This window comes from Melitaea cinxia, chromosome 1, assembly GCF_905220565.1.
Source record: "Melitaea cinxia chromosome 1, ilMelCinx1.1, whole genome shotgun sequence".
NCBI lineage: Eukaryota > Metazoa > Arthropoda > Insecta > Lepidoptera > Nymphalidae > Melitaea > Melitaea cinxia.
Window position 1 is genome coordinate 2,189,416 of NC_059394.1, and position 144,179 is coordinate 2,333,594.

Sequence of the window (144,179 nt, forward strand, 5' to 3'; positions counted from 1 at the left end):
TTTTGATAATTCTTTTTTTGTTGGAAAGAAGATATCCCTAGTTTGGTACCATGATAAGGAAACCAGGATCTGATGATGAGATCCTGGAGAAATCGAGGGAAACTCTCGAAAATCTGCAATAACTTTTTACTGGGTGTACTGATTTTGGTAATTTTTAATTTAATCGAAAGCTGATGTTTATCATGTGGTCACATATAAATTTTATCGAGATCTGATAACTACTTTTCGAGTAATCTTTGATAACGCGTAGTTACTTGACTATTTTTTCGTCGATCTACGTTGTATTACTCGTCGATGTGATTGAAGTCGGTTTTTTTTCGTTTGCGAGCAAACACAATTATTTATTTGCGAGCAAATACAATTATTGTAGATAATGATGTGTTCTACAAAGTCTTACTACATTATATATTTCTATTATCATTAGTTTTTGCAGCGCACGCAATGTAAGGATTTTTTTAGGTTATCTTTTTATCCCTTGGATTACATTATTGGAGTTTTAGTAAGGATCCCTAATATTTTTGAAAATATAATACCTATGTGGTGGTGTAAATATAACCTATGTCACTCAAGGATAGTCTAGCTTCTCAATTGTGAAATAATTTTTTAAATCGGTCCAGTAGTTTCGGAGCCTATTCAATGCTAACAAACAAACAATCAAATCTTTACTCTTTATAATCGTTTATTTTACATGAAGATGTTTGATTTTTAGTATATATCCCGCTCCAGCGGGATTCGAACCCGCGGTCAATTTTTGATATGATATTCAAAAAAATGTTTAGAATCCCTAATGTGTGGGTAAACACAAAAATAAAATCGTACATATTAAGAATAGCATGGTGTCGTCTCCTGTCAAAAAGATTTTCATTGTAATATGAAACTTTGAATAGTTACGGGTCTCTGTAAAAGAACTCACTATAGACGGCGCCACGGTTCGCTTAAGCCGAAAATAAAAAAAAATCATCATATCAAGAATTTCGCTCTGGCGGGTACATCGTTCCATAGCTTAATTGGCTAGAGCGCTGACACGGTCAGTCGGAGACGCGGGTTCGAATCCCGCTGGAGCGGTCAATTTTTGATATGATATTCAAAAAAAAATGCTTAGAATCCCTAATGTGTGGGTAAACACAAAAATAAAATCGTACATATTAGTATGTGTGAGTTTCGTAGTGACAGACGATTATTTTTGTGTGGGAATTAGATAAAGTGTGCATGTGTGTAATTTCCCCTCGCAAAAAATGACTGACAGTTTTGTATCGGTAACAAACGCAATGGCTACTCCCCTCCGTGTTGCTCTATGTACGGCGCACAGTAGGCTGAAATTCACGTTTCATAGACATTAAAATTTATTTTTTCAAGTGACGCTTTTTTTGCTTGAATACGATTGAGAATAACTGCTATATGTCTTATATAATGAACTTTCAGGTTTATAATCGTAAACAGTGCACTTAGATTTTTTTTTAAATTTCTATGGAGTCGACATAATAAATTATGATATCTCCATAATCGCACAATTGCGCCTAATATCCTCTTAGGTCTCTCTTAGGTTATTAAAATATAAATTATTTTTGATTTTTTGACATACTTCATGCTGCGGTCAAACGTGCGTTTTTTTTTAAATCTTTAAAAAATTTACCACTTTTGTTTTCTTTATTTTTTGGTTTTTAACTAATATCAAGATTTACATGGGTGTATATATTCTTTACATTTACTCAAATTAATTGTGTGCTAAGAAAGTGAAATTCATTTTAAAACCTAAAGGTTTAATTATTCCAATAAAAATATAATACGATAAAATTAAATAAGGGTATGAATATATTATTTTTATTATTGCCTTTTCTGTATCACTATCTTCAGAGTCGAACTCAAAGTCAGAGTTTATTTCAGCAATATCCCTAAACTCGAATTCAGGTGTTTGAAGATTAAGCAGATCCAATGTTTCAGCAAATACATTTTTCTTTTTCTTTGCATTCATTCGTTGGGTCTTACTGCTGAAATAAGTGCATCGGACGAAAGAAGAAGGCAATTAAAAATATCTTTATTGGCATACCTTCAACAAAGAACATAGACAATGACTGTTAATAGTATCACACGATATTTATTACCTATGCTGCTTTGCTGCAGTGCTACCAACATAGCGCTTTTCACGTCATGTCTAGCGCTTTTTTTGCTTCGAAACGCGTTTTAGCACTTAGCCAAGAAGCTTATACAAAAATTCTTAGTCCGATTACAAAACACTATAAGCTTCTTGCACCTAGCTACCAATAAATCTAGCGCTTTTTATAATTATATCAAACCATAGAGTACACTCTATTTATTAACCTAGAATATTCTATATTATTCTAGAATATTCTATGTTTAATACATCTTAAAATATAATATAGAATATTCTATATTATTCTAGAATATTCTATATTTAATACATCGTAAAATATAATAAATTACGGAATAATATAAACAACGAAGAAATTCAAGAATCCAACGATGATGAAGATTTAACCCTGATTGGTTTGTCAAAAATGTTAATAATAAAATATTATCATTGTTATTTTATTATAAAAAAAATATTTATTATATGTATCTGTTTCATTTCATGCTATCCTAAAACTATTTTATCTAAATAGGTAGTTATTCATTGTAACTAGCAAATAGTAAAACAGTAGTGCAAGCAATAGTAAACATAGTGGTTGGCGCGAAATCTAGCGCTTTAAAAAAAAGCTATTTTAGCGCTTTCTAGCACATATTTATAGAGCTGACAGCGCGTTTTCGCTACCTAAGTGTTGTTGGCACTTGCTTGACTGTTGAGAGCATGGAGCATAGAGAAACCATGGTTGAGAGCTTATTGGTTGAGAGCACTGCTTTGTGCACTGCTTTGACCAGTGTTGCCAACTTAGTGGATTTTCCACTAGATCTGGTGGTTTAGACACCCCTTTTGGCGGGAAAAAATTGGTTTTAGTGGCTAGTGGATTTTTTAGTGGTTTAGGTATGTTCCAGTTAGTGGTAAGCTTCAAAGCTTACCACTAAAGAATGATCTAGTATATTTCTTGGATTTTTTCACAGGCACACAAAACGCAAAAATGGTATATTTTTGTTGTGTAGGCAACGCCGAACGACTTCAAGCCTGTCGGCTGTTGGAAATTCCCCGAAAATTGTTTATGAATTTCTTGAATGAACCTTTATATGTTCAACTATTGGGTTAAGTTTGATTTGATTCGAAAGACCAAGTTGTTATTTATTTACTCAGTTGTCAATCAGTTCAGTGAACAGTACAGTTCGCTATTAGTTCGCTATCGTTCTCTAATCTCTAAACGATACTTACTTCTCAATCTTGCTTTAATTTGTTTTTAAACTGTTTAGCGCTGTAAAATTATTTTTGAAATAGTTTTAAATAGTATTTGATAATGCCCAAGCCACAGTACAACCAAAAGTTTCGAGATTGTTGGTTACGTGACCCAGGATTAAAGTATTAGTTGCAAGTTGTGGAAAGCACTGGTGGTCCAGTAGCTAAGTGCAAGATGTGTGGTACGTTATTAAGGAATCAGGTAATATATACATCGCCGGCAAGAAATTGATGGGGTTGGGGGGAAAGTAGGGGTGGGGGTGGGAGGGAGTGTGGGTTTTTCACCCCCCTGGACAACTATTTTTGTGTAAACCCCGTTGTTACAGAGATATCGTGGTTGAAGTTTTGAGGTTCAATTTTTAAATCGGAAAAAATTAACCTACCACCCTTGAGGTTAGAATAACGCTTGACTTCAGCGCTGCGGGAAGCGCAGCCCTTCCGAGGGCTGCCCTCCCTCCGTGCCTCCGGCTTAAAAAAAATACTCTAGGAGTAAGGCAGACCAAGACCACATGGACAGTGGGGTGCTCCGATTCGGTTTTGGGTATTTTTCGAATTTCTATACCTATATTCTAGCACACAACGTTACTAATTTTATTAGAATATTATGTCTGACGCGTTATTTTGTTTAAAAGAGTCTATTTGTCAGTCGTTAAAGATCAGTTCGTATCGTATTTTGATTTTGTAGTAAAGATCGTCTTTACGTAAATTTGTTCGAAAATAACTTGGTTAAATTTGGTGATGAAAAATATATTAAAGAAAAAACTTAAATATAAAATATATATTTTTTAAAAATTCTTTATAGAATAATTAATGATATTTTTAATAGAGATTTTAAAAAAAATCATTGTGTATACTTGTTTTTTAATTGTTAATTTCGCGCTCCCACAAGTATTCGCTGCACCAGCCTCTCTGTGTCCTGAATCATTATTTATCATTTATCTTAAAAACTATTTATTTACTTACATTATACTTTTTACTTTATCAAGATTGTTAAAGAGAGCAATGTTATTAATAATTAAATTCTCTATAATTTGTTTCCAACATTTTTTTTTCTGGAATCAATTTAACAAAAGTTATTTAAGCATGAATCGGAAAATGTAATTAAAATAACTTGTTTATCTGTTTATATTACTTTTTTGTTACTAAAGCAGAAAGTAATTACATTACAAATTGCAGATGAAACTGATTCATCAGAAGACGATCTTCTTTAGTAGTTATGTACTTACCTAATTCTTTCCTTTTTTTCTGTAGTTACATTAATTATTGTTTCCTGTAGTACGTAACTTAAATAATTATTATTTTATTTCATGATAATAATTACGTTGTTGTTGTTGTATTTTCAAATTATATTTAGGTAGGTAGCCGTTGTCTTTGATTTTTTTTAGTGGAATTCTGGTGGTTTGAGAGGCCAATAAGTTTTAGTGGTTTCTGGTGGTTTACACGGCTTCATTTAGTGGGTTGGTAAAAATAAAGTTGGCAACACTGGCTTTGACGTTTGAAATACAGTGCTGAGTAGATGGTTATGGATGAGGATGTCTAAAAGTAGTTAGCCGAAATCGAAAACAATTTTAAATATCATTGCATCCAAAACAAATAGAGCTCATCATAGCTTTGTAGCAACTTATCTTATTTTTAAATTTAGTTACAATGTCTGATAACGATGACGATTACATGTGCGAAGAAGAAGAGGATTATGGCCTGGTAGGTTTCTATTGTTATTGTCCTTTAAAATAACATTATTTGTATATATTTATCATACAGTTATCAAGTAAAGTATAATTTAACATTTATAAACGATTTTGCAAACGCCGGTAAGTTTAAAAAACTCAAGTTTTTTTTACATCGCTTGTCAAAGAGAGTTTGATAATGCTTTAACCCAGCCATACTCAACCTTTTTTTTATAGGGGCCACAAACACGTTTCAGACATGGTGTTGCGGGCCGCAAGCAAAAATTACTTAGAATTATTTAGGTTTTAATTAAAACGTAATTCCAAGTTAATAATGTAGTTACTTTATTGATGAAAAAATAAGTTTTGACAAAGATGTATATGTTGAGTATAGTGTCTCTAATCCTACGAAAAAATTACTTATTTGTTAAGTAATATAACAATATAGTTATTTTATACTTATTTATTACACACAGGAATACTCGGAGGACAGTAACACTGAACCAGATGTCGATCTTGAAAACCAATACTACAACAGCAAAGCTCTCAAAGAGGATGAACCCCAAGCAGCCCTCCTCAGTTTTCAGAAGGTCCTTGAGTTGGAAGGTGGAGATAAAGGAGAATGGGGTTTCAAAGCTTTGAAACAAATGATCAAAATTAATTTTAAATTGGTATAGCTTCTTATTTTGGATAGTTTTAATTTCATTTCCATCAACACCTTATTGTGTACTCTGGTTGTTTAAAAAATCCTAAATAAGCCAAACTACACGACAGAACTAATTCGAAGAAGGTAGCAAGGCTTCATATAATGCAATGCAAATAGATGCTTGCAAACAGAACAACACACACATAGAAAGCATTTATTTTTCGTTTATTGTGTGAATAGCTGTGTGTACCTTTGATTTAATAATTTAATATTGTATTTTGTAGGGTAACTTCACAGAAATGATGGCACGATACAAGCAGTTGCTGACATATATAAAGAGTGCAGTCACAAGGAACCACTCTGAAAAATCTATTAACTCCATTCTTGACTACATATCAACATCCAGAAATGTTAGTACATTAATATATATTTTTTTTTATTTACCATCTAATTTTTACACTAAGAACTATTAACTTACAACTTTAATTAACTGGTTACTGTTGTATAAAAATAAATTTTAGAACATCTGAAATAAAAATATATTTATTTAAGATGGATAATTTTACAGATGGAGCTTTTGCAAGATTTTTATGAAACAACATTAGAAGCATTGAAGGATGCGAAAAATGATCGGCTCTGGTTCAAGACAAACACAAAACTTGGAAAGTTGTACTATGATCGAGGTGACTTCAACAAACTGGCTAAAATACTGAAACAGCTGCATCAAAGTTGCCAAGTACTGATTTCAATGTTTACTTATTTACACCAATATTGTTGTTAATAATGATTATTAAAAGATTGGTATTAAAGATATAAAGATTTATGATAGATTTTTTTTATAAATAAGTTATTTTAACAAATGAAAAATTTGAAATTACCTTCTATTTAATATTATAAAATCACTGTTATTTTTCTGTATTATTATGTATGTTTTAATATGTTTTGTTAGTTACCATTTAGTAAATGTTCGTATGTAATATTTTCTGGTGTAGTAATGCTTCGTGAGGTTGTCTTAATGACAGCAGTGTAAATATTTGTTTTGCGTCTGGGTGTGTGTTTTTGTGGTACTCCACATCATGCCTCCAAAAATCCTTAAAATTGCTAGTTCTGGTTAATATTATTAACATGTGCTTGTGATAACAAAACTACAGGAATAGCAATATTTAGATAACTCATGATTGTTAAATTATCCACCTACCTGCCACGGGCCATGTCAAACATGATGAATTAGCTATAATCTACAGTTAGTCATGATAATGTTTAAAGACTGAGTCAGCGAGTTAAATTTAATTAATGGTTCTTTATTTTGTCAAATAATTTCTTACAGACAGATGAAGGTGAAGACGACTTGAAGAAGGGCACTCAACTTTTAGAAATATACGCACTCGAGATACAAATGTACACCGCTCAAAAGAACAACAAGAAGCTCAAAGCTCTCTACGAACAATCTCTGCACATTAAATCAGCTATCCCCCATCCATTGATCATGGGTGTTATAAGAGGTGACTTATAACTTTGTTATTTTACGAGTGTGGCTTTTTATAAAGTTTAGACCTACAATTTACTTGAGTTTTTATTTTAATTTTATTTTATTTTAATTTGGATAGAAATTTTATTTTGGAAACAAACGGTATTAAATCAATATACAGAAATACAAAACACAATAGTATCACTTAACCAAAAATAGTTTCAGATATTTAAAAAGAACATATAACAAAGTTCAGAAGAGATGCTTCACATTAATAGTTATATATCAAAAACTTAATAATAGTACTAAAAACATTACTACAAATTGATTATAAACCACAGAGAGGAAAAAAAGTAATCAATAAAGAAATTCAAAAATAAATACGGGTATCATGAAACAAAATAAAAAAAACTAATTTTAATAAATCATTTGAATGCACTTGTGATGTTTTGTTTTGTTATGAAGGTTATAAATAATTTAACTTTATGAAGATGATAATTATCAACCACCCATTTAAAAAAAAAAAGAAATTCTGTATATATTATGATTAAATTTGAAGATTGAATTGTACTTAATTCTTTTTTTATTTAAAATGTAAAAGTTGAGCTCAGTAATCACATTGTTGTAGTACATCCCTATTGGTCTCAGGATTGAGCCCAGTTCATGCTATATTGTATTTGTTTATTAATAATATTATTTCACTAGCTGTGCCCACAACTTCGTTTGCGTGGAATGGTGACTTTAGACAGCATTTTTTGGATATATCTTTTGGTTTATTTTGGATCATAAACACCTTTGTCTGGGTATTTACATGTTCAACGTGATCATTTAAATGGGCATAACTTTTTCATTTATGAACCAATTGACATGAAACAAACACTAAATGTTAAGTAAAGTTGACCATAATATATTAGTGCAAAACCGCATCTAAATTGGATAAGCTGCTTCTGAGATTAGCACGCACAAACATATCACAATAACATTTTTATTATATGTATTGATTATCTATATATTGATACACTAAGGTTAAAATGTTTGCCTCCATTTTAGAAAAAAACCTTACAATTACTCAACATAAATTATATATCATTTTATAGATAATTGCTTGTTCTACCGTCATCCATAACTAAAAAATTTATACTATTTAAAATGTTTAAAAAGGAACGTTAGGCATGTCTTACAAAAGAAGGAAGGCTATTTTTTTTTCTCAAAATTGCGGGTGAAAACTGCAGGGTCCAGGTAGTATAAAAAAATCTTGTAGTATGTAATGTAGTAGATAATACGTAACTTTGTCCAGCTTAAAACATAGGCTATATTTTATTCCGATTAATCACCGCAAGTGAAACCGCCTGGCACAGCTAGTATATTGTTAAACAGTGCAATATTTTGGGTTTACTCATACAGTATATACATTTATTATACATTTTTGTTTTTTGTTACATGTTTATGTTTCGTGTTCACTGTAATACATTTATTTTATTTATAAGAAATTTAATATGAATTTCAGAATGTGGCGGAAAAATGCACTTGCGTGAGGGAGAATTCGAGAAAGCTCACACGGACTTTTTTGAGGCGTTCAAAAATTATGACGAATCGGGTAGCCCCAGGCGCACAACCTGTCTTAAATACTTAGTTTTAGCTAATATGTAAGATTCCTTCACCTTTGTAATAATTGTATAGTATAGTGTAAAAAAACTAAATGTAAGAAATAGTCATTAATTTTTTTTCCTTCAATTTAAATTAGAAAAAATTAGTATATAATGTATACTTATAATATAAAAAAAAAAAAACGAGTGTGACAAGTAAAACTTCTTTAGCAAAAGGCTTACACAATATGCCTGCACTGTGTCTCTTAGATATATGAAACGTAACTGGTTATGAGAGGAAGAGAGAAAGAAAATGTGTGCTTGCACCTCTCTTCCTCAGTTCGCCTCGCCCGATCACGCTTTTCACGCATTCACCAGCTTACTCCGCAAGTCAAGCTGTTTTTTCTCTTTATCGCAAATATTACAGACAAACTACGAAGCATAAATTACGAAATAATTATTTATTATTATTCAAAGCAAGGTGTGTCAAAATTTTAGTATTGCATGCTTTTATATATTTTAAATTTCAGGCTCATGAAATCGGGAATCAACCCTTTCGACTCACAAGAAGCGAAACCTTACAAAAATGATCCTGAGATTTTAGCGATGACCAATCTTGTGATGGCTTATCAGAATAACGACATCAATGAATTTGAATCAATTCTCAAACACAATAGGAACAATATAATGGATGATCCATTCATTCGGGAGCACATTGAGGATCTCTTGAGGAACATTAGGACACAAGTGTTGATTAAGCTAATCGGACCTTACACGAGGATACATATACCTTTCATATCTAAAGAGTTAAATATAGATGAGAAAGAGGTTGAGAACTTGTTGGTTACGTGCATTTTGGACAAGTGAGTTATTTTCGTTGTTTGTATATTTTTAATTTAATCAAATTTTTCAATTAATGACAAGGTTTATTTATAACTCTGAAGTATTTTTTTTAAATAACCCTTTTTTGTACAAAATAATGTTTCTGTTTTTATTTAATTATAAATTTTTTTGAATACAAGGTTTTCTTATTAAAATTACTTAAATTATTTTTTGTTGAAGTTAAAAAGTCAATATTTGCAATGGACCTTAAACAGAGGAGAATGTTTAAGAACCTCCTAAATTCGAATCAATTTAAGATTTGACTGTGTTACCTCAAAACTTAATTAGCTGTATAGATTTTGATGACTTTTTTTATTCAAAAGCTGGTACTTGTCACGTGATCTCATTAAAATTTAAGTTACACGCCGGGTAGCTATTGAGTTATCCGTAATAATGCGTACCTAATTGACTAAGCATTCAGCGTGGTGACTATGGGCAACACACATGAGTTCACGCCATTTTTGGCGCGAACTTGTGGAGGCCTATGTCCAGCAGTGGACTGCAGTAGGCTGAAATGATAAATTGACTATTATCTCGACGTAAATTGGAGTAGTTGTATGTAGTTAGCGAGCTATAACGTCCGCGCTCCCCAGCACGATCAGCGGCCGCATCGACCAGGTGAACGCCGTGCTGGAGCTGGCGGCCGGCGCGCGCGACGCGGCGCGCTTCCAGGCGCTCGACAAGTGGACCGTGCAGCTCGCCGCGCTGCACCACGCGCTCGCCAACAAGATGGCCTAGCGCCTCGTGTCGCCTCGTGTCCCGTCGTGTCGTCTCGTGTCACCTCGTGTCCCGTCGTGTCGTCTCGTGTCACCTCGTGTCCCGTCGTGTCGTCTCGTGTCGTCACGCCTCACGACGTGGTGCGATTCGGCGCAAATGCAATGCATTTCCATTTTGTGACGAACAGCCATTTTACGCAGGCTTCCATTGCACTCAGTATATTCCGTTTTTTTGGAAGAGTCTTATTTGGTAAACAAACCATACATGGCATAAAAGTTTACTGTAGTTCACAGGAAATTTTTTCGAGACTAGGATGAGACTTAGGATTACCCAATGAGAGCTTTGTGGAGAACAATGTTATTAGTCCTTTTTTAGATGTTGCCGGCGCAAGGTTTTTTATTCATAGTAAATACAAATAATGTGACAATAATAGGGTCGACTTTTTTTCTAGACACAGGTGGCCCGGCCCTATTTTGTTGTAAATTTTATTTTTGACGTCTTTTTTACCACTATTTCACGTAAACGAAATATAAATTTGTTGCCTTTTATGCTCGATGCTCGATTAATATTTTTTTATTTTTTTGTAATTCTGTACCTCTACTAATTCTTAGCAAAAATATTCAATATATTATTAGGTTTTGAAATAATTTTAGCAACATGTTAGCGTTAAATATTTGAACATAAAATGAATTTTATATTCGTCTATGGCTTATTAATATTGTTAATTCATTTGCTCTTTGTGTCACTTTACTTACAATATTACTCTATTGTTTGTGGTCGGAAGTACGCCATATTTGTTTACTATTTAAGACTATTCCAAAAAAATAGAATATAGGTATGTTAGCATGTTATTGCAATTTGATAATAGACTAAGATCAAGTGATCTGATCTTAAAATGTTAGTCAAAACTAAAATCAATTATAATGAGTCAAGTGTGCCTCCTTTTGCGTAAATAATTGTATTTATTGAATCAAAATGCATTGTGTCGCATCGCATCAAATTGTGACGACGGAATGACGGACATAATAATTATAATTTTTTTTTAATTTCTGGACAATTGTCAACAATCAAATTATGCAATTGCTAAATCAGTTTCAAACTTACCTAGTTCCTCAAAATCCCAACAAATTATGTAATTATAATACATATAACTTCATGGACTTTACACACTGCCGCACATCAAAATAGTTAAACGTATGTCTACACGTAGCCTCACATTATTAAATCCAACTCCAGGCGCATTGAAACGTCGATTAGGCTTTATTAACTGTGTATTTACTTGGAAACAACTGTTACTCGTTTACCTGAAACTCCCCATACTTGTTCACAAATGAAACAGAAGCTTTGGAAATGTTTCCCGTAGTAAGTTATTTACAATATGTCAACGATGTGTATTGCACATCAGTGGTTAATTAGTAAATACATGGCTTAATGTTTCAGCCGGAAAAAAAATCATTAAAAATTGTAATATTCATTTTTCTTTAAATTAACAATCAACTTATTAAATGTTTAGTCATTTAAAATGTTCAGCCAATGTGAAGTAAGACTTAAAAATACATGTTAGTTACTGAGGTAAAAATACCCATGTAAAAAGTTACTTCCGTGACATTGGTCAATAAATTAAAATACCTTTGAAGGCAATAAAATTCTTAAATTGAATTTTTTGGTGTATTATTTATCCATTTGCTAAGTTGTTTTCGTGTCATATCTCATCTACATAATATCATATAAGTTAAAATCATAGTATCTGTAATTTGCATAAGCAGTGATAAAAAGAAATTTAAAAGAAACTAAAATGCTTAGTCTGATAAGATAAAAAAAGTACAAAGTTGATATTAAGCACTTCATTTTTTTCCGCTAGTAAAATTAAATTATTCATTTCGCTACACCTAAAAAAATCCTTTGATATTTTGATATTTTAAGCGTTGCGATTTCAAATTTTTGAATATAAATACCAATGCTGGCAAACGAAAAAAAAAACCGACTTCAATTACATCGACAAGTAATACAACGTAACTAGAAGAAAAGATAGTCAAGTAAATACGCATTATCAAAGATTACTCCAAAAGTTGTAATCGGATCTCGATGAAATTTATTTTTTATTTAATTTATTAATTAATTCTTCTCGATTAAATGTGACCACATGATTAACATCGGCTTTCGATTAAATTAAAAATCATCAAAATCGGTACAACCAGTAAATAGTTATGCGGATTTTCGAGGGTTTCCCTCGATTTTTCTGGGATCCCATCATCAGATCCCGGTTTCCTTATCATGGTGCCGCACTTATTATATCTCCTTTCCATCATAAGAGGAACTTTTCCCTCTTATTATGTTTACGTATTATTACAGGCGTAATAAATAAAAGCAAAAATGTTATGAGTAATAGGTTTATTTTAATAATACATCGATTATGATCTCCTTACACTACTTTTATTACATAGTAATAATTATACAACAAATGGACGGACTGGTATATCACAGGTTAGTTAATATACATTGCCATGTTAAGTACCTTGCAATATGCAATATTAATAATTTTCTTATATGAAAAAGAACCGTCAAGACATGGCGGGTAGATGCAAAACATCTAAGCATATTTAAAATCTCAAAACAGTATACAAAATATATGTATTGATTTAATAGCAACAAATTTATGTAAGTAATAGGAATTTAGTCATAGGGCTATTCAAATATCTTATATCTTTTTAAGCTTGCATGGTTACTAAAATCATGATTTATATGTAAAGATAAAGTCATTAATTCATTCGTTCATCATAAATATAGGGCTGTCAAAATGATCTAAAAGTAACTGTTTTTTTATCCTGTCTTACATAAGCATAAAAAACATGTTAGATGTTTTACATCACGAGTAAATATGTAATTTTAAAGGTCGAGTTAATTAAAACGTAAAATATAATGGCACTAGTAAGTTAAAATGGTAGTTTTGAGTAAAATAATTTTTTTCGTTGATATGTCGGTTTGAACACAAAATATTTATTTCTATATAATATTTTTTAAGTTTACTTTCGATGTTCATTCGAACTGGCAACTCTGGACGTGCCAATATTTTTAACCTATAGGATATTTCTTTTAAATCATACGTACTTAATTAGATTGAGATTACAATTCGATATAAACATTATATTAATTTAAATAACATTTTTTGTATAATATAAAATATTCGAAAAAAATAAAGCTGTAAAAATATACATTTTTTTTTCTAAAAGAGCACCATCTTTTTAACCATACGAATTTATATAAATTTAAAGAATTGTATTCGAATAAAAAATGGAATATGTTATGGGGAATGTCAAGGTCAACTTAATGCCCAATTCAACTTAAGCAGGATATTGTAAATGCCTTAAAAATAAATGCAATTCCAGCTTTTTTGCTAATTTCAAAGTAATAATCAATTATGTAAATTCATGCTTTCCTAATGTACATATAAAATAACTTACGTTTAGTGACGCAATATTATTAAACAACTGTTCCATCTTTAAAATCTACCTTTTAAAATGTTTGAACTTAAAAGGCAGCCTTAAACAACCAAGCGAAGCGAATGGCTTCGATAGGGGAAATTATTATATAGTAGTATGTGTAGTGTAGTAATGGATAGTTGTATATAGCACAAGCAAAAATTTTTTTTTTATCGTCATTAAATGTTTATATAACGCACTGGTTGTAAATTCATCAGCCTGGTAGTTTGCCAGTAGCGTATTTTAAGATTAAGTGCTCTGGGATTATGACGATTGCCACCTTAGATTTAAATTAGCCAAAACCTAAAAAAAGTTCGTACACTACGTATACTCGATTTGCGGCTCCCTTCGCCGCTCCCGGGTCCTGACTCTTTAGACCCTGGAGGTCGTCCATTAATCACGATGTTTTAGCAACTTTTTAACCCCCTATCCCCGCTTGGTAATTGAGGTGGCCATACTCAAAATTGAAAAGGGATTTTTTTTGTGTAAACTATATTTCAAAATATTATTTTAAAATACAGGTATAATCTGATTAAATTTTTGAAAATTAATCATCGTAACAAACTTCCAGACAAACATCAAGCTTGCAGGTGTTTTTTGTTTTTTTTTTTTTTTTTTTTATAAATCGCACGTTCAACGAAAAATAAATATACGTGATATATCATTATAGTGTCTATTATTGATTTTTGTTGGTTTCCCCTTCGAGCCTCATGTGATTAATGGTCGGCCCCTAGTCGGCCTGCTTGTCGGCCAGCCAGGGCCGGAAGACGGGTAGCGTGGTGGGGTAGTGCGTGGGTGGGCGTGGCTCGTCCGCCGCGTCGCGGAAGGGGTACGTGCCCAGCAGGATGGGCAGCTGCAGCTTCACCTCCTTCTCCAAGCTCTTCGGCTCGATTATGAACTGGAACCAAGATTTTAAGCATAATTTGTGTTTTGGATCGGATACAAATAATAATAAAAAAAATAAAAAATAAATAAATCTAATATATAAAATTCTCGTGTCGCGGTGTTTGTAGTTAAACTCCTCCGAAACGGCTTGACCGATTCTCATGAAGTTTTGTGTGCATATTGAGTAGGTCTGAGAATCGAACATCTATTTTTCATCCTTAAGGGTAGTCCATCCCAATTTTTTATTATTTTTAGATAAATTATTAATTTTTTATTTTATTATGATTTGGCGTTGAAAAATACATAAAACCCTAAATTTTCAACCTTCTACCACCAACCCCTATTTTTAAATAGCGTTTAGCGGCAAGACAATGTTTGCCGAGTCAGGTAGTATCTTATAAAATTCACACACTGTCATCTGTTCCTATGGTAAGCAACTTAATGCGTGTTATACGTGGCGGCACGTACGGCAGGTACAGTGTGGTGTGGTGTGGTGCGGGTCAACACTCACGAAGACGTCGTACTGCACGGAGATGAGGTGGCAGCCGCGCAGGTTGGTGGGCGGCAGCGGCGGCACGTACGGCAGGTACAGTGTGGTGTGGTGTGGTGCGGGTCAACACTCACGAAGACGTCGTACTGCACGGAGATGAGGTGGCAGCCGCGCAGGTTGGTGGGCGGCAGCGGCGGCACGTACGGCAGGTACAGTGTGGTGTGGTGTGGTGCGGGTCAACACTCACGAAGACGTCGTACTGCACGGAGATGAGGTGGCAGCCGCGCAGGTTGGTGGGCGGCAGCGGCGGCACGTACGGCAGGTACAGTGTGGTGTGGTGTGGTGCGGGTCAACACTCACGAAGACGTCGTACTGCACGGAGATGAGGTGGCAGCCGCGCAGGTTGGTGGGCGGCAGCGGCGGCACGTACGGCAGGTACAGTGTGGTGTGGTGTGGTGCGGGTCAACACTCACGAAGACGTCGTACTGCACGGAGATGAGGTGGCAGCCGCGCAGGTTGGTGGGCGGCTGCGGCGGCACGTACGGCAGGTACAGTGTGGTGTGGTGTGGTGCGGGTCAACACTCACGAAGACGTCGTACTGCACGGAGATGAGGTGGCAGCCGCGCAGGTTGGTGGGCGGCAGCGGCGGCACGTACGGCAGGTACAGTGTGGTGTGGTGTGGTGCGGGTCAACACTCACGAAGACGTCGTACTGCACGGAGATGAGGTGGCAGCCGCGCAGGTTGGTGGGCGGCAGCGGCGGCACGTACGGCAGGTACAGTGTGGTGTGGGTCAACACTCACGAAGACGTCGTACTGCACGGAGATGAGGTGGCAGCCGCGCAGGTTGGTGGGCGGCAGCGGCGGCACGTACGGCAGGTACAGTGTGGTGTGGTGTGGTGCGGGTCAACACTCACGAAGACGTCGTACTGCACGGAGATGAGGTGGCAGCCGCGCAGGTTGGTGGGCGGCAGCGGCGGCACGTACGGCAGGTACAGTGTGGTGTGGTGTGGTGCGGGTCAACACTCACGAAGACGTCGTACTGCACGGAGATGAGGTGGCAGCCGCGCAGGTTGGTGGGCGGCAGCGGCGGCACGTACGGCAGGTACAGTGTGGTGTGGTGTGGTGCGGGTCAACACTCACGAAGACGTCGTACTGCACGGAGATGAGGTGGCAGCCGCGCAGGTTGGTGGGCGGCTGCGGCGGCACGTACGGCAGGTACAGTGTGGTGTGGTGTGGTGCGGGTCAACACTCACGAAGACGTCGTACTGCACGGAGATGAGGTGGCAGCCGCGCAGGTTGGTGGGCGGCAGCGGCGGCACGTACGGCAGGTACAGTGTGGTGTGGTGTGGTGCGGGTCAACACTCACGAAGACGTCGTACTGCACGGAGATGAGGTGGCAGCCGCGCAGGTTGGTGGGCGGCAGCGGCGGCACGTACGGCAGGTACAGTGTGGTGTGGGTCAACACTCACGAAGACGTCGTACTGCACGGAGATGAGGTGGCAGCCGCGCAGGTTGGTGGGCGGCAGCGGCGGCACGTACGGCAGGTACAGTGTGGTGTGGTGTGGTGCGGGTCAACACTCACGAAGACGTCGTACTGCACGGAGATGAGGTGGCAGCCGCGCAGGTTGGTGGGCGGCAGCGGCGGCACGTACGGCAGGTACAGTGTGGTGTGGTGTGGTGCGGGTCAACACTCACGAAGACGTCGTACTGCACGGAGATGAGGTGGCAGCCGCGCAGGTTGGTGGGCGGCAGCGGCGGCACGTACGGCAGGTACAGTGTGGTGTGGTGTGGTGCGGGTCAACACTCACGAAGACGTCGTACTGCACGGAGATGAGGTGGCAGCCGCGCAGGTTGGTGGGCGGCAGCGGCGGCACGTACGGCAGGTACAGTGTGGTGTGGTGTGGTGCGGGTCAACACTCACGAAGACGTCGTACTGCACGGAGATGAGGTGGCAGCCGCGCAGGTTGGTGGGCGGCAGCGGCGGCACGTACGGCAGGTACAGTGTGGTGTGGTGTGGTGCGGGTCAACACTCACGAAGACGTCGTACTGCACGGAGATGAGGTGGCAGCCGCGCAGGTTGGTGGGCGGCAGCGGCGGCACGTACGGCAGGTACAGTGTGGTGTGGGTCAACACTCACGAAGACGTCGTACTGCACGGAGATGAGGTGGCAGCCGCGCAGGTTGGTGGGCGGCAGCGGCGGCACGTACGGCAGGTACAGTGTGGTGTGGTGTGGTGCGGGTCAACACTCACGAAGACGTCGTACTGCACGGAGATGAGGTGGCAGCCGCGCAGGTTGGTGGGCGGCAGCGGCGGCACGTACGGCAGGTACAGTGTGGTGTGGTGTGGTGCGGGTCAACACTCACGAAGACGTCGTACTGCACGGAGATGAGGTGGCAGCCGCGCAGGTTGGTGGGCGGCAGCGGCGGCACGTACGGCAGGTACAGTGTGGTGTGGTGTGGTGCGGGTCAACACTCACGAAGACGTCGTACTGCACGGAGATGAGGTGGCAGCCGCGCAGGTTGGTGGGCGGCAGCGGCGGCACGTACGGCAGGTACAGTGTGGTGTGGTGTGGTGCGGGTCAACACTCACGAAGACGTCGTACTGCACGGAGATGAGGTGGCAGCCGCGCAGGTTGGTGGGCGGCAGCGGCGGCACGTACGGCAGGTACAGTGTGGTGTGGGTCAACACTCACGAAGACGTCGTACTGCACGGAGATGAGGTGGCAGCCGCGCAGGTTGGTGGGCGGCAGCGGCGGCACGTACGGCAGGTACAGTGTGGTGTGGTGTGGTGCGGGTCAACACTCACGAAGACGTCGTACTGCACGGAGATGAGGTGGCAGCCGCGCAGGTTGGTGGGCGGCAGCGGCGGCACGTACGGCAGGTACAGTGTGGTGTGGTGTGGTGCGGGTCAACACTCACGAAGACGTCGTACTGCACGGAGATGAGGTGGCAGCCGCGCAGGTTGGTGGGCGGCAGCGGCGGCACGTACGGCAGGTACAGTGTGGTGTGGTGTGGTGCGGGTCAACACTCACGAAGACGTCGTACTGCACGGAGATGAGGTGGCAGCCGCGCAGGTTGGTGGGCGGCTGCGGCGGCACGTACGGCAGGTACAGTGTGGTGTGGTGTGGTGCGGGTCAACACTCACGAAGACGTCGTACTGCACGGAGATGAGGTGGCAGCCGCGCAGGTTGGTGGGCGGCAGCGGCGGCACGTACGGCAGGTACAGTGTGGTGTGGGTCAACACTCACGAAGACGTCGTACTGCACGGAGATGAGGTGGCAGCCGCGCAGGTTGGTGGGCGGCAGCGGCGGCACGTACGGCAGGTACAGTGTGGTGTGGTGTGGTGCGGGTCAACACTCACGAAGACGTCGTACTGCACGGAGATGAGGTGGCAGCCGCGCAGGTTGGTGGGCGGCAGCGGCGGCACGTACGGCAGGTACAGTGTGGTGTGGTGTGGTGCGGGTCAACACTCACGAAGACGTCGTACTGCACGGAGATGAGGTGGCAGCCGCGCAGGTTGGTGGGCGGCAGCGGCGGCACGTACGGCAGGTACAGTGTGGTGTGGTGTGGTGCGGGTCAACACTCACGAAGACGTCGTACTGCACGGAGATGAGGTGGCAGCCGCGCAGGTTGGTGGGCGGCAGCGGCGGCACGTACGGCAGGTACAGTGTGGTGTGGTGTGGTGCGGGTCAACACTCACGAAGACGTCGTACTGCACGGAGATGAGGTGGCAGCCGCGCAGGTTGGTGGGCGGCAGCGGCGGCACGTACGGCAGGTACAGTGTGGTGTGGTGTGGTGCGGGTCAACACTCACGAAGACGTCGTACTGCACGGAGATGAGGTGGCAGCCGCGCAGGTTGGTGGGCGGCAGCGGCGGCACGTACGGCAGGTACAGTGTGGTGTGGTGTGGTGCGGGTCAACACTCACGAAGACGTCGTACTGCACGGAGATGAGGTGGCAGCCGCGCAGGTTGGTGGGCGGCAGCGGCGGCACGTACGGCAGGTACAGTGTGGTGTGGTGTGGTGCGGGTCAACACTCACGAAGACGTCGTACTGCACGGAGATGAGGTGGCAGCCGCGCAGGTTGGTGGGCGGCAGCGGCGGCACGTACAGCAGCTCGCCGCGCCAGCGCTGCGCCTCGCCCGCGCGCAGCTTACCGCGCGCCAGCCGCGCCAGCTCGCGGGACTCGCGCGCCGCCACCTTGCCGTGCGCCACGTACTGGATCGTCTGCGCACAACACAACGCTACACTCCGAGCCACACAGGCGCGTACACGTTCACGCACAAACACGCACGTACTGTCTAAAATACAGACGCACGCAGACCGACGACCAAGCACACAGTCGCTAGCAAATACACGTATGCATGTCTACATTTACGCAAACACAAGTACATCAACACACGCTCACGCACATAACACACTCACGCAGCAACTCAGGTTCATGGAAACGAACACACAAGCACGCCCACACTTGCACACGCAAGAAAACACACGCATTCACAAAAACGTAGACATACGCACATTCACAAAAACCTACACACTCGCACCTACACAAACTCGCTAGCACACACGCACGTGTACATTCACACACCGCCACTGACCTCGGTGAGCGCCGCGCGCGTGGAGCGGATGGCGGTGCGCGAGCGGTTGTCGACGAGCGCGGAGAGCGCGATGCTCTGGCCGGGCACGTAGGCGCCGCGGTCCAGCGCCACGCGGCAGCTCACCGTGCCGCTGCCCACGCAGCCCACGCCCAGCTTGTGCTCCACGCTCAGCTCGAACTCTTGCTGCGTGCACACATCGTACGATATACATGATTCTCATGAAATTTTGTGTGCATATTGGGTAGGTCTGAGAATCGAACATCTATTTTTCATACCTCTAAATGTTAAGGGTAGTCCAACCTTAATTTTTTTTTTAATTTTTAGATAAATTATTTATTATTTATTTTATTATGATTTTGCGTTGAAAAATACATACAACCCTAAATTTTCACCCTTCTACCACCATCCCCTATTTTTAAATAGCGTTTAGCGGCAAGACAACGTTTGCCGAGTCAGCTAGTCTTATATAAATTCTCGTGTCAAAAGTTAGTTAAAATACTCCTCCGAAACGGCTGGACCGATTTTTTTGAAATTTTGTGTGCATATCGGGTAGGTCTGAGAATCGGCTGACATCTATTTTTCATAACCCTACGTTATAAGGGGGGCGGAGTATTAAGAGGGCAAAACAACGTTTGCGAGGTCAGATAGTAATATATATAATTGAATATATTATAATTGACAGTTGAATTTCGTATAATTGACAAGTGAGCTCAAATATAATTTAAAAAAATATTATATAAAATTGAAAAATATGTAATAAAAATAACGCGTTATTTTGCAATCATCCGCACATATTAAAAGTTGACGTGCAACATAATATAAATATTACATATCGATTCTTTTTACTATAATAGTTATAAAAAAAAAGTACTAGTTGGGCGTGCATTCTGTATAAAAGTGTATTTTCTAGCATAATATTCATTGGTAATGGTAAGAGAGATATAAGAGTAAGCGCGTCCCGTACTTTTCATTTTGTGAGAATAAAACAGCTTTGGCAGGCAGGCGTGCAATATCATATTGTGTAAGTTTCCCATAACATTGAGTAGGTATATTTCAAAATGTCTCTTCGAGTGATCTCTTGTCTTCAACATTTTTTTTTTATTACAGTAAAACCCAAAGTAAGTGTAATATACTTCCCGTAGACCAGTTCTTCACTATTTTTTTTTAAATATTATTTTAATTAGAATAATAAAAATATAAAGACTAAATATAACTACGATCACTGCTAATTATATTTTGGTTCGTATTTCGATAAATTTTCGGCATTCGATTAAACGACAAAAAAAAAAAAACAAAAGTGATCAGTCTGTATAATAAAAAGAAAAAAAAAATCGTACAACGATTAGATTACGTTTAAGCAAAAAGACACATAAGAACATTCAATATCGCCAGTAACTGGTTTGAAATGGCGGAGGTAATCACGAAGCAAGTGAAGCCCAACCCAAAGACACGCATCATTACATCGCCACTCAAACGACGCATCTTCGAAGACGGTTTCACTTAGACTAACAATGAGTAATAATATGATAGACACGATTCCCTCCCGGTTTAACTCGTGATAAATTTTCATGCTTGTATCATTTATTGACATTTAACACTGTTTTGTGTCCTTAATATACAAGAATAGATTTTATTTTTTAATTTTTAATTTGATCAGAAGATTTTGACATTCTTGTGATGTTTGCGACATTCAGTTAGTGCCATCAAATGTAAAAAAACAAAAGAATACAAACATAAAATTAACTTTTTATTTTTTGTTGTTACTTAGTCTGGACTTTAAAAATGGAAAAGGTTGCTAAGGCAACTAAAACAAATATATGAAAAGATAAAAATTGAAGGTGAGATGGAAAAGTATTCTTTTGAATGCACAATTATTTAACCACAAACCCGGAACTTCAGCCGATAAGAGGTCAACGACCTTACACTGCAAAAATATGTATTTTAAACAAATACAATAAAAAAATGTTAGTACAAAAGAACATACCAAAAATAATTGTGTTTGCTCACAAAAGAAAAAAAACCGACTTCAATTACATCGACGAGTAATACAACGTGGATCGACGAAAAAATAGTCAAGTAACTACGCGTTATCAAAGATTACTCAAAAAGTAGTTATCAGATCCCAATAAAATTTATATGTGACCACATGACAAACATCAGCTTTCGATTAAATTAAAAATTATTAAAATCGGTACACCCAGTAAAAAGTTATTGCGGATTTTCAAGAGTTTCCCTCGATTTCTCTGGGACCTCATCATCAGATCCTGGTTTCCTTATCATAGTACTAAACTAGGGATATCTCCTTTCCAACAAAAAAGAATTATTGAAATCGGTACATCCAGTAGAAAGTTATGCGGTGCGGTGCAACGTAGGTCGACGAAAAAAGCGTCAAGTAAAAACGCATTATTAGATATAACTCGAAAAGTAGTTGTTAGATCTCAAATAAATTTAAATGGGACCAATTGGCACACACCACCTTTCGATTAAAAAAAAAAATTGTCGAAATCGGTCAACACGGTCAAAAGTTCTGATGTAACATACGTAAAAAAAAAAAAAAAAAAATACAGTCGAATTGAGAACCTCCTCCTTTTTTGGAAGTCGGTTAAAAAAAGGATGAACATGATATTATTAAGACTGAACGGTCTTATAGAAAGACATGAATTTATTTATAGCAATATGATATTTAAAAAAAGTTAATTCATCACTTCAGCCTATTGCAGTCGACTGCTGGACATAGGCCTCCACAAGTTTGCGCCAAAAATGGCGTGAACTTATAAGAAACATTTATTCATTTCTTTCATTCTTTCATAAAGTTTATCCTCCACACAATTTACGTATAGATTATTAACAGCAGGTACCACTTGCCTAGGAGCTAAGTCTATTAGGACCTGGAACGAGGAGTAGGCTCTATTACCTGTTTCTCTCATTTGTGTATTATAATTATATATTTAACGAGAAAATAATGTACAAGTGCCTTTATCGACTTCAAAATAAAGAAGGAGGTTCTCAATTCGACTGCATTTAATTTTTATGTGTTACCTCATAACTTTTTACTAGGTGTATCGATTTCGATGATTTTTTTAAATTGAAATCTGGTGCATGTCACGTGGTCCCGTTTCAATTTGTTCGAGATCTGGTGAGTACTTTTTGAGTTATCTTTAATAACACGTATTTACTTTTTTTTTTTTCGTCTATTACTTGTTTTTTGCTTTTCGTTTATTACTTGTCGTTGTAACTGAAGTCGGTTTTTTTTTTCATTTGCGAGCAAACACAATTAATTAGGAAAAATTCAATAAATATTAAGGGTCAAAAATATAAAATGTCACTTTTTAAACTCTATATATTACATCACAGTTATGCACAAGTGCGAGTGCCGAGAGTTTACCAATTGTTACATAACCAAGTATGGGGGTCAGGTTCTCTGTTGAAATACAAATAAAGACGTCATATCTACTACGTATACTTGAGGCATTATTTTACTTTTATGTATTGCATTTGTTTGTTGCGAACACCTCTACCGTTTTGATAATTTTCTCTACTTAAGGTCGTCTGAAAGAGAACAAAAAACCCCTCTTATATGTTTCTTTTGTAATTATTTTTACTGTGTACTTGTAATTTTTTTTAACAAAAATTTTGTTACATCGACAAGTAATACAACGTAAGTAGACGAAAAATAGTCAACTATTTCAATCAAAGATTACGCAAAAAGTAGTTGTAGTTAGCATCTTGATCAAATTGAAATGGGACTACAAGACAAGTATCAGCTTCCTATTAAAACAAGAGTAATCAAAATCGGTATACCCAGTGAATAGTTATGCGGTAAAATACAACATAGGTCGACGAAGAAATAGTCAAGTAAATATGCTGTTAAGATATACGAAGTTCCGTGAGCTAGGTTTTATATGTTGTTTATTGATAGAGTAATTGTTATGTGTTTTTTAAAATAATATTATAGTTGTCAGTTGATGTCACTAGCCGCGACAAGATCGTCCATATGTAATAAAGATTAAAAGCAAATATTATAGTAATTAAAACCTGCGGTTTTATTTGCGCCCTAACAGGTTATGGGCCCAGTGAACTATATACAATTGATTTCATAACAGTAAATACAGTGAAAAACTGTTATAAAGTATACAAGCGAAATACGACAACGGATGAATCTACGTCTGAGTTATTTGACATTTTTACGTCGTATTTAATTTTAAAGATATTTAATTTTAAAGGTATTGTTAAAAAAACATTATCATGGCTGCTTCTATTAAAATAGACCCGTTAACTGCAGATAACTATGATACGTGGAAGATTCACATGAGAGCCATTTTGAAGAAAAATGATTTGTGGGAATACGTATCGGGTACTATACCTAAACCGGTTCGTACCGATCCTAAGTATGCAGATTGGGTGAGGATGGACGGAAAGGCAGAATCAGATATATTACTGGCTATTAGTCCTAGTGAGCTCGCAGCATTAGATGGTTTGGATACTTCGAAACAGGTATGGGATAAATTGAAATCAATGTATGAATCTAGCGGACCAGCGCGTAAAGCGTCATTGTTGAAGAAACTTGTACTGACGCGCATGAAGGAAGAAGACGATCTTCGTAAGCACCTTGCAGATTTTTTTGATGCAGTTAAAAAACTCAAAGAAATCGGTTTAGTAGTGATTGACGAATTATTAGCGATTTTACTATTGTACAGTCTACCAGATTCATTTGCTATGTTTCGCACTGCAATGGAATCGCGTGATGATCTACCGTCTACGGAGATATTGAAGGTAAAGATTGTCGAAGATTATGAAGGTAGAAAAGTTACAGTAACTGATCAAGGAGCTATGTTCGTTAAACGCACTCACGAAATGCATCAAAAGAAAACTACACACAATAACATTTCACCCAATAATAACAGGCAAGTTGAATGTTATCGTTGTGGTCGTCGAGGACACATTGCGAGAGAGTGTAAAACTAAAATGCAAAATAAGGCGAAGCAAAGTGCAAAACAAGCAGAATGCAGTTCTGAGCGGCTAGAATATATGACAATGTTTGGCACGACCGAAAGAGGCTCGTACCGGTGAACACAGTAATCCTATTTGGTGTATCGACAGTGGATGCACGGCACATATGTGTAATGATAAGCGTATGATACGAGGGTTTATGCATCTGAAAAATGAATTGAAATTGGCAAATAATGGGAGTACACAAATAACCGGAGTAGGAAAAGTCAGAATCCCGGTTGATACAGGTAGTGAAAAACGCCAGATAGACATTCAAAAGGTTTACTACGTCCCAGACTTACGAACAAGCCTTTTATCAGTATCAAAAATGACTGATCATGGTTTTGAAGTTCATTTTTCAAAGAATAACGCTGTAGTTATTGATGAGAACAAAAAGGTTCATATTAGAGCAGACCGTGTAGGTAATTTGTACCATGTGAGATTGGGTCAACAGTACTCCAATAATGTTGAGGTGGCGAAGAAGCCAATTGACATGTGGCATGAGCGCTTGGGACACCTTAATGAACGTGATCTCAAGGCTATGGTTAAGAATAATTTAGTACATGGTTTGAGATTCGATGTTAATGAAAAATTATCAGAATGTGAGGTATGTTTAAGTCAAAAACTAACATCTAAGCCATTTCCTAAATCTAGTGAAGGTCGCACAAATGATTTGTTAGAGATAGTACACACAGATGTATGTGGTCCTATGAGACACCAGTCGTTTGGTCATAAAAAATATTTTGTTACTTTTATTGACGACAAATCTCGCTGGTGCGAAGTTTATTTTATAGCTAACAAAAGCGACGTCTTTAAAGTATTTAAAGAGTATAAAGCGTACGTGGAAAACTTAACAGGAAAAAAGATAAAGAATTTACAGTCAGATAATGGAAGAGAATATATAAATACAGAGTTTGATGATTTCTTGAAGAAAGAAGGAATTAGACGGAGATTGACTGTACCGTACACACCCCAACAGAACGGTGTTTCCGAAAGGAAGAATAGAACATTAGTTGAGATGGCGAGATGTATGATGCGTCAAGCTGGAAGCCCTCCAAGTTTTTGGGCAGAAGCTGTAAATACCGCTAATTTTATTCGAAATCGGTGTCCTACAACTGCTTTAAACGGTAATATACCATACACTGTTTGGACAGGAAAGAAACCAACAGTGATCTATATGAAAGTTTTTGGAAGTAAACTTTACTATAAAGATAAGGGGAACCAAAAAGGTAAATTCGACTCTAATTCGGAAGTTGGGATCTTCATGGGTTATGATAAAGAATGTAAAGCTTATAGAATTCACGATCCTAAAACTAAAAGAATTATTATAACACGAGATTCTTGATAGTGAAAGCGAAGATGATAAAAAGATATGTATAGATTTAAATGAACAGAACCAAGATAAGGAGAAAGAGAAGGAATCATACGCAAATGCTACAAAAAATGGATCTAGAGTGAGAAAATCGCTTGAGAATGCACATGAACATTTGGAAACAGAATCAAATGATAGATCAACAAAAAATAAATATTCAACTGTGCAATGGGAAAAACTGATAGAACCTGCAAAAAGAAGAAGAGGAAGACCGAGACTCATACGCACAGGGATGGCAGGACGACCGCGAAAGGAATATCAGTTTCACCAGGATGATAAAGAACGGACAGAAGGTGATACTGAAGATGAAGAATCTGAAGCACAAATGTTAACAGCAACAGCAACAATAAATCCAATGTCTCGGCAGAAAGCTAAAAGAACGAGTAATTCGATTAATTGGAAAAAAGCGCTAGAAGATGAATATCTAGGTCAAATATAAGAGAGAGTTCGGCTAGTTGCTAAAGGTTGCACTCGACGGCAAGGGGAGGATTTTCGACAAGAAATTATCATTAAAAGTATTTGTGTGTAATGCCTGCAGATGTTTTTACGAAAGGTTTGAGTGCAGCGAAATAATATTAATGTTTAGGTAACCTAAGAATGATAATGAAATAAGTACGATACGCTCACGACTTCGAGGGGAGGTGTTAAGATATACGAAGTTCCGTGAGCTAGGTTTTATATGTTGTTTATTGATAGAGTAATTGTTATGTGTTTTTTAAAATAATATTATAGTTGTCAGTTGATGTCACTAGCCGCGACAAGATCGTCCATATGTAATAAAGATTAAAAGCAAATATTATAGTAATTAAAACCTGCGGTTTTATTTGCGCCCTAACAGGTTATGGGCCCAGTGAACTATATACAATTGATTTCATAACAGTAAATACAGTGAAAAACTGTTATAAAGTATACAAGCGAAATACGACAACGGATGAATCTACGTCTGAGTTATTTGACATTTTTACGTCGTATTTAATTTTAAAGATATTTAATTTTAAAGGTATTGTTAAAAAAACATTATCATGGCTGCTTCTATTAAAATAGACCCGTTAACTGCAGATAACTATGATACGTGGAAGATTCACATGAGAGCCATTTTGAAGAAAAATGATTTGTGGGAATACGTATCGGGTACTATACCTAAACCGGTTCGTACCGATCCTAAGTATGCAGATTGGGTGAGGATGGACGGAAAGGCAGAATCAGATATATTACTGGCTATTAGTCCTAGTGAGCTCGCAGCATTAGATGGTTTGGATACTTCGAAACAGGTATGGGATAAATTGAAATCAATGTATGAATCTAGCGGACCAGCGCGTAAAGCGTCATTGTTGAAGAAACTTGTACTGACGCGCATGAAGGAAGAAGACGATCTTCGTAAGCACCTTGCAGATTTTTTTGATGCAGTTAAAAAACTCAAAGAAATCGGTTTAGTAGTGATTGACGAATTATTAGCGATTTTACTATTGTACAGTCTACCAGATTCATTTGCTATGTTTCGCACTGCAATGGAATCGCGTGATGATCTACCGTCTACGGAGATATTGAAGGTAAAGATTGTCGAAGATTATGAAGGTAGAAAAGTTACAGTAACTGATCAAGGAGCTATGTTCGTTAAACGCACTCACGAAATGCATCAAAAGAAAACTACACACAATAACATTTCACCCAATAATAACAGGCAAGTTGAATGTTATCGTTGTGGTCGTCGAGGACACATTGCGAGAGAGTGTAAAACTAAAATGCAAAATAAGGCGAAGCAAAGTGCAAAACAAGCAGAATGCAGTTCTGAGCGGCTAGAATATATGACAATGTTTGGCACGACCGAAAGAGGCTCGTACCGGTGAACACAGTAATCCTATTTGGTGTATCGACAGTGGATGCACGGCACATATGTGTAATGATAAGCGTATGATACGAGGGTTTATGCATCTGAAAAATGAATTGAAATTGGCAAATAATGGGAGTACACAAATAACCGGAGTAGGAAAAGTCAGAATCCCGGTTGATACAGGTAGTGAAAAACGCCAGATAGACATTCAAAAGGTCTACGTCCCAGACTTACGAACAAGCCTTTTATCAGTATCAAAAATGACTGATCATGGTTTTGAAGTTCATTTTTCAAAGAATAACGCTGTAGTTATTGATGAGAACAAAAAGGTTCATATTAGAGCAGACCGTGTAGGTAATTTGTACCATGTGAGATTGGGTCAACAGTACTCCAATAATGTTGAGGTGGCGAAGAAGCCAATTGACATGTGGCATGAGCGCTTGGGACACCTTAATGAACGTGATCTCAAGGCTATGGTTAAGAATAATTTAGTACATGGTTTGAGATTCGATGTTAATGAAAAATTATCAGAATGTGAGGTATGTTTAAGTCAAAAACTAACATCTAAGCCATTTCCTAAATCTAGTGAAGGTCGCACAAATGATTTGTTAGAGATAGTACACACAGATGTATGTGGTCCTATGAGACACCAGTCGTTTGGTCATAAAAAATATTTTGTTACTTTTATTGACGACAAATCTCGCTGGTGCGAAGTTTATTTTATAGCTAACAAAAGCGACGTCTTTAAAGTATTTAAAGAGTATAAAGCGTACGTGGAAAACTTAACAGGAAAAAAGATAAAGAATTTACAGTCAGATAATGGAAGAGAATATATAAATACAGAGTTTGATGATTTCTTGAAGAAAGAAGGAATTAGACGGAGATTGACTGTACCGTACACACCCCAACAGAACGGTGTTTCCGAAAGGAAGAATAGAACATTAGTTGAGATGGCGAGATGTATGATGCGTCAAGCTGGAAGCCCTCCAAGTTTTTGGGCAGAAGCTGTAAATACCGCTAATTTTATTCGAAATCGGTGTCCTACAACTGCTTTAAACGGTAATATACCATACACTGTTTGGACAGGAAAGAAACCAACAGTGATCTATATGAAAGTTTTTGGAAGTAAACTTTACTATAAAGATAAGGGGAACCAAAAAGGTAAATTCGACTCTAATTCGGAAGTTGGGATCTTCATGGGTTATGATAAAGAATGTAAAGCTTATAGAATTCACGATCCTAAAACTAAAAGAATTATTATAACACGAGATGTAAATTTTATGAAAGAAAGTGCATTTAATAATCAATATGAAGAGATTCTTGATAGTGAAAGCGAAGATGATAAAAAGATATGTATAGATTTAAATGAACAGAACCAAGATAAGGAGAAAGAGAAGGAATCATACGCAAATGCTACAAAAAATGGATCTAGAGTGAGAAAATCGCTTGAGAATGCACATGAACATTTGGAAACAGAATCAAATGATAGATCAACAAAAAATAAATATTCAACTGTGCAATGGGAAAAACTGATAGAACCTGCAAAAAGAAGAAGAGGAAGACCGAGACTCATACGCACAGGGATGGCAGGACGACCGCGAAAGGAATATCAGTTTCACCAGGATGATAAAGAACGGACAGAAGGTGATACTGAAGATGAAGAATCTGAAGCACAAATGTTAACAGCAACAGCAACAATAAATCCAATGTCTCGGCAGAAAGCTAAAAGAACGAGTAATTCGATTAATTGGAAAAAAGCGCTAGAAGATGAATATCTAGGTCAAATATAAGAGAGAGTTCGGCTAGTTGCTAAAGGTTGCACTCGACGGCAAGGGGAGGATTTTCGACAAGAAATTATCATTAAAAGTATTTGTGTGTAATGCCTGCAGATGTTTTTACGAAAGGTTTGAGTGCAGCGAAATAATATTAATGTTTAGGTAACCTAAGAATGATAATGAAATAAGTACGATACGCTCACGACTTCGAGGGGAGGTGTTAAGATATACGAAGTTCCGTGAGCTAGGTTTTATATGTTGTTTATTGATAGAGTAATTGTTATGTGTTTTTTAAAATAATATTATAGTTGTCAGTTGATGTCACTAGCCGCGACAAGATCGTCCATATGTAATAAATATTAAAAGCAAATATTATAGTAATTAAAACCTGCGGTTTTATTTGCGCCCTAACATATGCATTATTAGATACGCATTACTTGTGGATGTCGTATGAGGCGACTAAGGAATAACACAGTTCCACTACCACTTTGGAACTTATAAAGCCGACCGATGGCGGGATAACCATCCAACTGCTGGCTTTGAAATACACAGGCCGAAGACGGGCAGCAGCGTCTTTGGTGCGACGATCACAAACCCGCCTGCCCAGCGTGGCGACTATGGGCAACACACATGAGTTCACGCCATTTTATGGCGCGAACTTATGGAGGCCTATGTCCAATAGTGGACTGCGATAGGCTGAAGTGTGTGTGATGAGTGAGATATAACTCAAGAGTACTTGTTAGATCTCAATTAAATTTAAATGACACGCATCACCTATCGATATTTTTTTACTGTACACGTACTTGTTGTTTTTACTCGTATGCATCAATTTATTTGCAAGATATAGATTAAAAAACGACACATCTTTAAATACATAAACGAATCGCTAATGTATTTGTCAGCGAATTATTTCTGGACGACTGTAACAGACTGGATAATTCTTTTCAGTTTATGTTTATTATTGTCAGGATAATGTTTGTTTTAATAAATTAAAAAAAAAAATCGATATAATGATGCATGCACCCCAGACTCCATGTTAAATTAGTCCGCGAGGCAAACCATAGATAATTATTAATTCTTGGACTTGTTTTGAAGAGTCATTAATGTAATAATATACTGTGTGAGAATCAAAAATATACCAGCCTCCAAATCGGCAGCATGTTTCTCATTTTATTCCTTTAAATATAAGTAGTTATTTACAAAACCCTTTGTCCAAAGGGGAAAGACTAGACTATATAGTAAGCGTTAAAAAGATCGACTGGCCAACTATTATAGTATAAAAGAAATTACTTTAAACATAAATAAAAAACTTACCGCTAAAACTGGCGGTTCCAAGTTCAAGTCGATCGGGTTCATCACAATAAACACTTGCTGGTTTTTATGTGTTAAGCCGTTCGGTTCTCGTAGGGCAGCCTTACAGTAGTACTGCACCCAGCCGTGTGTGCCGAGAAATGTCGACGGGAGACCCATGGGAAGACCCAGTTTGAATGGAAAACTGTGTATACCAGGTGATAGGATTGATGTACCATGACCTTAGAATACGAAAGTTGATCACATGTAAAAAAAATTCACACTTCATCACTGAATTATCATTTTACAAATTAAAATTAACATTTTAATATTACAGGAGACTGTTTTAAAAAAAATTATACGTAGAATTATGTTGTAAAAAATATGTGACAAAGTTACAAAAGATACATGAAATCCATTACAAGCTCTCTTTAAGAATTGTTTTAAGGTAATATTATAAGTTACACATAAGTTCGCGCCATTTTAGGAACTTGTTGAGGCAGCAGTGGACTGTGATACGCTGAAGTGATGAGGATGATATGTTGCTAAATAGTCTAAGTACAACATAATTATCATAATATTGGTAAACATAAAATAAAAATAAAATTCAATCCAGACATTGAACAGAAAGTGATTATAAGGGCACTGACCTGGTTCACCCAAGAGGCGCATTCTAAAGTCGATGTAGTTTTCCTTATCAAAGAGCCTCTCGTGTCGACCAGATCCCACTCTAACTACTCCTTCACCGATTACATGAAAGTGTAGCCCTAAAACAATAGCACTGAGATTACTTCTGTTGTTCAACTGAGGTAGGGCACGGCAGGAATTTCCTGCTCAAAATAGGGAGCAGCCCGATTGGGGTAGTACCTCGACCTTACAGAAGATCACAGCTAAATAATGCTGTTTTCAAGTGTTGTAGTATTGTGTTCCTGTTGGTGAGTAAGGTGAGCAGAGCTCATGGGGGGCGGGATTGGGGATTGAGTCGGCAACGCGCTTGCGATGCTTCTGGTGTTGCAGGTGTCTATAAGCTACAGTATTCTCTTACCATCAGGTAAGCCGTATGCTTGTTTACCGACCTAGTGATATATTAAAAAAAGTCAGTTCATTTTTTTACCTATATAAAATTAATTTTTATTATACAACAAGCTGCTCGAACACACTTCGTTCTGTCAAAAGTTTATAGTAAATTTTTTTTTAATTAGGTATACAACCTTCCGTGGGCCTGAAGGAACATAAAAAAAAAATAGCCAAATTTGTCAAGCCATTCTCGAGTTATGTGCTTGGCAACATTCATTTTTATTTATAGACTATGACAACCTACCTTGGTGCTTATATTTCTTACATACCTATATGACATGTTACAAGCATGTTTCAGTTTAGATTACTTGCAAGAACTTAAGGGTGTTGGGTATATCAAAACAATCCTATAGATAATCATTACAATGTATGAATATTATAGTAGTTTAAAATTTTACTGGGATATGGTAATCATAATAAATATTCAAATTTATTAAACGCTTCTGTAACTATTTTGATTCAGGTCTCTGTATCTTATTATAACAAAAATTATAATAACAGAACACATGAAAATAATTACCAAAAAATGAATCAAAAAATAGTTACAAACTGAGTTTCAATTGACCAAAACAAATGTTCATTGGCAAGTAATTAACAGAAATAATTTGAACCATGATTAATCTAAGTGTAAAAATAAATTCAAAAGTAGAAACTAAATTTCAATTAAGTATTATTTTTTCTAGTTTATTTAGTTTATATAAAATAACTACTTTTGCATTATGAATTATTTCATTTTTTCTTTGTGTGCACATAAAAAGTGTATTTTTTATTAATATGTGGTACAAGTTTAAGAACTATTATACCTACTTGTAAGCATGTACAATAGAAAAAGAATGTCAATCTGACCTCACATCCCACGTATATACCAGAACACTCAAGGTTAAAATACAAGTTAAAAGGAATTTATAGCACATACAACAGATTTACCTAGAACTGGGGTGTCATCCTGCAGCTCCATTAACACTTTACCAGAGAGGAACTGTCCAGGAAAGTACAGCAGTGACGTGTTGTCGAACACTATTAGGAATTTTAATAGTTTTCTTGGCATTTTGACTGGGTGCAGCGGAGACAGCTATTTTAACTACAACATAACACTCTTATTTAGTACTCGTACTTCACTGGTAATAACATTTTTCACAGAGTTTAATTACACTGAACAAATTTATTTTATACACTTGTTGAAACAATACAATTTTTTTTTTTAATTTTTGTAATAATCAAAGATTACATGATTTTCAAAGCCAGACAGTGAGAGAATTCTGGATAATAAATCAACACCAAATATGTCATTATTCTAATTAAATTCTCAGCATGTCGTAGGCAGAGGATTAAGTAATATTATTACGAAGGACAAGTTGAAAGAAAATTACCTCGAACAAAAATTATATATAAATATTTTATAGTCTTCAATCGACGTCTATGTTTACTCAAAATCTCATTTTTGATTTATAAAGTTTTTACATAAAAAAGAGTTATAAAAAGTTTTACAAACTAGTAGTCAATTCGCTATGTACAAGCTATTATATGTATTGTATTTGAAACTTTTTATTTTGACATTACGATTTACGTGACAAATACATAGCACATCACAGACTGTAGATCCACGAAAACTCTAGGCTTGAGTTATGGCAATTGGCAACTATAAGTGTAACAAATTCTCTAAAAGATTTACTGGTTCTCTCAAACATGTTTATTAGAAACGTTACTATACTTTATTTATTAACAACAACAATAAGGAGACATAAACAATGCCTTTTTGGCATTGCTTATGTGCTTAGAACTAAAACTAAATTTGTTAATTTGTTTTGTCACAATTATTGAAACTAACATAGTTAAGGAAAAAAAATGTAACTAACAAAAATATGGACTACGTCTGAAATAAATTATTATTATTATTATTATTATTATTATTATTAAAACGTCTAAAACTAAAACCCATTTCTAAAACTATAGACTATAGCAATGGTTAAAAATCGTAATCTGTGCACCTTTATATACTCTTTGATCTGTGGCTGTCAGTTATAGTTGGAAAAAAAAACGGATGTAAATAATAAAATATGAATGTGTGTTTCGTATTGTTTTATACTTAAATTGCGTTAAATACAAGTTGTTCATTACCTTGTCTTGTTTAAGAAACCCTTTACTTTAACGCTATCTTGACAGGGAAGAAAAATCCATTTTACTATACTTGTAACAACAATGGTACAATATTAATTAGAACTTATTAGACAAACAAATAGTTAAATCGAAAAACCTTTTTTAAACTTTTTAATTCAAGGGCTATATTAGATACATAGTGCAAAATGCCTAGTGAAATGATAACACTCCAACTCGGCCAGTGCGGCAATCAAAGTAAGAATTCTGTTTATATTAAGAGTGAAGTCGAAATAGATAATTGTATTGATGATATTTTAATAAACCATTAAATTTTCAGTTGGTTTTGAATTTTGGAAGCAACTATGTATAGAACACGGGATATCCCCAGAAGGGATATTGGAAGAATTTGCATCAGCGGGCTCCGATCGTAAAGACGTGTTTTTCTACCAAGCTGATGATGATCACTATATACCCAGAGCTGTTCTGTTGGATCTGGAACCTCGAGTTATACATACTATAATGAACTCTCCTTACGCAAAGGTAAAATTTATTTACCTTCATCAGCATGGTTTATACACATTCAATGTCTTTATAAATTAAAAATGTTTACTTCAAGTTTCTTATAGTATAGACCTGTAATACCTAAACAACACATTAAAAAGACTGACTGTCTTCAACACTTCATCTTTTGATAAAAGTTATTCTTTTTGTTTATTTTATTTAGTATTATATATATTTTTAATTATTTATTTAACACTACAAAGCACTACACAGAAAGCAACATATATTACAACATACAACGTACATTACACAAAAAAAAAATACAGTTACAGCAAATCACAGGCAATATATATATAATTTAAGTTGTGTATTCCAGTTGTATAATCCTGAGAATGTATACCTGTCAAAGCATGGCGGAGGGGCAGGTAACAACTGGGCGTCCGGTTTTGCACAGGGTGAAAAACTCAATGAGGAAGTATTTGATATCATTAACAGGGAAGCTGATGGCAGTGACAATTTAGAAGTAAGTTAATTCTACTTAAATTAGTAGTGTTTGTTTTTTAAAACGAAATAATAGAATATATTTAATTATTATAATTTATAAGGTCTGTTTTAATTCTCTTTTATTCAGTAACATATTCTTATAGTTAATATCTTATATATATAAAAATTCTCATGTCAAAATGTTAGTTTCAACGCTCCTCTGAAACGGCTGGACACTTTTATGAAATTTTGTTTGCATATTGGGTAGGTCTATTTTGACATAAAAATAAGTTAAAATGGTGAGGGGGATTTAGAAGGTTAATAACATATATGGCAAAACAAGGTTTGTGGGGTCAGCTAGTAATTATATATATATATCTCTTTTATCAATTCCTTTGTTATTATAATGTCATACTCGTATCTCTAAAACTTTGTAATTACTGTATAATTTAAAATAATACTCAAATTTTTATTTTATTCAAATTGTATTGTTGTTTTATCGGTAACTAAAATAAAACATAAAATATTTTAGGGCTTTGTGCTGTGTCACTCAATAGCAGGTGGTACAGGCTCGGGTATGGGCTCCTATATACTTGAACACCTGTCAGACAGATTCCCCAAAAAACTTGTACAAACCTACAGTGTCTTCCCGAATCTGGATGAGATAAGGTAAGATTAATAAAATTATTAATAATTTGAATTTTTTACTGAAGATTCTTTCACAATTTGTCAAAAACACTGGACTTGCTGTGGCGCTTGTTAATTGTGGGTTTGATGCCCACTCATGGCAAACATTTATATTTCCTGTATAGATGTTTGTCATAATCTATTTGTTTGTGATTGTGTATTCTGGGTATACCTGGATCCTTAGGAGAAGATCCTATTTGCGGCTGTTGATTGTGAAGCAGTTATTTATTCTTATTATTTACTGACTATTCACACTAGGCTTGTAAATAATATATATATAGAAATAATGTACATATAATAGAAAGTAATAAAAATTACTAGCTTGTTATAGAATCTGTCAGTCAACATTAATCAATCAAAAAAAATTAAATATAATATGTGACAATTTTGTAATAAACTTGATGGTAATCATTTAAAACCAATGAGATTGGCTATAAAACAATAACTGAACTAGTAAGTCAAGCTTAGAGACTTGACATGAGTCAACAACAGTGCTAAGTGTAGAGAAAGACAAATTCCGACCGACGCGTTGGCGCAAGTGTTACAGCACTGGTTTGTGGCTGTTGACCTGGCGGTTGCGGGTTCGATCCCTGCACATGTTTAACATTATAATAATTTACGCTTCAGCCTGTTATATCCGACTACTAGGCATAGGCCTCTTTCCTCATGTAGGAGAAGGATCAGAGCTTAATCCACCACGCTGCTCCAATGCGGGTTGGTGGATATATTCCCTATTATGGGTAACGATCGCTATCAGGTGTACATGATAACAACCGGGACTGACGGCTTAACGTGCTCATCGAGGCACGGTGGGAAGACCCACAAGAACTGCACAAACACCCAGACCACGGCAAACATCTGTATGGCCAATACAAATGTTATAATAATAATAATTGTTTATTTGCAAGTACAGGGTGTTGAAGTTGTACAAGATTAACATTAGTATAGTCCAAACATGTTTTACCTTACGGTGTGCAAATATTAATTTTTTTTTTATGTCACTAGGTCGGCAATCAAGCGTACGGTTCACCTGATGCTAAGCGATGACCGTAGCTTATAGACGCCTGCAACACCAGAAGCATCGCAAGCGCGTTGCCGACCCAATCCCCAATCCCCCCAGGAGTTTATTTATAGTGTATTGGCCATACAGATGTTTGATGCGACCTGGATGCTCACGCTCGTGTATGTGTGCTACGGCACGAGCTAAGTAGTGCGTGCCCGCAGCGACGTGGTGGTGCAGCCGTACAACTCGCTGCTGACGCTCAAGCGGCTGACGGAGAGCGCGGACTGCGTCATGGTGCTGGACAACACGGCGCTCAACCGCATCGCCAGCGACCGCCTGCACATCCAGAACCCGTCCTTCGCGCAGATCAACACGCTCGTCTCCACCATCATGAGCGCCAGCACCGCCACGCTCAGGTACGCGCGCCGAATGTTTCATATGCACGACTATTACGTTCCTTTTTATTATAATTGAACTGAGGTAGGGCAAGCAGGAATTTCCTGCTCAAAATATGGAGCAGCCCGACTGGGGCAGTACCTCGACCTTACATAAGATCACAGCTAAATAATACTGTTTTCAAGCAGTATTGTGTTCCTGTTGGTGAGTAAGGTGACCAGAGCTCCTGGGGGGATTGGGGATTGGGTCGGCAACGCGCTTGCGATGCTTCTGGTGTTGCAGGCGTCTATAAGCTACGGTAATCGCTTACCATCAGGTGAGCCGTACGCTTGTTTGCCGACCTAGTGACATAAAAAAAAAAAAAATAACAAACGGGGCAATCGATTCGACGGAGCCATCTGATGTTAAACGGCTACTGTTGCCCAAGGACATCTGCGACATAAGATTAGTTGTGGGTGCCTTGTCCGGCCTGTAGGGAAAAGATGTCTGAACACTCGACGATTGAAAATATGGAACGGTTGATGAGATTGCAAATAATTGAAGAGTCAGAATAAAACATGGTGTGTTTATAAGTTTTACTGTAAACTTTCACCGTCACTATGAACAATTTTCATTCTACGTTATTTACGACGTGACGACGTGAATCAGTACGTCGCCGAAATGTCAGGAACTTCAAAATGACAATTGTGGTAAGTTCCGTAGAATGAAATATTGTCCAACTGCTTATCCCAACCCAACCCGCATTGGAGCAGCGTGGTGGATTAAGCTCTGATCCTTCTCCTACATGGGGGAAGAGGCCTATGCCCAGTAGTGGGATATTACAGGCTGAAGCGTAGGCGCTTATCCCAAAATTTTGACAGGATCAAGGTTTTCATACTTTATATCGATCACAGAATATTATATAAAATGTGTTAGTGTCAGCTACAACAAATGGTATTTGCTCCTTAGGAACTACAGTCATATTTCAAAGTATATTTATAGTTATATTCTTTAATGCCGTAACCAACATTATACACAAAAGCATAGCTACATTATAAATATAAAAAAAAAAAACTTCAGCGTTATAATATAAATATAGTAAGGAATTAATTCCAAGCACTGTGCAGATATTTCATATATACATCCTTGTAGATTATTGTCAATGAATTAATTCGACCAAGTTAGTAATATGTTTAAAACTGGATTAGTAAGTGATATTGCAAGGCACTAAACCAGTGCGCACGGCCAGGTACCCGTCGTACATGATAAGTTAATGACATGTTTGAAACTGAATTAGTAAGTAATATTTGTCACAAGGCACTAAACGGGTGCGCACGGCCAGGTACCCGTCGTACATGATAAGTTAATGACATGTTTAAAACTGAATTAGTAAGTAATATTTGTCACAAGGCACTAAACGGGTACGCTTATCCAGGTACCCGTCGTACATGATAAGTTAATGACATGTTTGAAACTGAATTAGTAAGTAATATTTGTCACAAGGCACTAAACGGGTACGCTTATCCAGGTACCCGTCGTACATGATAAGTTAATGACATGTTTGAAACTGAATTAGTAAGTAATATTTGTCACAAGGCACTAAACGGGTGCGCACGGCCAGGTACCCGTCGTACATGATAAGTTAATGACATGTTTAAAACTGAATTAGTAAGTAATATTTGTCACAAGGCACTAAACGGGTACGCTTATCCAGGTACCCGTCGTACATGATAAGTTAATGACATGTTTGAAACTGAATTAGTAAGTAATATTTGTCACAAGGCACTAAACGGGTGCGCACGGCCAGGTACCCGTCGTACATGATAAGTTAATGACATGTTTGAAACTGAATTAGTAAGTAATATTTGTCACAAGGCACTAAACGGGTGCGCACGGCCAGGTACCCGTCGTACATGATAAGTTAATGACATGTTTAAAACTGAATTAGTAAGTAATATTTGTCACAAGGCACTAAACGGGTGCGCACGGCCAGGTACCCGTCGTACATGATAAGTTAATGACATGTTTGAAACTGAATTAGTAAGTAATATTTGTCACAAGGCACTAAACGGGTGCGCACGGCCAGGTACCCGTCGTACATGATAAGTTAATGACATGTTTGAAACTGAATTAGTAAGTAATATTTGTCACAAGGCACTAAACGGGTGCGCACAGCCAGGTACCCGTCGTACATGATAAGTTAATGACATGTTTGAAACTGAATTAGTAAGTAATATTTGTCACAAGGCACTAAACGGGTACGCTTATCCAGGTACCCGTCGTACATGATAAGGTAATGACATGTTTGAAACTGGATTAGTAAGTAATAATTCTCACAAGGCACTAAACACCAGGTACCCGTCGTACATGAACAACGACCTGATCAGCCTGGTGGCGCCGCTCATCCCCACGCCGCGCCTGCACTTCCTCATGACGGGCTACACGCCGCTCTCCGCCGACCACGAGCTCAGCGCTGTGAGTCCTTACTACTATACTACTAATAGAAACCAAATTATTTGATTTAGTATCCGCCATCCCACAGTGGAGCAGCGTGGTGGATTAAGCTCCAATCCGTATCCTACAATTAATCATGATCGTGTGAAACTAATCGATTTGTCTTGTTTCTGGCTACATTGCGACATCTATAGGAGCAACTTATGAACTCAAAGATATCTTTTTGGGTTAGATAGCCTTATTATCAAATAACGCTTACGCTTCAGCCTGTAATATCCCACTGCTGGGCATAAGCCTCTTTTCCCATGTAGGAGAAGGATTAGAGCTTAATCCATTACGCTGCTCCACTGCGGGTTGGCGGATATATTCCCTACTATGAGTTACGATCGCTATCAGGTGTACATAATAACAACGGAACTGACAGCTTAACGTGCCCTCCGAGGCACGGTGGGAAGACTCACAAGGAGTGCTCAAACCCAGAGTACGGCAAACATCTTTATGGTCATTACATATGTTTGTCAAGTGCAGGGATCGAATCCGCAACCGCCAGCACAACAGCCACAAGCCAGTGCTGTGACCGTTGCGCTAACGCGTCGTCACGGCGCACGGTACTTATTATATTATAAAATCATCTTATCTTATTTATAAAATTCTCGTGTCCCAATGTTAGTTACAATACTCCTCCAAAACAGCGGACCGATTTTTATGAAATTTTGTGTGAATATTGGGTAGGTCTGAGAATTGGCCAACAATTTTGTTTCATAACCCTAAGGGGATTAATAACATATATGGCAAAACAACGTTAATGTGGTCAACTAGTACACTATAAAAACATGTGGATCACAAGCTTCTCCCTGTCTTACGCCGAGTTGCACGAAACAAAATTAAATTTAAGTAGAGATAAACTAATTTAATCACAAGAGTTTCATACAATTCTTGCGATTGAATTAGTTTAATCACTACTTAAATTTTAATTTCTTTTCGTGCAACTCGGCGTTAATTATCTTTTTCATTCTTAATAAGAGACTTATGGTAAAGAGTGAGCGTGCTGAATTTATGTTAAATTTTTAATGTATATCATTTGTTGACAGGCACCTAAGATACGAAAGACAACAGTTTTGGATGTGATGCAAAGATTATTGCAGCCAAAGAATATGATGGTATCTCTCAGTCCAGACAGAGTCAACCAACACTGTTATATATCTATTCTTAACATTATCCAGGTATAGTCATAGTTAATAAATACGTGTGGACTTAGTGACGCTGTATTTTTATGCAGCATGTTACTAATTTTGTACTAAAACACAGTTTATATATTATTTATCAAAAGAGTAACTGCGGAGTTTCTTGCCGATTCTTCTCTGCAGAATCTACATTCCGTATCGGTGGTAGCTTTACTTCTACAAATATAATAGTTTATTTTTAAAGTTTTAATTTGTAAAATGACGATTCGAAAGTACTCTTGGAGCCTATTTGAATAAAGCTGTTTTTGATTTTGATTTTGATTTAGAGTCAATAAAAATTATTACTAATTTTGAACATTTTTTCTCCAAATAAAAATACCTATAGTTATCTTAAGACATTATTAGAGAATATAAACAGTCAAAATGATTATTTGATATGAATTAAACAGTGTTGTTTTTATTTGAATTCTTTTTGAATTTCGAGTTTGTATTATAATATTACAAAGTAGGTACATAGGCCAGACCCAATCGGATAATGGCTGGTAATATGCATATATACCAAACCCAGTCAGAATATAACAAGTGATTCACTTGATTAATGGTTGCAGGGCGAGGTGGACCCATCGCAGGTACACAAGTCTCTACAGCGCATCAGGGAGCGTAAACTGGCGTCCTTCATCCCGTGGGGGCCGGCCTCCATCCAGGTGGCCCTGTCTCGCCGTTCGCCCTATGTACACGCCTCGCACAAGGTCTCCGGCCTGCTGCTTGCTAACCACACCAACATATCTTCGGTGAGTGCACCTCACTTTAACGAGCTTTCGTTGTTTTTTTTACAACTAGGTTGGCAAACAAGCATATGGCTCAACCCTATAGACCCTTGTAACACCAGAAGCATTGCAAGTGTATTGAAGACCCTACCCCCAATCCCTCGGATCTCTGGTCACCTTACTCATCACAGGAACATAACTACGCTGGAGAACAGTTTTATTTACCTGTGATATTCTGTACGGTCGAGGTACTTCCCCAGTTGTTGCTCCAGATTTTGAGCAGGATATATGTTCTCCCCCCCGCAGCTGTTCGACCGGTGCCTGCAGCAGTTCGACAAGCTGCGCAAGCGCGAGGCGTTCCTGGAGGTGTTCCGCAAGGAGCCCATGTTCCAGGAGTCGCTGGAGGAGTTCGACGAGTCGCGCGCCGTCGTGGACGAGCTGGTGCGCGAGTACCGCGCCGCCGCCACGCCCGACTACGTGCACTGGAATCCCGGTCCGTGACTCGACTGCTTGCCGTTACATGTCAGCCTGTAATATCCCACTTCTGGGCATAGGCTTCTTTCCCATGTAGGAGAAGGATCAGAGATTAATCCACCCCGCTGCTCCAATGCGGGTTGGCGGATATATTCTCTACTATGAGTAACGATCGCTCTCAGGTGCACATGATAATAACCGGGACCGACGGCTTAACGTGCTCTCCGAGGCACGGTGGGGAGACACGAGGACTAAAGACCATATCGGCTCCAAGCGAGAATCGAACCCGCAACCGTTGGTGTTTAGGCGCTGCTGACACGGCACACGCACCATTACACCATAGCGGTCGGCGCTATGCAGTTTTCATTGGCCTAAGCAGGCATCTCAGTATGTGATATTGCAATGACTTACTAGGTGGCCATATTGAAATGACTCACTAAGAGGCTATACTGGAATGACTTAGGTACTAGGGTGCCATCCATAAATTAAGTCACCCGAATTTCTTGATTTTTACCCCCCCCCCCTCGTCCTTGTCACAGCTGGTCACATTTATGAGACCGCCTAGTGTGACATCAAACCTGAGAGTTGAGATTTGATGTTTGTTTTTAAACTGAAGGCTGACAGCAAATTTAGTATTTGAATGAATAAAAAATAAGGTTAAATAAAACTACAAGATAGTGCTAAATTTTCTTCAGAAAGCATTACCTTAGATATTGTCATTATATACAAATCCTGTTTGTGAATTTCCCTTTTTAAAACTTGGACTTTTGGACTTGGTTTTTAAGCAAATTTATAGTTTATAAGTTGTTTACAAATGTTTTCTTTTCAGAGAGCAGTCAAATATAAGTAGTAAGAAACCTTTTGTAAGAAAAGAAGTACAACAAGTATTATTACAAGAACTAATACTATGGAGGTTGCGAATCTGTTGATTGTGTGCCATTAATCTCTCTCTTTAATTTCTTAAAAACAGATCTTAGACTTAGACTTTTCCTTTTTTAATTGTATAACTTTAATAGATCAGTTTTTAATTTAATTCTCATCAAAATTATAAATAAAACATTTATATTATAGACAAGGTCGTTAATTTTTGAGACTAATAAAAAAATTAGAAAAGGATGAAACCCGTTAGAAAAGTAAGAAAATATTACAAAATAAAAGGAAAAATAATTTATAGGCGAATTAAGGTCGAGAAGTGAAGAGGGGGGGATTTTAAGGTTGAAAACGGGTTATAACGATTTCCAGAACAACCACGAGTCCTATAGAAAAAATTTAAAGTTGTAGATAACAAAAATTAAAGGTAAAAAGATCTACAACTTTTGTGTTTGCACTTTTTTCACATAACCTTCAAAAATGTATTGCGAAAAATTAAAAAAAAAAGACTGGTTTTTTATTTTTTCCCACAAAGAAAAATTTTGGTTCACGAACTTTTGTGAACACTTATCTTTGTATGTCCTAAATACAGAGTAATTTTTTATTTAAAATATTTTTCCTTATTTTTAGTATAAAAAAGCATCCTTAATTTTCCATCGAAAATCGTGACTTCAAAGTATCTGTTTTTTGGAATCTTCTTTCTTATGTATACAAATAAATAAAATTGAAGTCAAAATGCTTATGGGTACATGTACCAAAATAACATTTTTTACCATTTTTGTCTGTTTGTTCCGGCTAATCTCTGAAACAGCTGGACCGATTTTGACGGGATTTTCACTGGCAGATAGCTGATGTGATAAGGAGTAACTTAGACTACTTTTATTTTATAACTTTGTGAACTGAAAAAATAACTTTTCTGTTAAATTCCACGCGGACGAAGTCGCGGGCACAGCTAGTGGTATATAAAACATACAATACTATGGAAAATATTTGCAGAAAACGAAAAAATAAAAAATCGAATTCAAAGAATTGTTTAACCATTATGTAAAATTTTGATTTATGTATTTCTTAAAATTTACAATTTAACTACTCGAAAAATGTAAATTTCCATGTTACAGTGATAATTACAAATTTTATTTAAAAAAAGCAGATAAATAATGTTGACGTTTCTAATGGGTTTCGTCCTGTCTACTTTGTTTTACTTTTTCACAGGTCTATTAATTAATATTTATACTGGTCTATTTATCTATTATTTAAAAAAAGACAATTACTGGCAAAGGAAACAAAAAGTACAATGTTTGTAATTGTTTCGAAGATGTCGAATGAACAACAGCAGAAAAATAAAAAAGACATTATTAGTGTTTTATTACCAAGATTTATTATTATTTGAATAACTCCAACTTTTAACATTCCCTTTCAGTTTTTTTACGCTCGTGTCTAATAACTTGTGGTTTGTACAACATATCAATTAATGTGCAAGAAGCCTAAAATACATGTTAATGTATAGTCATGTATATAAACATTTTTCATTGTTTTTATTTTATAGCAAATAAAATTAACAATTATTTACTGTATTTTATTTATATAGCTATTGCGAACCTTTATCGACATACCAACATCTTCTCACAAGAGTTATGTTTGTTACAATTACTAAGTTATCGATTATTATAATTTATAATAATATTTTTAAAAATAATTACTCCACTTTTAGACATTTAAAATTAAGAGTAAAATTAATTTTCAAGAATTTTACCATAAATGTTCACTTAAGTATTTTTATGCTATCAGTTTTATTTGAGGCTTTATGAAAAAAATGATATGATGTTATGTTTATTATACACACGGTTATACAGTTTCATAAGATTACTTCAACATTTACATGTACCTAATGTATAAAACTAACATTAGCAGAAAGCTGATCAATATTTTGATTTCAAATGTCTATCTCACTACCTAAAACACTATTTTAACTAAGCATCAAACAGTCAAGAAGTAGTGTATTTATATTACTCCTGTCATACATTCCTATTATTCGTACAGATGCAAGCAATAACATTGTCTTGAATTGTTTCTCTAAGAAAAGCACAGATATGACATATTTCTATGGAATTACTGGTAGCTATATATTAAGAAGTAAGATAGACAAATATTCACTGGACTGCCGATACATTTCCTTGTACAATCTCAAAACCAAATTTACACTGAAGGAACCAAACTTCAAAGGCATGCAATGTTCAATCACTCCCATTCATGCCTCTTAATATTATATTACCTAATATTTTATACATAAATATAACAGTTTTTTTCTTATAAAAGTATATTTTTAATTTTAAACATACAACTACAGATGAAATAGGATCACATGAATCGAAAATGACATATATCAGTGCTGTTTAACAATGACGGGGTAACTAAGACTGAAAGCTATGGCATGGTGCAATGCACAAGCGGATGAAAAATGAAAGCCTCCTAAAACAGCACAATCCTGTATTGCATGATAATAAAATAGTACTGGAATGCAAAATTAAATGTGGTTTGCTATGTGCTGTTTTACTAGGCCTCAATAATGGCATGTCTCTTATAGATGATGGCAAGGCTAGGAGGTCTGGCTCGGAGGCTGGAACTTGGGCTGAATGATGGAGGTCTTCCGCAGTGGGACGGTGTCGGGCGTGGGGATCGCGTCACCGGTCGGCAGCTTAGCAGGTGCGGCCGGGGCCTTGAAGGGCGCCGATAAATTACCTGGTCGCTGCTTCGCCATTTGATAGTCACCGGAATCGAAGAACTTTTGCTAGAAATTAAAAATATTTATATCAATAATCAGCTGGCTGAGTTGGCTGGAGAAAGCAGGAGGATGATATCAGTAAAGTAATTGTGATTATGCTTGAATTTTAAATAATTCTATCAATTAGATCATATCTAAAAATGTTAAAGACAATATAACTTCCAATTTACCTCAACGTTTCATATAATAAGATTCAGAAGACTTAAGTACGGCCAAACAATTGTTACAGAAGTGGTAATGTAAATGTTGACAATTGTTTGCTCAGAAATATTAACAACTACATGTGAAGCGAAAATTACTACACAGTATGGTGACAGTAAATCGAGTAATATATAAAATGAACAGTAATATTGATTGACTGATTGGTTTAATGGCTTTTAGTTGTGCCAGAGAAGCACGTTTGATTCTGCCAATGACATGTAGAGTGGAGAATACATGTAGGAGATTGATTAGTCGGTGCAGTTGAGATAACAGTCAAACAATATATATTTATTATTAAATATTTGTACATAGATATTCATGTTGTAATCAAGTAAATGTTTTAGGAAGTAATAATATTCAAAAGTGATCATCTCCAAATTAAAAAAAAAATCTATTCAGAAATGTTTTTCAAATCAAATCTAACATAATTAATTTAATAGGAATTTGTTAATTTGGTTTATGCTGTGTGGTTGATAATGATGATAAACACGGGCTATTTTCCGCAACTCGATGTCTTAATGCGCCTATGTTACGGCAGTAAAGAATATAGCTACCCCCTCTCTTCCCGTAGGTGTCGTAAGAGGCAACTAAGAGAACACTGTGCCACTACCACGTTGGAACTTATAAAGCTGATCGAAGGCGGATAACCATCCAACTGCTGGCTTTGAAGTACACAGGCCAAAATCGGACAGCAGCGTCTTCAGTGCAATAAAGCCAACTCTGCAGTCACCAACCTGCCTGCCCAGCATGGTGACTATGGGCAATACATATGAGATCATGCAATTTTTTGGTGCAAACGTGTGGAGGTCTATGTCCGGCAGTGGACTGCGATAGGTTGAAGTGATATGTTATTTTTGTTGCCATTTAAAAATATACTCAATTAGAAACATGTGTACTTTAAATGTTGTCATAGAATTGAAAATTGGATTCAACTAGTTTTGAATATGACCTCCTAATTTATCATTACCAAATTTGTCATATTATTTTACACTTACTCCTTTAGCCAGCCTTTTCTGTAGAAATGCTGAGTGCCCTCCCGGACCTCGTCCGAGCATGGCATTTGGAAACTTTGCCTTTAATTTTGCTTCCTCTAATTTTTCTAATTCCATTGGCTGAAATATTCACACATCATTAAATACAATAAATTTAAATAAAAAAGGTTTTAAAAAAATATAGGGAATTTAACTTAAGGATAAACTTTCCATTATGGAACATTGATTTAGATAAAATTAAGATATAATTTTTTAAATTTTGCAATGGAATTGGCAAGGGCGGAAGGGCTGCACTTCTCACAGCCCCGGAGTTAAGGCGGAGTCGAGTTCCGCAGGTGTGGATGGTACCGGAAATAGCCCCCTCACCCCTCAAGTCGACAACTTGACGTCTACAAATTGTCAATTTAAGCTACTAAAAAAGTACAATGGCGTGTTATATTCCAATTCCATAGCAAAATTTAAAAACCTTAAGTTTCCGCAACCTGAAAATTCACAAAAAACTTTCTATTTATGAGTACTATCTACAGAAAAAATACGAACATCTAAATCCATGTTCCATAATGGAAATTTTTACCTAATTTAATTGCCAGATAACCATGCCAACAATTTATTTTCACATATAAGATGAGGTATTAGTTATATTAATTTTTCAGTGTTCATGAAGTAAAATACGTAATTAATCAATTTCATTTAAATTTCTATTTATCATGATCTTATCTTAAATTTAGTTAGGTCATAGTATTTGATTATTAATTTGTATAATGATTAGAATAAGCACTATCAGGAACATAATCATTAAATTAGTACTGACATCTGACGTAATTCATGAAATTTGTCTATATTTATTTGTTACAATACACAAATTACGTAAAAAATAAATCTTACATCTTTTGGTGGATCATTTTGGTCTGGAGAATCACTCATTGTGATATCTGAAAAAAAAATTGTGATGTAGTGTGGTCTATTTATATGGTAAACAGCACAAAATAAATACAAATAATTATTTGTTTGATTACGGAAGCAAACCGTTGAACGACTTTACACAAACACATGCTTCATTGATGTATATTTACAAAGGATTTTTCGCCAGCTGTTGCTAGGAGGGTTACCTTAAATTTTCTTCCAATATTTCAACGTTTCAAACAATGTAATTGCGGTTAAGCACAAAATTATATGTAAAATAAACGCTAACTATAACAATGTTTTTGTACGGTTGTTGTATTGAAAAATCCAATTTTTCTGTTAGGTTTTGTTTCAATAAAATGGCGTTTATAAAAGTGTTGCCACCAAAATTATTTATACATAACGGAAAAATAAATTATAACGTGATATAAAATTTCCTTGCAGTAAATTCGCAAAATTACTTTTCTGCAGATATTATTTATACTTTATATTTTCTATATCTAGTATGTCCTAAAATTTATTTCTTTCTGTCAAATTTGATATAAAGAAGATAGTCAAACAAAATTACAAAAAGTATGTTAGACTAGTGGCGAAGGGTTTGAAAATGGTAAAAAATAAGAAAAAATTAGAACAGGCCAACAGGGTGAAATCTTAAAATGCGAAAACCTAAATTATAATAATTGTGTTTGCAGGCAAACGAAGAAAAACCGACTTAAAATATATCGACAAGTAATACAACGCAGGTAAATGAAAAAATATTCAAGTAAATACGCATTATCAAAGATTATCCATGATGGATCCAGATAATGTTTACAATAACTTCCGATACATCAATCATAGTTTTTTATTTGGAATTTTCAGCAGGGGAGGTTCTTTTTCTTTCTTACTTGCTAGAGTTTTTTTCTTAAGGTCGTGTTATCGGATTCTGAACAAATAAGCCTCATTCTTCGCGAATGTTAAATTCTAAACATTCGTTTAATTCTAAGAAAATTAAATTCTATTATAATAAGCTTATTATAATTCAAAAATTGTGCTTGTACATTGAAAACATTAACTGTAAGGTTTTTTGTTGTGTTTTATTAGGAACCTATTGGATTTCCTAGGGAATATGCTTATATTGTAGTTAGTACGGCCTACTGGATACTAAGCAGTTACTTTTGCTTTGCAGTTACGCCTGCAACACTACAGAAACATCGCAAGCGTGTTGCCGATCCTACTCCTGATGACTTTCCCCAGCCCAGGAGTTCGGGCCAACTTACTCCTTACTTACCACAGGGACGCAATACTACTTGAGACCAGTATTATTTAGTTTTAATCTTCTGTAAGGTTGAGAAACTTCCCTAGACGAGTTGCTCCAGATTTTGAACAGGATTTATCCTGCTGTGCCCTACTTTAAGACTTTATACTTAATATAATATACTTAAGTAATATTTGTGAACAAAGAATAATACTCTCGTTTAGTTATGGAAATATCTGTTATTTTTATTTATACAGGTTAACAGTGAATGTAATAAAAATATGTGTACTAAAAGCACGTTAACTTGGCGTTTGCGTAGTCAAGCCGGTCGGGCGACCGCGTAGTCACGTACAGCCGGTCGTAGGCCGTAGCAGTTTACTCTCAATTTCAGAGTCAATGCAACGCCTTAAGAGATATAGAGACACAATAATTTTTTTGGATAAAATTTAGCATAGCGAGAGAAGAATTCGATGGATATATTAGAGCAAGGATATATTAGACATACTTCTGAGAATAATTGTGTTTGCTCGCAAACGAAAAAAAAAACCGACTTCAATTAGGTACATCGACAAGTAATACAACGCAGATCGACGAAAAAATAGTGAAGCAACTACGCGTTATCAAAGATTACTCAAAAAGTAGTTATCAGATCTCGATAAAATTTATATGTGACCACATTATAAACATCAGCTATCGATTAAATTAAAAATTATCAAAATCGGTACACCCAGTAAAAAGTTATTGCGGATTTTCGAGTTTCCTTCGATTTCTCTGGGATCCCATCATCAGATTTTGGTTTCCTTATCACGGCACTAAACTAGGGATATCCAGTTCCAACAAAAAAAGAATTATCAAAATCGGTACATCTAGTAGAAAGTTATGCGGTATAATACAACGTAGGTCGACGAAAAAAGCGTCAAGTAAAAACGCATTATAGGATATAACTCGAAAAGTAGTTGTTAGATCTCAAATAAATTTAAATGGGACCAATTGGCACACACCACCTTTCGATTAAAACAAAATTTGTCGAAATCGGTCTACCCGGTCAAAAGTTCTGATGTAACATACATAAAAAAAACAGTCGAATTGAGAACCTCCTCCTTTTTTGGAAGTCGGTTAAAAAAGAATGTAATTTGTTATTATAAGAAGGAAAATTTGATGATTAAATATTTTCACAAAATTGTCGCAACCACACTCCACATCTACTTTTAGATGTATGATACTTTGATATTGTATCCTATTTGTGGAGTGTATTACTCTTTTATGTTAGGATTAATCTTAATAGTTTTTAAGTTTCTACGTAATTATGTTTATTTATTTTAATAAATCAAATAAAACATCATCGTCAATCAACTGAGTGCTTAGTAATTAATAAAAATATGTACGGTAAAAAAAACATCATAAAAAATATCATCAACACTGTTTATTATTCGCCATCAAAACGAAGTACATAGATTTCAATGCATATTTATTGCACAAGTGACGACAAATAGTAGCAATAACCATAGCTTCCTTTACAACTCATGAGATCACACACATTTTACTTGAAATACAATTGAAAAAAGTACTATATTTTTATATTAGTCTCAATAAATTGATATAAAAATAACTCAAAACTAAAGCGACTTAAACTAAGAATATATTTATATTATTCTACAAGAAAGTAACAAATCTAAGTCTTACTTTATAAGGCTAATCGCCTTAGGGGATAAGCGTAATCGTTGTACTTAATTCTAAATGAACTTAAAATGTGATACCACCGGCTTGGGCGTCGACGCACCCTCGCTCAATAAAGAAATGTAGCCTCGAGCGTAAGTTTTTGATAAAAAAAATAGTAGTAGTTTTGTGTTAACGTTATTTTTCTAGAAGTTCGTTACAATATAACCCATTGCAGGTTGACAATTGTACATGAGCTAACACAAAGATAAACAGGAACTTAATATACAAAACTTACACTCTGACCAAATAGATGGCTCGATAGCGAGCAACAATTCAACATTTCCATATAAGACCATTTACAATTTACAGATAACATTCAGCCCTCATACTAAAGTTCAGCAATTCAGTTACTGGATTTTTTTTAAGTTTTTATTTATTATAAAAATGAAAAATAGGAATTTTAGATTTCAGTGTTAAGTAAAAACAATAAGTCAGGGTTGTATTTGATTAGGTAAAAGATAGAACAACAATTTTTCTTCTGATACTATTATCGTTAATTTTTTTTTTAGTATTATCTTGTAGCCGTACAAAAACCTTAGCCGATTTTCAAAATATTAACCTAATATTATTTATTCGACAAAGATCTAAGATTATTATTCTTTCTAATTGATACGTCAAAATGTGTATATATTTTTTTGCTATCAATGAATAGTAATAATTTTTATATTATTTTTAATTCAATACTATAAATATTGATGTAAAAAAGTGACACATATGATGTCAAAATTTACATAGGACAATATACATTAGATGTGACTTTGTAAAATAAAAGTTTAAACCAAACAGACACGGTTAGGTCACTGTAAATAAAATCAAATTTTTCATAGAGCTTCTTGAAGCATGTTATGAAACACAACTTACAGTAATTAATTAAAATTGTGATACGCACCTACGCGAATTACAAAAACAAAGTCCAAATTTCTACATGTTATTAATCAAACTTAAATATGGTCTAAGTCGCAACAGTAAGTCGCGCCCCTTAGTTTTAACTCTAAAGTCACGCCCCTTAGTTGTATCTGTAAGTCACGCCTCTTAGTCGCAACTGTAAGTCGCACCCCTTAGTTGTGGCTGTAAGTCGCACCCCTTAGTTGTGGCTGTAAGTCACGCCCTTAGTCTCAGCAGTAAGTCGCACCCCTTAGTTGTAACTGTAAGTCGCGCTCCTTAGTCGCAACAGTGAGTCCCGTCCCTTGGTTGTAACTGTAAGTCGCGTTGCATAATATTTCAAGCTTAACACTTTTAATCTATTGATTTCATTTTTAAATTTTATATTAAAACAAATTAGTTAAGTTCCCTTTTATATTATGCTGAATAGCATTACACATCGATTTCATACTTTAGATCTGTCGCACTAAATGTTTGAATTAAGATGTCAATTATACTAAAAGTTATGCAGATAACTCCGCAATCAGATTGTTCAGCATAAACAGTCTTTGGTTATAATTTAGATGAAAATTGAATTTTAAATAACAGACACGAGTCTCTATCAGTCTCTTACATTTAAATTTATCAATCCACAGAGTGATACCGTTAGTAATAAATTATATTTCGTTTATTTACAATTTATATTTCGAGAGCTACTTATTCAAACTTCGGTAATTCGCTAGGACATAGCTGCGAAGCGATTCCTGTCTCAATTAAATACTTTAATGATAAAATACAACTATTAAAGTTAATGATTTTAAATATCTATGCGAGTACTAAGCACTAATATTTAATATATTAGTGAATATAGATGATTACATACTTTAGTATATTTAAAAGTTTTTTATAATGCATCTAAGACACTGATTTTTCTACAACACCAATAATAATTAACAAATAAAAAATTTACATATTTAAGATTTTTTTTTTGGAATGTTCACAAAATGTTAAATACATTTTATGGATAGATTAAGTGCCATAAAAAAGCCTACAACTCATATTCTTTTTTATTATGTATAGATAATAATATTTACAAAGCGTAAAAGAAAAAAAATATTCATCGATTTTTTTATTCAAAACAAATTATTGTTTTTGCAAACATTACATGCAAAATCAAACGTCTTAGTGAGGTAGTAGAAGCGAAACTGCACACTGAATTAATTCATGCCTTTTATAATTAGTTATCACAACAAGATATTTTGAATAAAAAAACAATAATAATTCCTACGGAAGTTCAAACAATAGAACCAAACTTCATTGTCAGAGGACCATTAAAATTGCACCTGTAGTTGCAAATAATGAGTTGCAAGCTTACACATATATGGGATCATATTTTGATATTTATCATTTTTTTATATTTTTTTTAGTACAATTTTTTCTAATAAATCATGTTACTTACTCATTTAAGATATATGTACATAAATTATTTTCATTTACACTAAAGAGTTCTGCTTGCCCACTTAACTGTACAAGTCTCTAGACGCAGGGATCAAAACCTCGACATGCACGGGGTCAGTCTCCTGGCGTCTGACACATAGTGTCAGTCCCGTGACACACAGTGTCAGTTTCTTGACGCATAAGCTCAGTCCCCTGCCATTGATCATTAGTCAGCAGAGACAACAGTCAGGCGGTCACAGCCTCCGGGAGTCGCGCTTTCAGCGCGTGGGCTTTTCTGTCCAGATTGTGGAGGCGTGGGCGGGAATACATGTTCCGCCCGCTGTGATGGTTCTTCTAGCAGTTCTAACTGCTGGTACACCTGGTCCTGTGGGGAGCAAAGCTTACTTTTAGAGGCGTTACTATTTAGTGTTTGGTTTATTTGGGAAGTTTTAAAGATTAAGTATTGATTGGTATTATGTTCTGTGTTTGTAAGGATTTTTTTTAAAATATATAATAGCGATAAATTAGTTCATTTGAGACTGTACAGAGACATCGCTAAACTTAATTGACTATAGAAAAATGTGAAAGGAAGCAATTAGAATTTGCTACCTAATGGTTTCATTTTAACAAATAATGTTAATTTTAGTTTCAAATATGTTCCAAAATTTGAAATTTGTGTGTTCTTTTTCACTTTTATATAAAAATGTTTAGTTAGAAAAAAAGGTAAAGGATGCCCCATTACAACACAGGTCAGGCAACGTCTACGTTATGATATTTCGAGTGGTATCGTGTGCGGGCGTGGGCGCGTGCGTGCACACATGCACACGTGCGCAGGTACGTGTTGGTGTGCGGCGTACTCACAAACATGTCGAGCGAGACGTCGTGCGTCTGTATGCGGTGGCTCTCGTCGAGGTTGAGGTCGGGGCAGATGAGGCGCAGGCCGGCGGCGCGCTGCACGTGCTCGCCGTCGCCGCCGCGCACGGCGCGCACGCTGCCGCAGCGCCGCACCGCGCGCGCGAACGGCGCCAGCCAGCGCTGGCACGGCTCCAGAGCCTCGCGGCTGTAACCTGACACACAGAGACCATTACTATACGCCACTTTAACATTATTAAACTTAGTCTTTTTGAAAAAAAAAAAAAATCGCTCTCGTCTCCCTCTCAACTTCCGTTCGTCTCGCCCGATCACACTTTTCGTAACGCTTTCGAAACGCCTTCACCAGCTTGCTCCCAAGTCAAGTCAAGCGTTCGTGAAGAAGTTTTACTTCAATATTAGTTTCGAATAAGTATGTTTTTAGCCTAATTTGACTTTTCTAATCTAAATCCTTTAGTCCACGACACAGTAGTTAAACAGTATAAACAGTAGTTAGTAAAATCGTATCATGAAAATGATTTGAATCGTTTCTAGGATAGAGTAATAGTGACCATAGAGGGGACTCACCCGACACCCTGAGAGCGAGGTCCTCGCTGAAGGTGTGCGCAATGGCGGCGGCGGCCACGGCGCTGTAGGGGAACTTGTTGACGTCGACGTGTAACACGGCCAGGTCCACCAGCTGGCCGCACACCACGAACTCCAAGGACGAGTATTGCGGGAACACGAACGTGTACCCGCGCAGCGCATTAGCCCCTACATCACTCTCGCCTAATAACCGCCGCTTAGCACTCCGGCCCTCACTCGCCAGCTGCATATAAATATTCAGCCAGCTGTTGATCGTGATGGGGGTGATGCTCCACGACAGGATCTTTAATATGAGCAACTCCTCTAGTAGGATGTCTTCGGCCGTGCAGGCACCGTCCGTCACGTATGCGAACTCGCTGATTTTAGGTGGGTACACTTCTTCTACTTTTGCAGCGATAAATAAACATGTTATTCCTGAAAGGACAATATATTAATACAGGTTTTAGTAAATAAATTATTTTAGTACTACTTATTGTATTATTCAACTTACCTATGAGTTGTAAGCGACCTTTCTCCACGTCGTCAGTATTGGTCAAGTAGCGATCGACGTAATCAACGGTCAGGTGAAAAGTTTCTCTGTGCAGCTTGTACACTTCGCAAACCTGAAAAAAAAAAATGTTCCATTTTACTAAATTAATAACGAAATTTATTTTCTTCGAAAGCATTTTCTGTAACGTTCGAGTTCCTTTGTCAACGTGTTATCACATTTGATAATCTTTATCAAGTTATTGTTAAAACAATATTAAGGTGCACATAGGTGTGCCTGGATATGGTCAACCGTGGATATTATACATATTGATTGATATGTAATAACCACATTGATTTAATGTTGTTTTTCTAACTGAAGAATTTTGTTCTGAGCTTAATACCGCCGAATGAAAGAATTCGACGTGGGAGGTATTTCTATCTTAACATAATAACGAAGAGTGTTTGAAGACATTAATAGATAGCATACATTAAGAGCTACATAAATAAACGCAAAAGAAAAAAACCGACTTCGATTACATAGACAAATAATACAACGTAAGTTGACGAAAAAAATTAACAAACGCACTAGTCGTCACTACGATTTTCGAGGGTTCCCCTCGATTTCTCTAGGATTCCATCATCAGATCCTGGTTTTCTTATCATGGTACCACCCATGGGATTTCTCCTTTCCAACAAAAAAAAAAAGAATTATCAAAATCGGTTCATAAACGACGAAGTTATCCCCGAACATACATTAAAATATATATTATATATACACGGTCGAATTGAGTAACCTCCTTTTTAGAATTCGGTTAATAAATATCAGGAACTACTCCGATAACTAAATTAGATAGTCTGTTTATTGTAGCCGACTATAAAATGTCATATTATTATAATATCAATAAATGATGTTAGTAGATATTAAGTGGTATGATAACTCTAACATAAGTCTCTAAAAATAAGTGATACAGTCAGCACCTTATGTGCCTTATATCGCAAGCAAGGCGATAGTAAAAACTGGTCATTGCGTTAACGACAGCAAGTATGAACCACGCTCATGAGAAATGTATTGGTCATAGAGATATTTATCAAATAAGGTGTGTTTCCAAAACATAAAGATTGGACTATGTTATACTGGAGGCCGCTAAATGAGAAGCGTATAATATTTATAATAAACGATTGTGTACTCAATATAATTTGTTTTAAGTAGTTCAAGCAAATAAATATAATTACCAATGTATTTTTGTTCGTGACTGTATTTATTTCTAGACTCATTAGGAAGTGTTGACAATTATACGTACTTTGATAATTGAATCGGAATACGGATGTAGTGCGGTTTCTGATGATATGGTCATGCATGGGATCAAAACATTTTAACCGACCATCAATAAAGGGTATTGTGGTAGGTTTTTGTATTAATGTATTACATTATAAAATATAAATATTTTTTAACAAATTACTTCGCTTCATCCTGTAATATTCCACTGCTGTGCATAGACCTCTTTCCCCATGTAGGAGAAGGATGGTGCTTAATCCACTACCTTGCTCCAATGCGGGTTGGCGGATATATTCTCCAATAGAATTAGATATAAATAATTAAAATAAGTGAGATAAAAGTTAGCTAACGTCTTTGAAGTCTTTTCCGATAAAACACCCATTGATCTAACTGATCGACTGAATTCGTCTTCAACAAATTCTACTCAACTTCTTAAAGCATTAGCAAATGTTTTGTTGATTTTCCATTCTCGCATGTTGTTCTTTATATATTCTAAAAACATTTAAGATCTTTACTATTTAAAAAAATATATCTGTCGACCGCTTCAACCTGTAATATCCCACTGCGGGGCATAGGCCTCTTTCCCCATGTAGGAGAAAAATCAGAGTTTAATTAGGCGAATATATTCCCTACTATTAATAACGATCGCTATCAGGTGTACATGATAACAACCGGGACCGACTGCTTAACGTGCTCGCCGAGGCACGGTGGGGAGACCCATAAGGACTGCACAAACACAAAGACCACGGCAAACAGATGTATGGCCAATACAAATTGATTGTTGATTTTGATTGCGGCACATAGATCAGTATCTGAAGCTGAAAAATTATTAAGCAAAACAACTATAATCTTATTTGTAAATGGGCCCATGATGTTGGGCTGGTGATTAACGCTCAAAAAACTAAATTTATACATATACATTCTTCCTATAACGTACCTATCATCTCCCCTGCTATCATGGCCCACACTCATGAATGTTTCCATAGTAGTCATATTAGTTTGAATTGTCAATGTCCACTGTTAGAAAAAGTAAATCAACATACTTATCTCGGCATCGTTATTGATGACAGATTTAGCTGGAAGCCTCACATAGACCTCGTCTGCTCTAAATTAAGATATCTACTTAGTTGATTGTTTATATTGAAACATAAGTTCCCACATAAAATTTGTAGAATACTGTATCTAGCCCTGGCTCAATCTGTTATCAGTTATGGACTGAGTAGCTACGGTAGGACCTATAAAACACATTTAAATAATATTTATGCTTTACAGTTACGTTTATTAAAAACCATTATCCCTAAATTTAAAAAAAAACGTATCTTGAATGAAAGTGATATTTTTAAATATTGTAATGTCATGGATGTATTTACTTTGGTGAAATTCAATATCCTAAATGAAGTTAATCATTTCATTTCATTACAGCCTATACAGTCCACTGCTGGACATAGGCCTCCACAAGTTTACGCCAAAAATAACGTGAACTCATGTGTTTTGCCCATAGTCACCACGCTGGGCAGGCGGGTTGGTGACCGCAGTACTGGCTTTGTCGCACCGAAGACGCTGCTGCCCGTCTTCGGCCTGTGTATTTCAAAGCCAGCAGTTGGATGGTTATCCCGCCACCGGTCGGCTTCTTAAGTTCCAAGGTGGTTGTGGAACCTTGTTATCCCTTAGTCGCCTCTTACGACACCCACGGGAAGAGAGGGGGTGGCTAAATTCTTTAGTGCCGTAGCCACACAGCACAATGAAGTTAATGATCCTTCTTTATTAATCGAAAAATGTAGACCCAATACGCTAAGAAATATTCATAACTCAAAAAAATTTGTTGTGCCGAATGCTAGGAATATTTACGGAGCTAGAAAGTTAAACACTATTATACCTGCATTTGTTAATGAACTTCCCGAAGACCTACAAGAGTTATACCTGGACAAACGAAAATATAGAAGATCACTAAAAGAAAATTTACTAAAATCTTTAAGCGTTTAATAGTTACAAAATTTTGGTTATTACCTTAGTTTAAATTTAATGGCTATAACATGGTACGCTACGATAAAGATATATGATAATATGATATGCGACGCGGCGGCTTGTCCGGATAAGCTCTTGGGAGTTTTCGTGGCAGGCTTATGTATAAGTTTTAACTATGTGTTTTTTGTATTTTGAACAAATAAAAAAAAATGTTTGTCATGTGCGGGGATCGAACCCGCAACTGCGAGCGCAACAGCCACAAACCAGTGCTGTGACAGTTGCGACAACGCGTCGTCAATTACTATTTATTCACTATAAACCTATGCAATCATGGTTAAGAATTATTAGTCAATATAAAATGTTTAATTATTATAGATATTTGTTTCAAATAAATAATAATTCAAATTCTCTTATTTTCTTCATATAAATTCGCATGTAATTATTGTTTGTTTACTCATAGCAACATATTATACGTTACGTTCCTGAATAAATGATAAATTACTCAAAAATACATTTCAAATAAAGAACGCTTATTTTAGTTCATTTTTAACCGACTTCCAAAAAAGGTGGAGGTTCTCAATTCGACTGTATTTTTTTTTTTATTTTTTTTTTTTATGTATGTTACATCAGAACTTTTGACTGGGTGGAGCAATTTCGACAAATTTTCTTTTAATCAAAAGGTGGTGTGTGCCAATTGGTCCCATTTAAATTTATTTGAGATCTAACAACTACTTTTCGAGTTATATCTAATAATGCGTTTTTACTTGACGCTTTTTTCGTCGACCTACGTTGTATTATACCGCGTAACTTTCTACTAGATGTTTCGATTTTAATAATTCTTTTTTTGTTGGAAAGAAGATATCCCTAGTTTGGTACCATGATAAGGAAACCAGAATCTGATGATGGGATCCCAAAGAAATCGAGGGAAATTCTCGAAAATCCGCAATAACTTTTTACTGGGTGTACCGATTTTAATAATTTTTAATTTAATCGAAAGCTGATGTTTGTCATGTGGTCACATATAAATTTTATTGAGATCTGATAACTGCTTTTTGAGTAATCTTTGATAACGCGCAGTTACTTGACTATTTTTTCGTCGATCTACGTTATATTACTCGTCGATGTAATTGAAGTCGGTTTTTTTTTCGTTTGCGAGCAAACACAATTATTTATAATATAAATTTCATATTAACAATTAACACGTTTCATTTAGCTAAGAAACTACAAATGTAAGTACTAGTTTATTAGGGGAAACTCAATAAAAGGGCAAAGGGTGATTTGACTGTAGCTACTTAAAACCTGATTTTTGTGAGAACGATGTTACAATGGTGTCACAAACGGTAATATTACTTTACACTCAGTTGACCTGTGACAATGGCGCTTGTAATGATAACGAAATATCGATATTTTAAAAGGTCCAATGACAAACATAATAAATATCGGGATTAACATTTTAATGATTATGGCATTTGGGTTTAAATCATCAATTGGGGAGTGTCGGGTGTAGGATCGGCAACGTGCTTGCGATGCTTCTGGTGTTGCATGTCTGTAGACTACGGTAACTCTCTTACTATAAGGTGGACCGTGTGATTATCCAGCCTAGTGGTATATAAAAAATATGACCCGAAACTGCACTCCAATCATGAGAAAACCTTGTTTCGGAGAAAAAAATTGGAATTAATCTGCTGCACCCCCTCCCTCTGATATAACCCTCTGGCGCCTCCGCGCCAGAGGGTTATATCAGACTCCTACTGACTAAAAAACCACCACGTGTGAGCAGTCGTCCACCTGGGTGGGGCGAGATGGGGTCGCGCTAGCATTCGCCACCTCGCCCGGTAGGCCCGGACGAAACCTCCGGGCCGCGGCACAATGGTGGGGGTGGCCTCGCTCATAACAAGGCCACCCCACAGACATGTGAGGTCGTGTCGTCCGGCCGGCCGAAGTCCCTCGACTATCGGCCGGCGACTAGAGGTGCTGACCTGCCTTAACACCTGCGACTGTCTGGTGAATGGATTCACGTTTTTTATCAATTAAATCAGTTAAAAATAACATAGATATTTAGTAACACTTCAATTTAGATATTTAAGTTATTTTTAATGAAAATAAAGGAGGTAAAGTTAGTCACAAACTAAATTATTATAATTAGTAAAAGTGATTACTCCAATATACCATTACAGCACTGCTACGAGCGTAGCACTGGAGCAAAATAGTCGTAGCTAACAGCGGATAAATGATTATAGCATTTTTTTATTGGGAATAAAATTTTAAATTAATCAAAGACGTTAAGGGCCTGTTTCATCAGTTATGGATAACGCTATTTGATGGATGACAGTATCCAACAGATAAAAGTTACATCATTATTACAGGTACATTATTCTTTTTTACTGTCGACTTCCATTTTATTTATGTAATATTACTATTTGTAAATATGAATCTGAAGTTCATAATTGAGACTATATAATAGTTACATTCAGTCAGTTCAGCCTATCGCAGTCTTCTGCTGGACATAGGCCTCCCCAAGTTCGCGCCAGTCATCAAGTCCGCAATCTTCATATGGCCTATTTGGTCGTTGTTTAGTTGAATTTTTTATATATATTTGTATGTGTATCTACAGTAAGTATAAAAACCAAACTTATTTAACTTAAAAATTAATATATAGTTTCATTCTTGTATCTACAGAATTCCTACATCAATTACTCCGACCGCATATATCTCAGTAGGAATATATATGAGGATGACAGTCGAGAGATTAAACTACATTAAAATAACAGAATTTATTAGTTTACTAAGGAAAGTCATCACACGAACATATAATCGACCAGAGAAGCAGCAATAATCATAATCTAAAGTAAACTTAGTGTATCTAACTAAATTATTACGAGAAAGGTAACAATGGAAAAGAAATGATAATCAAAGCTAATGAAATAGCATTCTTGTTTTTTTTAGATTTTTAAGGGCAAATATACAAAAGTGACCAGAATAGATTGTGGTAATTAGATTTAATAAAAAGATGAAAAACAAATTTGTTCATTAGCTACATAATTATTTGCTATTATGCACTTAAAATGTTCTCATATTTTGTACAGTAGAATATTGTTTCCACCGATATTTGAATATTTAACGAAATCGTAAAACGCGAAATTATAATTTGAGATGACCTTTAAAAAAAAAATGCAAAGACTTTAGTCCAAACTTATTTTAGATTTTAATTTAAAAACATTGTCTTCTAAACAGTATTTTCTACTGAATAAGCAATTTTAATGATAAAAGTTGAAAATCGTTAAAAGATACTACCTCGCTATAACAACAGGCGTCGGATAGGAAGTAATGAAAGTGAAGTAGCATGAAACATGGGCGTGTCCAGAATGTTGTGACAGTCTACAACATGGCAGACAGCAAATAAAGACAGTGGGCAGAAGCACATTAATGTAAAATTTAAGTAGGTACATAGAAAAAAAAATTACCTCCACTATTTAAACTATTTCAATAATATCATGCGGACGTTTTGGCTAATCTTAAATTTAAAATATAAAGCTAAAAATTCAATGGACAAATGTCCGTCTTGTCCCACTGACAGTACGCTCGTGACAAGAAATGTTTTCTTATAATCTCCTTTCTTGTTGTAATAGATCAGACCTTCAAAAATGCCTTGGCAACCAGCAAGTTATGTGATTTGATAATAGTTGCAAATTACTCGAACCGTTTGGGTTTTTCTAAATATCTAATCTAAATCTTATTGCAAAACATCTAAAATTCATTTGAACACGCTCATTGAAGATTCCATTGACTAATTAGAATATAATTATTTGCAAGCAAACGAAATAAACCGACTTCAATTATATCGACAATACAACGTAGGTAGACGAAAAAATTAATTAAAAATCTATTATTATTATGAAATTTAAATATGGCCACATGATAAAAACATCAGCTTTCGATTAACTTAAAAATCATCAAAATCGGTACACCCAGTAAAAAGTTATGCGGATTTTCGAGTTTCCCTCGATTTCTCTGGGATCCCATCATCAGATCCTGGTTTTCTTATTATGGTACTACACAAGGGATATCCCCTTTCCAATAAAAAAAAGAATTATCAAAATTGGTTAATAACGACGAAGTTATTATCCCTGAACATACATATAATATATATACGGTCGAATTGAGTAACCTCCTCCTTTTTTGAAGTCGGTTAAAAATAAAAACAATTTTTACGTACACAAAACCAGTTTATCTAGGATTAATATAAAACGTTTAAGGATATAAAATCAAAATCAAAAATAGCTTTATTCAAATAGGCTTTTAAAGCACCTTCGAATCGTCAGTATATAAAATGAATTTTTAATTAATTTTAAAATTAAAGCTACCAGCGGTTAGGAATGGAGATTCTGCAGAGAAGAACCGGCAAGAAACTCCGCAGTTACTCTTCTCTTACTTACTCTTTCACGAAATACAGCGTCACTCAGTCCACACATCTTTATCATTTATGTCATTCTGTACCAAATAATAAGTTTTAATTTCTTTTTAATAGAAAGTTTTAATTTATTTTCAAACAATTTCAATATCGTTTGTAGGATATTATTTACATGCAAATACCGTAACTCAATAAGGAAACGTTTACTTCGCGCAGTCGGAAACTTAGGAGTTACAATTTTTATTACTATTTATATGAAAACAATAAATATTCTAGTGAATATACATTACATTGTTATAAATATATTAGAACAATTTTTTTTTTTATCTCTAACTTATGAAAGTCATCCCGCAGGGAGACTCAAGCTCCAAGATCATATATACCGCCATTAGCCCTATTTTCAAAATAAATACAGTCTCAATATCTTTAGCATTACTCCACATTATCAGACCGTAAGACATAATACTATGAAACTAACTAAATTTATTAAATGCGCAGTAGCAACGCCGGTCAGTTGCCGAACTTTTCTAGCATTCTGTCTACCGTCCAAGGATGGCAAATGGTAATTCCACTGAAGTTTCGATGCAAATTTAGATCCTAAGAAAACTTTAGTATCACTGACAATAAGCTTCTCGTTATTGATTTTTAAATTATAATTCAAATTTCAATTAACATTGGGCAACGAAAACGTAACTCTGTTTTCTTGGCGTTCAAAATCGAAGTTGTTTGTTTTAAACCAATCTTGAATTTGCGGTAATCCTATCGATTTTAATTTTTTTAGCGATGTATTATTAGCAAATAACGCTATGTCATAAAATCCTTAACATAAAATGTAAGATCATTTAAATAAATTAAAAAGGAAAACGACCTAAAATCGATCCCTGTAGAACAGAAGATTTCGTTCCGTTAATTGATACATGTGGTCCACGCAATTATAAGGTTCATATTTAAGAAGCGCCACACCCGCATCTGTCGTACAGCGATCTCTAGTGAAACCATAGGTATTGCTCACTGAGAAAATGCCGTAAACCTTAAAATGAAAAAGAATTTGGTTTAGTATAATTTTTTTGTAATGTTTTACTTAAGGATGGCAGGATTAATATGGGTATATAATTACAGGGATTAACTTCGATTTCCCTTTTTAAGAAGTTTAAAAACTTTACTACATTAACAAATCTGCAAAAGAACCTACTTTAATGGCATTGTCAAAAATTAATGCTAAGTATGTAGTGAGGTCGTCAATGACAGTACTAAATAATTTTACTGAAATGATCGACAGACAGACGACGCGTTGGCGCAACGGTCACAGCACTGGTTTGTGCCTGTTGCGCAGGCGGTTGCGGGTTCGATACCCGCACATGACAAACATTTGTATTGGCCATACAGAAGTTTGCCGTCATCTGGGTGTTTGTGCAGTCTTTGTGGGTCTCCCCATTGTGCCTCGGAGAGCATGTTAAGCCTTCGGTCTCGGTTGTTATCATGTACACCTAATAGCGACCGTTATTCATAGTAGGGAATATATTCGTCACCCCGCATAGGAGCAGCGTGGTGAGTTAAGCTCTGATTTTTCTCCTACATGGGGAAAGAGGCCTATGCCCCGCAGTGGGATATTACAGGCTGAAGCGATCGACAGATATATTTTTTTAAATAGTAAAGATCTTAAATGTTTTTAGAATATATAAAGAACAACGTGCGAGAATGGAAAATCAACAAAGCATTTGCCAACGCTTTAAGAAGTTGAGTAGAATTTGTTGAAGATGAATTTAGTCGATCAGTTAGATCAATGGGTATTTTATCGGAAAAGACTTCAAAGACGTTAGCTAACTTTTATCTCAATTTATAATAGCATTATTTATATCTAATTCTATTGGGATAGTTTGCTTATTACGTTTCCCGCTGATACTATTAATTATGTACCATATGTAGTTAATTTTATCATCAGAATTAATAATTTTATCCTTGATGTATGTCGATTTAACAAACATGCAAAAAACCTATTTCTACTCTTATAAATACCTTCAGAGACATTAACTAAATTTTAATTTTATTTATATCTACAGTTTTTAGTTTAAAAATGTTATTAACGTTAAAAGTAAGACATTCGTTCTAAAATTAATTTAAAATTATGAAGTACGTCTGGATCCTGTGCCATCATATCTACATATTTACTGAGCCGCAATACCTTAAAACAATTAGTTTTCTTTATCTTATTGGTCTACATGTAATTCTTCGCGAATTTATATCAATTTTCCCTTCAAGAGACTTCTCGACCCCAGTGATCGGAAGTTAAAACAGTTATAACAGATTTATCGTAAATTTCAATACTACTAAATACGTTAGTGATACAAGTTGAAGCTGTCTTAGTGACTCGAGTTTGTTCACAATATCTGGGTGCTAAATTAAATGAGTTAAACAAATTAATTAATCTACTTCTAATCGTTGTTTAGGGTTTCCTTTAACATGTCTACATTAAAATAACCACATCATCACATTTTTAGAAGTTTTAAACAACTTTTTAAGAATGTCTTCCTTAATTGTCACAAATACCTACTGTAAAATCACCTACGAGGGGCCAGTAAAACTATGTATAAACGGAAGATAAAATATGCAAGAGAAGTAAAAATATGCAAGTGACACCACGGTAATATTATAGTTATTAAATATTTCAGTATTTTTTAGGATATGATATATGTATTAATATTTTATACGTAGAGCCGAGCGGAGCGAAGGTGCTCGAAATTTATTTAAATCTCAAAGTTCGGAGGCCCGTCGACTGCGGAGAGGTGTGAATCACAAATTAACGTGTCGTCTGTCCTTACATATACCGCGTTACTTGTACAATAATTGTAATAGCATTTTCTTTTTCGCTAATATGACAAATGTTCTGAACCTGCATCAGTTTCAAGTTACACTGTATTCTTATACTTAGAAAAATTATACGTGATATTAAATTGGCGTCCTTCCGTTTAACTGCGATATCAGAATCGATATTATAACCTAAATATGCAACTTACTTGCCCTAATGCTTTACGTATGCTAGTGTCGTATCAATCAATGACCGAGTAACCCGAGTTTTACAGTTAAATTGGTTATTTAGGCCCAATTTTCCCATATATTCTCATTTTTATATTTTAACTTACATATTAATAAGATGTACTTACTACTGTTTCGTTTTTTTTTTCATGTAAATTTTCGGCTATTGCATTTCTCCATATATCTCTATATGGCCCTAAACGGAAGGACGCCAGTTTAATAACACATGTATTACGCAATCTTCCCCCCTTCCTCCCGGAATTCGTATTGCCATATTATTATTTTTCTCTTGAAACACGTGATTTTATTTTAAATTTCTTTTATTTAAACATTGATATTTTAGTAACCAACACAACATAAGAAAAATTATCCAATTTTGAGCGTAGCTAAAGTTCTGCGCGTACATACATTTTTTATACTCTTAAGATAGGAATACTTATTTATTTATTTGGAGAACTGTACAGAAACAATTACAAGAATACCAGTTGCTATTCTGGTAAAATAGAAAAATAAATACAAATTGTTCCCTTTATGTCTCACTAAGAACATGATAGTATGACGTTTATTTAGACTTTAAGAGCAAGGACAATAAAGGTGGTTAGTTATTATTATTCATAATCTAGAGACAGATTACAGTACGTTTAAGTGTATGTTAATAACATAAATACATTTAAGTGAAATGTTTCTAAGCGGTTAAATTATAATAATTTTGTCGATTCTAGTGTCTAGTAGTTACACTAAATTATATTGGCTCAAGTTTGTACATACACTTGAATAAGAATTACATTTAATCATCATTATGCGACTAATTTTAAAATACCGTACATCCTTTATTCACAAATCTTACTAGAGTTAATCGGTTTATTACATAATTTATAACTCTACTGATTACGTTATATAACCTCATAATGGTCCCAGGAAAATGTGATAAAGATTCGTTAAAATTATTCCAACTGTTAGACGAAATTCCTCAACTAACAACGTCAAATATTTTGCAGTCATCAACAAATTGACTCAAAGCCTAAACTTTAAGAAACAAAAATATTAATGTTCCTATACATACTTAAAAATATGAAACTCTCCGATGTGTGTACGATGCTTTTTTTTTTTGTTATATTCCTTATTGTCAAGACAAGGGACAAACATATGATGGTATGATACGTGTCAACTAGGGAATAAATAAACAAATTTTAACATACACGATCGTTTGATCCATAACTAGGCAACTTAACATTCAAAACATGTATTTTGGGTAAAATGTACTCATGAACATTAAATGTATACCGCATCTATGTAGAATCGTGATAGGATTCGCCACAATGCCCAGAGCTACAGCAGGATTACAAGTTTCGTCAACGGGCTAGTATAGGTATGTACGGATTATTTTCAGAAATATAACTGTTCTCTAAGCTTTGTAATTCGAAATTCTTTTTAAACGTAACTCAATCAGTTTCTGTTTTAATTTGTAATTTAATCAGAAACTTAATTATGTACACAGCAAACAAAGAAACGATAAAACTCAAAAATATTTTCTTTCGTGTTCAACTATAATGTTCCAGTAACAATTTTTAATAGAAAATCATCTAGCTGTTCAGGACATTTACAAATTATAATATCTAATTAAAAAATAGATGTTTTAGTTTAAGATAATTATGGGAAAATAATTAACTATATTTTATCGCATTATGTAAAATAAGCGATTCAATAAATACGGGTGAAACCGCGTAAATGTACAAATTTTATGTGCATAACTTGGGTAGCATTCAAACTCGAACTATCTAATGATTTAATTACAGGCATGTTTCGTGGAACTCACTTTATCAATATCCTATCTATGAGAATGAATATCTTCTTTATAAACTTCTATAGAATTAGTATCTATTGGAACAAGGAATTTATAAATCATCAACTAGTACTAGCTGCGCATCGCGTTTTTCCCGCGTAACTTCCGATCTTATGGAAATTTAGAAATAAAAAAAAAGGTTGTGTTAATCTTGATCTGCAGGCATACGTCTAAAATAAAACTAGTTGGTTCAGAAGTTTTGTGTGAAAAAATTAGAAATCTTATTACATTTTCGCATTATTAATTGGACTAGACACTGCTGGGCATAGGCCTCTTTTCCCACGTAGAAGGATCAGTGCTAAATTCACCACGCTGCTCCAATGCGGGTTGGCGGATATATTCCCTAGTATGAGTAACGATCGCTATTAGCTGTACATGATAACAACAGGGACCGACGGCTTAACATGCTCTCCGAGGCACAATGAGACCCACAAAGACTGCACAAACACCCAGATTACGGCAAACTTCTGTATGGCCAATACAAATGTTTGTCATGTGCGGTTAGCTTTTCGTAATGTTCTATATTGAATATTTTGTTAATGCATATGTCTAACTGAATGTTCAATGCATATTATATAGCAGTTGCAATACACTATTTCTCATTTTTTGTATTAGAATAAGGCTTGCAAGTTGACGCTCAAAATTATGTCAATTATGTAGAACACAATTCCACCAGTTTACATGGTCATATTTGCATTACTTTACCAGCAAATTTGTAAGTGTGATATATGGTTAGAATGGTGATGAAGTACTCTATTTAAAAATAATTTAAGTGAACCATTATGTGAAACCTGGGGAGGTAAAGAATTTTTATTTCAGGACCTAATATTCTAACCTTATTAGAAACTTTGCATAGACTTTTGACAGTTAGCGGTGTCTGCCCATGTCTTAATTTTGATAGCATCGTATAGAGCAGCTAATGTAAAAGTCAGGGCAAAAAAAATTGAAACAAAAAATGGCTAATGGGGAGAAAATACAAAATATTCCAAAAATTATTTTAGTTCTGATTAATGAGATTTTTGGATATTTAGATCACTTTTGACCTTTTTTTTTTAGACAAAATTATCTATTTACTCAATCTTTAGGTAAAGTGGGAGTTTTGGGTAATGTATTAGTATGTAGTATATTTTTTTTATCGTGCGGTCAGATGTGGTTAATGTTTTGTTATCACTGTGTGAATTACACGTTTCTCATATAGTTTATGTATTTCTCTATCGCGGTGAAGGAAAAGGGAGCAAGTGGTATCTAGTCATAGTTGTTAGTATACATTATCAGTACCTACCTACTACTAACCACCTTCATAGATAGTGGTTAGGAACTTGATAATGACACTAGATAGTAATATTTTATCACACGAAATTTCAGTATAAAAGTTATTGATTTACGTTGTCATTTACCAGTACTTTAGTGTGCTTTAACATAATATAGTCTTCACCAACATCGGTAAAAAAAGTAGTTAAAAATAAAAACAAAATGAGTAAATTTGTTGTGCCTCGACGAGTATTATGCGAATTTTTTATTGGCCATGGAACAAAATCAGAAGATATTCAAAAATACTTAGAACAACATCACCATTTGTCGTCTGAAAAAAGTGAATTAATTGTGTATTCAAAAAACGCTTATAACAAACAGCGTTTAACGATCGGTGGACCAAATCTAACCGAACTAAAGAACGTTTCTTTAGTAATAATATATCGTGGTTAGACGGTGAATTTAAGGTACAATTCGAAGAAGCACCGATGGATATTACACCTACAACATCTGAAGAACGTGGACTTCCACCAAAGTTTTATGAAGATCTATGAGAGAAATCGAAAAAAAGAAAGAATATGGAATTGGTACAAGAATATGGACTCGAGTATATATATCAAGGACGTTCAAGGATTGCGGGCTGAAGGAGAAATCGAAGAAGCTACTGTAGTTTCAATGATGCGGAATTGTGAAAGAAATGAAAAAAGGATCATGAAGGAAAAATTATTGCATGAAAGTAGCAATGGAACAGATTTTACGGTGGATGAAGCTTTAAGTATGTTTGCAGATTTAGATCTTTCGAAATCACAATTTCGAAAGTTCAATCGGATTTCTTCGAGCAAGTTTGATTAACAAAAACTTCGACATATTGCCATCACATATTGACGAACGCCAAAAAACTGTGTTATCCTCCACTATCCAGCATTCAAATAACCGATATAAGTGCTAAAGTAAATCTACAAGATTTGGTGGATCACACTTGTGCTCGCATCTTAAAGATTGAAAATGTTTACAACCCAAGAAGAAAATCTCTTAAATTGTTTACCAAGTGGGGATGTGATGGTTCATCGGGGCAAAGCGAATATAAACAAGTTTTAACAGATGTGTTTTGAGAGTGACTTAGTCTCAGATACAAACTTATTTATAGCGTCTTTAGTACCAATAAAGCTGACTGACACAGAAACACATGAGATAATTTGGCAAATCCGGCTTGTTCTTCTATTCGTTATTGCCGACCAATCCTGATGGAACTTGCAAAAGAAACACCCGAGAAAACCCGATCAGTGGTTAGTGATATTCGGGGTCAAATTAATAATTTGCAAACATCAAAGATACACAAGGAGACGCAGGTAATTGAAATAAGTCACGATCTATTTCTAACTATGGTGGATGGAAAAGTTACACAAGTTCTTACTGACACAAGTTCTGGAGCTGTATGTACAGTGTGTGGGGCTAAGCCAAGTGAAATGAATAATTTGGAGAAGATTGCATCAAAGCCAGATAATATAAATGCTTACGAATACGGTTTGTCTACGTTACACGCGTGGATCATTTGCATGGAGCTAATTTTACATATTTCATATACCCTTTCATTTCAAAAATGGGCTGCGAGAACTTTGGAAGATAAAAAAAGTAAAGAAGACAAGAAAAAGCTTGTACAAAGTTTGTTTCGAAGTCGGATGGGATTGCACGTTGATCAGCCCCGACAAGGAAGTGGAAACTGTAATGACGGCAATACAGCTCGGCGTTTTTTTAAGAACTACTACTGCGCTTCAGAAATTACAGGGGTTGACGAGGAACTTATTAAAAGGTTCTATGTTATTCTGCAAACCATGGCATCCGGTATTGCTGTAAATCCAGAAAAAATTGGTGAATATACTCGTGCAACCGCACAACTGTACGTAACAAAATATATGTGGTATAATATGCCTTCTTCAGTACATAAAATCTTAATACATGGGGAAAGTATAATAAGACACTTTGCTGTTCTGCCCATTGGTCATTTATCTGAGGATGCCCAAGAATCGCGTAATAAAGATTACAAAAAATTCAGATTGCATCATGCTAAAAAATGCTCTAGGTCCGCAACAAACGAAGACGTATTTCATGGTCTTCTATTTACGTCAGATCCTTATATATCAAGTATCAGAAAACCATCAATCACTATATCCAAGAAATTGTTAGAGGAAGCTAAGAACCTCTTAGCTATTTAAATCGAAATAATTTCGTACATTATTTGTAAAACATATTTTTGGAGTGGGTTATTATATATTTGTCATTTATTTAAATGTAAGATTCATGTGTAATATAAAATAACATAAAATAGGTTTATTAATATCATAAAACTGTAAAATTATAATTCAATAAGTTAACCAAACCATGGTTTAATATTAAAATAATACTTTTTTATTTTGTTTTATTTTATTTTATATTATTTATTAAACATTTGACAATGATACATTTATTATTGGATTGTATGTACTCTGGAGACACTACATACCAAATTTCAGCGATTTACTTCAATCAACAAAAAAGTTACAGATTTTTGAGACGGTACGCACAGTTCTGTCCCACTGTGCGACGGCTTAACGTGTTCTCCGAGGGACGGTGGGGAGACGCACAAGGACTGCACAAACACTCAGACCACGACAAACATATGTATGGCCAATACAAATGTTTGTCTTGTGCGGGGAACGAACCCGCAACCGCCAGCGCAACAGCCAAAAACCAGTGCTGTGACCGTTGCTCCTACGCGACTAATTTGTCATTTATTGTTGTCTTTCATGTGCTCATCGAAAAGTATTATCCGATTTTTATCTAATATATAAAATTCTCGTGTCGCGGTGTTTCTAGTTAAACTCCTCCGAAACGGCTTGACCGATTCTCATGAAATTTTGTGTACATATCAGTTTGGTTTGAGAATCGAACAACATCTATTTTTCATACCCCTAAGTTGTAGGGGGGGGGGGGAGATGAAGGGGGATAATAAGATATATGGCATGACAACGTTTGCCGAGTCGGCTAGTCTAATATATACAATTCTCGTGTCGCGGTGTTTGTAGTTAAACTCCCCCGAAACAGCTTGACCAATTCTCATGAAATTTTGTGTCCATTTTGGGTACGTCTGAGAATCGAACATCTATTTTTCATCCCCCAAAATGTTAAGGATAGTTCAACCCTATTTTTTTTTATTTTTAGAAAAATTATTTATTTATTTTTTAATATGATTTGGCGTTGAAAAATACATACAACCCTAAATTTTCACCCTTATACCACCAACCCCTATATTTAAATAGCGTTTAGCGGCAAGACGTTTGCCGAGTCAGCTAGTAATCTATACATATAATAAAATGGTAGGAAAGTTAAAACTGTACATTGAATATTTTTTTAAAAGAATACTTGGGGTGTAATCTACTATCACCACCGAATCCAAAAATATAGTTTATAGAATTTTTGTCTGTTTGTCTGTATGTATGTCCGGGATAAACTCAAAAAGTACTGCATGGATTTACTTCAAATTTGGCACGAATATTATTAAGAAGTCGGGTCAACATATAGGATACATATTATCACGCTATCGCCTACGGGGAACGAGCAGTGAATCTTTATTTCTTCAACGCATTCTGTAACAACGTGTAATCTAACGACAAATATTTGAATGTTGTTGTTATTATGTTAATAACCATGCTATAAGCTAGCTTCACACTATAAATAAAGACATTCTGTAGTATATTTAGTATCAGCATTGCACCCGTGCGAAGCTGGGGCGGGTCGTTAGTGATATAATAATTATATTTTGTGCCAGTGAACGGCTGTGGCATTAGCGGTCGTGGAGTCGATGCCTTTCGTGACAAATGTTTGTGTATACCGTACTTGGTGTGCTATGTTTTTAGAGATCCGTCAGAGAATTAATTTCAACGAGGACTGATTTTGTTTGAGGTCACTAAATTAAAAAATAAGTTAATTAACGTAACATAGAGATCGTTCGAATTGATGCAACAAAGTATTTTATTGACGATAGAAAATTCCTTACGACTGTTGCAAAGTATAAAGTACTCAATGTAAGAATTTATAACTTAAAACTATTCATTTGTGAAGTAAGTTCATTAATATGTCATGTATAAAATGAACTTTAACTTTCTAGTTACAACAATGTAGCCCCACCATCGTTAGTAGATTGCTAATAGTAATAAGATAGCTTTTGCGTACTGTACTTATAAATTTATATTTAGGGCCTACATTTTTAATATAGACTGTTATAAACCAAATATACTTTAGTGTACAGCCAAGAAAAATATTAAAAAAAAAAACAAAATATATACAAAAGGCTGTCTGTGGAGTCTGAGGCTTTTCTTTCAGAGAACTTATAGCATTATTATTTGAATACATGTAATTATGTCATAACTGAGGTAGGACTCTGCGGAGAATTTCCTGCTCAAAATATAGAGCAGCTCGATGGGGGAATCACCTTGACTTTACAGAAGATCACAGCTAAATAATACTGTTTTCAAGAAGTGTTGTGTTCCTGTTTGTGATTAAGGTGACGAGAACAAGAGTTCTCTCCCTTCAAGAGAAGGGAATTGGGGATAGGGCATTTATAAAGCGCTTGCGATGCTTTTGGTGTTGCAGACGTCTATAAGCTACGGCGTAATCGCTTACCATCAGGTGAGCCGTACGCTTGTTTGCCGATCTAGTTATATATTTAAAAAAAAAAGTTTTTATCTAATTCGAGACAGGTGTCTTATTTCATTTATATACGTATCAACGCGTAGTTGTTTCCGTAGGCTACGTCATCTAGTCTAGCTCCTAGACTGAGGCATTTGTTTTTTTTTAAAAAAATATCTAATGTTTGTGGAATGAACCTCTTTAAGTAACAGTTTTAATTCGCAGCAGCTGTTTCAATTAAAAACTTATACCTACGTAATCATATCGCGAACGTATACACTTGTCGTTCTTTGGCTATTATCGCCAAGAGTATTAAATCTAAGATTTAAAAAAAAACTATGTTTAAATGTTTGGCAAGAATCGACAGTTCAATAGAAAAAAGGTACAGGTTATATAAGGCCGCGTGGTGTTTAAGTATATATATCAGAGTAATTGTAAATTTTGTGCTTTTGTTATAAGATTTTATTTCATTTATGCTTTTATCTGAATCACAGAAATTGACTATGACTTAAGTAGCTATTATTAAGAATTTAAAATAAATTATTGTCTTTGTAATTTGATCGTGTTAATAAAAAGAAAAACGTTAAATATTTGCACAAACTCCGCCGTTAGTGCCGCATTCGCGTACATGTATTTATAATCTAAATGGAATTAATATTAATATGAGTTAACCTCAATCGAAACTAATCAAAAGATAGTCACGAGAATAGATTAAAAAATGATAAAAAAGAAACAAAAAGTTGCATAACGATAATGTATAAAACGCGTTGGTTCTGCAAGGGTCAACGAACGCCGAAAGAAAGGGGTTAATGCCCCCAAAACAGTACCCTATATAAGACAAAAAAACTGATGATATCATGTAACAATAGCCAAGATTATTTCATCAATATACATAATGTGAAATAATAAATCACAGAAAACTTACCACTAAACCTGTAATGCAGCATGAAAAAATAAGACAGAAATGTAAAAAAAAAAACGTGTAATCAATATTTTAGTACAGTTTTTGTTAAAAGATAAACTAAACGGCGCAATTGTTATGACTTTGATATTCTGACCTATATATCCCAAGGTCAGAACAAAAAAAAATCAAATGCAACCCGGAGGTCTATAAATATGTGATAATAGTAAAATTTGTAAGTTCGCAAATCATACTTACCTAAATTTTTAATAACATAATGAAATGTTACATGTCAATGATATAATGTTATAATTGAATGCTAGTAATAATTATTTTGCAATTCTCACCTCATTTAGCCAATCCAATAGGATAGACCTCATCCTTGGCTGGAGTTTAGGATGATGGTCAAACATATTGGGGTTTTTCTTCATGCTGGACTTGGTATCACACTCACACATACTTCTCCACACATCTGTAGGGTCTGCCCAGGATAATCCAGGCAGGGGACACTTGCGCTTCGGTGGTGAAGGGCAAAGGGGTTTACTTGTGCTGAAAGTATTATAAATAAACATTAACATGCAATGAATATACTCTACAATAATGGGATTTAAATTGTCAGGTTGGTAATTACCTTGGCCTCTTGTTAGAATGTGGTGTGCAGTCACCCCTCGCTACATTTTCCAAGGGGCTTAACACACAGTTAGGTAGTTCAGGTATACTCGGTGGGCTTAGGAAACTATCAGCATTATAATCTATATCTGTGAAAACACTCCTGGGTTGCTCGTTGCTTTCTTCATCACTTGAGCATGATGATGATTCCACCACAACATTGTGTCCTGGCTGGTCGTTAAGATCATCGTCTCTTGTTATTATTTTCTCAGGTGGCATATTCTCTACCTATAGAAATGTATGAATTAACGAACAATGTTTACAAAAGCTTATGGTATAAAATTATTAATTTTCAACACCTTACCTCATCGTCAGTTGAATTTCTCTTTCTCTTCAGGCCAGACCTCTTCTCACTGGCCTCACAGGAGGGACTGAAAGAATTTCTATAATTAGTTAACTTATTGAAGGCTGGTCAATAAGTGGCTGTGTCTAATCAGCTGTACATACCCTGCTTGCGCCATATCGAGGGTCGTAGATAACTTGGAACAGCTTCCACTGTCTATAACAATAACAAAAATGAATATGAGTTCTAAAATGTGTGATAATAAAATTAAAATATGGAATTAGTGGTCTAAATTACCGCATGTCATGATCAAACCGTAAATAGGGTTATGTCAATTGACAACCGTGATAGAGGACGTAATTCTAAAAAAATCATCCACTAAATATAACTAGCAAAGGCTTAAAGTAACGTCGAAATCATAAATCGACCGATACTAATGTAAAAGTATCATTTTTTTTATCAAAATACAGTCAGCGTGCCCTCTACTGTTTGGCGGGAGAAATTTTTTCATGTCGTATTTTGAGACCGAAATACTTAATAAACGCAATTATTTTTTCGTCATATAATCAGTAGAATACGTAATACATCATTAAAAGGTGTATAAATACTAAAAATAATGAATCAGCTGGACTAAAATATGCCACGAATCCGTCACAATCGCGCGCGAAATCCTCCCGTCAGCGCCATTAGACACGTCGCTAGCTTGGGTTTCTCAGCCCAACCACTTTTGGAAATTGTTAAAAATAGCACATTCTTAATCTAGTATGATCGTTTTAGGTCAATTTTTACTTAAAATATCGAAATAAACGTTTTAAAGAGTAACATAAGCTGTAACCGTTGAAGTCATAACCGCCTGAGCTTATCGGCTTATTGAAATTTATAACCTAATTATAGACAAAATGAAGATATAGTTGAAAATTTTCATTATAATATTAGTAATATTATATCCTTAAGAAGATAAAACTAAACTAAAAACTTACCTGATCATTCACAAATTAATCCAAATTGTACAGAACAAAATTTCCTCGTATACCAGATATTAAGTCCAAACGTATAGTACAATTACACTATATTTAAAGTCTTATTATATCACTTACACAAGTTTAACAATAAATATTCACAAATTTCTTATGAAGAAAGTAATTTACTCATTTTACATGCTAACTTTTAGCTTTCCACGGCTCAATAACGCCCGGCTTTCCGCGCGAAAATGTCGCGGTAAAACATCGGTGCTCAGCAAGTAGACAAACGGATAACTTCACGTTTGTTTCTTCTTAAAACGAAATGTCATTAGTAATAACGTTCCATTCTCTACAGAATTTTTTGTTTAATTAATTAATCATTATTATAATGTATTGTTTTGATGTGAAATCATATCATCAATATACATAATTTAACGTAATAAAATACATTAAATATTATGTTAGTGCAATTTATTTATAATTTATGCACATATAATTTACCAGTACAGTTATCGTCATTAAGTTTTTAATAGAATAATTATTCGCTTAAAATACTTATTTTTATTTTATTTTTTAAAATGTAATTGATTCATATTATTTAATCAATTACATTTAGTAATGAACAAAAAATGGAACGTTATTTCAAATAATCGACTCTTATTGGATAACTTGAACACTAGCGCTACAAAATATTTCACTAATGTTGTCATAATTGCTATAACTAGCTTCACTACGCAATACAGCTGGCGCCCAGCTGATGCGATTTGAGTGAGAAAAGTCAATTATATCGTCAACTATTTGTATGTTGATAACGCTTTACACTTGTCATATATATTAGGAATGGAATAAAAACAGGTTCAATCGCTATCAATTCAAATATGGCAGTGCAGAATATTGCTGTAAAACTTTGCGGGATACTGCAAGCAAACAGTGATGATGGTAACATACAGTTTGTGTTTTCTTTTGAATATGATAGCTTTGGATATTTCTTATATATAAATTATTTGCAGAAGTCACAGCTCGAGAGTGGCGGCTAGTTGGTCAAGAGCAAGACGGTTCCCAAATTTTAACCTGGGTTTCGACGGTTAAATGTAGCGATGTAATGAATATTGGTGTATACTCAAATAAAACGAAATCTCTATCTACGTTGTATACTTTTGAGAAAAAACTCAATATAATTCAAGCGTCAGTCAATTCCACTCACAGTTTACTTGTATATGTAGAAAAAATATTAGCTACAGATGAGTCTAAAGAGGCTTTATATCATCCCTACATTGTCTCTCTGTTGACTGATAAAATAGGTCTCCCAGAAGCAGTGGAAGAAGCTTCTACAAAACAGATTATGTTGCAGTTTGTTTACGGAAAAAGTAATAAATACAGTCCTGGAATAAGGAATGATAGATTTTTGCTTTTTAAACATTTGGAATGTATGTATATATAATCAGATTTAATAACTAATCTTAGTATCAGCTGAATTAAATATAATTAATTTTATAATATTTTCAGGTATTAAAATCTATCGCTCACCTCTGTTCTTAAATGAATGTGATGATGGGACGGAAAAATGGGGATTTGATGGGGTTTACACTGATCCGGAGACAATTGTCAATGTATTTTCATGGGCCCAATGGGATTGTGCTAATCAGGTAAGAGTTTGATTATATTGTAGCAGTAGAAATAGTTCTTAATTATCTCATTTAGTGGTAATGGTATATAAAATATTACTATTAATTGTAATTTCATCTGATTTATTATATTATATAATTACTATATTGCTTTTACAAGTCATAAGGAGAGGTTTAATAGCCTTAATTACTCATGACTAATTAGGTTTCTAATAGTCAAATATCATTAAAGTAAGTTAATTTTTTGTAATTTTTATCATAACAAACATTTTAATTTTTAAATTATGTTCAGTGAATTTTTGATATAATATCTTTGTCTAGGATTAACAGACCTTTATTATTTTACTAGCGGCCCGCCCCGGCTTCGCACGGTTGCAATGTTGACACTAAATATACTACAGAATGTCTTTATTTATAGTGTGCAGCTGGCTTATAGCATGGTTATTAACACAATAACAACAACATTTAAATATGCTTCGTTAGATTACACATTGTTACAGAATGCGTTGAAGAAATAAAGGTTCACTGCTCGTTCCCGGTAGGTGATAGGGTGATAATATGTATCCTATATGTTGACCCGACTTCTTAATAATATTCGTGCCAAATTTGAAGTAAATCCATGCAGTACTTTTTGAGTTTATCCCGGACATACATACAGACAAACAGACAAAAATTCTATAAACTATATTTTTGGATTCGGTGGTGATAGTAGATTACACCCCAAGTATTCTTTTAAAAAAATATTCAATGTACAGTTTTGACTTTCCTTTATTATATGTATAGATGTAACAAATATTTAGTCCCTGGTATCATGCTAGCACTTCAGTGCCAAATCAAAAGAAGTTAAAGTTTAAAAGTCAATTTAAAATATTAATAACAACCAATTTTAAAATATCTATCTCCTAATTAAAAAGATTAATAGTTCTAAACAATTCTATATGAGTTAGAAAACTACATCAGTTCAAAATTTGCTTTATTCTAGTAGACTGAAGGTGCACTTTCGAAAATTTGTACAATAATGTATTATGTTAATGAGATGTTATTACAGTAAAATTAAATGAAAAGTACAATATGAATCATAAGTAAATGTTATGTTACATAAAAACCTTGAACTACATTCTTTTGTTTATGTAATGATTTCAATTTTTTTCGAGTAGAAATTCTTTTGCTTAATTCAACACTTTTAGGTATTTGTATTGTATCTTTGACTGTATTCAGTTTGAGTTTCTAAAGGTTTTCAAAATTTAAAGGTTCAAATTTTTTTTTAATTTCTATTGAAATTAGAAAGTCTCTTTATTTAATAAGATTATGTTCAAAGATAGTGCAATAAAATGTTGTGCTGTGACTAATAATATTAGTAATAGAGAGGAAAACCATTTAAAATGACCATTGTGACAAAAATGAAACAAAAATGAAACCATAACAAGAATGAAACTCGTAACAAAAAAGTAACAAAAATGAAAACTTAGGGTCTTTATACAATTCACACAATAACGGATAATTATTACTATTAATTTTTTTTTAATTTTATTAAATGTTAATTCTTCAAATTTTTGCGTCTATATCGTCGCTGATATTCGCTGCTGTCATCGGCATTCTAAAAAGAAAAATAAGACATATTATATACCACTACTTTTTAATGAGTACAAAAAAAAAATGGGATGCTCAGTATCGATCACTGATCATATTTGCAAAATCAATAATAAGAAGGCGAATTCCCAAAATTATCCATTGCAATAAGGAAATACTGGGAAACACTTTTCAATACTATCGGTTACGCTCGTACCTTAGATTTTCGTATTTGACCGCTTTGTGAATTCATTGATAAATGCCGGAAAACTCGAATTTTTATAAGAAATAATTTGACAGAAATCCAAATATCACGTGATCATAGTCAAAATTGATTGATAGTGCATTTTATGAATGGGTCCACCAATAACAATAAAATGCTCACTCAAGGAGCGTTAAAGATCAGACACAAGAAATTCACCATAAAAACTGTCGTTACAGTCATTGAATTAGGTACTTGAGAGAGACGTACCAGTAAAAAAAAACTTTAAGGTTAGGTTATTAACTTAACCCTTTAATCCCCCCTTAATCGCCACCTCAGGCGGGAGTCTACTCACATGTAGTTGTTTTTAGCCAAAAACAGTCTGACATAACCTAAAAAAAAAAAAACTTTAATAAAAATAAAAATCAGACTTGTGAATGCGTCTTTAGTTCATTTTTGTTACTTATATCATTTTTGTGACGAGACAAAAAAAGTGACAAAAATGAACAAAATAATGGACATCATGTTTGGAAATAATTATTTGTATAAGTAAATTAAGTTAGCTTTACCCGATAACTATAAGTAATCATATTATCTTTACAAAAAATAATCATATATTTCCATACAATATTTAGTATTCTTTTTAAAATGTTTTTTGTAACGCGAGTCATGAAAAGGACAAATTATTTTGTATGGAGAAAATCCGGTTTCGGTCTGAAAAAAGAATTGCACTTACTAAATACGTTTAATAAGGTACATAAAACTATAATATTATGTTAGATACTGTACCATTTTACCATAGCAAGCTCTTATTGCTTGAGACAAGAGAATAGTTTATTAAATATTACGCATGGACAAATTATGATGTCAAAATGGTCATTTTTAATGGTTTTCACCCAATAATGATTAACAAAGGTTAACTGTCTTTAATCTTACAATTTTAACTGGTTTTGGGCTCAACTATCAGGTAATAAACCACAGGATAAAACGACCATCTAATATAATATAAAATAAAAGTTAAGTACTTCAAGTGTATAAATAACATAAACAAGTTTTTATTGTATAGACATATTAATGTCTATACAATAAAGTTTATTAATAAGAACAATTAAACAAATATCATTGATGATAAACATATTTGTCATATAATACAATATATTTGTTTTTACTTACTTTTACGTTGTACTGTGTGGCTACGGTACTAAAGAATTTAGCCACCCCCTCTCTTCCCGTGGGTGTCGTAAGAGGCGACTAAGGGATATCACAGTTTCACTACCACCTTGGAACTTAAAAAGCCGACCGGTGGCGGGATAACCATCCAACTGCTGGCTTTGAAATACACAGGCCGAAAACGGGCAGCAGCGTCTTCGGTGCGACAAAGCCAGTACTGCGGTCACCAACCCGCCTGCCCAGCGTGGTGACTATGGGCAAAACACATAAGTTCACGTTATTTTTGGCGTAAACTTGTGGAGGCCTATGTCCAGCAGTGGACTGTATAGGCTGTAATGATGATTTGTTTTTAAATTTGGCACACAAATCAATTAGCTTATCGCTTTTTGTGATATAATCTTCTAGCTTTCATTTTAAGCATTTCATGTGGGACAAAGAACTTACGAATGTTTCTATCAAACTATACATAAAAACCATATGGGGTTAAAATTAAGTCTGTAGATTGAATATCTTGAACATCAGCTTCTATTAGAAACCTTTACATAAGGTTGAAATGCGCTTTTGATCATTATCGTGTTGTAATCAATCGTTGATTTATCGATTCTAAAAAAATAACATTTGTATCTAAAACTTTTTACAAGTTTTGCATATTTGTCAATTTCTTGTTCTAATTATAAGCTTAGCTTATTTCACAGTTTAAGACATAATCTGGCTTATAATCATTGTTTCTTCTGCTGACTAAAAGTAAAACTGTTATTATTAAACTAAATACTTCCAATTTCGATTCGTTAGTGCTATGTAATTTTTAAAAATCTCCTTTGCATTCTAGATGAGTCAGTCAACTTCAACCGTTATTTCTTTTTTTTTGGTTTTCACAATCATTTTTGACATAATTACGAAGAGAGTATTATACCCAAATTATACCTATAACATTAGAATTTTTGTTGTCGATAACTATAAATAGGAGATGGAAACTAACAACTACAGTGAAAGTTTAAAGAAAGTTCTACTGATAATATAAGCTTTTACAATCATTCTTTATCATGTTTTGACAATACAAAAATTAACTCACTGTTATTGTACAGTTAAAATACAAAAGGATGACTACAACTAATGTTCATAAACAATAGACAAAGGTGTGCAGGTTTTTTTTGATATATTAATATTTTTTGTGATACAAAAAAGTAGCAGTTTTTATAATAGATTTTTTTGACTGGATCTTTTCATATCTTCTGTTATAATAGACACCGATGAAAATATTAGAAGTAGTATTTACTGTACTACGTGTATTTGTAATAAAAAAGGAATGTAAAGCATTTTTTTAGTATTGAATCAGCGAAATAATTTAGCTGTCATATTATAATGTCGTGCATATTTTGTTTGCAATTATAATGCTATAAGTTAAACTATAAATAAAGTATAATATTAAAAAAATGTAATAGTTAAAAAAAGCCTTATACTTTGTCTTAACTATCATCTTTGTCTATATCGTCTGTCTGTAGTATTCCACAGTTACATAAAGAGATTAGAAAAGAGCTCAAATAATTCCTTAAAAATCTAATAAAAGGCTTATATTGTTAGGCCGTATATTTAATTTTAGTGTACTCGTAGTGCATTATATTACATTGTTGTAAATCGATATACGATACTTTCATGCAAGTATCACGGTTGTCTGGTAGAAAATGCAAACAGCATTAAACCCGTCTTGTAATTATTTGTAAAATTGAATCGCAAAATAAAGAATTCAAGTAATTTATTAAAAAAAAAAAACAAAAAAAAAAACGTAAAATTGGTTTGACTTTAGAAATCGCGCGTACCGAGAGACTAGCTTGAGCCGTTACTAATTTTAAGAAATGCATTAAATTAAGGATTAATGTGTAATGAGTCTGGTATGACATTCATTGCAAATTATGCTAACAAACTTATTTTTGCTGATAGAATAATTTTAGTATTAATTACAATACAAATACTTTGCCATCTGTTTAAATGACATAGGTACATATACGGGGCACTTAATAAAAATATTATCATAATAGTTCTCAGAAAATTATCATCATTACAGAGATTAGGTCATATTTTCAGTCAAGTACATAGTATAAAAAAAGTCGCTTCCCGCTGTCTGTATGCTTAGATCTTTAAAACTACACAACGGATTTTGATGCGGCTTTCTTTAGTAAATAGCGATTTCAGAGGAAGGTTTATATGTATAATACATGCATAATATAGTAGAGGAACACTGATAGTTTTTGCAACCGTGCGAATCCGGAGCAGGTCGCCAGTCAGATATAATTCTTCAATATTGCAGGTTATGGGTTATATATAATTTTGTAATTGTTTTTTATTGTTAAATAATTGTACGAAGTAAGAAACAAAAGAATTCTCTCAAAGAAACAAAAAAAAAAAAAATATCTATGCTAATCTAATAATATTATAAAGCTATAAAGTGTTTGTTTGTTTGAACGCGTTAATTTCAGAAACTACTAAGGTTCTAATTGAAAAAACCTTTTTGTGTTAGTTCATATACCGAGGTAGGCTATAATATTTTACCACGTTTTTTCCTCAAATGAACGCGGGTGAAACCGCGGTGCAGATCTAGTATATTATAAATTAACGATTTCACAAAAATTAGGCGATTAAAGACTGCTGACTAATTATTTTTTCCAAAGGTTCTTTTCTACATCCACTATCGAGCACCCACTCAAAGTTTCGCCGAGGGCGAGGAGGTTAAGTCTCCATCAGAGTTGACGCCGACTCTCTCCGCTTTGCAGTTTCACGCTGATCTGCCTCACGAGACTGTGGTATGTACATATATTTATGACAAAAATGTTTTATCAAAAAAAAAAAAAAAAAAATTAAGTGCCCAAAACGATACATCTAAATATCGAAACTAGTTATAAGATTTACATTTTATGCTGTTTTAGTATAATATAATAAATAAGTCAATAAACGCCTCACACTCATTCGATTCACTATAGGATTTTCTCCCTATATGCCTTTAGAGTCTGCTACAAATATCGTTGTGACCGACAACAAATGTTTGTCATGAGCGGGAAACGAACTCGAGGCCAGCGCAATAGTCATAACGTCACTTTGTCAATTCTATAAACCTTTCTAAAATGCAGCAATAACACTAGACTAAGGCTAAGATTACATTTTTATATTATTGCACAAAATAAAAAAAGTACTTACAAAACGATTAGATTTAAAATAAACTTAGCAATAAATGCAAAATATGGCGATCTTATTGCTAACTACTATATGAAACTTGCCTATAAGTTTCGATTTTTTTAAAAAATAAATAAATAAAGCTTGTCTATGGGTGTTGATTTTTTTTTAAGTCCAACGACAGAAACTGTTTGTATCACGAATGAAACAAACTTTCTAAAATTGTTTTTTTTTTAATTTATTTTATATAGTACAAATACAGTGATTACTGTTTTTTTTTTGTATTCTTAGCAGACAGAATACATTTGTATTGTTTACAAAGTGTACAAGTTTCTACCTCATGTCGTTCACATGGTTCACATTCGTATGGTGATGTATAAGTAGTGCATGGTCTCTGTCACAACGTTTTACAAAACGGACTATTGTTTGTTAGTTTTTTCTTTTTTTACAAATGTGTAGGTTACCTTCTCAACGAAGGAAAATTTACTGAACAAAAAAGTCATATCTCAACAAGCTGTTATTGCAAATTTAAATTTGAATAAGCTGTCTGACATACAAAATGGTTTTTAAGAAAGATATAACAGACTAAATAAAATAAAAACGTATAAATTATATATTTAAAAAAATCTGTTTGGTTTTTGCTTCATTGATTCAGTCTCTAACTGAAACTACTGTCTTTTTAACTCGTCTCCACTAAAGGCCTCGTTCTCTATGTAGGACAAGGGTCGAAGCTTAATCTACCACGCTGCTCAGCTGTGATTTGGTTGATAGTTTCCTTACCACGAGTAACGATTTCCGTTAGCTAGGTGTCTATATATCCAAGCAGTTCACCTTTAGCTCTGCGAATCACAGTGGGGAGAGTACCACAAACATTTTAGTTTTTTCTAATTTCCAAATTTAACTTAAATAAATTGTAGATAAATATGTATAACAAAAAATAATAATAAAATAATCTAACATCGATGTTCTATAAGTCGAGTGACCATCGTAGAAAGATTAGGCTTCACCCTGAACAAATGTACCTACACTATAATTACATAACTGTGTCTAATGACGTAATAAGGTTTCAATTGAAATGACTCAAATATTCTGTCGCTAAAGTTTGTAAATCTCTTTAATTTTTTCGATAGTTTTTTTTTTAATGTGTACTTTATATTTAAAAATTTTCGAATTACAATCGTAACAAAATAATTTAACTATTTTTTTTTTATTAATAAATTTATATTTATTTTGATATTTAAAGATAGAATTATTTCAACAAATATACGAGATAATTAGCTCTTAATTACAACATTCAAATTTGACAAAATTGGTAAAATAATATTTATAAATGAAAATTAAAAATAAATAAATTTCGTTCATCCTTGACGCAAATCGAACTCGGTAATGTACGATTTGCGATGCGTCGACGACGGTCCATTTATTTCGTTAGATTATGGCATTTGGATGAGTTCACCTGCGATTTCCATTGACCTCGCCGTTACAATTTATGTTTTCATCCTTTAGTGCTACTGACCATTTATATACCAGACTTATGAATTATTGAATTAGCTTTTAAATGTCTTACTACTGAGCGAATGCCTTTTTTCCAAATAAGTGAAGGGTAGGAGTCATACTCTTCATACTAGCCTTCATACTCTTATTTAAATAGGGCTCAGTAGCATCTTGTTCAAAATTTAGAACAGCCCTTTTGCATCTTGAGCAGATGTCTAGTAGTGTCCGGCCGACAGTCGGGGGACTTCGGCCTGCCGGACGACACGACCCCACACGTCTGAGGGGTGGCCTTGTTGTGAGCGAGGCCACCCCATCATTGTGCCGGCGCCCGGAGTCTGTCCGGGCCTACCGCCGGAGCGAGGTGGCGAATGCTAGCGCGACCACATCTCGCCCCACCCAGGCGGACGACTGCTCACACGTGGTGGTTCTTTAGTCAGTAGGAGTCTAACATAACCCTCTGAAGCCCCCGCGCCGGAGGGTATCCATGATGGACTTTCCCCACGTAAAAAAAAAGATGTCTAGTAGTGTTGTGTTTCTGTGGTAAGGTAGCCTGGGGCTCCTGGAGAGGGTCGGCGGTAGAGTCGGCGGTAGGGTCGGCGAAGCGCTTGTCTTGGCGTTGCAGGCGTCCACAGGCCATGGTATCCGCATACCATCAGGCGGACGAATATTCATTTGTCACTCTAGTTGTATAAGAAAATCGCTGCTTCACTACTGGTTGACGAATATTTTCTCTACCGCGATTAGTAATTATCATCAAATCTATTATAACTTCTATCTATACCTTTGAGAAAAGATGGCTTTACGCCCTCAAATATGTAATGCATAATAATAAACGGAATATCTAGTGTATTACAGTTTTAATAATTCAAATGCTGAGATGAGTTTAGACGTCCCAGTGAACACGACACGTGGATCTTAAGGGAAAGTGAAAGGTCATGAATCAACTGAGCTAATAGTAGTTGTAGTCGAATTATCAGTGAATTTTTTATTATTTTATCTCGTAGAACTCGGCACTGAAAACTAATATCTCATCAAAGAAACACTGTTTCAGGATAAAAATTTATTCATAATCATAATCCTAAGTGATGCAACGTGATAAATGAAACTCAAATTCTTTTCTTTAACAGGTTATTAGGGCAACTGGGAGTGGGACATTATTATACAAATAAAATCTTTAACATACAAACACACTATAAGTCAAACAACACACATGTTTACTGTACAGTAAATATTATTTATATTTAATATTTGTTTCAGCTCAATATACCTCTCAGCTTGCCGCATGTACCAGGAGCGCATGGCGCCGCAGCAGCTTGCGGTTCCTACGAAGACGATCCTATACCGCTGCGTGTGCATGATTGCAGTTTGGATTTGTATATAGTGTGTGATCAGCGAGGTTTACTATGCGTTTGTCATCACTACCTTTATAAGGTAAAAAAATAAAGGTTGAAGTAATTGGAACTTTCACACTTTATAGCATAATTCATTTATAGATATCATGACCGCTGATAGGGAATTTTATCTAAAAATGTTATATGTATATTTTACGCATAATAATTATTATATATTATATATTAATATTTAATGCAAGAATAAAACGTCGGTTACTCTATCTATAATCTTGATTTTAAGTACCTCCTCATTCTTCGAATTTGGAACGCATTGGAATTCTCTTTAGAAGGAAACGTTGCTTAGTTGTTTATTGATATAATATTCATAATTGATTGTGTTTTAAAGCTCTTCTTACCATCCAATATTAGAAAATTCCAACTGTACAATTGCAGCTTAGAATTTTATTATTATACCAGCTGTGCCCGCGACTTCGTCCGCGTGAATTTTAACAAAAAAGTTATTGTTCAGTTCGTAGAGTTATAAAATAAATAAATTTCTAAAATAAAAGTAGCCTAAGTTACTACTTACTACATCAGCTATCTGCCAGTGAAAGTCCCGTCTAAATCAGTCCAGCCGTTTCAGAGATTAGCCGGAACAAACAGACAGACAGACAGACAAAAATCGTAAAAAACATGTACATCCATTTAGTAAAAAGCGGTTATTTTAATATTACAAACAGACACTCCAATTTTATTTATTTCTATAGATATCGAACTAACTTATTATCATTTAATGAAACAACTTTTTTTCGGATTTTATCGCGGTTTATTATTAACTTTTGATTCCCGACGTTTCGGATACTTTACAGCAACCATGGTCACGGGAGGATTGAGGTGTCAGACGTCCTAACGTCACAAAGTTATTCGAAACTACCCGACATACATCAATATTTTATTTAGTCCTATCTACGCAGAATGTGCTAAAAAAAATATAACTTATTATCATTTTATTTCAGCCTCTAGACGATTCAACGAGTTCCTTGGTCCTGGATGATGTTGATTTAAAAGACTCCGGTGTAAACTTTGCATATTCCGTGACATTGCTCCATCACGGTTGCGTGATACACAGCGTCGTGCCGGACCTGCCGTGGTCACTCGCCAAATCATTACGACCTTCTTACACGTTGTATAATGGTTAGTTATTTTACTTTGATAATCTATCTTATATCTAGGGATAACCATCCAACTGCTGGCTTTGAAATACACAGGCCGAAGACGGGCAGCAGCGTCTTTGGTGCGACGATCACCAACCCGCCAGCTCAGCGTGGTGACTATGGGCAAAACACATGAGTTCACGCCATTTTTGGCGTGAACTTGTGGAGGTCTATGTCCAGTAATGGACTGCAAAAGGCTGATGTGATGTGACGAATCTATCTATTTTGGAGATAATGTTAAATTGATCTGGAGGTTTAATTATATACTCTTTGGTCTAGTCTCTTCCTGTGTGATTTTTTTGAGGATAAAATCATAAATTTTTTTTATTTTCTGTTTACTTATGGTACTTATCTTATGAGCCGAATTTAGAAAAATCTATTCTATGATCAAATTTCACATTTTTTTTGCTAGTATGTTGTACTACTGGTGTGGTATGTAAATTCTCACGTAACTCACGTAACATGATTCTTACTTTTCAGACAACCAACTGCTAGTCAATATACCGATGTTATTCACACATCTCATTGACATCAGTCCGCACCACGAGCCTTGCTGCCATATCGTCATTCCCATGGAACCTAGTGAGAGCGGGCCGAGCTTAGCCCCACTGCTGGGATGGGGAGCCCACGCCATGGTTGACCTCAATACCCTGGATGTGCTTACTATGAATGTGACGGAGAAGGACCTGGCGTCCACCTTTAAGAGCGATACGTCAATTGAGAATAAATTGGGAATCATGCATTATCTCGTTCAGCATGATGGGAATACGGATTTGGCTGAAGAGGTAAATCATTCAGGTCTATACAATGGGAATTCTTAATAACCGAATTTTTTCACATAAGCACTCTCTCTCTTCAGCCTATCGCAGTCCACTCCTTGCCATATACCTCCCTTAGTTCAAACCAAATATCGCGGTTTTCCGCAGTCCTCATCCAGTCTCCATAAAATAAGAACATTAAAATGTCAACATTTTCACCTTAATATGTGCAGTTAATATCGTGGCTCTGCCTGCACCAACACGACGGCCTGGGCGGCCTGCAGCGCGTGATGCAGGAGTACCTCATAGGAACCACGTACGCGGTGACGCGACGGTCGCTGCCCGCCTCGGCTGTTAGCTTGATGAACTGGCTGCCCTTCACCTTGCATCTGAAGTTCTCTGATGTTAAGGTTAGTATTCTAGATTTTTTAACGGTAGCAGTTTATAGCATATTATGTTATCGTGTGCGATTTGATGTTTTTGATGGTTAATCGACTTTAAAACAAAATCAAAATCAAAAATAGCTTTATTCAAATAGGCTCCAAGAGCACTTTCGAATCGTCATTTTAAAAATTAAAACTTTAAAAATCAATTATTATATTTGTAGAAGTAAAGCTACCACCGATTCGGAATGTAGATCCTGCAGAGAAGAATCGGCAAGAAACTCCGCAGTTACTCTTTTGAAAAATAATATATAAACTGTGTTTTAGTACAAAATTAATAACATGTTGCATAAAATACAGCGTCACTAAGTCCACACACCTTTATCAACTATGTAATCCTGCAGCGAGTAATAAGCTTTATCTATTATTTTTTTTTAATAAAAACTTTAAATTTATCTTGAGACAATTCCAAAATCGTTTGTGGGATTTTATTATACATGCGAATACCATGACCCAGAAAGGAAACGTTTACTTTGCGCAGTCGGAAACTTGGAGTTACAATTTTGTTATTCGTTCTCGTGTTTACAATGCGATGATTACTATTTATTTCAAAACAATGAATATTGTGGTGAATATACATAATATTGTTATAAATATACTGCGACGCAATTGTTAATATGTCTACCTTTTGGAAAACATCCCGTAGGGAGACTCGAGCTCCAAGATCGTAAATACCGCGAATAGCCCTTTTTTGCAAGATAAATATCGTCTCAATATCAGCAGCATTACCCCACAGTAACAGGCCGTAAGACATAACACTATGGAAATAGCTAAAATATATTAAGCGTGCAGTTGCAACGTCGGTCAGTTGTCATACTTTTCTAACTGCGAATGCTGCGGAGCTGAGTCTACCATTCAAGGACAAATGGGAATTCCACTGAAGTTTTGAGTCCAAATGTATCCCTAAGAAAACTGTAGTATCGTTGACAATAAGCCTCTCGTTATTTCGACACCAACAATTAATACTACGCCAATTCGACTTTTCGATAAGATTGTTTTTTTAATGCGAACTTGATAAAATGTGTTTTTATACGTAATAAAAAAATGTGAAATTGCAATAAATAAATTAACTATTAAAGATACCAAATTTCAAATAAGTTTCTTAATTAATATAAAAGGTATCACGTTTTTCCCTTTTATAAGCCTCTATTGTAAAGTTTACTTTTAAGAGTTAGCTTAGTATAAATTGCTGGTGTCGGTTTATTATAAAGTTATAATTTGGATGCTTAACATTAGGTAACGAAAACACAACGCACTTGGTTTTTTTGGCGTTCAAAAGTTGTTTATTTTAAACCAATCTTGAATTCGCGACAAAGAAGTGTTCACGTCATCATAATTTACTTTTTTTCCTATCAACTTTAAATATTAGAGAAGTGTCATCTGCAAATAGCACTATATCACAAATATATTTAACATAAAATGGCAGATCATTTATATATAATAAAAAAAGAAATGGATCCAGAATCGACCCCTGTGGAACGCCCATTTTTAGCACAGATCCAGAAGAATTCGTTCCGTTTATTGATACGTGTTGAATTCTATTAGATAGATATGAAGTAATTAGATTAAGAGCTTTACCATTAACGCCGTAATACTCAATTTTACTTAATAAGATCCCGTGGTCCACGCAATCGAATGCCTTTGATAGGTCATAAAATATACCATAATAGCATTTTGGGTTTTCTCGCAAGCGTCATATATATGTTTGAGAAGCGCCACACCAGCATCTGTCGTAGAGCGACCTCTAGTGAAACAAGGAGGAGGTTCTCAATTTGATTTTTTTTGGGTGTATCGATTTTAATGATTCTTTTTTTATTTTAATATTTTAATTTTTATATTTATATTGGAGTTTTTTTTCGTTTACGGTCAAACACAATTATGGTTCAACACTGGGTACAGTACCTAAGTTGTGTAATCTACCTAATGTTAAAATGTAGCTTTTTTAAAATTGTTAGTGGATTTGCTACCAAGACTTTTTTTTAAAAATGTATAATTATAGAGAAATAAATATTTTAATTTAATTTGGCCTTTAATGAGATGTTGTCCGGCTGGCGCAGGCGGGCGGCGCGCGGCTGTGCGTGTCGGTGTGCGCGCTGTGGCGCGGCGCGGCGGCGGCCGTGGTGCTGGCGCCGCGCCAGCGCGTGGCGCAGTTCGCGGAGGACGCCTGGACGCGCCTGTGGGCCGCGCTGTGCGCGCTGGCCGCGCCGCGCGCGCGCCTGCGCCCCGACCACGTGCGCGCGCGCCTCGCCGTCTCGCTGCACTGCTACCAGGTGAGCGCGGGCCGCAGTTCGCGGAGGACGCCTGGACGCGCCTGTGGGCCGCGCTGTGCGCGCTGGCCGCGCCGCGCGCGCGCCTGCGCCCCGACCACGTGCGCGCGCGCCTCGCCGTCTCGCTGCACTGCTACCAGGTGAGCGCGGGCCGCAGTTCGCGGAGGACGCCTGGACGCGCCTGTGGGCCGCGCTGTGCGCGCTGGCCGCGCCGCGCGCGCGCCTGCGCCCCGACCACGTGCGCGCGCGCCTCGCCGTCTCGCTGCACTGCTACCAGGTGAGCGCGGGCCGCAGTTCGCGGAGGACGCCTGGACGCGCCTGTGGGCCGCGCTGTGCGCGCTGGCCGCGCCGCGCGCGCGCCTGCGCCCCGACCACGTGCGCGCGCGCCTCGCCGTCTCGCTGCACTGCTACCAGGTGAGCGCGGGCCGCAGTTCGCGGAGGACGCCTGGACGCGCCTGTGGGCCGCGCTGTGCGCGCTGGCCGCGCCGCAACACCTAAGAGGTTCGGGGGTAGGATTGGCGACTTGCTAGTGATGATCCAGGTGTTGCAGGCATCTATGGACTAAAGTAACCGATTTCCATCAAGTGAGTCGTACGCTTGTTTTCCACCCTAAACGTATGAAAAAAGGTTGTAGCCGTATCGGGTTACGAACACCGCTAAACTCTTGTCGCGTTCGCGGTCTGGTCATAGTGTTCTCGTGAAACTTCTCTCTGGCTAAGAAATAATTATAACTAATTGTGATACTACTCTGTGCCAGGTTTGCTTAGTAAATATTAGTTAAGATCACTGACCGAGCAGTACTGCCCCCGCCCGCAGCCCGAGGCGCTGTCCCGCTGCAGCACGCCGCTGTCGCCGGGCGGCCCGCGGCGCTCGCTGGCGCCCCAGGACGCGCTGCCCTTCGCCGAGCTCGACGTGTGCACCACCAGCCGGCAGGAACACGTCATTGCGGCCGTGAGTACTGTCCTGACACACCGCATCGAGTTTGCGCGCTGTTTATTCATTTAATCTATATATTAATGGGAGAAGCAAAAATTTTGTTCCCTTTTTTAGTTTATATATAAAAGGAGCACAGAATGCTATTTTTTTTAAAATTATGCGTAAAAAATCAATAAAAAAAACATTACATACATGACACACACACACGCATAAATAATACTCTTTTGTTTTTTATTATAGAAGTATAGTCTTTGACAACAGAACCTTAATAATGTTCAAACTTATAATTTAAATTAATTATGGTCGACTAAGGGATAACACAGTTCCACTACTACCTTGAAACTTATAAAGTAGACCGATGGCGGGATAACCATCCAACTGCTGGCTTTGAAATACACAGGCCGAAGACGGGCAGCAGCGTCTTTGGTACGACAAACCAGCCCTGCGATCACCAACCCACCAGCCCAGCGTGGTGACTATGGGCAACACACATAAGGTCACGCCATTTTTTGGCGCGAACTTGTGGAGGCCTATGTCCAGAAGTGGACTGCAATAAGCTGAAATGATGATGATGATGATGATGATAATGGTCGAATTTTGACCACTGGGATCGTATGTTAAAAGAGACGAACGACTATAATATAGTAATTTTCTTCTGTTACTGTGTAGACGAAAATGATTTATGTATTTGACATTAGCTTTAATTCTCATAAAATATTAAAGTATAAGTTAATTATTAATAGTGTTTGTAATTAAAAGAATTTTCTCAAAGAAAACTTTTCGTCTCTTACTATAGGTGTATTTGTTAGATTTATTTTAATTTTTATCTTGAAATTTAGACGATTCAAGGCTTAAGATTATAAAGATTTTTTTCGCGTTAAAAATGCTGTTGACTGCACTGCAGTTGTTGAATTGTGTATGTAAAATATGCGCGAGATAATTACTCTTAAGGATGTTGAGAATTATACACGATTGAGAACGTCTTGTAATGCCAGTTGAGGATAATTAAACTTGAGCGTTTTCGACTGTCCATTGGAGCAAAAAAATTGTTTTTTTTTTTTTACTAACTTCTGTATAGTCAATTCTTCTGAGACCAAATGTTATCAAAACCATTAGTGGTATCTTCAATAATTAATGATTCAAATTGCAGCAGAAGTTATTCCTTTTTTAATTTTGGTTTCTCGTATCTAAGGGTTTGGGCCCAATATCTTCATGACTAGTATATGGAAATAGATTTTGTTAATATCTTCTACCTGATCTAAATCTGAGTCATGATGTAGTTCAGAAGTATGTTCATACCAAGTTTTGATTTCACGGTGAAGTATTATAGTCTAAATTAATCCAAAATTTATCTACTTGTTAACCCCCACCATTTCTTACTAATAGTTTACTAAATTATCTTTTTGATCATTCCTTTGTCCTCGTGACATTGCCTTGAATATTATCCTAATAAAAACTGCCCTGTCTATTTCCAAATTAATTTTGTGGATTGTCTCTAAATTGGTGAATATGAGAACTAAGTTGTCATGGAAACAACCAATATGAAGAATGAAATCTACGTATAATTTGTCGTCTGCAGCAATGCCAAGGAGTTCGTTCAATGTCGAATACTGCGTTAGTCAGCGAGTCATAAAATAGAAGGTTATTAACTAACGTTTGTTTTATAAACGTAGCCTATCGTAATTCGTTCCCGGCGTTATGGAAGATTCGAAATCATTGGTCCTCGGGTTTAAATGACTGTATTTCTTTGCCATTCGTTTTGAGTCACCCTGCCCTTTGGCCTTTTTTTGCGTTTAGTGTGAACGGAGTCAGTCGAAGTGTAGAGGTTTTTTTTTAAACCATAACATGGTAACCTTGCTCCACACCCGTGGTTTGCTATGACACGAAACAAAACCCGCCAGTTAGCTATACCTATCCCTATTCACCAATGGTTAGTTTATACATCTCGAGCGAGTGATAGTGAGAGAGTCAGTCGCACAAGACCTGCGCGCGATTACCATTCACCTGATGACGGTTAGTTAGATACTCCAACGGAGTGATAGTGAGTGGGTCGCACAGAGCCTGCGCCGGCCGAGTGACGCCAACCCATCCCCATCCCCCCGGCTAGTTACGCACTTCGCCCGAGTGACGTGAGCGGATGGCACAGAACCTGCGCGCGGTGAGCGTGCACCTGCTGACGGAGGGCGGCGCGCTGGAGAGCGGCGTGCACGCGCTGGCCACGCGCTGGGCGGCCGCGCAGCTGGACGCGGCGCGCGCGCTGTGCCGCGCCGCCGTGCGCGCGCTCGCCGCGCAGCACCCGCACTACCGCGGCTTCCACTACATGTACGGCCCCTCCACGGGCGACTAGCGACTGACGAATTACGAATGTCAGAAATATATTTTCGAAACATTTTTGAATATCATATCAAAAATTGACCGCTCCAGCGGGGTTCGAACCCGCGTCTCCGACTGACCGTGTCGGCGCTCTAGCCAATTAAGCTATGGAACGATGTACCCGCTAGAGCGAAATTTTTGATATGATGATTTTTATTTTCGGTTTAAGCGAACCGTGGCGCCGTCTATAATGAGTTCTTTACAGAGACCCGTAACTATTCAAAGTTTCATATTACAATGAAAATCTTTGACAGGAGACAACACCATGCTATTTTTCAATATGTACGATTTTATTTTTGTGTTACCCACACATTATTAATATATTTTCGTTTAGTTATCCGCACTGATATTGAGCGCTGACTTTTAATCTGTTTCGAAAAGAATTTTGGGGTCTCTTTGGTTGTAAAAATTAGGCACAGGGACGAGGTGATCATATTGTAGCACAATTTTCAAACTCGTGCCTTTCGTGATCGGTTCCTTTACTTTGCTTCAGTAGCGCTAAACTTTTGGTACTTATATCTTTAATATAAAAATGAGTCGCTGAATGTGTTGCTAAGCGCAAAACTCGAGAACGGTTGGACCGATTTCGCTAATTCTTTTTTTAAAATATTCCTTGAAGTACGAGGATGGTTCTTACGGAGAGAAAAGTTCTAAAAAAAAATTAATAAAATTAAAGAATCGACTGTTAGGCGATACGAAGTTCGCCGGGTCAGCTAGTATACTTATATAAAAAAAAAACATTATTTTATTGGCTTTATGACTTTAATGGTTTAATTAACTTTATAACTTATGAATAAATGACTATCACCAATATTAAAACATCCGTAATTTCATGGATATAGATATTTCAGAAGTAGACACTTGTATGTACACACACTTACATTTTATTTATGTTATTATAAATTTATTTTCTGTTTGTGACCTCCACGATTCGCACAGAGATCTATGGATGAGCGCTTAATATTCGTGTCAATAATTATACTTTTCTCGATAGTAAAACGTGTGGAAATTTCAGAAATATATTTTCGTATATTTTTATACAGTAACAGGTGAGTTCGTCAGTCGCTAAAATGAATTTCGATTGTCGGTTTTTTTTTGCTCTTTTATTTGATACACGGTGTGGTAAAAGTTACTCTCTTTTTATGACTGTGAAAATGTCAAGACAAATATTCTACTTAGATAGATTTCTAAAAGTTTAGACCAAAACTATATCTAAAATTTTCACACGAATAATGAGAGTAAAATCGGTGCGTCTTTGTGAATGGTTCACTGGTTTGTCGCTAGTTGATATTGTGCCTGTTACCACGCTAATTTTTGTACACGTTATTTCGTTAAGATGTTTTTTTTTTGTTTAATTAAGCTTGCTTTTGTGTGGTTTTTTTTTTGTTTTTGGGTTGTCCAGGCTTTTGTCCAGGTTTGGTTTGTTTTTGTTTTGTGTGGTGTGATTTTGGTTTATACGGTTTTAATTTCTATCATTATAATCATGATTTGGCTTTAGCTCACTGTTTTTACGTTTGGTCGTTTACTGTTTTCGTATTGATTTTTTTTGTAGTGTGATTGGCTTGCTTTGTTTTTTAAGTTGATCGTTAACATTAAAACTTTAAATTAACTCTTTTTACTTTTCTTATTCAAAAAAAAACTTCCTAAATGGCATTTCAGAGATGAAATGGATCCCACGCATGCGCTGTACCTCTTCAAGATCCTGGAGCAGTACTATGCTGCGACGGACTCGATCGCGTTTCCTCAGCCACAGGGCTTCAGTTCGTTCTTTACGTACCTCGGCTACCGCACGCTGCCCTTCCACGCCTTCGTGCAGTACGTGCACCGGAACGTCTTCGAGCTGCAGATAGATGTGCTCAAGGCGATTATTGCAAGTTAGTGACCAATTTATTGACATAGGGCACTGAAACAATTATCTTTCTCAAAATTACGAGCTGCTCGAGCTGGTTGTTCTGGTGTAGTGGTGCGTGTGCTGTGTCGGCGGTGCCTAAACACCGACGGTCGCGGGTTCGATTTTCGCTCGAAGTGGATATATGTGTTTATACAAATGTGTTTGTGTTATTTTAACTGAGGTAGGGCACAGCAGGAATTTCCTGCTCAAAATATGAAGCAGCCCGACTGGGGTAGTACCTCGACCTTAGAGAAGATCACAGCAAAATAATACTGTTTTCAAGCAGTATTGTGTTCCTGTTGGTGAATAAGGTGGCCAGAGCTCCTGGGGGGATTGGGAATAGGGTCGGCAACGCGCTTGCGATGCTTCTGGTGTTGCAGGCGTCTATAGGCTACGGTAATCGCTTACCATCAGGTGAGCCGTATGCTTATTTGCCGATCTAGTGACATAAAAAAAAAAATACAAATAATTATTTCCGGTCTGTTTGTTAGTCTTTGTATGTGTGACCCTTCTCTGACATAGTTGAAACAGGCCTATGCTCAGCAGTGAGATATTACAAGAAGCGTGCCATATGTCTATACATTCGCGTAGCACGAACTCTTTCGCGAACCTAATATTGTTTGCAGGCAAGGACGCCAGCCCGCGCACGGTGAACAACAAGCTGCGGCTGGTGCAGCTGGTGGGCGAGGCGCGCGGGCGGCGCGCGCTGGGCGCGTGGCCGCACCGCGCCGCGCTCGTGCTGCGCGCGCGCGACCACGCCGCCGCGCTGCTCAGCGGCGGCGCGGCGCCCGCGCGCGACCACGCGCCGCACCGCCCCGTCAAGGACACCGGTAACGGCACCGACCCCTCCCGAGGTAACCCGACGCCGGCCCTCGCCCGCCCGTCGGCTGTCATCTGTCAACTGTCGTCTGTCAACCCGTCCCGTCGACTGTCACCTGTCAACTGTCGTCTGTCACTTGTCAATTTTTACTGTCTACTCTTGCATCTTCGTTTGAGTCCGTTTCCTACATTAGTGAAATCATTTGTGCTACTTGGAAGCCAGATCTTAATGATGAAGTTCGGTTCCTATACTCAGAAAACGATTCGTTTTGTGAGCAATTCGTTCAATTTCTAGCAATTAATTTTTATTGAGGTAGGGCACAGAAGAAAATATTTTGCTCAACATTTGCAGCAGCCCGACTGGGGAAGTACCTTAACCTTATAGAAGATTCTAGCTAAATACCACTGCTCTCAATTTAAAGGGAGAGCAAGAGCTCTTGAAAAGGGTTTGGAATAGGGTCAGCAACGTGCTAGCAATCCTCCTGGGTTTGCTGGAGTTTATAAGCTAAGGTATCCACTTCACATCAAACGGACTATTTGTAATAAAAAAGTTGTTCAAAATTTAACGATAGGTAACGAGGAGAAGCGTTTTCTGAGTATAGAAACTGGGCATTAGAGAACCTCGTAATTGAACAGCTGGCCTTTGCTCTTAAACTCCCTCGTTGTTGCTGATTCTTCTGTGTTGTCTGTATCATGTCCCTTTTTGTTTCAGTGATGTCTGTGATGGCTCATTCAGTCTACTCTACACTGTAGACTCTATAATACTAGTTTGACCTTTCAGACTTGGGGATTATTTCTTTGGTTTTTGTTCCTCATTATTTTGTATTGTTTAGACGGGTAATTAAAATCGGGTTTTCCCAAATTTAAACTATTTGTACATTTACCAGATGCTTTGTGGAATAAACCTATTAAATTCCTCTCAAACCAAGTCTTATATAATGTAAAGTTAAAATTGTTTTTTGCAAGTGAAATTATCAAAAAGTGCCACTTGAAATAACACCAGTATAAGACCTTTTATTTTATTTTTTAACTTATAATAATTTAAACTAGAATTTTAAAATTATATATAACAAGTATAAAAGTAAAAGTTCTTATTACTTATATCAAATCTAAATAATGGATATCATACACAGGTATAGCAGCTCTGCCTTCAGGCGAACGTTTGTCTCCACTCGACACATTTTTGGACCTCTTGACTGCTAAAGCTAGCCTCAACGAACTGGACTTCAACCTTATTATAGAAGCTACATTGGCATCTGTACAAGAAAATTCATAAAACTGTTAATCGTAATAAATTAAGAAACCTTCTAGTCGTATATTAATATTGACAGATTTAGATTGAAGTTATGGGAAATTTAATTTGATTATTATTAATGACAAATTGCAGTTGCCTTATGGTTGCTCTTTACTCATAATTCCAGTGTCAAATTTTGTAAACAATATATAATTTTGAAAAGTAACTTAATACTAGTCATCTGTACTTGTAGTATGTAGTACATAAAATTGTTTAGTGCAATAAATATACATAACATTCCTTTTTCTTAAAAAAAAATGATTTGAATATTGTTAATAGATCAATTCAGTCTTCATCAAGAAGATATATTTTATTTGTTAATTTCAAAGTAAAGGTTTACTTACGACCGTTTTCAATAATCTATTTCTGGTATAGCTAACCATATTACCAATAGATTTTTAACAAAATTTGTATGGAGCTTACGACAAAATTCTATCTCTAGTAAGCAAATTCAGAGTTAGCCAGTTTCAGATAGATTCCAGAAACTGGCCATTAATGGAAATATTAAGCACAAAATTAGAGTACTTTAGATTCGTCGTTGGTTATAATTTTAATATTATACGTGTAAGGCGAGTCTAGGAGATAAGTGAATCTATAAGACTACTTTAGTAAAATAATAAATTAGTTAAACATAGTGTTCACATAGAGAACCTAGATAAAAGTAACATTACAGCAATTACCAAATTAATTTCAATGTCATCAGTACAGTGCCAAGTACATTTAAACATGATATTAATATAAAATTTGTAATAGAAACCTTATTTGGTTTTCATAATTTTGTAATATCATTATTTCTATTCATTAGATTATAACATTTATGTGCAAATTTAGTGCAATATTATTATAAGAAATAAAACATTTTATTTAAGTGAATTTGTTTCTTTATTTGATTTATTTTTAAATAAATTTCCAAAAGAAATAACATAACAAATTTGTAAATTGTATTAACATGACCCTAGTTGGTATAGTCACCGATATAAGCTTTTGCTCTTGACACCCTAAAAGTTTTCAGTTTCCTGATATTGTCTAATTTTCTTTATTATTTTAGTTATAAAAAGGATTATAAGTAACCCAATGTGCTCTCTGTTGATCCTTATCTGTTTTATGTGATGTAAATATTGACTTATATACTTCACTTGTCTGAGGATCTTTGGCTATACTGTAGTCCTTTTTAGTTTTCTTGTATGAAGGATCTTGTGCTAATTGTGTTGGATGTGCCCGTTTGTTTGACCCAAAGTGACCTCTACTTTGCTTATTAGGGTTAAATTTAGGTAATGCTAGAGGAATTGTGTCTAGTTCTTTTTTAACTTGAGCACTTCTTTCTGGCTGTTCTTCTTTTTCTTTCTTAATGGTGACTGATGTTGAAAGAATATCTGAGGATGTAGAGGGTACATCTTTGGATGTTGAGTCTTCAGTATTAATTTCTGGTTCACTCTTAACGACAGTTTCAGTTTTAGATTTGGTTTTCTTAGACTTTCTATTGGCAACACGCACTGCCATCTTTTCTTTCAACTCTTTAATATCTTCATCTGTTCCATTTAGTACTATAACATCATTGTCTGTAAAGGGTTGTTGACACTGAAAGAAAAATTATTATTGATTTGATTAAAACCTTCAAATATAAATATTTATTACTACTAACTACTTAATTATTCTATGACTTTGTATAAAATACTAACTGAACCATTAAAATTTTCATGTATTAGCAACTCTCAAATGCATACATCTCAATAATAATATAAAAAAACAGAAAAGTTTAAAAATTTCATGAAAATTGGTTGAGCCATTATTAGTAAATAGAATGTGGCCCTAACTATTGACAAAATATATTTAAATATGCTTTATATTTCGAAGAACACATTAATTGAAATGTTCAATTCAAAATCTGTAGTACATATCATATAAGTTTAATTGAAAGAACAGTTTTAAAAAAAAAATCTTTTCTTCAAAATATTTGTTATTGTAATGTGTCTAGCTGTTTCACCCATATTAGATCAATATTTGATCATACTGACAAGCTATAATTATTGTATATTGAGTTGGTTAAGGCTTTAATTAAAGTTATTTTTAAATAATTACCAAATTACCACTATATTGGCCTGTAACCTACAAACTTTATTAATTTTCATTGAATACACCTTCTTTTCGACAGCAGACAGACTTTTTTTTAAAAAGTAGGAGGTTCTTAATTTGTCTGAATTTTTTTTTAAACTTTTTTATCTATTTTATAATGGGTCGGATTTGACGGATTTCGATGAATTTTTTTATTTATTTATAGAGGATTAACTAAATTTCTAGAAAGATTGTCAAGATTAAACTCAATATCACAGCTGAGAAAATTGGATCCAATCTTAATACAGGAATGAAACAACAAAGAGACAGTCAAAATTCTAAAAGCTTCTATCTTTACCATAAAGACCATGGTTATTATTATTTTTTTCTAATAGCTTTCATACAAAGATTTCCTGGTAAAAAATTAATTACATATTCCCATAACATCATGCATTCATATTCCTATAATATAAGTTAAAGTATGTTCGTGAGCTTAAAACAGGCCCTACATTCAAAGGCAATTATGTTTGTATCTATGTTCTTATCGTAGAATACAACTTCCAAACCAAAAAGCCAAGACCTTAAAATGTCTCTAAATTTCGGTCGGACATTAACAATAATATAGGACAATATAACCACTCACACTCATCAGATAGTATTAGGATGGAATCCTGTGTGGGGGTTTCAGAAACATCCACAATACATAACCACAAACACAAATAACATAACATGCTAACATTTTATCATTATTGTCTAAGTTAGAAAAAAAATAAATAAATTTAAATACATTAAAATTTTACCATATGACAAAGATTCTGTTTAACTTCTTTCAATGCACGTTCAGCAAGCACACAGCCACAACTCCATAGAAATATGAATCGGAATTTGCCGGTCATTTCTAAACCGCTAATGGGGCAAATATATGGAGCACTTCCTTCAGCAGCGCCATCTGTGTGCTCAGTGTTCTTGTAAGCCGGGTTCCTCATGAGTTTTAAGTCTTTGATGTCCTGTAGGAACAAGGATAGTTAAAAACAATATAACAGAAGTTTTTATTAAAAAGGCACAAAAGTGATAAATTGGTTTAAGAAATAAGGCCACCGTTTTAGTTTAATCAGAAAGTTTAAAAATGTGTTAAATAGAGGCAAAACTCCTAATAATGAAAGCCATAACTCATTCGATCTGGAATGATGATTTTTTAGGATGCAAAAAATTGTAAGTTGCATTGACGTTTTTGACTTTGTTGACTAGTTTTTAATATTTTCTTTTTTTAATTTTGTTTGATTTTTTTCTGATGTGTAAAAACTTAACATATAACACATACTAAAACAAATGATAATATACATTTGTCATAACTAAAAATGGTTTGTTGAAATGAAATGAAAACATTTAATTCCCCATAAGGTAAAGTGGATACACACACTTAACGAAAGTCAAAAAGTTGTGTGCAAAACACACAATTACTTATTTTTAGGACTTAAAAATATACAACTCTCAAATATAAATAATCGTAGTTTTTAACTGACTTCAAAAAAAGGAGGAGGTTACTCAATTCGACCGTATATATATATTTTTTTATGTATGTTCGGGGATAGCTCCGTTGTTTAGGAACCAATTTTGATAATTCTTATTTCATTGAAAAGGAGATATCCCTAGTTCGGTACCATGATAAGGAAACCAGGATCTGATGATGGGACTGCAGAGAAATCGATGGAAATTCACGAAAATCCGCATAACTTTTTACTGGGTGGACCGATTTTAATGATTTTTAATTTAATCGAAAGCCGATGTTTATCATATCACATTTAAATTTCATCAAGATCTGATTACAACTTTTGGAGTAATCTTTGATAATGCGTATTAACTCGACAATTTTTTTGTCTATCTACGTTTTATTACTTGTCGATATAATTGAAGGTGGTTTTTCTTCGTTTGCCTGCAAACACAATTATTATATTTTACCTTTAAGTTTTTGATGTGATTTATTGATTCAGGTTTGGTTTCTTTGTCCAGCAAGGCTTCTATTACTGAGCTTTTGCTGTACAGTCGTCCTAATCCACAAGCGACCACTGGCTCTTGCAAGGTTTGTTGAGACAATGCGCAGTTGCGCCATTTGAATGAACGCTCTGCATCTTTATCTTTCTAAAAACAAAACGTTTTTATTATAAAATTTCATGAAGAAACCATCATCAGAAATAACATTTAAGAGATTAAAATACATATATTTACCTGTTCTGGTTTCTTTTTAAGTCGAACAAGCTCGTCCCTACGTGGAATTGTACCACCATCGCAACCCATGACAAATCCTTTTTTGTTAGGTTTTCTTTTAAATAATTTAATTAAAGTCCTTTTTATCACTATAAAGCCACTTGGCTTAAGTAATGCTGTAATTAATTTTTGATTTTATTAAACAAAACACAGTCACAAACTTAATAATACACAAGGCAGATTTGTGACTTTGTGAGTATAATGCACAGAACATATATACCCTGGTATAATGTTTCTGTAAGTATTACTATACTCTGTGGTATAATGAGCACCTCCAAAGAATAAAGAGATAGGTAGACCTACCCCACCCCAGCCTGCAAAATAATGATACTTGTAATGAAAAAAATACTAATCGATAAATTTTCAATAGCTCAATTCAACTACGTGGGCCTTTTAAATTGCTCACTTCAAATTATTTCATTAAAAATCAAAAAAGTCGTTGAAAAATACTCTTTTATCAATATTTTCAAACTCCTGTATCTTTTGATGTATACAATATTTTAAAATGCTCAATGTGTTAAAAAACTGCTCAAGTTGCATTTATAATTGCTCAAGTACAGTTTGGAACAGCTCCACTTTCCTTAATTTTTAAATAAATAAAAATAGTTTGAACAAATTTAACGTTTATATCATAAGACAGGTGAACGCTGCGCGTGCGCATAGACAATGATGCGAAGCAAAACAATTGCGGATATTCGTAATGAAAAAGATACTAATCGATAGATTTTCAATAGCTCAATTCAACTACGTTGTCCTTTTAAATTGCTCACCTCAAATTATTTAATTGAAAATCAAAAACTATTTATACTATATAACTATTTATATTTATTTAAAAATTAAGGAAAGTGAATCTGTTCCAAACTGTACTTGAGCAATTATAAATGCAACTTGAGCAGTTATTTAACACTTTGAGCAATTTAAAATATTGTATACATCAAAAGATATAGGAGTTTGAAAATATTGATAAATTATTATTTTTTCAACGACTTTATTGATTTTTAATTAAATAGTTTAAGGTGAGCTATTTAAAAGGACAACGTAGTTGAATTGAGCTCTTGAAAATCTATCTATTAGTATTTTTTTTTACAAAATCATTATTTTATTTGTTCAAACTATTTATATTTGTTTAAAAATTAAGGAAAGTGGATCTGTTCGAACCTATACTTGAGCAATTATAAATGCAACTTGAGCAATTTTTTAACACTTTGAGCAATTTAAAATATTATATACATCAAAAGATATAGGAGTTTGAAATTATTGATAAATGAATATTTTTCAACGACTTTTTTGATTTTTAATGAAATAATTTAAGGTGAGCAATTTAAAAGGACAACGTAGTTGAATTGAGCTATTGAAAATTTATCGATTAGTATTTTTTTTATTACAAGTATCATTATTTTGCAGGCTGGGGTGGGGTAGGTGATAGGTAGGTACTAAAAGTTTGACGTCATGGCGTAATGTCAAACACCTTTTTATGCTTTGCATTCTATAATTTTTTGAAATATTTTAAGTGGAAATAGCTAAGCAAAAATAAATTTATCATTTTAAATAAAAAGATCGAAATATTAAGCATTTTAAACGAATTAAATTAAATTAAGTTTCACTTAAAATATAGATTCTTATGGAGAAGACTCCAAATGTTGAATCAAAAATATGTACATCATGAATTGATTTTAATATTGACTTGGCCAACGCAGTGGGACGTCCTCCACCCAGTGACGGAGCGTAGTGATGACCTTAATTCAAGCCCGGGGCACAATACCTTTTTAGCACCCCATTCGACAACCATATGTCCAGAAATTTTTTGTTTTTCGAACCGCTTGGCGCCCTTTTATGAGTAACGCCCGGAGCATGATAACCCCTTGCCGTCGCTACGCAACTGCCTCCAGTCCGCTGGACCGACAATCTACGTAAGATTGCGGATGTAGGTTGAATGAGGATTGAGGAAAACCGGGATGTCTGAGTGACGCTTAAAACAACAAAAAAATATTATTTATTTTATTTTTCTGGGTAAATATCGAAACCACAGAAATTCTTACTCAAAGATTTGTTTTTCATATAAAGGTCTTCGACGATAAGAAGTCGATCGACCTCCTGATTCCCCTGATTCTGAAATTTTTAACAATATCCCTGACCCGTCTTCATCTAATTCGTCTTCCGAATCGTAAACGTCATGAAAGGTCGTAAACGACCAAATGAACATATTTTGACTGATGTAGTATCTAAGAAAATAATTGTTAACCCGTCCTCTGCAAATCCATCCATCCCATCCTTTTACGTACAGTCCAAAAAAATACTAAGGTGATGATAAACGTCCCTTCATCGTTCAGGTGTCGCGGGAAGTAACTAAGCCCTCCTCAGGAACTACTCTCCGTGCGATTCAATTTGGCCAATTTTTATACAAACATAAAATCAGCTCCGTCGTAAAAGACGTATATCTCGAATGGGTTCGAGACGTATAATTCGAGTGCCTGTGGACTGGTCGATGGAGGAATTCGTCGACTCATTGGAACTTTCGGCTGGATGCGGTGAAGTTGTGAAAGCGAGACGTATGAATCGCAAAGTTCTCAATGAGGGAGTCATCACCTGGGTTCCTACCCAATCCGTAGTTTTGATTTTTAGGGGACAAATATTGCCCCCTAAAATTTTCTACTACCACACAGCCCGTCCTGTAGAAACCTACAACCTTCCTACTATTATTATTCATACTATTATTATTATGTATTTCTTTAATGCCGTAACCACACAGCTGTACTTTTGACAAAACTTAAAAAATTTCGTCATTTCCTCATTTTAGCAAATAATTCTACTAATGACCCATCAGAATGGCTTAACAATTTTGCTGACAAACTTGCTTCTCCCTATGTTCCTCATTTTTCATTATTTTAAAGATTAGGGAAGTTTTGTTTTTATGTCATCGGAAGGATTGCAAATCACTCTAGTTCGGATTCCCCGTCACTCTGATATTCCTGGCAACGAGACTGCGGATTCATGTGTCAAATCTGCCACCCGACTCGGCTCCCATGTCCACTTTAAAAATTCCTGTGACGGTCTTGGTGTTACAGCGAATACTCGGTTGGCCAAGTCGTGGACATCATCTTGGATATCATCCAAAATCTACAAAGGTAAATACTATGCGAGCCTGCAACCAGAAATTCCTAGACGCCCATGGTTTTTCCGTTTTAGACATGCTAACCGCTGGGTCACTTCGTTTAATTGCCCCAAACTCCTTCATCCTTTGTATGACCGAGGGTTTTGTGATTGTAAAATTCATACTATTTTCGTGTATTTTCAAAATTTAATTAAATTTTCAAACTTGTATTCTCAAATCCACCGAACAATCTCCTTCGTGTGGTTTCCATCTCACGTGACATTGGCGAAATGATATGTGTCAAACTGACAACTAAAAGGCATTATGTCAATGATTAAAGAAAATTTTTTATCTATGCATAAGCAAAGAATTGAAATATTTAGGTTAGAAGATATACGTAATTATATTTTTTAATTTATATTTAAATTAAATTCCAAATCATGCCATCGATGGAGATGGACCGAATCCCAGAAAATGGTTCGGAGTGTAGTTCTGTGACTTTGAGCGATAAATTACCAACAAAAAAGAAAACGAGAAAACGTGGTATTGTTTATTTATCAACAATTCCTCCTTACATGAACGTAGCCAAGATAAGAGAAATTTTTAGTCAGTATGGGGAAGTAAAAAGGATATATTTACAGTCGAGTGCAAGTAAGTATTATAAAACTGACTATATAATATAAATTAACATTCCAAGCTTTATTTTAAAAATATTACGGTGTGAAGTAATTTTAACCATTGATATTCTTTTAAGAACCTGGTGAAAAAAGAAAAAGAGTGCCTAACTTATTCACAGAAGGTTGGGTCGAATTTGAAAAGAAAAAAGTAGCCAAAATGGTTGCAGCAAATCTTAACAATAAACAAATAGGTACACGCAAGAGATCACGTTACTATGACATGATATGGAACATCAAGTACATTCCTAGGTTCAAATGGATCCATTTGAGTGAAAGGCTGGCTTATGAAAGGGCAGCAATGAAGCAGAGGTTGAGAGCTGAAATATCTCAAGCGAAGAGAGAAGCACATTACTTGCAGAGTAATGTTGAGAAGAGTAAGAAGTTAAAAAAAAAGAAAGCTTTGGCGAATAATAAAAATGATGAATGAATATTAATAGTAGTTTATAACTTTAAACCTCAAAATTAGACCGTTCATTGGCATAATTTTGTTCCGTGATGTTGCTTTGGAAGGTGCAGACCCTTCACCATTGCGTAACAAAATGCAGACATCTAAGGTGGCTGTATTTTGATACAGCGGGCGGAGGCTACCCTCCCTCCATGCCTCCGGCTTCTAAAGAACACTAGGTCTATTCAGCGTGATTAAATTACGGAAACAGAACCACAGTAGATTTGAAGTTGTACTTCTATAGTCTGTAGTGCCATTCACGCTAAATTACCGCTGGAGTCACGCTAGTGTCTGAATAGTCATATCCAAAAATTAAAGCTTTTTATTTGTCTTACGATTTTTTTTTTTGTTTTTTGTTTCTAATTTATGTGTATTAAATTAAAAATAACAAAAATAAAGTACTAAACAATAATCACACTGGTATCAATGTTTAATTTACTTGTTGCTAAAATTAACATTTCCGCTAATAATTTCTTCGACCCTCATCCTTTGATAAGATGTTAAAGGATCTGGAGTTAATTTCTGTATGTATCTCCTTGGAGGTATTTTATGTGACAATATGCCCTGTGAGAATTCTCGGTGAACTCTGACTCCATCTAAAGCATTTGCCTGCAACCTTTCAAAACTATGTAGTTCATTCATAAACTGGCGATGCTGTGCGACTTTCGCCCAATGGTAACGATGGCGACAAACAACACGGCTGAAAAATAAATTAAGAATTTTTTTTTTTATATATTTTAAAAAAGGCAGTATACTCAAGATTTAAACAGCTCTATTTAAAAATATTTTAATTTAAAATATAAGTATTTTTCTGTGTATCAGAATTTATTTATTATCCTATTTTACTATTATATTAATTAAACAACTCTTCAGTTGATTGCATAAAATTAAATTTATAAGGAATTATTTACGTATTTAAATCTTAAAATAGAGCAAAATCCTTTTTTTTTAAATTGGAATGTTAACTTCATACTTTATATTAAATTTATTATTTACTTACTAAGCTAATGCTAGCTTGGTATATGAAGGATAAATGCTAACATCAGATCTAGCAAGTTCGGGAAAGCCGGGATAAAGTGGCACACGCTTTTTTTTTTCTTCAGTAATATTTGCTATGTCTTGGGTTGTCATTCTGTAATATTGTCTGGGTTCTTTTTAGAGTGGATTTTATTTAATATATACACAAAAACTTAATCAAACTGTAGTTATAATATTGAAACCTGTCTGTTACTAGACATTGTTGCCATAGTGATGGTTATTTTGATAAAACATTCAAATAAGTTTAATTTGATGTTGGTTTCATGCAGTTGATTTCTCTCCCCCACACAGGACAAATAATATATAGGCCACGTATGTTTGTCACGCTAACTAAAAATCTTTTTTTTATATGCACATACATAATGTTGTAATGTTTTGTACAAAAGGTAATTAAGTGTGTGGTATTAAATCCATACATTTCAGGCTATGTTGTATGTGTATAATATCATACATAAATTAGTGTAAAGAAAAGGTACAAGGTAAAACAAACAAGCTTTAAGTTAACAATTTATTCATACATAAATAATATTAGTAGTTCTACTCCACGGGGCCATTGGCAATGAATGTTAAAGACAATGTTGCAAGTTTTGTTTTCTAGAGTTTATATACACAGTTCAATAGCTCAGGATGACGCTGATACTGCAGCAATTCTGCTTCTGCATACACAGTCATTAAATTCATTTACTAGCACTGAACACAGAAGTGATTTGTCTGGGTTTGAGCTGTAGCACTCAAGCATCTGAAATAGGATAAAATAAACAAACATTATTATAAGGAAATATTATTGAAAAAAATATTCAGTGTTGATAAAAAAATAAAAGATAAAGCATATTATTTGGTGCAGGATTACATTGATGATAGATTTGTGGAGTGTTGATACTTAGTGATGCTGTATTTCATACAAGATATTACTAATTTTGTACTATAACACAAATTATATATTATTTTCAAAAGAGTAACTGCGGAGTTTCTTGATGATTCTTCTCTGCAGAATCTGCATTCCGAATTGGTGATTTTACTTTTAAAATAGTAATCACTTTATAATTTTAATTACTGAAATGACAATTTAAAAGTGCTTTTAAAACATATTTGAATAAACTTATTTTTGGTTTAAAGAATTAAAGCAGCCCATTAGTGATAAAGAAAACTCAGAGCATTCAACAACAAACATGAGACATAACGAACTATGTATATATTTAATTTCACACTTTTTCATATGCACAGTTTCAATTGTATATATTATATTATATATATTATATTATATATATTGTGCATATATGGTTATGCATACTCTGCCCTTGTCACTTGTAAGTGTTTGTACTTTCCTAAAAATTTTTTTTATTAGACAGTCAGGATGACTTTAGGAACTTTAGAATGAAAATTTGTATTGATTTTTATGTAACCCAAAATATTGAATATAAGATTAATTAAAAATAAGCGTAATAGGTTATAATAAAGTAAGAAATAAACATATAATTACTTTTCCCCTTTCCTCCTGACAGGGTGGTAATTTATTTACTACTTTATCTGCTTGTACGAGATCAAACAACTCATTTGCTTCTTTAAGTGTTTTTTGATATTCCAAATGCATGCCACTGTTAATCTTTTCATGGGCACGCTTTAAATTTTCTATACGCCGAGCCCAATAAGCTTCTTCTGCTGCAAATTCATGTTGTTTCTGTTTATCGTAGTATGGGGGTGGAGCATATTGTGGAGGTGCTGGCTGCTCAGCTTGCTGGAAGGATAAATACAATTAACGTATACAGTTTTTAACTACTTCAATATATAATGTGAAAGCTCTTAAATAATGACATTTACTTAATGCAATTAAGAAAAAAGTAATTATTTAGCAAAAATCGTTATTAATTCAATTTTTGTAGGTTGATAAATATAACCTACTCCACACGTGAAGGTTTTGATAAATATTGATATTTGTTTGAAATGAATATTTTTTATATGAGATATAAGAATATGCTTATTGGAATTTAAGTTTGTATATTGTTTTAATACATGACATTGATGTTAAATTATGTAATGTTAAAAATGTATATACTTTAGCGTTTAGCTGCGCTTGTATACGGTCTAAAGCCTCTTGCGACACTTGTATGGCATTTTCGTTGTCAACACTCAATTTTCTGGTGCTTTGAGAACCACCCATGTTTATAAAAATGTAATAATCAAATAATTATATCGGCAAATCACGTCAAAAAGGCATTTTTGACAAAAAGTCAGATAACCAACTTTTCGTCATTGATTGTGATTTCATTTTACTATATTGTCTATGATAAAACATAACAGGCAAAAGTTCAAAATTTATATGCCACAGGTAAAATAAATATCTATATATAAATATAAATAAACGTTTTTTACCTTAGTGTTAAAAAAATAAAACAATATATTATTTTTTTTTGTCTTAAATTGTTGTTAGGCTTTGTAGCATAATTTTGGATGAGCAAATCACAGTACTTGAAGTACACTGTATTACAGCTACTCAATGAGAGATGGCGTCAGTTACTAAATGTTCAGTACATTTCGTCAGCGCTCATTTAATTCGTAATACATAGATGTTCACATTCAATTTATTAAAAATCCATTAAATAAAGATGCCGATTAAAAAACAGAACAAGATTAAATATATTTCATACTTTCGTTTAGTTTTACTTTACTGCGCCTAGCAGTCAGGTAAATTAAAAGAGCGAGGGAGGCCAGTCCTTCATTAAAGGGTTTATAGATAATTAAACAAGTTTAACTAGACTGTATTGCTTGCTTGGTGTATAGAATGTCATAAAATAAAATCATTCAATTTGTATTTATATCAGTAAATAACTTTACTTGAACTCAATATAGAAATATACATAGGTACTTGGTACTTGACTCAGCCAACCTCCTTATCGCTATTTTTTCCTGAATATATCGATTATTTTAAATTTTCTTTTATAAAAACCTGGTCCTGACAATAACGAACTCAAAAACAAAGATGATGCCGATCATTCTTTTTTTTATAGTTCCGCACGTACAAACATTTCAGTGATTCATTTTTATTTATATAGATTTTTAACAACAGTAATATAATTAGCTTCATTCCTTTATATAAAATGAATTAAAAAAAAAGACCATAATTAAACATTATTCGGATTCAAGTTTAAAAGAAAGAGTAAATAAAACAACTGGCCGATAAATAAAGAATTATGGAGATGAAGTTATTTTTAATACCTTAAGATTAAATGGGATTACAACACTAATATTCGCTGTAGGTATATTAAAATATCATGAATACGATATACCGGAAAATAATCTCTGCATATCTTGCATACAAATTATATAGTATGAAGTTTTGCAGGTAATTTGAAAGTTCTTTCAACATAACGCCAAAATATGTCGAAAAAGGCAACTTGAACGCAAAAGTCACAGGTGTTCTGGTTACAATTTAGCATTGTAGAAGAAAAAAAAACGAGTTTGCTTTAGACCATACGACTGAAGTTAAACTTATAAAACTTAACTCTCTTTCTATCTTAACTAACTTATATCTCCTCCTCAACTTCCGTTCGCCTCGCTCAATCACACTTTTCGTAAAGTTCTCGTCACGCATTCACCAGCTTACTCCCGAAGTCAAGCGTTCGTAAATAATTTTTACTTCAAAAAATATTGTAAAAAGTGGTTACCTATTATATAATCTTTTCACATCATTGGTAGAAAACATAACCACTATAATTATGTTTGCTCACAAACGAAAAAAAAACCGACTTCAATTTCATCGACGAGTAATACAACGTAGATCGACGAAAAAATAGTCAAAATCGGTACACCCAGTAAAAAGTTATTGCGGATTTTCGAGAGTTTCCCTCGATTTCTCTGGGATCCCATCGTCAGATCCCAGTTTCCTTACCATGGTACCAAACTAAGGATATTCACTTTCCAACGAAAAAAGAATTGTCAAAATCGGTACATCCAGTAGAAAGTTATGCGGTATAATACAACGTAGGTCGACGAAAAAAGCGTCAAGTAAAAACTGCATTATTAGATATAACACGAAAAGCAGTTGTTAGATCTCAAGTAAATTTAAATGAGACCAATTGACACACACCACCTTTCGATTAAAAAAAAAATGTCGAAATCGGTCCACCCGGTCAAAAGTTCTGAGGTAACATACATAAAAAAAAAATACAGTCGAATTGAGACCCTCCTCCTTTTTTGGATGTCGGTTAAAAATACATGTAAACAATAACGTGTTAATTCAATTATCCTCAAAATTATTATAATTTTAATGAAGATTATACTTTATATATTGCTAGGTAATCTATACATGTATACAAATAAATAAAATTGGAGTGTCTGTTTGTAATATTAAAGTAACTGCTTTTTACTAAATGCTTGATTTAAAACTTTCCATATGCATGGATGTATGTATACATATAAAATACACACGGTACATATAAAATACAATTTTTTACAATTTTTGTCTGTCTATCTGTCTGATTGCTTGTTCCGACTAATGTCTGAAACGGCTGAGCCGATTTTGACGGGACTTTCACTGTCTGATAGCTGATATAATAAGGAGTAACTTAGGCTACTTTTATTTTAGAAATTGATTTATTTCATAACTCTACGAACTGAACAATAACTTTTTTGTTAAATTCCACGCGGACAAAGTCGCGGGCACAGCTAGTTTTTAAAGTAAGACTAATTATTAGTAAAGATTTAAGCTAAATATTGTTTTCTACGACCCTTGACATAAACTTCTTTATCTGTGGAGTCATGTTTCAAAGTCAAAGTCAGATTATATAATCACGACTCGAGAAGGGAGTGAGAATTTAAAATAAAAAAGTGGACCGTTGATTTCGGGTCGAGTAATTTTTTTGCCAATCGAACCCTCGCATCGTTCTCGCGGGGTTGAGGGACGCGGGCGGGGGGCGAGTGGTACAAAAACTGACCACAATAGGGTTTAGCATAACCGGTTCGGCCGGTCGCAGCCTCCGACGCTATCATCCTGCCATACTTTCTTCTGTCTGATCGACGTGCGATTCGGCTTCGATATATTTATTATATGGAGGCTTTGAATAAAACCTTTTTATGATACAATAATAAAAAAATCTTTTTTTCTTATTCCTAACAATTAATAAATGAATTATTATTATTTAAAATATATATATTTATTTATTATAATTTTTTACTTTAATAGTTTTATCAGTTTGAATTAAAGAACAAAAAGACGTAAAATTTATAAGTTTTGATCATTTTTGTATACCTAACACATGCCCGGTTTTAGGTATATTTTAAAGTCATTAATGTATGATAATAATCTTGCAAGGCTAATAAAAATTAAAAACAAAATGTATATATAAGAAAGCAATACCTATTACAATTTTTCATTGCAAAATTGCTATAAATAATGTCTAAGTCTTTAATACCGTAGTATCATTACTTTTCTTATACTAAATAAAAGTTAAATTTTTTAATTTATAAAAGCCGGATCGCGCCTCTTCACCTATAGGACGAGCCGAGCCCATTGCTCTTCATACCAACGCACCACGGAGCGACTCGATACTGTCAATTGCATACTTCTATTATAACCATTAAACTCGGCCACCGTCACACGAATATAGCCTCTAGATTTTAGTCAATAAAAGACATAATTGCACATATATGCCAGTTAATGTATAGATGCGGAAAGCTTTTAATCCAGCCACAAATAACTTTGAACAAAGTAAACGTTTACTAAATAATTATGAAGTCGATGAACATTTACAAGCATTAAGTAGCTAAAATTGGTTTTATCGAACATTTATTATGTATTAAACGATAGTATTATGAGACAGTCATGTTTATATTTAAAACTAGAACTGAGTGAAGAAATATAGATATAAGCAAAGTCGGTGACAACTTAAGAATTCTTATTTAAGAAAAACTCCCTAACTGATATTTCCTTAGAGTAAAAGTGACAACATTTTGTCTTTCATAAATTATCATTTCACTCAATTAAGTAGTTACATATCCAATTGAAAAAAATTAATAAATCGATATTTCAAAGATAAATTAGCAAAACACATCGGTCAGTACATCAGTACATCAGACAAGGCTCTGCATAGAGACGGCCACTTTCGATAACCATCGATAACGTTTTTCCATGTGCACAAAAAAATATATTTTGTAAATTATTTTTTTTTCATGAGCCTGGGGCTATTAAAAGTTAAGATGCATCTGATTCTTCTGAAGAGGATCTTTAAATTCGTGACTAGCTAAAGAGATGAAAGAGAGAGGATTTTTATAGGGTATTTTCCTGCAGATGAAGTCAGCTATATTATAATGTATATATATATATATTTTGTCTACACTGCGCGACCAGATCTTATCGGAAATTTTAGGATTCAGAAATACAGTTGAACGCAACTCAATCGAAATGAATATTTTGGACAAAGTCCTTTTTAATAGACTTGCAGTCTTTATTAGACATCTTATTATATTAGACGGTCTTGCAATGAAATGGTAAAGCATTGAATCACGCAACAATATATCCTCAGCGACTATGTGTGAACCTACATTGCAAAACCGATCGCAGTATGTTTTCATCCGATCTTGACTGAGATATCGTGACTGGAGTATAGAATCAGACTAGTTCCTGACATTGTTTCTTAGTTGACGATGTTTCACCAGACAATGTATGATCGACAGTTGTGGTCGAGTGGTCCGCTCCCAAATCAGAGGGATATTCTAAATGACATTCAAAAGCACTTTATTACTTGGGTTAGCTTACTACGTCGACTGTATATTAATGATAAAGTGTCTTATGTATTGAATAAATTATTTTACGAGCCAGATTTAGTTTAAGACTTGAGTTTAATATTAATCAAATCAATAAGTATCCAAATTCGATGCTCGTGAAATACCCAAGAAAAGTCTCTTTTACATCAAGATAAATTAATATTGTTTCCCTCCATTTTATTAACAATCTGTTAACGACGGAATTAAAGTGGAGCTTAAAGACTTCTAAAATGTCGTTAATGGTATTTAATTCCTAAAATGATAACTTCTTAATGAATTGCTTCTATACAAGTACTTACAATAGTTAGGAGAGCGAGAGGCAATTATCCTTCGTCACCCATAGCTACCTATATTAATATGTTAAAACATATTTAAAAATATTGGTTTGATTACTTTCATACACTCATTTTACGAATACGAAATATTTGTTATAATCGTTTCATTGGGGACGTTGCGTACACTCTTCTGTACTTACGAGTACTTCTCTCATGTCAATTTAAAACCTGTTGCAGATTTACGTTTTAATAGTTGTACCTACTCACTGTAATGCTGTCAATTTTGCCATTTTGAACCGACTTCTAAAAAGGATTTGAATTCAATTGTGTTTTTTTAAAATGTGTGTTAACTCATAACTTTTTACTGGTTGTACCTATTTTAATGATATTTTTATTCAAAATGTGGTGCTTGTAGTGTGGTTCGATTTAAATTTGATCTAATGACTAGCTTTTGAGCAGAGGCGGATCATCATAAAGAGCACTGGTGTAGTGCACTCCCACGAAAATTACATAGGTAATCTTAAATATATATTTCTTTATATTACATACTATTCCTACATTACATTCTTTCTATTCTACTATATACTTTCTATTTTACTATGCCTATATTGCCTTGCCTGATTGATTGCCTGATTGCGCTCCTATGAAACGAACTTTAGTACGATTCCTAGCACTGTATTCAATGAGTGCGAAAGAGAAACATCGACACAGGCTGACGCGTGAAACAAAAGATTTAGCCTAATTTGAAACACCGCTCACGAGCGCCGTAGCCAAGCCGCGGGTTCGGTCGAGCCGCACGCTACGAGAATAACCTGCCTATGTGCTGTTGCCGTTCTTATGTATATATACAGATATTGTGTGAAGAAATGTTGATAATAAATAAAACTTGGCTTTGATCGCAAATTAATGTTTTTATATATATTATTTATATAAGACAACGCGATAGTGCAACGGTTACAGCGTTGGATTGTGGCTGTTACACTAGCGGTTCGATCCCCGCACATGGCATATTATTGTGTTTGCCGTGATATGGGTGTTTATGCCTGTGTATTTTGTTTTTCCGGACCTCTGTCACAGGATATATATAGAAAGCTTCTTATTTATGAGGTTTTTGGGTCTGGTCTGAAAAAACTGTATTTATTTCATTACGCTCATGAAAAAGGTCGTAAGCGCCATATAAAACACGTCGCTTGTACTTTTTAAACCGAATTCCAAAAAGGAGGAGGTTATCAATTCGACTGTATTTTTTTATGCGTCTTACCTCAGAACTTTTTACTGTGTGGACCGATTTTGATGATTCTTTTTTTAATCGATCATCATGTAATCTCATTTATGTATATTCGTTTTGATAATTCTTTTTCTTTAAATTGAGTAACCACCTCTTTTTTGAAGTTGGTTAAAAAATCGTTTGGCTATTACGATATTGCCACCAAATATCTTCGATAACAACATTTCTATTCGTATCGATAACACGAAATATAACAAGTCTATTGAATCACGTCGTTTATATAAAAATACTCGATTCGTCACGTCTATCATCGAGCTTCGAAAGTAAAATAACTTCATCCCAAACGTTATTATGGCAACTAACGAAGTGATTTGTTGTTTTTTTTTTTATCTCGGTTACTTTATGATGTTAAAATATAATAGTATATATTTGTTGTTGACTTTACCAACTGTCAGTTAATATTTAGTGCCATTGTTGTACCTATTGAATATTGAACCTACTGAATAATTAAGGGTTTATCCCCTTTAAATATAGTAACATAAAGTTTCTATATTTTACCTACAAAACGAATTATCCCGAATTCTACAGAATATCCGGACATTTTAAACAATGCCTTTAGCGTACAAAAAGTATTTTTTTTCATCAAGCTATGACTTCGTATGAAATGTTGTTTGTGCTGTTTATAATTATACAAATTACCTAGTTAATACATAGAATGTCTAGACATTGTATATAATCTACAGTGGAGGTTAGGTAACGTATAAATATATGCATTTTAATTTTTTGAATGTTTTTATGTCAAATGCGTCTACATTATACATATTTATTTAATTATGTTTTAAAACATTGTTAACGTTAATATTACGAATAAAGAACCAGGAACAAAGTTGTAGAGACTGAACATAGCGATTCTGTAATGCAAACTGTATATTGTAAAGCGGATTTCAATATTCAAAAAGTTATATGAAACTTGTATAGATGTAAGTGTCACGTTAAATAGACGGAGCTAAATGTAGTAATATTTTCGAGCACATCTTAAATAAAAACAAAACACATGAGTTTGCAACACATGACTTGCGAAAGCCTATATCCAGCCGTGGACTGCGATAGGCTGATGTGTCGTGTGTTAAAAAAAAGGTTCCCATAGTTCTTACTTATGAATAAATTTCTTAAAAAAAAGCTTCAATCTACTTTTCTATAAAATTGAGACTTTGGATGATATAAAAAGAAAAATTGATTTATTCGAACCGCTTTTTTCAGTAAAGCGGACTCTTAACGAATTAGAATTGCAAATGATTCTTAATGAAGCGCCATTAATCTCGCGACAATAATTTATTTAAAGCAAATAAATCTAAAGTACGAAATACAAACGGCTTGCGAAAATGTCAATGCTATTTGTTTAATTCGATATTGTATCTCTATCTATATTAATATTACTAGCTGTGCCCGCGACTTCGTCCGCGTGGAATTTAAGAAAAAAGTTATTGTTCAGTTCAAAGTTATAAAATAAATAAATGTCTAAAATTATAAAAGTAATCTATGTTACTCCTTACTACATCAGCTATCCGCTAGTGAAAGTCCCGTCAAAATCGGTCTATCCGTTTCAGAGATTAGCCGGAACAAACAGACAGACAGACAGACAGACAAAATGTACAAAATGTTATTAACCAACTTCGAAAAGGGAGGAGGTTACTCAAATCGACCGTATATATATATATTTTAATATGTGTTCGGGGATAACTTCGTCGTTGATGAACCGATTTTGAGAGATTTGTAGATATCCTAAGTGTTGTACCATGATAAGCAAACCATAATCTGATGATGGGATCCCAGAGAAATCGAGGGAAACCCTCGAAAATCCGCATAACTTTTTATGTACCGTTTTTATATGTACCGTATATACATCCATATGCATTTAGTAAAAAGCGGCTTTTTTAATATTACAAATAGACATTCCAATTTTATTTATTTGTATAGATAAAGAGGATGATTGATTTTCTATTTTATGTTATTGTAATGAATGATATTAAAAGTTCTATCAGAATATTGGTACGTTACTGAGTGTCATAGACTATATTTTAACGAAAGAAAACGGAGGAAACAAAATCATGCAATGCACGTTCTATACATTACGTACGTCGTAATCAGTTTGCTTACATATAACTGGATCCAAGCTCTGATCCTTCTCCTACATGAGGAAAGAGGCCTATGCGGATATTACCTATAACCTAATATACCAATGTTTCAATGTTAATGATTCCCATTGAATGTCTTCATCTTCCTCAAAACACAGGATATTATATACTTATATACATACTTTTTTTTAAAATCGAACAACCAACTCCTGGCAACAGTGGCTTCCAACAATCTTCAGATATAACTTTTGATTTTTCGGCTTAGACGGCTTCGATAAAATCTATATATAAAAAGATAAAACGTGTTAAAAATATATAAAAAGGCTAAAAACACAAAAAAAACAAGTGTGCTTTAAAGCACACGACTAAAAGAAAACTTCTTTAGCTCCATTTAACTTATATCTTCCTCTCAATTTCCGTTCTCCTCGCCTGATCACATTCTTGTAACGCTCTCGTCACACATTCACCAGCTTACTAAAAAATAAAACAAATTTTATTTACATACATATTTAACAGCTTCCTTTTATTATAATCAAATTATAGTATATAGTTCATCATTACATAACTTAGCTGTAGTAAATTAGTTTAATAGCATACTAAGAGTTATATGTACGAGTAGATACACTAGACGGGGAAGACAATCTCGTAGTCTCGAGCGAGTTCGTGACCAAACTCTTGCGCATATACGTACCGATTGGAGGGATTTGTATGTGTGGGTGTCGCACACGTTTCCATTGCACACGATTGGTTAGCAACGTCTCATCCTAATTGGTCCGCCATTAGTGTGATAAAGTCGAATTATATCCCGAGATAAGAGTATCTACCTACTTAAAGGTTTACTTATAGATGTTTATGAGCTTTTTATTTTGAGACGATGTGTTCAGTACATGCTGTACTAATTACATTTTAACATAGGTACTTCTAGGTTGATGGAAGTGTTTTTTAAGGCGTAATTTTCAATTTAGTAATTAAATATAAGTATATTTTAATTTGAATATTAATGAATGCGTGTTGCCACCAAATTTGTTGTATTACAACCTACCTAATATTACGATAATGAGGTGTATTTTACGAAATTCTTAATATATTCCGCTGTTAGCTTTAAATTCAAGTGTAGTTTATAGAGATGGGCAAGGATTGTATATTATAAAATAATAAGGTTTACGTATGATTTGACATGGCGGTAAAAAATGATAATAATATAAGGAGGTACCTATCTCACATGGTAAGAAGGCTTTTTGAGTATGTGTTGTTTTGGATTATTCTGTAGTTAACAAAGGGTTTTATGGGAGCCGTAATCATTGAAAAGGATGACCAAGAAGTTCAAGCTGTTAAGATAAGTAGCTACACCTACGTTTTGTGATGTCAAAACGATGAACCTGCTCATGGCGATGAGCTTAGTTTTAAGCTTTGTTATCAAGAGTTTCACAGGATGGTAAATTTCCTATTAATAGATCTTTAGTATATTTTGAAACAGCATTTTATCTTTGTTTTCAATCAGCTACTTGTAGTGCGTATACTTATACATACTTTATAATTACAAGTATATTTCCCTTCAGCCCGTAATATCCCACTACTGGGCATAGGCCTCTTTCCCCATGTAGGAGAAGGATCAGAGCTTAATCCACCACGCTGCTCCAATGCGGGTTGGGGGATATATTCCTTACTATGAGCAACAATAGCTATCAGGTGTACATGATAACAACCGGGACCGACGGCTTAACGTGCTCTCCGAGGCACGCTGGGGAGACCCACAAGGACTGCACAAACACCCATACCATGGCAAACACCTGTATGGCCAATACAAATGTTTGTCATGTGCGTGGATTGAACCCGCAACCGCCAGCGCAACAGGCACAATCCATGGCTGTGACTGTTGCGCCAACGCGGCGTCTTAAGTATATTTATCGCAACCAAAACATAAGCAGTATGTAACTAAATCCTATCACGGATAATACGCTTGACATGTGAAATGTTTAAGAGCCATAAAGCGTCGTCTACACCTTTTAACAGGCAAATACTCGTAATATACGAGGACTCGTGAGCACTCCAGTCCCCAGTACTTCAAGTAATATATTGTACATCCATTAATAAAAGTCGTATACGTGTTTACAATGAGAACAGTATAAGAACTCGTTTCGTGTTTCGCAGGCTCCGCGCCGTGGCTAAATGGTTCATTCGCGGAGTCAATGCACGGGATTTCGGTTGCGTTTTTTACAGCCATGTCACATATTGCTGTTCGTGTAACTCTGTTGATACCGTATCGAACTTTGGTATTTACAGTCCTTGTAAATATTTTAAGATAGATTTTTAATAAGCACAAACATATTGACACTTTCTATCGGATTTTCAATAAAAACTTGCAGATCAGACATATGAACATTTTAGAGTACCTACATACGTTACGCAGTTGAATATGCAGATAATTTGAGGGAATATCGGTTGCTAATTATGTTAAAAGTAATAGGATTTTTATCTGACTTTAAAAAAATGAGTATGTTTTCAGATTTACAGTATTTTTTTTAAATTGAAACTTCTTTAGAACCGTTGTGATTTGAAATTTGTTTAAACGAAAATGCTTAAGGATAAACAAAACAAACACATATGTAAATGTATAGGAGAGAATGAGATAGAATACATTTATAATAGGTATTTTATATTCTCGGTGGTTAGAGATTTATTAATAATTATACTGTAAAATTTAAAATCTCTTGTAGGCTACTTTTTACGTTGTTTTAAATGAAAAAATAAAAGAAATAATACCTAGGAGTTAATTAAACTGCAAATTTTCATTAAAAATCAGTTTTATTAGAACTTAACTGACACTTAACTAGCTTATATTATTAATAATAAATAGCTATACGGTTTATTTTATAGTCATATTAGACTTAACGCATTAACGTGTATTTAATAATCTTCAATTATAAGAAACTTTATAAAAATATTGATAATAATGTTTGAATTAAAACAGAAATAACAATTTTTTCGTTATCATAAAAAAACTGTTGTTTATGGTATTTGTATTTGATAAATAAAAAAATGGTACCAAAAGTCGTAGAAAAATACGCATATATAATATAAGCAATTAAGTAAATAAAAAATATATAAGCTTGCAATATACTCGTGTTACTTTCTTGAAGACTACCTAAGACTAATTTTTTAATCAACTTCAAAAAAAAGGTGGAGGATTCTCAATTCTATATCTTTTCGAGTGTTACCGAATATCATGGCTGGGTGTACCGATTTTGATGATTTTTTTTAATCGAATGCTAAATTTAATTGATATCTGTCGTGTACTTATTAAATTATCTCTAATAATGCGTATTTAATAGACTATTTTTGGACTATCACGTTATATTACTTGTCGATGTATATTGATACCGGTTTTTATCGTTTATGAAGAAATACAATTATTATTTGTAGTTTTTGTAATATGTATGGACAGCCTTATTCTAACTATCATAGGATATCATGTGGGCGAGTAGTGCGATAATCGTGCAAAGAAACTGCATCGTAAATGCCATTAATCGTCGTTTTAATGATTTACACTCTCTTTTCAATCGTGCGACGTGTTGACGGCTCAAAACGCCGCACCAAACTTCCTCTTTCGTTCTCGTCTCCGACATATATTTTATGTAAAATGTAATCTTCTTTCTTAAGTATGTTTTTATTTCACTATTTCATATAATTGATACATGTAACACATGTTCACGTGTCAAGTCGATAAAGAATTTCTCGTTTATTCGCGTCTCGAAATTTCCATTCTAAGTTAACTTTGTATAAATCTTTTTCTACTTAATTTAAAAGGTGACTGAAAAGAAATCAGTATAATGGTACATCCGAAGATATCGTTTGTGAAAATTCGTTTTCATTTTACCATTGTTGAGATTATTTGGAATTAATTTTTAATAATGAACGATGTTTCTAAAAGAACTCCAGTAATAACTTATTTTAATTTCGACGCAATTTGATTAATTTAGACATCTCAATTTAATGATGGTTAGTTGATAAAGGAGATGGATACGATTCCATACATTCTTGGGCCAAAATGTAATGAAATGAAAATGGTATCAAATAAAGCATTTAGGCTTATTGATCCCTCGCTGAAAATTATCTATATTTTGGCTATCTGAGAGTGGAGTTATGAGAATTTTTGTCAAAGTGAGGTTATGTTACAATGTCTATAAAAAAACCCGATCACTAAGTTTTTGTAGCATTTATGTTTGTTATATTTAGTGAAAACTGTTCAGAAAATTCATTACAAATATTGATATACACTTGAAACCATAAATAAATATCTGGAATAGACTCAGAATGGCATCGGAAAACAGTAAACACGAAACGAGTGACGGACACAGTATTACTGTTATTCAGCTGTCAAAGCTGTCATTAAAAACATGATTAATTTTAAATCGATACGAAATCGATAATCATTTTGGTTTATTACATATTAATTGATATTATTGATATTAATGTAACTTCTAATAAATGTAATATCTTAAGTTAATTAACTAGTGCAAACATTTTCTTTTTGAATTCTGTAATCGATTATAGTTGAATCGATACCTAAATAATTTGATGAAAACTATCTTTCTCAATTTTCTCCGCTTCTAAATTCAGAATTGACCTGATATTTTATATTTTAAAATAAAAAAATATGAGCAATTTTTTAAACAATATCTCTACTCATTACATTTTGGCCCAAAAGTCCGCATCTCCTTTATGTTTTTCATTTAATATCATGTTATACAAATATTTATACTTTTCCATTATACTAGCGGTCACCCAGTGGTCGAAACTCGACCGTAATTAAAAATTTAAATTAAAAAGAACCAAAAAAAAAAATAGTGAAAATAAATATGTTTTTCATTTAATATCATATTATACAAATATTTATACTTTTCCATTACACTAGTGGTCGCCCAGTGGTCGAAAGTCGACCATAATTAAAAATTTAAATAAAAAAAAAAAAACAAAAAAATTGTGAAAATAAAGAACCCTTAAAAAAAAACAGTTTGACTAAAGACTACCAATAAACTAAAGAGTATAATATAAGTGTATATGTCTGTGTGTGTGTGTCAAACACATGGCAGTGTGTGTAATGTTTTTTTATTGATTTAATGTATTTTTATGCTCACTCACTCACTTCAGCCTATCGCAGTCCACTGCTAGACATAGGCCTCCCCAAGTTCGCGCCACACATGCCGGTCTTCCGCAATCCTCATCCAGCCTACACCGACAATCTTACGTAGATCGTCGGTCCAACGGTCCAATTTTTATGCGTAATTAAAAAAATATATTAGCATTCTGCACTCCTTCTCTATGTAAACTATAAGTGAACGACATTTCATACTCCGTGCAAAATTTGTAAAAAGGGGTACAAAGTTTTTGCTTCACGTATTAATATATAGAAGATGTAGATAAATGTACAAAATATCGATGTTTTTATATAAACCTGATAAATTTTAAAACACCAAAACAAGTGTTTTTGTCTCTTAAATCGTTCATTTAAATTGTCCCGTTTAAAAATATATCGTAATAATATAACTAGCTATATTATATATTATATATATATCATTACATGATTATAATGATAAAAAATAACTAGCTGACCCCGCAAACGTTGTTTTGCCATTTATGTTATTAACCCCTTAATCCTCCCCCTTTATAACTTAGGAGTATGAAAAATAGATATAGGCCGATTTTCAGACCTACCTGATATTTATACAAAATTTTATCAAAATCGGTCCAGCCGTTACGGAGAAGTATGATAACTAACATTGTGACACGAGCATTATATATATTAGATTTTGCATAACTGATTAAGTCTACGACGTTCAACTTAGTGATATGTTTCAAGTCAATATATGGGTATATGTGCAGATATATAGGCAAGATATATGTTCAAAAACAAAATTAACACAAGTAAAAAAAAAAAGGTAGAAATCAGTAAATCAGTAAAGTATTTCTCAGTAATTGCATAAAAATTGTCAAATTGAATGGAATATATCATATAACTTGCCACAAGTAACTTGCAAAATATTTGTACTATACAGTATACAGTATATATTTGGTTATCGAAAACTCGTGTGAGAACAGGGCGAGCAGGAAGAATGGTATTGCAAAAAAACCGGACAGTTTCGAACTTGTGCAACCGGTTTAACCAAATCTCACTGTACAGTGTACCATATATTCAAAAGAGAACATATATAACTACACCCTAAGACATACAAATAAGGAACAAAATTGGATAAACAATTATGTTTAGCACATCTCGATTACATAACTACATAATTAATCGTTCCAGTATTTTTTTAATTGAAATTGTATTGATTTTCAATTTATATTTGAGACAGTAAGAAGTGCTAGGTATTTATTTTTTGAAGTATTATGGGATAATTTCTGTGCTTCCATTAAATTGAGTGAAAGAAAATAAAAATGTGCATGTTTACGGTTCTTTTCTCCTATCCATTTAGGATAGATTTTCGAAAAAACATGAACATAGAGTGGAACAGACAACGTTACTTATCTGTATATATTCGCAAATTACGTATCTACTGAATATTACTGTTCATATCTAGCAGGTAAAATCACACATCACGTCACTTCACGGGTAAAATCAGTTAACTAATACTCAAGATTCTCAGATACTCACGAAAACGAATTTTGATCTATATTTATTCGGTAGTGCTTTTAGCAGAAATCAAGTTACATACTTTCAAATTGTTCGTGCAGTTACTATTTAGGTTAAAATGGAAAAAAGTTTTAAATATCCCATAAAAGGCTCACCTTGTAGGACGTAGGCTGTCTTGCAGGCCGATTTCACTAACGAGTACAATCGTGTCATTTTAAATATGAACATGTGTTAAGTTTTACATTGACTTTAATTTATTCGAAAAATAATACAAGAAAGATAACTTAATCTGATTAAAAAAAGAATAACCAAAATCGGTCCACCTATTAAAAACTATGAGGTATAATACAACAACAGTCGACGTAAAATAGTCCAGCCAATAGGCATTATTATAAATAACTCAAAAAGTACTCGTCAGATCCCGATAGAATTTAAATGAGATCACATGAAGAGTACCACCTTTTGATAAAAAAAAAACATTGATTGGTTTACCCAGTAAAAAGTTATGAGGTAACATATACATAAAAAATACAGTCGAATTTAGAACCTTCTCCTTTTTTGAACTTTATATATATATATATATATATATATATATATATATATATATATATATATATATATATATATCTAAATACATCATGTGTTCAAGAAAAATACCAAATAGGTAAGCTTATTTGATCAGTTAGGATAGTGTTCGATAATTGCAGCGTTATTAAGAGTTAAATTTTACGCTTAAGTAGTGTATTTTTAGCATATTTTTAATAAATTATTACCAAAATCCGTTTAAACGTTTAAAAGCAACCAATCGCTGAATATTACTTAAAAGCTTTACTCTCCAGACATGTCAGAAATTATTTCGCTGCATTTGAGAAAAACCAGCGCAGACAGGAAGTAAGCTTCGGGAAAATTCGTTGCAAATATACGAGAAATATTATATAAAAGCGAGGACTACTTACAAAAAGAAATGAAAAAAAAAACTTAACATTGATGTAAGTCAACAAGTATTACAGATAATGTCTTATTATCATTTGCATATTTTTATAAATGAATTAAAAATATATATTACCTTTGATTTTTCAGCTAATGAGATAATTGTATAAATCAGTATTTGGTGCATATATTTTTTTATGTAGAAGAACATTTTTGCTATCAAAGAAGTAAAGTAACTTCATCGTTCCTCATATAACCATAACTCACACAAACAAATAAATAATTATTATAAAGGTAAATGGTGCTCTTTATTTTAAATGTTTGGAACTACTAACTAGTGATGAAGATAATAATAATAATAATAATAATAATTGTCTCCATTATATACAAAAAATAAAAACTAATAAATACTACTTATAAAGAAAGATGTAAAAAGGCGGTCTTATATCCAGAAGCGCGCTCTCTTTGGGTGTAGGACATTGCATAGTATAATTGTGTTTGCTCGCAAACGAAAAAAAAACCGACTTCAATTACATCGACAAGTAATACAACGTAGATCGACGAAAAAATAGTCAAGCAACTACGCGTTATCAAAGATTACTCAAAAAGTAGTTATTAGATCTCGATAAAATTTATATGTAACCACATGATAAACATCAGCTTTCGATTAAATTAAAAATTATCAAAATCGGTACACCCAGTAAAAAGTTATTGCAGATTTTCGAGAATTTCCCTCGATTTCTCTAGGATCCCATCATCAGATCCTGGTTTCCTTATCACGGTACCAAACTAGGGATATCCCCTTGCCAACAAAAAAAGAATTATCAAAATCAGTACATCTAGTAGAAAGTTATGCGGTATAATACAACGTAGGTCGACGCAAAAAGCGTCAAGTAAAAACGCATTATTAGATATAACTCGAAAAGTAGTTGTTAGATCTCAAATAAATTTAAATGGGACCAATTGGCACACACCACCTTTCGATTAAAACAAAATTTGTCGAAATCGGTCTACCCGATCAAAAGTTCTGATGTAACATACATAAAAAAAAAAAAAAAAAAAAAAAAAAAAAAAATACAGTCGAATTGAGAACCTCCTCCTTTTTTGGAAGTCGGTTAAAAAACGGTAGATAAGTTTACACTGAGAATGACCAATAGTATAGCCTGCGTTAATTGAAATTTATGTTGTATGAATTTTTTCGAATTGGATGTACAAAAATGTATGCATAATGTATGCATGCTGAGTTTAGCATATTCAGATTTATAAATGTAATAAAACAAAGGCAAGTTACATGTAATTTAGCATTCAATGTATTAAAACGTTAACAATAAATAAATAATGTGTAGTCAACGTACGTAAGTGCACCTTGTAAAGAAGAATACACGATAAATTTTTCACCCATACACGGGGCGATCTATGTACAGTGACGTCATAATTAAGAAATATCTAATTAGCTTGACAGTATGTGCGTTTGAACGCAGTGGCTAGCAATCCTATTACCTCATTAGCTTGCCATCTTTGTAGAATTCCAGTGCGTCTAGTTCTTAAGATGCTTCGAGCGCTCTATTTTATGCACTGAATGGGTACACACGAAAGTTGTTTACATGCAATTACGCGGCGATTTGATATTTTGAATTTGGAAAATAAATTCATTGTTCGTTGATATTATTGCATAATTTTTTTTATTGATACAAAATAAGACACAGACTTGATTCAGTGACTTTGTTATTGTCTTCTGAGACATAACTAACATAGTTGTTAAGAATTTTTGATTTTAATCTTGATTTTAGTTTTGATTTTTGATTTTTGGTTCTAATTTTGAATTTATATTGAAAACGGTGATAATTTGTGATAATTTAATATATTGTAATTTTTCAATTTGAATATAAATTCTTGAATATATCATTATTTTTAAGCTTTTTATTGATTGATTTTTGATTTTAGTTTTTATTTTAATTTAGATTGAATTTTAATATTGACAAACAAAAATATGGACATATGTCTGAAATAAATAATAATAATAATAATAATTATTCATAATAATTATTATTATTATTATAACTAACTAAAATAAAGAAACAAGTTATATATCTAATGATTGTTACTGAAAATAAAATCGTACGATCCAATTTCAAAAATATGATATAATATATAATTAGTAATATATTTTATGAAAAAAATCAAATTAACTATATACAAAAAAAATAGTTTTTGTAAATCGGAACTAACACTAAATCTACGAAAGAGGTCAAATTACTCTGTTGAAATTGAAATCAAAATCGTAAAAAAATAGGTTTTAATTTTTTTAATTTACTGCACAACTTTTTGCATATTATTAGCAGCATAATAAGTAATAGTGCGATTTTATCACATATTTGTTTTCTATTTTATCATCTATGACAGTCTATAATAACTATTTATATTATTACAGTAAAACGTCGCATTTATTACCGATTTCTTATCACGTATGTTTTACAAGCAATGTTTCTCCGTGACGGCTTGCTCCTCGCAGAAATTCTAATTAGCTGATTGTAACAGAACAATTCCTTTGGCCAGGTGCGACAGTTAGATTAAAAGTTAAGAGGAATGTTAAGGAGGTGAATTAATCCCTTTAAAGCAGTAATTTAAACCTAAAACTACTTGGCGTATCAATTATGAGACATGATGAATACACGGTTTTAAAAGGAATACTACGATTTACACTCTTATATTTTTGTTACTAGCTTTGCATTTTCTATACAGTTTAAAATTATAGTGCATATTCGAACAAACTTTTACTTTATAAGTAATATGAATCTATAAAGTTGTGCTTAAAACTGTAAATGTAATTTATTTATTTATTTTATTTTATTTTCCAAACAAAAGAATAAATTGTATTTTAATAAGCAATTATCAAAATTTATCAATGGGTCTAAGATTTGATATCAGATGGTTGGGGAGAAAAGCTTATAAATTAAACATTAGTTCATAAATAAATTAACAATTAAATTCTTTCTTAGTAGAAAAACTTATGCAAAAGGATAGATTGCAACAGAACTTAGGATATTTAGTTTTTTTTTTTAAGTTTTATATGTACACATATACTTTTTTTGTGATATAGCAGGATTCTGCTCAAAGTTTGAAGCAGGAGGTAGCCTGAGGTAGGTTAGGTTAAGGATAGGTCTACCTACCGAGAGTAAGGTTGGCAACGTGCTTTCAATGCTTCTGGTATCGCAGGCGTCCATAGTCTACGATAACCATTTACTATCAGGTGCACCGTATGCTTTTTTGCCACCCTAGTATTGTAAATAATACACATGAACATAGATATATACATATATACATATGGACAATACATAACAAGTTGCAGTATAACAGTATATATACCCTTTATATTCTATTTAATAGTGATTAAGTGCGGACTTCGGTAATTTCGCTGATCCATCACTCAATGACGTCAATAATATCAATCATATTCTGAATACGAAATACTAATCACCTATTGAAGTCTATAGAGGTTGAGGCTGTAGAATGCAAATGAAAAAGTTATAAAAGGGTTTATTTAATTACTTTCTAATACCTTTATAATTCCGTCAATTTAATAATTTAAAATTTATGTATGTATACAGTTCTGTTAACTATTTTTAGGTTTTATTTCTTATTGCCAAATTCAGTGTTACAAACATCGAATTGAAATTTAGAATTCAAATAAATCAATACATATAAAAATGTAACGGATCGCTGTCTGTACACGGAAGACATATGAGAAAAAAATATTATTGGGACATTTATCAACGCAAATAGCACCCAAAACAATGATTGTTAGAATTTTTGTTTGTTTGTCTGTGCTTTTGTGCGCGCTAATATCAGAAACGGATTTTCCGATTTAGATGTGGTTTTCACTAATATATTATGGTAAGCTTCACATAACATTTAGTGTTTGTTTCATGTCAATCGGTGCATAAATAAAAAAAGTGCGTGCGTACAAAGTACACATGTCAGAAGTAAAACTTCTTTGGCAAACTAATTTTTAAGCCTGACAAAAACGTTGCCGTTTCAGCAAAACGTTGCCGTTTCATCAAAACGTTGCCGTTTCATCAAAACGTTGCCGTTTCATCAAAACGTTGCCGTTTCATCAAAACGTTGTCGTTTCATCAAAACGTTGCCGTTTCATCAAAACGTTGCCGTTTCATCAAAACGTTGCCGTTTCATCAAAACGTTGCCGTTTCATCAAAACGTTGCCGTTTCATCAAAACGTTGCCGTTTCATCCGTAAACATTTTACCCTCGTGCGCCTAAAGAAGTTTCACTTCAAAAAGTTATGCCAATCTAAAGAATTAAGTTGGACATGTAAGTATCCAAAACGTGGACGAAGTTACAGGCACAACTAGTACATCTAATACATTTTAATTAAAACGTGATGAATCGAAGTAAATATGACGTAACTGTTTGTATACAGTTAGGAAAGTATATAATAGATGGAATCAGAAAATACGTTAGACGTAATTTCGTATTACATTGGAAATTCTTCCGAATTAAGTCAACCGTTCATACGAATAAAACATGGAATTTTGATGTTATATCAAAACACGTAAGGCGTATTTTCATGTATATTTTATAGAAAATTTTGTTGTCATGGGTACTAATGGATCACACTCGCATACCAATAAAATTCGTGGCTTCCGCACGGCTATTATGTAACAATTTACATCGATACATTTTGTAACAACTCTTACATTGCTTTTTGATCATAATACAATTTCATTACAAAGTTCATTAAATAAGCAATGTATACAAAATTGGTTGTGCTGTTGTATTAAAATGTTCGAGTAGCGCGTGTTTGGTAGACGCAATGTTACCGCTTGGTTTCCGACAGTCATCAATTAACCGTCGCTGGTCCAGCCGGTTTCTCCCAACGCGCAGACATCACTACATGTACGTATGTACGTGAAACTTGAAAAAATGTGGTAAATGGTGTACTTATCGATCATTCTTATCGACTGTTATAATGGTGGTAGATTATATAATTGTTGCCTCTTAACTTACAATTATGTGTCTCTTTTGAAATATTTGATCTTTTTGTCTTTGTACAATTGTATAATTAAATTATAGAGAGAATAAATAATACAGATGTTATATCATACATTTATAAATTACACGATTAATTTCATTCCTCTGGAAATTGTTCTTATTTATTTCGAGGCTGATTTATGAAAAAAGAAAACCCACATCATTTAATTTTTTAAAAGATAAGTGCAACAACACAACAAACACTTAGAATCATTAGAAATATTGAATATCTTTCTTTTTTTTAATTGAAAGAAGCGTACTGGATTAAATTTCAAATACTTCTCGTCCTCTTTTCAAACGACTTCAAAAAAAGGAGGACGTTACTCAATTCGACCGCATATATATATATATATATATATCGTGTATGTTCGGGGATAACTCCGTCGTTTATGAACCGATTTTGATAATTCTTTTTTTGGTGGAAAGGAGATATTCCTAGTTTGGTACCATGATAAGGAAACTAGGATCTGATGATGGGATCCTAGAGAAATCGAGGGAAACTCTCGAAGATCCGCATAACTTTTTAATGGGTGTACCGATTTTAATAATTTTTAATTTAATCGAAAGCCGATGTTTATCATGTGGGCACATTTAAATTTCATCGAGATCTGATTACAACTTTTGGAGTAATCTTTGATGATACGTATTTACTTGACTATTTTTTCGTCTACCTACGTTGTAATTACTTGTCGATATAATTGAAGTCGGTTTTTCTTCGTTTTCCCGCAAACACAATTATATCCTAATTATTCTAAGACTTTAAAAAATTACTCTTATACCAATTACATTTGTCTTGTAAATTGTCTCCGAAGTATTTATTGAAAATGTTTTGTGTAACAATGTCAAAATATTTGAAGGCATAACTTACGACTGTATCTCGATCACGATTTTGATACGAATCGGTTTGACGTAAGACACTATCCCGGGGTCTTTGTTATCGGACATGCATAACTTGAGTATCTTTGAGATAAGTGTGAATAAGCATTTCCTAGACGAACACTATCCAACAAAGACACTATCTTTGACTTCTATCATGCAGGGTAGTTAGGTTCAAGTCTATCAGTTACTAAATGCTATGCTTTTTGGAATATATGAAGAATTATTTATGTCATAAACTTGAATCCTCACAGGATAAATATATTTTTAAAATATTGGCATGGATATAGATACTTTTGAAATTTATTTTGATAGAAATTCTTTTTTATAACAGCATATCGGATTAACACGAAGCCGAAAATGTTGGGTAACATGTGATAATATGGTATATTCGATTCAGAATGAATATTTTTTAGTTTTCCAAGAGCTATTTAAATAAAAAATAAAACAGATAAATAATTCTAAGCCTTTGTTGGACAAAATATCAGATTTTACAATTCCATTGCTGTGAATTTACTTAAAAATGTGTAGGACATATGAACCAAGGTTAAAAATAAAATTTTACGAGCGATCTTTTTCTATATGTTATTTATAATATAACAATTTTATTGTGACTTATCAAATTTCATTAGCGACATATTTGGCATTAAAAATACATAAAATACTCCCCACAAAGTTACGATATGTATTTAGCCCTTTTTATTGAAAGATAATCATACCGTAATATTTTGGCAAACATCCATTGCGAGTCGAAATCTATCCTACATATAATATTAAATCGTAAAAATAAGAAACATCTCTGATTATTATTTGAAGAAAGTTGCAAAATGTTAGGTTATAAATAGTTTTATAAAGATCGCGCAATCCGACCGAATGAAACGAGCTCGCTCTAACAGCCTTCTGTCCCTGTTGGTAATAAACACTTAAAAGTAGTCTTGGTAGTGGAAATATCAAGAAGAGGGAGCCTTTACAGCCAGGACTTGGGATCATTGCAGTTAAGTTAAAACTTAGTAATGGCTACAAAAGTTTTGTACAAAATACTTTAGTTTTGTACAAAAAAAAAAACCAACTGTTCGCTCCAACTGTGCTCGTAGATCCATTTCGGGTAAACCATAGACAGATGCGTACGTCTACCTTATAACAACTGTCTTTTGTTTGAGCTTAAAAACTGTTGAAAGTGACAAACTTACATTGATATATAAATCAACTAGCTGTGCCCACGATATCGTCCGCGTGGTACTTAACAAAAAAAGTTATTTTTCAGTTTGCATTGTTGCATAAAACAAATAAATTTTTACAATAAAAGTAGCCTAAGTTACTCCTTATTACATCAGCTATCTGCCAGCGAAAGTGCCGTGAAAATCAGTCCAGCCGTTTCAGAGATTAGCTTGAACAAACAGCCAGACAGACAGACAAAAATTGTAAAAAATATTATTTTGGTAGGTATATGTACCGTGAATATATCTATATTAATTTAGTAAAAAGCGGTTTTTTTATTATTACAAACATACATTCCAATTTTATTCATTTGTATATATATATAGATTTGTAACAAAATATCATCTATGCCCACCGTTAGGCAAAAGCTAATAATGTAAAAGCATTTGAATCTTAACGCCAATGGTTTGTTGGTTTAATACAACTCAAATTATTTCCTTTAATAACACATGAAAGTTAATTCATCAATTACCTTAATACGAGATTACTTAAGCACTTTGATGTCAGCTATATTCTATGAAAATGTATTATTAAGCAAATATTACATTCAAGGCTCGTTACTTGTCTGTTTAATAATATTATTTCACTTTCAAGCGATACAAAGCTAATTCAATTAATTCGCTAAAGTAAGTGCACCATATACTTGTAATGTCTGGAATTTCTACGCACCCGCAGATTTAGTGCAGCCATTTCAGTACACAGAATATACATTACACGATATAGTACATGCCTCTTTTGCGTGCTATTGGTGTTTCGTTTATTTGTGACAGTGTTGGAATGTTACATTCAAGTTATAGGCTTGTGCGTTTGGCGTGTATCCTTTTACAAGTTGGAAATATTTATGTTTTTGCGTGTTATTGAAGTCTCATTTAGATTTGTAATCGTTTTTAATTTGGTGCTCTTGTTAGTTAGCATTTAGAATTAATCTTTGGAATATTTGGTCTTCTTCTTCTTCTTCTTTGCCTAGCTCTTTCCTATTTCATTTGGGACGGCTCTCCGTATCATGTGCCTCCAGGCAACTCGGTCCTGGGCCGTTTCTTTGTTGACTTGGGATTCTTTGCAATATTTGGTATCATATTAAAAATATACTTTTGGATCTGGCAAATAATGTGGTTTATTAGACACTCGTCTGAAGATGATTCTCATATGGGATTATTTAGAAGTCTAAGTATAGGCATAATTACAATTTTGTAAATTAAACATTTAAAATATTTAATTTCATATCTCATTTCAAACAACTATTTATAAGAGATAAAACTTAAAATTCCATCTTAGCTCAACACACTAAACACTTTATGGCATTTTACTGCTCCTAGACCCGTCAGTTTTGATTCTATAACTGGCTCGGGTTGTTATTTAATTTTAATTAGATACTCGGATGATAGAAACGAAGTACATTTTTGTATCAAAATGGATATTTAGTGCTGGAGATCTGATGACTTGTTAAGTTTGTTCCCGATAGCTTTACTAATTAATTCCTAATCATATTCTGATTCCGATAAGAAACGATTTACTCCCAAAATACAGTTTAATCTAATCTGTTTCTTTCTTATACTGTTTTTGGTAATTAGAAAAGTAGCAGAAGCAGCTCTAGTCAAAGTTGTCCTACTCGTATTAGGCTATTACTGATTTATTTGGTTTTAAAGATTACGCCAATTTAACGGTAATTTAATATTCGACGAATTATTTACAAAGAGAAAAATATCTGATATATGAAATGAAGTTTTACACATTGCTAATAAATTCAGCCTGTAACATCCCACAGCTGGGCATAGACCTCTTTCCTCATGTAGGAGAAGGATTTATTAATATATACTTTAAATCCCTAAGAGAACTATCTTTTTAACACTATTTTAATAATAATATGCTATTTAAAAGATACCATATTTTACTACAGTAGACATTGGTTCTAGTAGTTTGAACATTTTGTCTAGACTTTTTATTCTTTTTATAGATTTTAGATCGCTTAGAATATTACGGTTTAATGTTGCCTAAATTTAATATATGGGAAGACTATAAATTTTTTCAATACTAATAAATCATTTATTTGCAAGAATATTTGGTTTAAAATGTATATATATATTCTTTATAGCACTTTAAAAAAATACAGTTATTTGTATACAAATTTAGTTAGCAACGGTGGACTTATCTCTAGGAGAGATGTCTTCCAACCAACCTGTAGTAGTGGAACTAATGTTACATAGCAGGCTAAGGGAGTGCAGTAATGTAGACATCACACAGATTCTTGAAAATAAAAATCTAATTAAATAATATTCATAACATCATGCAATATACATATACATACTACATATAATATACTCTCATACACACCACTACTTATATAAGAATATACACATAAATATTACATATATATTTATATAAAATACATACATATTATACAATACACAGTAAAAGTAACATCAATGACAAAATATTTACAGATTATTTTGAGCGAGGAGATGTTGTTTCAGCTTTTTTTTAAAGGTATAGATAGAAGGACTAAGTTGGATATATTTAGGAAGTTTGTTCCAGAGCGATACACCATATACCGAAAAAGAGTGCAAGCAGAATTTGGTGTCGCTCTTCGGTACGAAATGAAGTTTTACACATTGCTAATAAATTCAGCCTGTAACATCCCACAGCTGGGCATAGACCTCTTTCCTCATGTAGGAGAAGGATTTATTAATATATACTTTAAATCCCTAAGAGAACTATCTTTTTAACACTATTTTAATAATAATATGCTATTTAAAAGATACCATATTTTACTACAGTAGACATTGGTTCTAGTAGTTTGAACATTTTGTCTAGACTTTTTATTCTTTTTATAGATTTTAGATCGCTTAGAATATTACGGTTTAATGTTGCCTAAATTTAATATATGGGAAGACTATAAATTTTTTCAATACTAATAAATCATTTATTTGCAAGAATATTTGGTTTAAAATGTATATATATATTCTTTATAGCACTTTAAAAAAATACAGTTATTTGTATACAAATTTAGTTAGCAACGGTGGACTTATCTCTAGGAGAGATGTCTTCCAACCAACCTGTAGTAGTGGAACTAATGTTACATAGCAGGCTAAGGGAGTGCAGTAATGTAGACATCACACAGATTCTTGAAAATAAAAATCTAATTAAATAATATTCATAACATCATGCAATATACATATACATACTACATATAATATACTCTCATACACACCACTACTTATATAAGAATATACACATAAATATTACATATATATTTATATAAAATACATACATATTATACAATACACAGTAAAAGTAACATCAATGACAAAATATTTACAGATTATTTTGAGCGAGGAGATGTTGTTTCAGCTTTTTTTTAAAGGTATAGATAGAAGGACTAAGTTGGATATATTTAGGAAGTTTGTTCCAGAGCGATACACCATATACCGAAAAAGAGTGCAAGCAGAATTTGGTGTCGCTCTTCGGTACGTCGAGCATCGTAGTGATGCAAGACCGCTTAGAACGTATCTATATATATATATATATATGTAATCTTTAAGAAGATTAATATCACGGTCTAGACCCTCCCGTCTACCCGTATTTCACTTACCTTCAATTCTGATGCGGTATTGGTATTATTAGATCATAAATACTGATCTGAGTATGCATCAATTCTAGTAATTCTAGTAATGATAGAGCAGTTTAACGATAATTGTATAACGTAAACATTCTTAAGCTTAAGTACAAAGGGTTAACCTTAGTTACGAATGGATAGGATCTAAAAATTTTGTTTAGTAAATTTCTGTATTAAAAAAAAAACAAAAATTACTATAATTTTAGAAGTAAATCTTAACGAATTCTGTATTATATTTTACGTCAAAAAATAATTGAAAACTTTGATTTATTTTTTTAACGAGTAAGACTTAATATACATATATTTAAAAAACAGCGGTTATCACAAGGAACTTACGGAAAAAGTTTTTAAACATGAAGCACAAGTGTTTGAAATAATTTTTCTCATTTAATATACTTAAAATTTTCCAAGCCCTTTTATGTGTGAAAATTTTTGTCTCTTAATTAACAAAGTTTGATAACTTTTATTTAGAAGTTAATGCCTTAAAAATAAGCCGATTTTTTGGGAAAATGTATAAAAGTCTTAATTGTGTTTATATTTATGTCTGTTTTTTGTATTATTTCAGCTTATCAGGTAAAAATTTTGTTGCTTTCTTTGTCTAAAAATTTTGTTTTACAGTTTAGATTCCATTAACATTATAACTAAGCATCAAGATTGAGCAAAAACATATTTTTGGTTAAGAAACAAATATCACTTGAAATAAGACTTTTGTAAAATGAAAAAATAAATAATATTGTGCACACTATATTATTTTTCATCATATCGTCGTGTTGCGCATTGTTCGTAATGACAAAAGGCAGTTAATAGTAGGTTTATTTTTTAATATTTATTTATCAGTGTTGTAATAAATTGTATTAAAACCTGAGAGACCAATAATTTTAAAACGTGTTTATTTATAGTTTGAAATTGTATATAACAATTGAAAATATCTAGTTATTGCTATTAATACGCAAATATTTATTTCACGTGTTTAGTTACGCTTTAATTCATTCGACGCTTCAACGAAGTTGCCGACTGTAGTCTGCGTGCTCTTCGACTGTAAATTAGCTCAATTTCTTCGACTACCCTCAAAACATTTTATGATCTAAACTAATAGTATAAAGCTGAAGACTTGGTTTATTTTACGTCCACGCTGTCATCTCAGGAACTATTGGTTCTAATTGATTGATATTTTTTGTGTTGTCTATTTACCGAGGAAGACTATATAATGTTTTAGTACATTTATTTTGGTTGGTAAAATTTCGGCTACAGTTAGTTCTTATTATAAATCTAGCTACATGTTGCAATAACATAATTAGCAGGTACAATATTGTCAGATGCGCTTCATTTTTATTAAATTTTTGTACATCGGATTAAACGTTAAAACTTTATGATTCTTAAAGTCAATTACTATCTGTATTAGTCGACGGTCACAAGTTTTAATCGTCCAGATCAACTTTTGTCATAAACCTTAATGAAATGACTTCTTTAGAGAATTCATTTGTATCTAAATTTTTTACTACCACAATATATACTTGAATCTCTCCACTAATATGCGTTTTACTTGTAACTGCCTTAGTGGCAGTTATTTTAATACAAAATATTTTAAAATTAATATTATCTTTTGGTACAATAATAGTTTGCTGTGTGGTTACGGCAGTAAGAATATAGCCACGCCCTCTCTTCCCGTGGGTGTCGTAAGAGGCGACTAAGGGATAATACAGTTCCACTACCACCTTGGAACTTATAAAGCCGACCGATGGCGGGGTAACCATCCAACTGCTTTGAAAAACACAGGCCGAAGACGGGCAGCAGCGTCTTAGGTGCGACAAAACGAGCCCCGCGGTCACCAACCCGCCTGCCCAGCGTGGTGACTATGGGTAAAACACATGAGTTCACGCCGAACGAATTTTGGAGTGAAATTGTGGACGCCAGAAGTGGACAGCTATAGGCTGAAGTGATTTTCAAACAAAACAAACAATCGTTATTACTAAGAAAATGCGCACAAACGAAAATAACACCAATTAAATTATCATCACCATCACTTTATACACCAAGTAAATAAAATATACCAATACCACAGTATCCTTGAAATTATTGTGCAATGCACCACACAAGGTAAAACGAAAAAAAAATATTTAGCGAAAAAAAATATTAAATCATTTAATGACCTTTCATACAAATGATTAAATCATTAAATAACCTACTAGCCCTTCAATGTTAAAATTATTGCACAGTTCTTGATTACGTGCCCTAAAATAATAATTGATTGCCAACAATAATTACTATGTACAATTTTTTTTATATCAATGTTATTACTTTATCAACCACGTCATTACAATTCTTTATTTCTCCTCTTGCAAACCGACAAACGTCTTCACTTATATGTAATTGGCTAGTAGATGTTACTTCATTCACCCATTTTATTGGATTTCTTTTATTACCCCGTTTTAAGAAAAACTTTTTTTCATGTATGGATTTAAAGTGTATTGTGCAGTATAGAATAAATAAATTGTTAAATTGAATTAACAAAACTTTCCTTATTTGCTTCATATATATTTGTATGGTCTGTTTGGTGAAACAAATCTCCGGAATTTGCGACGTGACCGCGACCGCAGCCGACCTGTGACGTCACCACACAAATATTAGACCGGAGCAGGCGCAGGCGGCTCACATGAAACCTAAAGTCTGCATTCACTGAACGAGATATACGTGATATAGCAATTTTTCCATTCAATCATAGTAAGAAAAAATTGTTTTTTTTACCTGTAGAGGTCAGAGAGTAGTAAAAAAATTGCAAGAGAAGTGCATTTTTATACTGCGTGAATAGGCAGTGCAGGTTTAAGCTAATTTTTAACCGACTTCAAAAAAGAAGAATTTTACTCAATTCGACCGTATATATATGTATATCTAACTCTGTCGTTTATGAACCGATTTTGATAATTCTTGTTTCGTTGGAAAGGAGATATCCCTATAGTTTGGTACCAGGATCTGATGATAGAATCCCAGAGAAATCGAGGGAAACTCTCGAAAAGCCGCATAACTTTTTACGGTGTGTACCGATTTTGATGATTTTTAATTCAATCGAAAGTCGATGTTTATCATGTGGTCACATTTAAATTTCATCGAGATCTGATTACAACTTTTGGAGTAATCTTTGATAATGCGTATTTACTCGACAATTTTTTTGTCTACCTACGTTGTTTTGCTTGTCGATATAATTGAAGGCGGTGTTTCTTCGTTTGCCTTCAAACACAATTATACATCTAAAAATATATCTGTAAATTACGTATTGTGGATAATAATATGACAGAGAGAAAACATAGCGATTTTTTTCATAATTGAAAAAATATTCTCAACTAGCTGGGTCCAGCGGTTTCATCGGCGTTAATTTGAGGAAAAAACGTACTAAAATTTCATAATATCATGACACACACAAACAAATTATTTTTCAATTCAGTTCCTGAGATTAAAAAAAAAGTATTCAGCTTTACACTATTATCATAAGTGATAAATCAATAGATATTGTCCTTACCATCTTGATTAATAATTTTATATATTTATATAAGCAAAAAACACGTGAAATTATAGTGCCACAAATTGTATATGTCTATTATATAAAAATAAATATTATAATCATTTATAGTCAACATTTCAACAAGATTTGCATCTATTGTATCCTCGCCCTTTCTTCTACTATACCACGTAATTGTATATTTAGAGTTGTCACTGCATGATCACGAATTTTACAAAGATTTTTAAATTTTTGGAAAAATCTAAAGTAGGACAAAGAAGTAAATAAATGTTTAATATTTCGTAATGGTTTGGTCGCAGGTGTGTTTCTACTTGCAGATTTAGTTGAAGTCGTTAAACGCACGTGGTTTAAAATGTTTAAGTATAATAACATTTTATATTAAAGTATAATAAATGGGATGACAGTTTGTCTCTTTGGATAAATATGAGTATGAATATGTTTTACTGGTACATCTGTATCAGAACGTAAATTGTTCGAATAAGGGTGGTTAAAAATTTATGCAGGATGAGGCTAAAACGATTTTGCATTGGATGTCTGATGACGACGAATTACCAAAACTTTTATACATTTGCATAAACATGACAAAAGTTAAGACACACGGGAATATATTGTTGAATCTATAATGCAGATCCACAGCATATATCTTGCCAGTTAGAATTCAAATGAAGCGTTAAACATGTGCCTACATTTATTTATTTTTACGTCTATTTCCTACAGGATGCTATTTGCATTTAGAACAGTTCTTCGACATTGAATTCCGTATTTTATGTACTAAGATTTAAAGCGTGGACGCTGGGTAAGTTATACCGACAGTGATATGGAGATCGCACTACTTAAAATAAGAAGAAATTTTTTGTGTAGGCGATGTACATAAAATTATTTAACGACGTGTTTTTCGTGTGAAATTAATTATAATTACAAATTACTATTAACGTGCCGTTTTTTTTTACAAATTCTAAAAACGTACACGGAAAAAGGGATCAAATTAATATTTTTATGCCGTGTTTTGTAATTAAAAGAAATCCTAGACCAGTTTGTGAGTTTATTATGCTATAATTGAATATGTTATATGTTCTAAATTTGATTGTTTCGTCGGTCGGCGACCTCCAAACGAGCGGACGAAAAACCGCCAGGCGTGCAGTCGCAGGCACTCATTCATATTATACAAAAGTTATACAATGCTTTATATAAAAATGTCAGAATATTTAAAGGCATAACTTACGACTGTTTCTCGATCACAGTTTTGATACGAATCGGTTTGGCGTAGGACACTATCCCAGGGTCTTTGTTATCGGACATGCATAACTTGAGTATCTTTGAGATAAATGTGAATAAGCATTTTCTAGACGAACACTATCCAACAAAGACACTATCTTCGATTTCTATAGTGCAGGGTAATCAGGCTCAAACCTATCAGTTACTAAATGCTATGCTTTTTGGAATATGATTATGAAGAATTAGTGTAGGAGTGAATCCACTCCAGTAGAGATTAGCGTACCACGGAGGTTTCCTCTTGTTGATTTTTGAATTATTAAGTTCTAAGGTGCTCTTAAATCCTCAGGTCTATCATTAATAAAAGCCTTTTAAAATACGTGTTCTATTTTACGAACTGTCTCCATTTCTAAGAGCATAAAGTACAATTTGTAGGCTTTATAATAAGTATTTTTATTCTTAAAAAAAACAACAATGATTAACCAAAATGGCGTAACAAAACATTCACTCCGCCTCCCTTACAATTTTTTAAATTTGTAAATTCACGCACCACTTCGGACGTTTAGTTTTTAAATATTTTTAAAGTTTAAAATCAAATAAAACATTGTAACTTATATTTTTAGTAGATTTTTTATTATATTATTTCGGCTAAATTTCTACTATCCTTATTAATCCTAACAAATCCCAACAATAATCTTTCAAAGAGTGTGTTTACAGTATGGCGTAAATAGTACATTTTATATCAATAACATTTCCTTTAAATATTAAGTTCCATTCTTTATGTAGTCGCATCAGCATTATATACATTAACAAGCATCAATACCTATAGCCTATGGGGTATCTCAGACCGCATTCCTGGACCCACGCCCGCGACCCGCAACCCGCTCTTACCACCGACATAATAAAAACCTTAAAAAAAAACAATCCAATCTTAATCCAAACAGATAAAGCTCAAATTACATTGACTGAAATAATTTCAAGAGTGGTCATAAGATGGTCAGCTGACAGTTCATTACAAAAATCACTTGGCCCTTAAGGCCAGGGACTAAAGTGTACTTTTGTTTCTAATTTGCTTTTTGACGGCAGAATGTTGCTACGTGAGACGTCTGTGGAGAATAGTTTAAATTTTTCGATCTTATGTCGTTCAAATAAGGCTTATATTCCTGTGAGTTTAAGGGATATAATTTTTTTTTAATCGAGTACACCACGAAGTCGTTATTTTTTTCTCAGCGAAACCGCGGAAGAGATTAATTTAAAACAAATAAACCATAGTTCAACAAAGGTAGTGGTTTGTGTATCGTTAAAGTTGATTATTGTCAAATATAATTACGTCAAGTTAACATTGCAAAAGGGTAAATTTGTTTGGAAGACATACAAAAATAGATTTTTTCTATCGTAGTAATTAATACCTTAGATGTTCAATGAAACAAAGTTTTAATCGCATTTCTAATGTAAGCTTTATACATTTTAGTCTTATATTTTATTATTATATTTTGTATTTATATAGATAAAGAAAGAGAACTGGCGAACCACATCGTCCACATCAATCACTACTCTACTTTCTAAGGAACATTATATCTGTATATTGCATTTCATGATCAGTAACAGAATAGATAATGTCTTAGAAATGGCATCTTGGTTTTAATTATTTTTAGTGTAATCCGAAGTTTTAAACACAATTATAAATTACAAGAAACATGACCACTATCATAGGCAATTTTTTTCTAAGTCTTCTTACGTCTTCGTATCGTATTTCTAATCACTGAAAAATTGAAATCAGTTTTTTCGTTTGCGAGCAAACACAATTATTGTTACTTATAAAACTCAATACTTTGTTTCCTATTGTACTTCTTTCACATTCCTGTATAACGCCCAAAAATATAGACTAAATTTTAATCAACTTAAAAATAGAAAAAGTTTTATGTTCGTTATGCATTTTTACGTTTTCAGTCAGTTATGAACTAATTCTAAAACATTTTTTTTTGTTTCAATTGTTATACTTCAGAGATGATCTCATGTTCAATTACAGATAGAATTCTTCAATGATTGTTAGCAAATTGGAAGTGGTTTGAGATTGTTGCTGCTGGTAGTTTTTACATTTAAAAATGACCACTTCTACTAAAAATATTAAATAATAATTTCTGAAATAGTTCTAAGTTATTTAAGTTGTGAATGTAATTGTACATATAATATTACTTTTAATTAAAAAAAAGCTGTACAAAAAAAAGTGCGTGCGTACAAAGTACACATGTTAGAAGTGAAACTTCTCTGGCAAACTAATTTTAAGTCTTGTTTATATTTATACAAATTAAAAGCTTT

At 34.5% G+C, this 144,179-nt stretch overlaps 10 protein-coding genes across 10 annotated transcripts; 4 read left to right on the plus strand and 6 right to left on the minus strand.

Annotated features, from left to right (window-relative positions):
- The first annotated feature begins 4,828 nt into the window (after positions 1-4,828).
- On the plus strand, positions 4,829-10,324 carry LOC123665708 (COP9 signalosome complex subunit 2). The gene is made up of 8 exons (XM_045600002.1): positions 4,829-5,038; positions 5,481-5,675; positions 5,935-6,060; positions 6,219-6,386; positions 6,978-7,152; positions 8,626-8,764; positions 9,235-9,567; positions 10,180-10,324. Exons 1-8 carry the CDS (start codon positions 4,985-4,987, stop codon positions 10,322-10,324), a joined length of 1,335 nt encoding a protein of 444 aa, XP_045455958.1. The 5' UTR covers positions 4,829-4,984.
- A 4,137-nt stretch (positions 10,325-14,461) lies between these two features.
- Positions 14,462-33,227, minus strand: LOC123655086 (arrestin domain-containing protein 4). Its single transcript, XM_045590926.1, has 6 exons — positions 33,018-33,227; positions 31,664-31,780; positions 31,038-31,255; positions 19,757-19,939; positions 19,197-19,382; positions 14,462-14,680 (listed from the first exon to the last, which is right to left on the minus strand). Exons 1-6 carry the CDS (start codon positions 33,136-33,138, stop codon positions 14,513-14,515), a joined length of 993 nt encoding a protein of 330 aa, XP_045446882.1. The 5' UTR covers positions 33,139-33,227; the 3' UTR covers positions 14,462-14,512.
- Positions 33,228-34,393: 1,166 nt separating this feature from the next.
- LOC123655079 (tubulin gamma-2 chain) lies at positions 34,394-43,759 on the plus strand. The gene is made up of 10 exons (XM_045590919.1): positions 34,394-34,442; positions 34,525-34,727; positions 35,065-35,211; positions 35,704-35,840; positions 37,083-37,277; positions 39,591-39,711; positions 40,782-40,913; positions 41,483-41,665; positions 41,948-42,134; positions 42,945-43,759. The coding sequence occupies exons 1-10, from the start codon at positions 34,394-34,396 to the stop codon at positions 42,959-42,961; spliced, it is 1,371 nt and encodes a 456-aa protein (XP_045446875.1). The 3' UTR covers positions 42,962-43,759.
- A 585-nt stretch (positions 43,760-44,344) lies between these two features.
- On the minus strand, positions 44,345-48,252 carry LOC123655093 (alpha-endosulfine). The gene is made up of 4 exons (XM_045590934.1): positions 48,070-48,252; positions 47,846-47,892; positions 46,964-47,080; positions 44,345-45,773 (listed from the first exon to the last, which is right to left on the minus strand). The coding sequence occupies exons 2-4, from the start codon at positions 47,882-47,884 to the stop codon at positions 45,582-45,584; spliced, it is 348 nt and encodes a 115-aa protein (XP_045446890.1). The 5' UTR covers positions 47,885-47,892; positions 48,070-48,252; the 3' UTR covers positions 44,345-45,581.
- A 5,091-nt stretch (positions 48,253-53,343) lies between these two features.
- On the minus strand, positions 53,344-75,535 carry LOC123670360 (G1/S-specific cyclin-E). Its single transcript, XM_045603885.1, has 8 exons — positions 75,502-75,535; positions 75,359-75,425; positions 75,017-75,282; positions 74,733-74,934; positions 55,063-55,174; positions 54,555-54,986; positions 53,979-54,184; positions 53,344-53,502 (listed from the first exon to the last, which is right to left on the minus strand). The coding sequence occupies exons 1-8, from the start codon at positions 75,513-75,515 to the stop codon at positions 53,344-53,346; spliced, it is 1,458 nt and encodes a 485-aa protein (XP_045459841.1). The 5' UTR covers positions 75,516-75,535.
- A 1,566-nt stretch (positions 75,536-77,101) lies between these two features.
- LOC123655103 (protein pigeon) lies at positions 77,102-99,723 on the plus strand. Its single transcript, XM_045590944.1, has 14 exons — positions 77,102-77,238; positions 77,310-77,726; positions 77,806-77,945; positions 83,532-83,663; positions 86,782-86,955; positions 87,872-88,049; positions 88,550-88,854; positions 89,061-89,237; positions 91,328-91,540; positions 92,354-92,488; positions 94,620-94,795; positions 96,506-96,720; positions 97,364-97,567; positions 98,690-99,723. Exons 1-14 carry the CDS (start codon positions 77,178-77,180, stop codon positions 98,830-98,832), a joined length of 2,670 nt encoding a protein of 889 aa, XP_045446900.1. The 5' UTR covers positions 77,102-77,177; the 3' UTR covers positions 98,833-99,723.
- LOC123655113 (replication termination factor 2) lies at positions 99,719-103,370 on the minus strand. Its single transcript, XM_045590953.1, has 4 exons — positions 103,129-103,370; positions 102,862-103,041; positions 101,703-101,909; positions 99,719-100,428 (listed from the first exon to the last, which is right to left on the minus strand). The coding sequence occupies exons 1-4, from the start codon at positions 103,195-103,197 to the stop codon at positions 99,895-99,897; spliced, it is 990 nt and encodes a 329-aa protein (XP_045446909.1). The 5' UTR covers positions 103,198-103,370; the 3' UTR covers positions 99,719-99,894.
- A 3,172-nt stretch (positions 103,371-106,542) lies between these two features.
- LOC123655121 (pre-rRNA-processing protein esf2-like) lies at positions 106,543-108,199 on the plus strand. Its single transcript, XM_045590960.1, has 2 exons — positions 106,543-106,909; positions 107,013-108,199. Exons 1-2 carry the CDS (start codon positions 106,699-106,701, stop codon positions 107,360-107,362), a joined length of 561 nt encoding a protein of 186 aa, XP_045446916.1. The 5' UTR covers positions 106,543-106,698; the 3' UTR covers positions 107,363-108,199.
- LOC123655140 lies at positions 107,788-108,685 on the minus strand. The gene is made up of 2 exons (XM_045590979.1): positions 108,381-108,685; positions 107,788-108,080 (listed from the first exon to the last, which is right to left on the minus strand). Exons 1-2 carry the CDS (start codon positions 108,509-108,511, stop codon positions 107,816-107,818), a joined length of 396 nt encoding a protein of 131 aa, XP_045446935.1. The 5' UTR covers positions 108,512-108,685; the 3' UTR covers positions 107,788-107,815.
- A 227-nt stretch (positions 108,686-108,912) lies between these two features.
- Positions 108,913-110,682, minus strand: LOC123655131. The gene is made up of 3 exons (XM_045590970.1): positions 110,472-110,682; positions 109,899-110,153; positions 108,913-109,157 (listed from the first exon to the last, which is right to left on the minus strand). The coding sequence occupies exons 1-3, from the start codon at positions 110,574-110,576 to the stop codon at positions 109,041-109,043; spliced, it is 477 nt and encodes a 158-aa protein (XP_045446926.1). The 5' UTR covers positions 110,577-110,682; the 3' UTR covers positions 108,913-109,040.
- Between the last annotated feature and the right edge of the window lie 33,497 nt (positions 110,683-144,179).

Excerpts from the sequence above, each read along its gene's own strand:
- LOC123665708 (XM_045600002.1), top strand. The coding sequence starts at position 4,985 with ATGTCTGATAACGATGACGATTACATGTGCGAAGAAGAAGAGGATTAT. Across the intron at positions 6,387-6,977 it reads AGCTGCATCAAAGTTGCCAA|ACAGATGAAGGTGAAGACGA; the intron begins GTACTGATTTCA and ends AATTTCTTACAG. Across the intron at positions 8,765-9,234 it reads TACTTAGTTTTAGCTAATAT|GCTCATGAAATCGGGAATCA; the intron begins GTAAGATTCCTT and ends TTTAAATTTCAG.
- LOC123655086 (XM_045590926.1), bottom strand. The coding sequence starts at position 33,138 with ATGCCAAGAAAACTATTAAAATTCCTAATAGTGTTCGACAACACGTCA. Across the intron at positions 31,256-31,663 it reads GCGCCTCTTGGGTGAACCAG|GTCATGGTACATCAATCCTA; the intron begins GTCAGTGCCCTT and ends TCGTATTCTAAG. Across the intron at positions 14,681-19,196 it reads CCGTGCAGTACGACGTCTTC|TTCATAATCGAGCCGAAGAG; the intron begins GTGAGTGTTGAC and ends TCTTGGTTCCAG.
- LOC123655079 (XM_045590919.1), top strand. The coding sequence starts at position 34,394 with ATGCCTAGTGAAATGATAACACTCCAACTCGGCCAGTGCGGCAATCAA. Across the intron at positions 35,841-37,082 it reads CCGAATCTGGATGAGATAAG|CGACGTGGTGGTGCAGCCGT; the intron begins GTAAGATTAATA and ends GCGTGCCCGCAG. Across the intron at positions 41,666-41,947 it reads ACCACACCAACATATCTTCG|CTGTTCGACCGGTGCCTGCA; the intron begins GTGAGTGCACCT and ends TCCCCCCCGCAG.
- LOC123655093 (XM_045590934.1), bottom strand. The coding sequence starts at position 47,884 with ATGAGTGATTCTCCAGACCAAAATGATCCACCAAAAGAT. Across the intron at positions 47,081-47,845 it reads AAAATGATCCACCAAAAGAT|CCAATGGAATTAGAAAAATT; the intron begins GTAAGATTTATT and ends TGAATATTTCAG. Across the intron at positions 45,774-46,963 it reads AGAAAAGGCTGGCTAAAGGA|CAAAAGTTCTTCGATTCCGG; the intron begins GTAAGTGTAAAA and ends TTTAATTTCTAG.
- LOC123670360 (XM_045603885.1), bottom strand. Across the intron at positions 75,283-75,358 it reads GAAATTCAACTGACGATGAG|GTAGAGAATATGCCACCTGA; the intron begins GTAAGGTGTTGA and ends ACATTTCTATAG. Across the intron at positions 74,935-75,016 it reads CATTCTAACAAGAGGCCAAG|CACAAGTAAACCCCTTTGCC; the intron begins GTAATTACCAAC and ends TAATACTTTCAG.
- LOC123655103 (XM_045590944.1), top strand. The coding sequence starts at position 77,178 with ATGGCAGTGCAGAATATTGCTGTAAAACTTTGCGGGATACTGCAAGCA. Across the intron at positions 92,489-94,619 it reads AGGAACACGTCATTGCGGCC|AACCTGCGCGCGGTGAGCGT; the intron begins GTGAGTACTGTC and ends CGGATGGCACAG. Across the intron at positions 96,721-97,363 it reads GCTCAAGGCGATTATTGCAA|GCAAGGACGCCAGCCCGCGC; the intron begins GTTAGTGACCAA and ends TATTGTTTGCAG.
- LOC123655113 (XM_045590953.1), bottom strand. The coding sequence starts at position 103,197 with ATGGGTTGCGATGGTGGTACAATTCCACGTAGGGACGAGCTTGTTCGA. Across the intron at positions 103,042-103,128 it reads TTAAAAAGAAACCAGAACAG|AAAGATAAAGATGCAGAGCG; the intron begins GTAAATATATGT and ends TTTTGTTTTTAG. Across the intron at positions 101,910-102,861 it reads ATCACATCAAAAACTTAAAG|GACATCAAAGACTTAAAACT; the intron begins GTAAAATATAAT and ends TTGTTCCTACAG.
- LOC123655121 (XM_045590960.1), top strand. The coding sequence starts at position 106,699 with ATGCCATCGATGGAGATGGACCGAATCCCAGAAAATGGTTCGGAGTGT. Across the intron at positions 106,910-107,012 it reads ATATTTACAGTCGAGTGCAA|AACCTGGTGAAAAAAGAAAA; the intron begins GTAAGTATTATA and ends TATTCTTTTAAG.
- LOC123655140 (XM_045590979.1), bottom strand. The coding sequence starts at position 108,511 with ATGACAACCCAAGACATAGCAAATATTACTGAAGAAAAAAAAAAGCGT. Across the intron at positions 108,081-108,380 it reads ACCAAGCTAGCATTAGCTTA|CCGTGTTGTTTGTCGCCATC; the intron begins GTAAGTAAATAA and ends TTTATTTTTCAG.
- LOC123655131 (XM_045590970.1), bottom strand. The coding sequence starts at position 110,576 with ATGGGTGGTTCTCAAAGCACCAGAAAATTGAGTGTTGACAACGAAAAT. Across the intron at positions 110,154-110,471 it reads AAGCGCAGCTAAACGCTAAA|CAAGCTGAGCAGCCAGCACC; the intron begins GTATATACATTT and ends TTATCCTTCCAG. Across the intron at positions 109,158-109,898 it reads GTCAGGAGGAAAGGGGAAAA|ATGCTTGAGTGCTACAGCTC; the intron begins GTAATTATATGT and ends ATCCTATTTCAG.